Raw genomic sequence first — 144,179 nt, forward strand, 5'->3', positions numbered from 1 at the left:
CGGCGTGTCCTCTTCGTCGGGTACGGCGTGTCCTCTTCGTCGGGTACGGCGTGTCCTCTTCGTCGGGTACGGCGTGTCCTCTTCGTCGGGTACGGCGTGTCCTCTTCGTCGGGTACGGCGTGTCCTCTTCGTCGGGTACGGCGTGTCCTCTTCGTCGGGTACGGCGTCCTCCCCGCTCGTTTCCTGCGCCGAGTTTGAATACTGCACCGACATATACAGAGCGCAGTACACTCGGGTATTGTCGGGCAGGCTCGGCAACTCTCGCGCTGACGTCCTGTATGTCAGCGCGGAAGGAGCCAAGACTGCCCGACTATACCCGAGTGTACTGCGCTCGGTATATGTCGGTGCAGTATTCAAACTCGGCGCGGGGAAAGCAGGTATCGGCGGATACCACGCACCCACGATTTTCAGGGCAAAAAAGTGCGCGGTATACGCCGATAAATACGGTATATCTTAGCTAGAATTTTATATTTATACAATATATAGCTGTTTTCTAGGGACGTGCATGCACAGATATTTCAGTAAAAATGCAGTGAACTTTAAATTGATTTTCGGTGTATAATAAAAGAACCCAAGAGAGATGAGTCAAGCACTATGTGTGGTCAGTGGAAGAGATTAGAGCAGCAAAGTACTTACCCTGATCCTGCTTTGATCACTGCAGCCAAATGCTTCTCACACTACTTAGTAGGACATGGTGTCAGACAGACTGTAGCTGGAGGGAGGGCCTGTAAACCAGGAAGTGGCTGCAATGAATCATGGGATTTGTAGTGAGCACATGGAAGGAAGACTCTCTCTCTGATCATGTGCCTGAATTGTGTTTCCTACTTTCCTGCACAGAGGACATGACATGAGACGCAAGCAAGTGAGTAGGAACTGCAGACACCAATACATCATACAGATACAGTTTAGAGCACAACAAATGGTGGCTACTTATGTTTTTTTTTTGTTTACATGTATTTCAATTCTGCCCTAAATGCAAAAACAAATCAAGATCTGTATGATGTGTTTTAGTGTACATTGCTGTAGTAAACAGGCACTATTATTATCAGTGCAGCACAACACCTGGGAAAATACAAAACCTTTTGCCTTTTAGGTACACTTTAATAATCTACCCTTTGCTAAAAAGAACCAGTAATAAATGCATATATATATATATATATATATATATATATATATATATATATATATATATATATATATATATATATATAATAAAAAAAAAAAAAAGTGTATTTATTTGTTTTTTACTTTTTTTTTTTTTTACATTTTTTTTTTTTTTTTTATATTGGAGCCTGCAAAGATCAGTGGATTGCTCCAGCCTTGGGTCTGTACAAGGGAGGAAGTAATGAATGAACCCAACTATGTGCTTGGAGGTGTCACTGTCCTGGTGCTCCATTGAGATCTACGAGTCTTCGTGTCGTAGTGAGAGATGAGACATGTAATCTTCCATTGACTGATCTGAGTGGATCTGTGAATGAATGACGTGGCTGTGTGTGGGTTGCTAGGACACAAAGCAGCCATTCAGCACTGGCTCTGCTGACTACACATTGATATTCACATTTTGGCTGGCAGCGACCAATAAACTACTTTAGTGCTGTACACTAGTATGCATGTAAACGGCAGAGCTTCACTTAAAAGTGAAAGTTCTGCCCATCCCCCCCTTCTCTACCACGATTGGCAGTTACATTTTTTTTATTTTGGGAGCAGGTACCTTTTTCTGACAGGTACCTGCTCCCACTTCTGCAATTATCACGTAGAGGCAAACACATATACATACTGCTGTGTACATGCGCAAAAAAAAAGATGCTATGTGCATCTGTACACAGCGCTTTTTATGCCCTAGGTAACACCCACATGATGATCATCATATTTGAAAGAACTGTAATGAAAGGTCTGGGCTAAGGACTGTAAAGCTGGGGAGGAAAAAGCTGGATGACCTTGAATGTCCTCCAGCCAAGTAATGAGATGAGCTCTATCTGACTTTGCTGCAGCTTTTAAAAACAATCCCAGCTGCAGCTGTCCCCCTTTAGCTCTACCCCCAGAACTGAACGATCAAACTCCACTGATTGCTCGGTTCTCCCCCTCCTGTCTGAGCCGAGAGCTGTGACCGTCAGTCACCAGTTCTCTGCTCTTCCCCTCCAGCGCTCACTGGAGCACCGGGCTGTGGAGGGGGCTAGATTGAGGAGCTCGCTCAGACTCTCAATTGTCGGTTGTGGTATTTTGGTGGATCTCGACTGTAAAGTTAGGATCTTTTCTGAGCCTGGACCAGCTGGGAGATGTCAGGCAACAGCGGGCTTTAGCTAAAATCAGGTCACAGGAGTGCAGAACGAACTGCACTGTTGTGATCCATAGGAGAAGCATAGCCAAAAAAATCTTTTGTTATACTTTTTTCTTTAATGCACATTGTGAAACGCTCACAGTGTGCAGTCAAATTAGTTAGACCCCTTTCACACTGAAGCGTTTTTACAGCATTTTAGCGTTAAAAATAGTGCTATTAAAACGCTCATAAAACACTTTCCATGCATCTCAATGGACCCTTTCACACGGAGTCCTGCAAGCAGCATCTTTGGAGCAGCTTTTGGGCGCTGAAAAAAAAATGCTCCAAAAACACCCCTCTCCATTGAAATTAATTGAAAGCGCCTTAAAAACACCTTACCCTTTCACACTGAGGCGTTGCACTGGCGGGGCGTTGAGAAAAGTCCTGCAAGCAGCATCTTTGGAGCAGCTTTTGGGCGCTGAAAAAAACGCTACAAAAACGCCCCTCTAGATTGAAATTAATTGTAAGCGCTGTACAAACGCCTTACCCTTTCACACTGAGGCACTGCAAAAACGCCCTAAAACGTTAGGGTGTTAGCGGCGCTTTACCAGCACATTGGGATTGCAGATGAGGCTTTGCTCGAAAAAAGCACGAATAACGCTGTTATTCGAACCCAGTGTGAAAGGGGCCTAAGTAATCTAAGTACAAAAGAGGAGCCTGAACAACCATACAAGACTGAAGGTAATGCTAGAATTCAGATTTAATATACGAAAGCTGGTGTGTTAATACCCACAAAGGTGTCAAGAAGTCCTTACATATTTTGTGTGTTTTTAAAGGAAAAGTATAGCCAAAGCTATTTTGGCTATGCTTCTCCTATGCATCACAGGAGTGCAGTTCATTCTGCACGCCAGTGGCCCATTTTCAGCTGACAGCGGGCTATTGTCATTTAGCCGGTCCAGGCTTGGGAAAAATTCACAGTCGGGATCCGCCAAAAAGCCTGGACCGGCAGCTGGCTCAGCCTCTCAGCAATACGTTGAGAGGCTAAGCCAGCCACTCCTGTCCCCTCCACAGCCCAGTGCTCCAGTGAACGCTGGAGGGGCAGAGCAGAGAGCCAGTGACTGACAGTCACCAGTTCTCTGCAGGCTGAAGACAGAGAACTGAGCAATTAGCGGTCTTAGAGGTGGTGGGGGACAGCTACAGCTGGGATCGGTGCTGCAGCCATTTACGTGAGTATGAATGTTTTTTTTTTACGCCATACTTATTTTTTAATACGTTTTTTTTTTTTTTCTGCATAAGGTAGAACTCCTTGATCTGCATGTTACCTACTGGATTCTTAGGGCCTTATGCACACTCTTCTGAATGTCTTTTCTTCTCACAGGTATAAAAAAACAAGCTGAGTTTAGGCGCATCAAGTGTTTCCATGTTCATTCATTTCATTGGCCAGAATATTAATTTATTCTGCCAAGTGACGTGAATAAACACTAAAGTACTACATGCGCATAGCGTTTAGGCATGTTTAGCATTTTAATTGCCATAGTGCTTCTCTCCTGAATGCGCATGTGATGTGTTTTTTTTTTGCCTGTAAACACCTATGTATACATGGATACATAGGCTAATATGGAGGGGCATTTAGAGGCAAAAAAGATTTAAATGCCCTTAAAGTGGTTGTAAACCCTTACACACCACTTTTACCTACCAGTAAGCCTATAATAAGGCTTACTGGAAGGTACTGGAAATATCTCCTAAACCGTGCAAGCAAGTAAAACCCATCAGGGTTTACTTCCTCTTTAAAAGTGGAATTTTTGACACCCAATGGGGTAGATCCACAAAAGGATTACGCCGGCGTATCTATTCATACGCCGGCGTAATTTTAAATTTCCCGTGTCGTATCTTTGTTAGATCCGACAGGTGTACGCCTTAGTACGCCGTCGGATCTTAAATGCAATTTTTCGGCGTCCGCTAGGCGGTGTTTCCGCGTCGAGTATGCAAATTAGCTATTTCCGACGATCTACGAGCGGCCGTCGCATTTTTTTATGTCGTTTCCGTTCGGCTTTTTCCGGCGTATAGTTAAAGCTGCTATATGGTGGCGTACTCAATGTTAAGTATGGTCGTCGTTCCCGTGTCTAATTTTACATTTTTTGCGTCGTTTGCGTAAGTCGTTCGTGAATAGGAATGTGACGTCATTTACTTTCACGTCGAAACCAATACATCCTTGCGGCGTACTTTGTCGCAATGCACCCTGGGATATTTTAAGGACGGCGCATGTGCCGTTAAAAAGAAACGTTGTTTACGTCGGGTCACAACGTATTTGCATAGAACACTCCCCCATCACTCCCAATAGATACACTACGCCGCCGTAACTTACCGCGCGGATTCTTTGAGAATTCACAAGAAGAAAAAGTAAGTTACATCGGCGTAGTGCATCGTAGATACGCTACGCCTGCCTAAAGATAGGCAGATCTTTGTGGATCTGCCCCAATGTGTCCAAGCCTTGAGCTTTGAGCACTTCTGTGTTCTTTTAATCCAGTACTCTGATGCACAGATAGATCTCCCTTCCTATGTCCATCCTCCATACCTCCTTCTTTTTTTGTCCCAAGCTCAAAAAACAGACGTGAACAAGTAAATCAGGGAGGGGAGTGGGTTGTTTGCCAGATAGCAGCCAAAAAACTGCCATGCAGAGCTCCTGGCAAAAAATCCTTGGGGAAAACACTGTAATGGTTGTGATAATGTAGGGCTAGGTTTGCATCTATTTGTGCCCTTTTTTTTGTCTGCTTTTCTGTCTTTTTTATGTGTGTTGTAGCATGTTTGCATTATTCTATAGGGAATTACAGCTGATGATGAGGCACAGAAAATTACACATGCTTTATTTTTACCAAAGCAGTGTACAGATGTGTACGGCATTAATAGATTCAATGTATTTTTATAACACTTGTTTTTGTGCATTCAGAAAAACATAAAAACACAAAGATGTGAACCAGGCCTGAGACTGAATTCATTTATTTTTTTCATTATCACTGCAAGCAATGTATGATCACTTTTGGATAATCTAGATATTTATTGCATGCATGCTGTTTTTAAATAGATGTGAAACCAAAAAAAATAGGGGGGTTGTTCTATAAAATTGTGTTATCTTTTAATACTAATTACTTGAAAACTCATGACTGTTATTTTTTTTTAATTAATAGCAGATGGTCAATAGTGACTGTTAAGCATTCAGCAATGTGGATTTTAAGAAGGTGTATGAAGACATTTGTTTCAAGGTAAGTGTAATGCTGCTTTTTCTAAATCCAGGGATGGGACGTGTAGAATTACAAAGCCGGGTATGTTTGAGGATGAAAAATGAGAATAGGTCCTGCTGGCCTGCTTGATAAAATCAATATAATACTAATAGGCCTTAGATATAGAAAATTTAATTTTATTCCAGCTTCTATGGAACCCTGCAGTGCAGCTAGCTTTGTTTTGATTACCATGTTTGCACCCAAAGCTGCCATAGGGTATTTTAACCCAACAGGTTCACGTGTTGACAGGCAAGTTATTCTATTCTATGGCAGCCATTCTTAACCAGGGTTCAGTGTAACTCTAGAGTTCTTCCAGAGGTTGCAACAGGTTCTTTGAGCTGTGGCTGCTTGACTTCCCACCTTATGGTGCCTGTATAATTCTGGGTCCAGCATAGGGTGACCACATTTCCAAACTGCCATTCAGGGACAACCCGGTCCCTCCCTCACCTTCTCCAAAAAAAGATGAGGGTGGCGGGGGGGAAATGCAGTCTCGGGGTTGATGGGGAATTTGGCGGTGGGTTTTCTTTATCGTACATCACGGGACACAGAGCGGCATTCATTACTATATGGGTTATATGGAGTACCTTCAGGTGTAGACACTGGCAATCTCAAACAGGAAATGCCCCTCCCTATATAACCCCCTCCCATAGGAGGAGTACCTCAGTTTTTCCGCCAGTGTCTTAGGTGTTAGTCATGGTTTAGCTTGCCTCCACATCCTTGGGATTAGGTGAGCTAACCGGTTCTGTCCAAAAAAGCCTCAGCGCTAAAGTGGTCAGTAACCGGACCCCAAACCCTTGGGGTATAGCCCATAATGCTTTTCTTTTTAGAGAGCTGGACCCTGGGCCCAGAACTTAGAAACCTTTGGGTGCCTAATGTTTCTGTTGCCAGAGTGCTATATGGGCCCAGGACAGTGGATCCTTCATAGGAACCCAGGGCCTGAAGGTCTAGACATCCCCACCGAGATGGGGGAAGATTGGGCCTCTTGCTTGGCAAAGTCCTGCGGCATGGAGCAGGTAAGTGAGGGGAAAACTTGCGGAACTTGGTTCTTAGCAGGTTTTTTCTGGGGGGTCACAGGGGACATGCCTAAAGTTATGCGCTGCATCTGGCAAACTAGTCACATATCATAAAGATAGGATGGCTCTATATGTATTATTCCCCATAAGATGTGACCTCCCTTGTAGTGTTGGAAAAGCATTGAGTGGGGCCTGTGTGATATAAAAGTATATGTGTGTGTCAGAGAGCTGTGCTTACCTGCAAGCCTCCAGGCGATGCTCCATTCAGTCTTCCTCCTCACGGCCTGCAAAGCAGGCAAAACGCTGACCTCCTCATGGTTCCAGGCTGCAGGCTGCAGTTTGCTGGAGCAGAGAGGTCCCTTCCTCCCAACCCCACCCCCCCCCTGTCGGGAGGGGCATTTCCTGTTTGAGATTGCTGGGGGGGAAGGGCGGGTCAGTGGCTTAAGGAAGGGGCGGCCCTTCCTTGTTTGTTCCATATAGCTCATTCAATACTTTGGAACTGAGGAGGAAAGACCAGAACGGCAAGCACGGGGCGCCGAGGACACACAGTGGCCAGAAAGAATATTGCAGTCTTCAGAAAGACTGTTTTCAAGCCTAGGAATAGGCTGTTTCTTTTCCATCTCATAGTTTTTCTTGCAATACTACTCAGGGGGACAGAATGTTTTTTCTTTCCTAGATTTGAAAAAAAAAAAAAAAAAAAAAAAAAAAAGATTTTTTTTGAAAAAAAAAAAAAAAAAAAAAAAGTGTCATCTAGGGGAGAGGAAGCATTTTTTATCCCCCAAACAGGTGTTTGGGCATTTAACTATTTATAAGTCCCAGGTACCAATAAGTAGCAGGTGTACCTCGGTATTGTACCATGGCATCAAAAAACAAGGGTACAAGAGGTGGGGATTCCCCCAGAGAGTCTGAGGTCTCGGACAAAGCTATGCCGCTGCTTTCCCCACAGGGAGCCTTGGGGCCATCGGGATCTGGGGCTGGAGCTGACGCGGGTCAGTCCAACCCTAAGATGGTCACGGAGGAGGTATTACTCACCTCTTTAAAAGAGATGCAGAAAAGCATGGGTAAAATGATAGCCGCAGCTATGCGGGGCAGTAAGCGGAATAGATCTCCGTCGCCCGAGCGCGGACCCTCAGAAGAGGAGGTCCTTTCCTCAGGGGAATTGGACGACCTCTTGGACAAGGACCAAGTAGGTTCAGGGATCGAAGATCCGGATACAGAGGAGTCTGGGGCAGTCTCCCTGAGGGAGAGCTGGTGGATTCAAGGATTGTCGGACTTGGTCCATAGGGCATTCAACTTGCCAGTACCAGATCTCCAGGTATCGACGGTTTCAGCTTTGGGCTCACTGAGGGCGCCTCAAAGCAATGCTGTGTTTCCGATCCATCCTCTATTAGAGGGAGTTTTGTTCCAAGATTGGAACAAGCCAGATAAGATCTTCTTACCACCTAAGAAGTTCTCTGTCCTATATCCTATGGAAGAAAAATTTTCCAAAAGATGGGCTACTCCTGCAGTGGACGCAGCCATCTCATGTGTTAACAAATCGTTAACATGCCCTGTAGAAAACATACAGGTGTTCAAGGATCCAGTTGATAAGCGCTTGGAAGCACTACTTAAGAACTCCTTCACTACTGCAGGGGCAGTAGTACAGCCAGCTGTGGCTGCGATTGGGGTCGCTCAAGCATTATCGGATCAATTTAAGCAGATGCTTAAACTTATTCCTGCCCAGCAGGCAGAAGAATTTTCGGATGTCCCTAAGGCCATATGTTTTACGGTAGACGCAATCAAGGATTCTATCCAGCAAGCGTCACGTTTATCGTTATCCCTTATCCATATGAGAAGACTCTTATGGTTAAAAGGCTGGGAGGCTGAGCCCCCATGCAAGAAGCTCCTGGTAGGGTTCCCCTTCCATGGAGGACGACTCTTCGGAGAAGACCTAGATAAATACATTCAGACCATTTCAAACGGCAAGAGTACTCTCTTGCCAACTAAGAAGAAGGTTCAGGGGCCTGCGTTTAAACGACAGTATTCCCCTGGGCAGGGGCCCTCTAATGCCAAGCAGTATCGACGGCCTCCTGCAAAAGCAAACTTCGGCTTCAACAGCAAATCACAAGGACAGGCTGTTAGAGGCAAAAGGCAGTGGTTTCGCAAACCAGCAAAACCAGCCCCCAAGCCAACCTTATGAAGGGGCGCCCCCACCCACGAAGGTGGGGGGAAGGCTGCGACTCTTTTCAGAGATTTGGGAAGCCAGCATTCCCGACGAGTGGGTACGGTCTTCCGTGGCCACAGGCTACAAATTAGATTTCCTAAGGTTTCCTCCTCCTCATTTCCAGGAGTCGAGGATTCCAAACGATCCGCCTCGGATTCCGGCCAGTCCTGGAACAGGGGCTGGGTTTCTACTCCAACCTATTCATCATCCCAAAATCCAATGGAGATGTCAGGCCAATTTTGGACCTAAAAATGGTAAATGCATATCTAAAGATCCGCTCATTTCGGATGGAATCCGTGCGGTCAGCAGCTGCCACACTCCAGAAGGACGACTTCATGGCGTCCATAGACATAAAGGATGCCTACCTTCATGTTCCAATTTATCAGCCACATCAAAGATATCTACGCTTCATGGTGGCTTCGCGTCACTTCCAATTCGTGGCGCTTCCCTTCGGGTTGGCTACGGCCCCCCGGGTGTTCACGAAGGTCCTAGCTCCGATCCTAGCCAAGCTAAGGATCCAAGGGGTCACGATCCTAGCATACCTGGACGACCTCCTAGTCATAGACCACTCGTCTCCCGGCTTGGAGCGAGCAGTGGCCCTCACGGTCCAATACCTCGAGAGGTTCGGCTGGGTCCTAAATCGAGAAAAGTCAGCTTTCCAGCCCACAAGGCAGTTGGAATATCTCGGCATGAGATTAGACACAGAACAACAAGGAGTGTTCCTACCTCTGAGGAAGGTAAAAGCCATCAAGGAATTAATCCTACTGGTTCTAAGCAAGAAAGAACCGACTATTCGCCTATGTATGAGGTTACTAGGCAAGATGGTGGCCACGTTCGAGGCGGTACCATACGCCCAGAGCCACACTCGCATCCTACAGGCAGCCATCCTGTCAGCATGGAGCAGAAGGCCACAGGCCTTGGATATCCCGTTGCCGCTCTTATCAAGAGTCCAACAAAGTCTGTGTTGGTGGTTAGACCCTCAGAATCTACTGAAGGGGAAGTCTTTCAGCCCAGTGGCTTGGAAGATAGTGACCACAGACGCCAGCCTGACGGGCTGGGGAGCAATTTTGGATGGTTGCACTCGCCAAGGTACTTGGGCAAAGCCAGAGAAGCAGTTGCCCATCAACATCTTGGAGCTCAGAGCTGCTCGACTAGCCCTCAGGGCTTGGACGTCAAAATTGCAGGGGTTCCCGGTGAGAATTCAATCAGACAATGCCACGGTCGTGGCATACATAAATCACCAAGGGGGAACCAGGAGTCAAGCCGCTCAGAGAGAGGTGAGCTTGATTCTCCTATGGGCAGAGGCGCATGTGCCCTGCATATCGGCAATATTCATTCCAGGAGTGGACAACTTTCAGGCGGACTTCTTAAGCCGCCAGACTCTATGGCCGGGGGAATGGTCTCTGCATCCACAAGTCTTTCAAGCACTCTGCCAAAGATGGGGAGTGCCGGACGTGGATATCATGGCATCGAGACTCAACAAGAAACTAGACAGGTTCATATCCCGCTCAAGGGATCCGATGGCCTGCGGAACCGATGCGTTGGTTTGCCCTTGGCATCAGTTCAAACTTCTTTATGCGTTTCCCCCGCTCCAGTTACTACCCCGCCTGCTGCGCAGGATCCGGGTGGAACACATACCAGTCATCCTGGTAGCTCCAGCATGGCCCAGAAGGGCATGGTACTCACTCATCCTAAAGATGGTAGTGGGAGACCCTTGGACTCTTCCTCTACGGCCAGACCTGCTATCGCAAGGTCCGATCCTCCACCCTGCCTTACGGCATCTAAATTTGACGGCCTGGAAGCTGAATCCCTGATTCTCAGGGGTAGAGGTCTGTCTCAGAAAGTAGTCTCTACCCTAATCAGAGCCAGGAAACCGGTCTCTAGGGTGATTTATTACAGGGTCTGGAAGGCCTATGTAGGCTGGTGTGAGTCCAAGCGATGGCTTTCTCGCAAATTTACCATCGATAGAGTATTAAGTTTTCTCCAGCTAGGAGTGGATAAAGGATTGGCATTAAGCACAATCAAAGGACAGATTTCTGCTCTGTCAGTGTGGTTTCAGCGGCCGCTGGCCACCCACTCGCTGGTTAAGACCTTCCTTCAAGGGGTCTTACGTATTAGACCTCCAGTTAAATCCCCGCTTTGTCCGTGGGATTTAAATCTTGTTCTGTCAAGTTTACAGAAACAACCGTTTGAGCCGTTGGCTGAAATTCCTTTGGTTCTACTGACAAGGAAGTTAGTATTTTTGGTTGCCATAGTTTCCGCAAGAAGAGTTTCGGAGCTAGCGGCCTTATCCTGTAAGGAACCATATCTTGTTTTTCATAAGGACAGGGTCGTTCTCCGCCCTCATCCTTCCTTCCTACCGAAGGTCATATCCAGTTTTCATTTGAACCAGGATTTGGTATTACCATCCTTCTTCCCTAAACCTACTTCCAGAAAGGAAGGGTTGCTGCATACCTTGGATATTGTCAGGGCCATGAAGGCCTATCTTAAAGCTACAAAGAAGATCCGGAAAACAGATGTGCTGTTCATTCTACCGGATGGGCCCAAGAAGGGGCAGGCAGCTGCAAAGTCCACCATTTCTAGGTGGATTAAGCAATTAATCACTCAGGCCTACGGCTTGAAAGGGTTGCCTCCTCCAGTATCATTAAAGGCTCATTCTACTAGAGCCATGGGCGCCTCCTGGGCAGCACACCACCAGATCTCTATGGCTCAAGTTTGCAAGGCGGCAACCTGGTCTTCTGTCCACATGTTTACAAAATTCTACAAGTTGGACGTAAGAAGGAATACTGATACTGCCTTCGGGCAGGCAGTGCTGCAGGCTGCAGTTTGAGACCCTCGGATTCCGGGGGCTCCTCTTTTTTGAGTTAAATTTAAAATTTAAAATTATTTTTCTCAACTAAGTTGGATTTATTATGATTTGAGTATATCTCTAAATTAAATCCTTTTGTCTTGGAGATGTTCTCCCTCCCCTCATTGTAAGCATTGCTTTGGGACATCCCATATAGTAATGAATGCCGCTCTGTGTCCCGTGATGTACGATAAAGAAAAAGAGATTTTTAATACAGCTTACCTGTAAAATCTTTTTCTTGGAGTACATCACGGGACACAGAGCTCCCACCCCTCTTTTTTGAGGACCATTTTGGGAGGCATACTGCTTGCTACAAAACTGAGGTACTCCTCCTATGGGAGGGGGTTATATAGGGAGGGGCATTTCCTGTTTGAGATTGCCAGTGTCTACACCTGAAGGTACTCCATATAACCCATATAGTAATGAATGCCGCTCTGTGTCCCGTGATGTACTCCAAGAAAAAGATTTTACAGGTAAGCTGTATTAAAAATCTCTTTATTTGGCAGCTGAATGTACCACTTGCCACCAGATGCAGTGCTGCTTGCCACCCATAGCCTGCCGCCTGATGCATTGCTGCTGTCACTACCTCTGCATGAGCCACGTGCATTGAAGGAAAGGAGTGGAGTTGCTATCTGGAGAGTGAAGATCACACCAGTCCCTGCTGGTTGCCGGAGAAGGAGGAGGTGCCGAGGTGGGTGGGGACAGCAGCGCTGCACTAGGCGCAGGCCTCGCTCCCGGCCTCACTGTCTGAGAGTAAATTGTCACTGGTTGTAAGTAGTTACTAGTTAGTAGGGGGTGACTGTGTCCTCTATTTCATTCCGGGACACTGGTGGTATTTTTTTTTTGTAAAATTATTTTTTATTAAACACTGGTGGTATTTGATCACCTCTGCGTTTTTTTCTTTTTTGCGCTATAAACAAAAATAGAACGACAATTTTGAAAAAAAATATATTTTTTACTTTTTGCTGTAATAAATATCCCCCAAAAATATCTAAAAACATTTTTTTTTCTCAGTTTAGGCCGATACGTATTCTTCTACATATTTTTCATAAAAAAAATCACAATAATCGTTTATTGATTGGTTTGTGCAAAAATTATAGCGTCTACAAAATAGGGGATAGTTTTATGGCATTTTTATTAATATTTATTTTTTACTAGTAATGGCGGCGATCAGCGATTTTTATCGGTACTGCGACCTTATGGTGGACACTTTTGACACATTTTTGGGACCATTGGCATTTTTATAGCAATCAGTGCTATAAAAATGCATTGATTACTAGGGTTGTCCCGATACCGATACTAGTATCGGTATCGGGACCGATTCCGAGTATTTGCGGGAGTACTTGTACTCCCGCAAATACCCCCAATACCGAAATAGAATACTTGCACCCCCGCCGCCATCGCCGTTACGCCGCATCCCGCCGCTGCATCCCCGCTGCCGCCGACTGGGTAATACGGGCGGGGAACATTACCGCTTTCAATTGAATAGCTGTGATGATTCGCGCCGCGTATAGACACTCCCCCTTGCTTGGGTGAACTGTCCAATGCCGAGCAAGGGGGAGTTTCTATACGCAGCGCGGCGCGAATCATTACAGCTATTCAAATGAAAGCTGTGATGTTCCCCGCGCGTATTAACCAGTTGGCGGCAGCGGGGATGCGGCGGGATGCAGGTAAGGGGGACATGGCTGGATATGGGGGGGAGACATGGCTGGATATGGGGGGGAGACATGGCTGGATATGGGGGGGAGACATGGCTGGATATGGGGGGGGAGACATGGCTGGATATGGGGGGGAGACATGGCTGGATATGGGGGGGAGACATGGCTGGATATGGGGGGGAGACATGGCTGGATATGGGGGGGAGACATGGCTGGATATGGGGGGAGACATGGCTGGATATGGGGGGAGACATGGCTGGATATGGGGGGAGACATGGCTGCATATGGGGGATATGGGGGGAGACAAGGCTGCATATGGGGGGACATGGCTGGATATGGGGTGGGACATGGCTGGATATGGGGGGGGACATGGCTGGATATGGGGGGGACATGGCTGGATATGGGGAGACATGGCTGCATATGGGGAGACATGGCTGCATATGGGGGGGAGACATGGCTGCATATGGGGGGGAGACATGGCTGCATATGGGGGGGAGACATGGCTGCATATGGGGGGGAGACATGGCTGCATATGGGGGGGAGACATGGCTGCATATGGGGGGGAGACATGGCTGCATATGGGGGGGAGACATGGCTGCATATGGGGGGGAGAAATGGCTGCATATGGGGGGGAGAAATGGCTGCATATGGGGGGAGACATGGCTGCATATGGGGGGACATGGCTGGATATGGGGGGGGGGACATGGCTGCATATGGCTGCATATGGGGGGACATAGCTGGATATGGGGGAGACATGGCTGGATATTGGGGGGACATGGCTGCATATGGGGGGGGAAATGGCTGCATATGGGGGGGGACATGGCTGCATCTGTGGGGGGACATGGCTGCATTTGTGGGGGGACATGGCTGCATTTGGGGACACATTTAAAAAAAAGTATCGGTATTCGGTATCGGCGAGTACTTGAAAAAAAGTATCGGTACTTGTACTCAGTCCTAAAAAAGTGATATCGGGACAACCCTATTGATTACTGTAAAAATGCCACTGGCAGGGAAGGGGTTAACACTAGGGGGCGAGGAAGGGGTTAATTATGTTCCTAAGGTGTGTTCTGACTGAAGGGGGGGTGGGACTGACTAGGGGAAATGACAGATCGCTGTTTATACATTGTATGAACAGACGATCAGTCATATCTCCCGCTGACAGGACCGGGAGCTGTGTGTTTACACACACAGCTCCCAGTTCTCGCTCTGTAACGAGTGATCGTGCCCGCCGGGCACGCGCGTCGGCACCAGGGGCGAGCAGGGGGTGCACGCACCTCTGGCGGCGTGCACGTGCCCCTAATGGCTGGAATGCGAAATGATGTATAGCTACGTGATCTCGTGCAGCCGAGCCGACCTGACGCCGTATAACTGTTATACGGCGGCTGGTCAGCTAGTGGTTAATGTAAAAAAATAAAAAAATGTATTTTTTTTTTTTTTTACTCGCTTCTATCTGGGCATGTTTTGTAATCTGCCTAGTTCCTGGTCCTAGATGGTTTAACTTCCTGTTCTAAGACCCCATTGCCTCCTGGGAAATGTTGACACTCATTTCCCAGGAGTCTCTAAAATCGCCCAGCATGCACGTCTCTAAGGAAATACAGGAAGAAAAAGGAACTGGGCTTTACATGCCCACACATATGATGGATACGGCCACAACATGAGCTGGAGGATATAAGGCAAGTGTTTGCAATGCTTTCTGGAATGATTGAGGAGCTATTAATATGTTTTAGGGACTATTTAATGTGATTAATTTTAGCTTGGGGGAAAAAAAAAATGATGCCCGGAACCCCGCTTTAAGTCTTACCTTATCCAGCAGCTTTTATCCAGTCAGGCAATAGTTACATGTCTGTTGGAAAAATCCATCAGCTAATCATTTTTTAGGGCACAATTGGTCAGATAAGTTTGAAAACTTTGCTGTAATGCTTTTATGCCCCAGACATAAGCCAGTGGTGTCAATTCCATTATCCAACATCATCCTCTTCCCTTTATAGTGTAAGCACAAGCCCTCATGATGGAGATTGTGATGTCATCAGCCCAGCTCTCCTTATCAGCCAATCAGCCATTCATAGAATACAAAGCTTCCTGTGACTCACTGACTAGCCCACTGACAGAACACAGTTCTGTATACTATCTGTAGCTGAAGCTTTATACAGTCTATACAGCTTGGTCCAAACAAACTACAGTAAAACCTTGGTTTGAGAGCAACTTGGTTTAAGAGCGTTTTGCAAGACAAGCAACATTTTTAAATACATTTTAACTTGATATACAAGCGATATCTTGATATACAAGTAGCGTCATGTCAATATGGTTACATTTAACCACTTAAGGACCCCTTCACGCCGATATACGTTGGCAGAATGGCACGGCTGGGCACAATCACATACCTGTACGTGACTCTTTAAGCCCAGCCGTGGGGTGACCCAGTCCTAAGCTCAGTGACCGTGCCCGCGGGAACTGATCGCCGCCGGTGTTCCGCGATTGGTCACCGGAGCTAAAGAACGGGGAGAGGTGTGCTTAAACACACCTTTCCTGTTCTTCACTGTGGCAGTGTCATTGATCGACTGTTCCCTGATATAGGGAAAGACGATCAATGACGTTGCAGATCCAGCCCCGCCCCCCTACAGTTAGAAAAACATATGAGGTCACACTTAACCCCTACAGTGCCCCCTAGTGGTTAACTCCTAAATTGCAATTGTCATTTTCACAGTAAACCGTGCATTTTTATAGCACTCTTTTCTGTGAAAATGACAATGGTCCCAAAAATGTGTCAAAATTGTCCGATGTGTCTGCCGTAATGTTGCAGTCATGAAAAAAATCGCTGATCGCCGCCATTAGTAGTAAAAAAAAAAATATATTAATAAAAATGCAAAACCGCAGAGGTGATCAAATACCACCAAAAGAAAGTTCTATTTGTGGGAAAAAAAGACGCCAATTTTGTTTGGGAGCCATGTCGCACGACCGCGCAATTGTCAGTTAAAGCATCGCAGTGCCAAATCGCAAATAGGGGCAAGGTCCTTAACCTGTATAATGTCAGGGTCTTAAGTGGTTAATGAAGGTACAACATTTAACAACATATTGCTACACTTAGAGGCGCCTCTCTTCTCTTTTTATACTCGGTAGCTAATGCTGGATTTTGCTTCTAATCCCCTTGTGGAGGCTTCCATTTGTGGGTGCACAACCTTACACATTGCTATAATCTTTTTATATGGACTATAAACTGAAGGATTTATGAATAAATGGTTGTGGAACGAATCATTTGAGTTTCCATTATTTCTTATGGGTAAATTCGCTTTGATATACAAGTGCTTTGGATTACAAGCATGTTTCCGAAAAGAATTATGCTCGCAATCCAAGGTTTACTGTATAAAAATTTCACTAAATGCTAGCGATCAGCTTTAATAGTAATGCAATGGGAAGAGACCTTCCAATGAGGGGAAAGCAAGTGTTAATCTCTATCCACCAAGGTCCTACTCTCCAGAGAGTCTGCTAATCCTTTTGTGTGGAATCGGAGGAAAACAAATTCAGATCATATCTCAGAAACATGCTGTCAAGACTTCCATGGCAGCTTTTGTTGATTCACACTGCTCTTCTGTAAAAGTGTCAGGATTCTGTAACAAGGACAATAATATTCTGCAGCCAAGTGAAGCACTAGCAGACCTGAGATAAGGAACTTTCCTCTTCTGTTCTCTGAGACTTTTCCTGGTTTGCAAAATATTGTTACTATGCTTGTTACAAGAATCTGACAGTATAACTGAACAGTCTTGTGGGCTTTTTACTATAAGTGAAAATGTTCTTTAACCACTTCCCGCCCGGTCAATAGTCTATTGACGTCCTGCAGGATAATGCCTAGCGTGTGCCCGCGGGGGCGCGCAGCACGGTGATCGGGGACGGTGTGTGTCCCTCTGACACAGCGCTTCCCCAATCATGGTAAACAGCCAATTTCATTGGCTGTTTACCACGTGATCGGCTGTGTCAAAATCACAACGTCACAAAAAACTCGGCGGCGCACTCCGTGCGCGCCCCCAGAAGCTTGCAGAGCGGGGATCGGGGAAGGCGTGTGTCCCTTGGAAACAGCGCTTCCCCGATCAGGTTAAACAGTCACAGCCGGTCACAAATGTAAACAAACACAGGCAGTTACTATCTGATCCCTGCTCTCTCCTCACACACCGATTTGTGAGGAGAGAGCAGGGATCAGTAAGTGAGATCAGTGTAGTTTTGTCTTGTACTGTGCACAACACGGCCCCCCCCCCCCCCACCAATAAAGAGGACCTGTCAAACAGCCCAGCCCATCTGTCAATCAATCAGCCCATCTGTCAATCAGCCCATCTGTCAATCATCTGTCACAGGCCCACCTCCATCGGTACCACCACCACCCATACCGCCATCGGTACCACCATCGGTACCACCACCACCTGTACCACAGCCATCGGTTTTTACCACCACCCATACCGCCATCGGTACCACCACCACCCTTACCGCCATCGGTACCACCACCACCCGTACCACCACCACCACCACCCGTACCGCCATCGCTACCACCACCACCTGTACCGCCATCGGTACCACCACCACCCATACCGTCATCTGTACCACCACCACCACCATATGTAGCAGTATAAATTTTGGCACAAATTTATGAAGAAAAATTACTTATTTGCAAAATTTCACAATATAAACTAAACATTTTTTTTTTTGCTTATAGCGCAAAAAAGAAAAAACCCAGTGGCGATTAAATACCACCAAAAGAAAGCTCTATTTGTGAGAATAAAATGATAAAAAAATTTGTTTGGATACAGTGTAGCATGACTGAATAATTGTCATTCTAAGGTGTCCGTTTATGAAGCAGTGAATTCTATTCACTGCTTCGTTCTCCGGCTATCACAGTGAAGATTTTTCTCCTCTCTGTGCCGGTTTATCAAGCGGAGAAGATCGCTTCACCCTCGGAGGAGTGAAGTGATCTTCCAACGCTTCTAACACTGGAGAACGGCCCCTGATACTGGAATCTCGTGAGACTCTACGAGATTACAGTACCAGAAATTCACAGAAACACTGAGATGTCAGTTTATTGAGCGGTTATAAATTATCACCGCTCATTACACTGACAGACCGCGTGGATAATGTAATTAAAATAACGTGTCCCCTTACACACACATACACTATATATACATGTATATACACACACATTATATATATATATATATATATATATATATATACATTTACACATTATATATATATGTATGTATGTGTGTGTGTATATATATATATATATATATATATATATATATATATATATATATATATATATATATATATATATATATATATATATATACACACACACACATACATATTACAGGGGGACATGGTTACAGTGTTGGGGGGGTCAGGACGAGGTAGAAGGAAGTTAAAAATCTTCCTCCTTCCTCCTCAGAACCCCTGGGATTCCCTCTTCACTCCCCGCTTCACCAGCTCTGAGATGGTGAATCGGGGAGTGTAAATTCTGACTCAGATCGCCAGTGAAGAGCTCAGATCACAGCTTCATAAACTGGCCGTTTCTGTGTCAGTCTATGAGACTTCTCTGTGTGTAGAGATAATCGGCGGGAGAACAAATTCAAACACTTCTCCCCCCCATTATCTCTGATAAACTGTTTATGGGCTGTGATCAGCGGTGATCCTTGGGATCACTGCTGTTCACTGCTTCAGAAAACGGACACCAAAGTGTGAGAGCGCTGAAAGTTGAAAATTGGTCTGGGCGGGAAGGTGCATAAGTGCCTGGTATGGAAGTGGTTAAAGCGGAATTTCAGGAATGATAGCACTTTCAAGACTTTCATGCTGGTTTTAAGGGGTTACGTCGAACATAGTTTATTTATTATTTTATTGAGCACTGAAAATACAGCTATTGTATGCACTGACACGATCTGTGCTGCACAGATGATCTCTGCTCTCTGCCCGCTTTCCCCTTTGCTGTCTATTCACGGAACACTTTGTAATGTTGTAAACAGGTTCACATAATACAAAGCCTTCCGTGACAGGGCAAGAGGAGAAGGGGGGGTGGGTAGACCTGAAAGTCCAGTGTTGGAGTGCCGGAAGCATAGGTAAATTGTGAAACCCGAAAATCGCGTTCAAAGTGCAGTTTTTCGGCGAGAAAAAAACACTCAAAAACGCAGCTCGCCAGCGTTTTTTAGCATTTTTTTATCCATTGAAAAAAAAAAAAAAGCTAAAAAACGCTACACTGAAAAACGCTAATAAACGCTATTGCAAAAATGCAGAAAAACGTTGAAAGGCTCCCTGCAAAGCTACTGGCGTTTTTTTTATAGCTTTTTTTTTAGCTTTCAGTGTGCATGGAGCCTAAAAAATACACATGGAAATCAGGAGAAAACGAATCAAGCTCTGCAAGAGCAATATATGCTTCTGGATTAGTATTGTGAAAGCCTGAAAATGCATATTGGCAGGAAGTTTTTAGATTATTATGTGGAAAGGGGGGTGGTTACCTGTTCTCATGTATAGTTAATATGTTCTTAACATATATAACTTTTTTACGTTTTATTTTTTATTTACTGAATAAGCTGTACTTTTATTTCAAGCATAATACTTTTATATACACTACATTTCACCATCCCAGTGTAACAAAATGACTTTCAATTTGTAAAACTACTTCACACTAGAAAAAAAAAAAAAATTCAAACTGCGGCCAGCCTTCACACTTAATATCTAGCCGATCACATGCGATGCCTAAGCAGTGTGAACTGCCTGCGGGAGAGAAGCGATGTGGGAACCGGCACTGTAATTGCGCTGGTTCCCACATCGCATTAGTCTGAACCTAGCCTTAAAGTGATTGTAAAGGTTTTTTTTTTTTTTGTAAAATAACTAACATGTTATATTTGCCTGCTCTGTGCAAGGGTTTTGCACATAGTGGGCCCCGATCCTCCTTTTCTGCGGTGTCCCGTCAGCGCTCCCGTCTCCTCCTCTTCATCGGGTTTCCCCATGGAGAGACACCTTCCATGAGGGCACCCGTGCAGGCTCACTCCTGAGTCCTATTGCTGTGTCCATTGACACAGACAGCAGGGTTCGGCCCCGCCCCCGACTCCCGTGCCAATGGCTCCTGCTGCTATTATTCTTTCCAATGAGTACCCAAGACAGAAGCTGGAGCTGCTGTGCTCGTGCTCATCGCTGGAATGATCAGGTTCAGGAAAGAAAAAGGGGGGCTCTGGGGGGCAGCTTCAGTGCAGAAGGTTTTTCACCTTAATGCATAGAATGCATTATTTTTAAATATTCATGGTCGACCAAAGGATTGAGTGCACATGCTCGGCGTCATTTCCAGAGGTTGTCTTTGGGAAATGGACGTATGAGTGCTGCCAGAATTGCTGCAGAGGTTGAAAGGGTGGGGGGGGGGGTCAGCCTGTCAGTGCTCTGACCATATGCCGCACACTGCATTAAATTGGTCTGCATGGCTGTCGTCTCAAAAGGAAGCCTCTGCTAAAGATGATGCACAAGAAAGCCTTCAAACAGTTTTCTGAAGACAAGCAGACTAAGGACATGGATTACTGGAACCATGTCCTGTGGTCTGATGAGACCAATGATAAACTTATTTGGTTCAGATGGTGTCAAGCATGGGAGGCAGCAACCAGGTGAGGAGTACAAAGACAAGCTAGTCAAGCATGTTGGTGGGAGTGTCATAGTCTGGGGCTGCATGAGTGCTGGGCACTGGGGGGCTACAGTTCATTGAGGGAACCATGAATGCCAACATGTACTGTGACATACTGAAGCAGAGCATGATCACCATCCTTTGGACAATGGGCTGCAGGGCAGTATTCCAACATAACGACCCCAAACGATCCTCCCAAGAGGAAGCTGAGGGTAAAGGTGATGGACTGGCCAAGCAGGTCTCCAGACCTAAACCTTATTGAGCATCTGTGTGGCATCCTCAAATGGAAGGTGGAGGAGCGCAAGGTCTCTAACATCCACCAGCTCTGTGATATCGTCATGGAGGAGTGGAAGAGGACTCCAGTGGCAATCTGTGAAGCTCTGGTGAACTCAATGCCCAAGAGGGTTAAGGCAGTGCTGGAAAATAATGGTGACCCAATTTGGAAATTTTCAATTAGGGGTGTACTCACTTTTGTTGCCAGCGGTTAAGACATTAATGGCGTGGTGTGTTGAGTTATTTTGAGGGGACAGCAAATTTAGACTGTTATACAAGCTGTACACCAGGGGTGCCCAACCAGTGGCCCACAGAGCTCTCTGTTGTGGCCTGCAACCTCCTGCTCTGGAAGGAAATAGAATATGGTTATTAAAGGTAAGTTTATTACTAAAATCACAGTGTATATATGGGCATATGTGTTCTGCAGTGGTTACTGGGCTGCTTTTAATTGATCTGCAGGTGCAGAGCAGTGGACCTTTGGTTACCTGCACTGAGCCATAGACTTCTATTACCTGCGAGTTTGGTTTGCTTTCTGAACGTGCACAACACCTACAGAATATAATAGAAGTCTATGGCAAAGTGCAGCTAAACTGCAGCAAAGCCACAGGGGTAAACAACAGTGCATCAGTGTGAAAGAAGCCTTAGACCCCTTTCAAATGCTCAGTCTGACCCAAATAGGACCCTCCATTCACCTCTAAGGAGAAGCAGATGTAAATGGACTTGTGTCCATTTACAAACGCCTACCTCCAATCCGATCCGCAAAAAAAAAAAAAAAGTTCATTGTGCTCTATAGAGTGGGCTGCCATCCACCGGCTCCGTTTATTGTGGCCCGCAACCGGTTACCAAGCTGCTTAAGTGGTCCCTCTCTTCAAAAGGTTGGGAACCCCTGCTGTACATTAACTTCTTTACATTGTAGAAAAGTGTCATTTCTTCAGTGTTGGCACATTAAAAGATATAATAAAATATTTACAAAAATGTGAGGAGTGTATTCACTTTTGTGAGATTCTGTAACTGAGTAGAGGATAGCCTGGAGGGACTATATACAACATTTTAGTAATGAGAATGGTATCATTAGCAGTAATCAGCATGGATTCATGAAGAACTGTTCTTGCCAAACCAATCTATTAACCTTCTATGTGGAGGTGAGTTGCCATCTAGATAAAGGAAGGCCAGTAGACGTGGTGTATCTGAGTTTTGCAAAAGCATTTGACACAGTACCCCATAAACGTTTACTGTACAAAATAAGGTCCGTTGGCATGGACCATAGGGTGAGTACATGGATTAAAAACTGGCTATAAGGGCGAGTTCAGAGGGTAGTGATAAATGGGGAATCCTCAGAATGGTCAGGTATGGGTAGTGGGGTCCCCCAGGGTTCTGTGCTGGGACCAATCCTGTTTAATTTGTTCATAAACGACCTGGAGGATGGGGTAAGCAGTGCAATCTTTGTATTTGTGGACGATACTGAGCTAAGCAGGGCAATAACTTCTCCGCAGGATGTGGAAACCTTGCAAAAAGATCTGAACAAATTAATGGGGTGGGCAAATACATGGCAAATGAGGTTCAATGTAGAAAAATTTAAAATAATGCATTTTGGTGGCAAACATACAAATGCAATTTATACACCGGGGGGGAGAACCTCTGGGGGAATCAAGGATGGAAAGGACCTGGGGGTTCCTAGTAGATGATGGGCTCAGCAATGGCATGCAATGCCAAGCTGCTGGTAAAAAGCAAACAGAATATTGTCATACATTAAAAAGGTGATCAAACCCTAGAGATCCAATGATAATTCTTCCGCTCTACAAGACTCTGGTCCGACCGCACCTAAAGTATGCTCTCCAGTTCTGGGCACCAGTCCTCAGGAAGGATGTACTGGAGATGGAGAGAGTGCAAAGAAGGGCAACAAAGATAATAAAGGGTCTGGAGCAGTGGTGGTGCTTCGATAGTGGGTGCAGGACTGCTGCCCCCCTCTCTCCTGCACTGCCACTGAAACAATACATAGATTCATGCATTGCATGAATCTATGTATTGTCGCCGCTGCCCACTATTCAGATGGCCGGCCCCCTGGTGAGCGCCGACCATCTGAATAACAGCAGTTGGTTTGTTTTTGGAAGTGTCTATCAAGCATCATCGGGGCGGGAGAAGACATCGAGGGACCGTGGAAGGAGGATGGCTGACCCCCAGAAAGGTAAGTGCCGGGCGGGGCAATCTGGCAGCATTTTACAGGGCACAGTGGCGACAATTGATGGCATGGCACAGTGGTGACAATTGATGGGCACAGTGGCTGCGTTTGGCATGGCACAGTGGCTGCGTTTGATGGCTTGGCACAGTAGCTGCGTTTGATGGCATGGCACAGTGGCGACAATTGATGGCACAGTGGCTGCATTTGATGGCATTGCACAGTGGTGACAATTGATGAGCACAGTGGTGACAATTGATGGGCACAGTAGCGACAATTGATGCGCACAGTGGCTGCGTTTGATGGCATGGCAAAGTGGTGACAATTGATGGGCACCGTGGCGACAATTTATGGCACAGTGGCTGCGTTTGATGGCATAGTGGTGACAATTGATGGGCACATTGGCGATTAAATGATGGCACAGTGGCTGCGTTTGATGGTATGGCACATTGGCTGCATTTGATGGCATGGCACAGTGGCGACAATTGATGGGCACAGTGGCGGTAATTGATGGGCACAGTAGCTGCGTTTGGGCACAGTGAGGCTGCAATTATTATTTTTTTATTTTTTCGATTGTTTGCACCCCCCCCCAAAAATTTTGAGCACCAGCTGCCACTGGTCTGGAGGATATTAGTTATGAGGAAAGGTTGCAAGCATTAAACTTATTTTCTCTGTAGAAGAGACGCTTGAGAGGGGATATGATTTAAATTTACAAATATCACACTGATGACCCCACAATAGGGATAAATCTTTTTCGCAGAAGGGAGTTTAACAAGACATGTGGCCACTCATTAAAATGAGAAGAAAAGAGGTTTAACCATAAACTACATAGAGGGTTCATTACTGTAAGAGCGGCAAGGATATGGAATTCCCTTCCACGGGCGGTGGTCTCAGCGGGGGATATCGATGGTTTCAAGAAACTTTTAGATAGGCACCTGAATGACAACAACATACAGGGATATACAATGTAATACTGACATATAGTCACACACATAGGTTGGAATTGATGGACTTGTGTCTTTTTTCAATTTCACCTACTATGTAACTAAGAGTAGAGACTAGCCTGAGGATAGCCTGGAAGGTAATGTAAGCATGCAGCATAACTCCATCTGCTGGCTGGAAATGATAATGCAGAATATAAATATGTGTTATTTCAAATTTCCTGACTAGAACGATAATGTTATAGTCTTGGCCATAATAAAAAAAAATATATATATTGAAATGTTTATAAACAAAGAACGCATGCACCCTCATTAGGGTTATTTCAGACTTTTTCTCCAAAGTTACAATACAGATTGTTTAAATGTAATGTCAGATTGTTTGAATGTAATGTATGCCTAGAAGCAAGGGGAAATATAGGTTTCTGGCACTAATCCCTTTAATGTTTTATGGTAGGATGAAGGGCTGGGATTAAGGAAATGATGATTCAGTAGAAGGTTAAGAAAATATCTCTTTCCAGGCTTAAGGACATAGATAAGCATTTGAATGTGTAAATTCTCCCAGTGGTAGATTAAACCTTTTTTGAGCTTAAGCTGCCTGGGGAATTGGAGTGATTTAACCCATTTTTTCCAGAGAGACTTTGGAAAACTTTTTATTGCCATGAATTTCTGGTGTCTCGAGCAGCATTACAGTTAATGTAATCTTCAGACACTAATAGGAGCTGCTGAAGTATGTCAGGCCTGATTGACTTTCTTGAAAAAGTATAAGGTCATATTACAGGAGAAAAGGTATAAGGTCATATTACAGGAGACATAGTAAAAAAATAACTATGTGTGACTGCATTATATATTATATTCTGCAGTTGTTTTTTTGCATGTGAAAATTAGCAGCTTTACATCAATTTAAGCACTTTCTGTACATTTGATATTTATTTCCAGCAGCTCAGAACATTGCGTGTTATGTAAATTGCAACTAGAGCTTGGATGATTGTATTGTGTCCTCCAGCAGCCTTATATCCGCAAACTCTACCTACTGAATGAAACAATAACCCCCAGTGTTGGTATTAGTAGGCATAGCAATAAATCACCACCATTGGTGTCAGTGGGTGCAGCAATAAACCCTCATCGTTGGAGTCAATAGATGCAGCAATAAACCCCAGTTATTTGTGTGTAGGTGCAGCAATAAACCCCAGTTATTTGTGTGTAGGTGCAGCAATAAACCCCAGTTATTTGTGTGTAGGTGCAGCAATAAACCCCAGTTATTTGTGTGTAGATGCAGCAATAAACCCCAGTTATTTGTGTGTAGATGCAGCAATAAACCCCAGTTATTTGTGTGTAGGTGCAGCAATAAACCCCAGTTATTTGTGTGTAGATGCAGCAATAAACCCCAGTTATTTGTGTGTAGATGCAGCAATAAACCCCAGTTATTTGTGTGTAGGTGCAGCAATAAAGCCCAGTTATTTGTGTGTAGGTGCAGCAATAAAAGCAGAGTTATTTGTGTGTAGGTGAAGCAATAAACCCCAGTTATTGGAGTCAGTAGGTGCGGCAATAAACCCTCATTGTTGATGTCAGTGGGTGTATAAAAACCCTCATCATCCGTGTCAGTGGGGTTTAGCAATAAACCCTCATCATTGTTGTCAGTAGTTGGACCAATAAACCTTTATCATTGTCAGTAGTTGGACCAATATACCCTCCTCGTTGATGTCCGTAGATACAGCAATAAACTCTCTTCATTTTTAGTGATTAGGTGCAGCAATACACCCTCATTATCTGTGTCAGTAGCTTGAGCAATAAACCCTCATCATTGGTGTTTGTAGCTAGAGCAATAAACCCTCATCATTGGTGTTAGGTGCAGCAATAAACCCTCATCATTGGTGTTGGGTGCAGCAATAAACCCTCATCATTGGTGTTGGGTGCAGCAATAAACCCTCATCATTGGTGTTAGGTGCAGCAATAAACCCTCATTATTGGTGTTGGGTGCAGCAATAAACCCACATCATTGGTGTTGGGTGCAGCAATAAACCAGCATCATTGGTGTTAGGTGCAGCAATAAAGCCACATCATTGGTGTTGGGTGCAGCAATAAACCCGATTCATTGGTGTTGGGTGCAGCAATAAACCCACATCATTGGTGTTAGGTGCAGCAATAAACCCACATCATTGGTGTTGGGTGCAGCAATAAACCCACATCATTGGTGTTAGGTGCAGCAATAAAGCCACATCATTGGTGTTGGGTGCAGCAATAAACCCGATTCATTGGTGTTGGGTGCAGCAATAAACCCACATCATTGGTGTTAGGTGCAGCAATAAACCCACATCATTGGTGTTGGGTGCAGCAATAAACCCACATCATTGGTGTTAGGTGCAGCAATAAAACCTCATAATTTGTGTCAGTAGCTGGAGCAATAAACCCTCATCATTGGTGTTAGGTGCATCAATAAACCCGCATCATTGGTGTTAGGTGCAGCAATAAACCTGCATCATTGGTGTTAGGTGCATCAATAAACCCTCATCATTGGTGTTAGGTGCAGCAATAAACCTGCATCATTGGTGTTAGGTGCAGCAATAAACCTGCATCATCGGTGTTAGGTGCAGCAATAAACCCTCATCATTGGTGTTAGGTGCAGCAATAAACCCTCATCATTGGTGTTAGGTGCAGCAATAAACCCGCATCATTGGTTTTAGGTGCAGCAATAAACCCGCATCATTGGTTTTAGGTGCAGCAATAAACCTGCATCATTGGTGTTAGGTGCAGCAATAAACCTGCATCATTGGTGTTAGGTGCATCAATAAACCCTCATCATTGGTGTTAGGTGCAGCAATAAACCCTCATCATTGGTGTTAGGTGCAGCAATAAACCCTCATCATTGGTGTTAGGTGCAGCAATAAACCCGATTCATTGGTGTTAGGTGCAGCAATAAACCTGCATCATTGGTGTTAGGTGCAGCAATAAACCCTCCTCATCGGTGTTAGTAGTTGTAGCAATAAACCCTCCTCATCAGTGTCAATGGGGGAAGCAATAAACTCTCCCCATCAAAGTCAGTGGGGGCAGTAATAAACCTTTATCATTTGTGTCGGTGGGTGTAGCAATAAACCCGCATCATCAGTGTCAGTGGGTGCAGCAATGATCCAACATCACTGTTGTTTGTAGGTGCAGTAATAAAACCTCATCTTCAGTGTCAATGGGTGCAGTAATAATCCCTTATCATTGGTGTCAGCAGGTGCAGCAATGATCCAACATCACTGTTTGTTAGTGGGTGCAGCAATAAATCCTCATCATTGGTGTCAGTGGGTGCAGCAGTAAACCGTCATCATTGGTGTCAAAAGGTCCAGCACTTAGGGCTCATGCACACGGCACCTCAAAGAAGCTCAAAAATGCTACTCCTACAGGCTTTTAATTGCTCATTTATTTCTGCCTGGAAACTCCCCTCCATGTTAGCCAATGTGCCCATACACACTATGGCTTTTTCAGGAGTTTACAGACATATGATATTACTTGTGTTTTGGAGAGGAACTTTCGAGAAAGAAAAATGCCCAAAAACGTGTGAAAAAGCTCAAAGAAGCTCAAAAACACACATAAAAAAAAAAAAGAAAATGAAAAGTGAGACGAGGGGAGGGTTTGTGAAAAAAAAAAAAAAATTTTTAGCGGTTGTAAACCCGCGAAAAATTGTTCACCTGAAAAGTAAAAGCCATAATGAGCTAGTATACACCGCATATTAGCTCATTATGAAATACTTACCTCAAAACGAGGTGTAGGGAACTCGCCTGGTCCACGCCGAGCGAGATATCATCTTGACTCGGCGTGTCTTCCAGGTATCGCCGCTCCAGCGCTGTGATTGGCTGGAGCGGCGATGACGTCACTCCCACGCATGCGCACGGGAGATTTAAATTCGGCAAGGTCCGGCGGCTGCCGGTCCTTTAGCCAAGGATCCCCGCTGCGCATGCGCCGCTTTATACCTACAGGTAAGCCTTATTATAGGCTTACCTGTAGGCAAAAGTAAAACAAGTGGGTTTACAACCACTTTAAGCACAAAGAAGCTTAATAAAAACGTGCAAAAGAGCAAATGCCTGTAAAAGCAGCTTTTTTTTTTTTTTTTGAGCTGCAGTGTGCATTAGCCCTTACACTGGGACTAGTTTACTAAAAGCAAGTGAAGTTGCTTCAGAGCTTACTAAATGAAAGGAAGCTTTGTTGATTTGTTGAGTCATCAGCTGTCAGTGGGGTTCCCTGCTGACAGGTGAATGTAAAAAAAAAAGTATGAATTCAAAAGGGAGCCCCCCCACACCAATATATTTTTTAAAAAAATGGCATGGAGTGCCCCCAAAAATTCATACCACACCCTTATCCGAGCATGCAGCCCGGCAGGTCAGGAAAGGGAGGGGACGAGTGAGTGCCCCCTCCCCCCTCCTGAACCATACCAGACCACATGCATCGTACCCATTCACCCAAAAAAGCTGTGAAATGTTAAAAAAAACAAGAGCTGGTTTATTAGTCCTTTATTAAAAAAGAAGCCCCAAGATGATGTAACCCGGAGAGCCCCCCTTCTTGTGATGACCCCCCCCAAGCATCCATCCCCCCATGTTAAGGGCATGCGGCCTGGCATGGTTCGGGGGGGGGGGTGCTCGCCCATCCCCTCCCTTTCCTGACCTGCTCGGCTGTATGCTCGGAAAAGGGTCTGGTATTTTTCTTTATCGTACATCACGGGACACAGAGCAGCATAGCCATTACATATGGGTTATATAGTGTACCTTCAGGTGATGGACACTGGCACTCTCCGACAGGAAGTTCCCTCCCTATATAACCCCCACCCATAGTGGGAGTACCTCAGTTTTTTCGCCAGTGTCTTAGGTGTTGGTGCACGTTGAGGCTGTGCTTGTAGTAGTCCTTGGGACCAGGGCCAGCTGACCGGATCCGTCCAAGGTGCTTCATAGCCAAAGTGGACGGTACCCGGGCCCCAATCCGTGAATGGGGTTTTGCCTATAATGCCTCTCCTTGGAGGGCTGGACCCTGGGTTCCAGGTCTGGTTTCTATACCTAGAGAATACCTGTTGCCAGTGGTGCTGTATAGGTCCAGGTGTGTGGTGTTCTTTTAAGACCCCGGTCCCTGAAGGTCTATGACCATACCCACGGTGAAGGGGGAAGATTGGGCCTCTTGCAGAGCAATACCCTGCGGCGTGGAAAGGTAAGCAGGGGGCCTACGGGACTTGGTTTGTCAGTAGGCTTCCTACAGGGGATTCTTGGGCAGCCTATTTATGCCTCTGTGCATGGGCAAAGGAGAACCACAAAGTTTTCAAACGGGATGGCTCAAAGCACCCAGGTATAGTTTCCCCTGGCTGGGCTAGTAGGCTGCTGCTGCTTCTGTCACAAGGAGGGCCTTTTTGGGCAGGGTGTTCCACAGAGAGGGAACCATACCATTAGGGAGACAGTTGAAAGCTTCCTTTTTACCTGTGTCTGCTGCTCCAGCGTTTCAGGAGTCATGGGATTCCATTCCTGATGCTCCTCTCCACATGGCTTCCTGTTTCCCCTGGCGGCGTCTGGCGCGTGCGCGTGCTTTACTTATAGCGCGCGCGCGGCGACGCCGCGGGGAGGGGGCGGGTGACGCCGGACGGCTCCTCCTCCCTGCACACAGGGAGGATAAATCCTGGAGGGCTGTTCAGTCTGTGAAGGCTGTGGAGGGACACGGAGCAGCGATGCTGGCTACAGCATAGGAAGGTTTGACAGAGCTTTCTGGCACAGTGACACCCGGTGGCAGTTGTTGGAAGTACACCTTACTAAAAGAGCCTCTGGCTTAAAAGTTTGCATTCAAAGCCTGTGTACTAAGCAGCGCCTTGAACACTTAGGGGTGCTCACCTAGCCCAGCATTAGGGGGTCAATACCAGACTGGTAGTTGAAGCCCTTGGGGCTCAGTATTGATTTTCCTTTTTTATAGGTTATGGGAGGTTTGGAGTCCCTCTAACATTACCCTATCCTATTGTTTCACATTTATTTGATTATATGTGTATTTCCTCCAGCTATTACAGTCAGTTGTATACTAGCGGAGTGCCTCAGAATTTGTATATTATGGGTAGCGCTAAAAACGCTAAGACCGTTAAAAAACCAAAGGGTTCTCCATCAGGCTCTGAGGATATCCAAAATCCAGCGGCCCCTACTGCTCCGGAATGCCCGGAGGTTGTTGTCCTAGGTCATCAGGGTTGCTAGGTGCTACGGCTGGCCCTACTCAACTAGCTCCTTCCTATGTGACGGAAGAGATGTTAGCCTCCACCTTGGGTGGATTGGAAAGGAGGATGGCCGCTCTAATTACGGCATCTTTGTCAGGGAAGAAGCGGGTTAGATCCCCGTCTCCCAGGTCTGAGTCTCTGGAGGAGGATATCCTCTCCGCTGACGAATTGGAAGATCCAGGAGACCAGACTCAGGATCACCTTGACCATTTAGGTTCTGAGGATTCTACAATAGAGGAACCTTTTTCAGCTTCTCACGCAGAAAGACTGTGGGTTCAGTACCTAACGGATATGGTGCGGTTGGCTTTTAAGATACCTGTGCCTCAGCCTCTGGCCTCCGCGGTATCCTCATTGGGCTCCCTGAAAGCGCCCCAAGCCAATTTGGTATTCCCGGTACATCCTTTGTTAAAGGACCTGATATTTCAGGACTGGGCTAAGCCGGACAGGATTTTTCTGCCTCCCAAAAGGTTCGCAGTCATGTACCCCTTAGAGGAAGAGTTTTCGAAGAAATGGGCTGTCCCTACTGTGGACGCGGCCATCTCATGTGTCAATAAGTCTTTAACGTGTCCAGTAGACAATATCCACATGTTTAAAGACCCTGTGGATAAAAGGCTTGAGACCTTATTGAAGGCATCCTTTGCCACAGCAGGGGCAGTGGTCCAGCCGGCTGTAGCCGCCATTGGCGTCTGCCAGGCTTTAAAGGACCAAGCAAAGCAGGCCCTAAAGGACCTCCCAGCCCAACAAGCTCAGGAGCTGGCTGACCTACCTAGGGCCTTATGTTTCGCGGTAGACGCAATCAAGGATTCGATCCAACAAGCTTCTCGCTTATCCCTATTTTTGGTTCATATGAGGAGATTGCTTTGGTTGAAAAACTGGTCTGCAGAAACCCCCTGCAAGAAACTCCTTACTGGATTCTCCTTTCAGGGAGAAAGATTGTTTGGAGAAGATCTTGACAAATATATACAAAAGATCTCTAGTGGTAAGAGCACCCTCTTGCCGGTTAAGAAAAGGTTCCGGGGTCCCTCTTTTAAGCGTCCAACCTCTCCAGTCCCAGGGCCCTCATTCTCTAGGCAGTATCGACGGCCTCCTGGACGCGCAGCTGCAAACAGGCCACAGGGGCAAGCTGCAGGGAACAAGAGACCATGGAACCGTAAGCCGGTTAAGGCTGCCCCTAAGGCAGCCTTGTGAAGGGACGCCCCCACTCTCTCAGGTGGGGGGAAGACTCCGGTTCTTCTCGGAGTTGTGGGGGGCCAAAGTTACCGACCAATGGGTTCTGTCCTCAGTGACTCAGGGGTACAAGCTGGAGTTTCGGGAGTTCCCCCCTCCTCATTTTCAAGCGTCAAGACTTCCAGGCGACCCTCAAAAGCAGGCATCTCTTCTGTCCGCCCTAGAGCGACTCCTATCTCAAGGAGTGATTATGGAAGTACCAGCAGGGGAGCAAGGACAAGGGTTTTACTCAAACCTCTTCGTTGTCCCGAAGCCAAACGGCGACGTCAGGCCTATACTGCACCTAAAGTCATTAAACCGCTTTTTAAGAGTCCGGTCCTTTCGAATGGAGTCCATTCGCTCGGTGGTGGCCGCCCTTCAAGGAAGGGAGTTCTTGGCCTCCATCGATATAAAGGACGCGTACCTGCACGTTCCGATTTTCCCAGGCCATTACAGGTTTCTGCGTTTTGCCCTAAACTATCGGCATTATCAGTTCGTGGCCCTTCCGTTCGGACTAGCCACGGCCCCTCTGGTTTTTACGAAAATCCTGGCCCCTGTGTTAGCCATCCTAAGGGAACAGGGCATTCTGGTCATGGCCTACTTAGACGATCTTCTGGTAGTCAACCACTCAGCGGCCGGCTTAAATCGGGCAGTGTTGCTAGTAGTAAACTGCCTAGAGTCCCTGGGTTGGGTTCTAAACCGGGACAAATCGGCCTTACAGCCCACAAGAAGGTTGGAGTATCTAGGTCTAATTTTAGATACAAGACGACAACGGATCTTCCTGCCCCAGTCCAGAGTAGACTCTATAAGGGAGTTAATCCAGATAGTCCTAAGCAGCACAGGGCCATCTATACGCCTCTGCATGCGCCTGTTGGGAAAGCTAGTGGCCACCTTCGAGGCAGTGCCCTATGCCCAGATCCATTCTCGGAGGCTACAGAGAGCAATTCTCACGGCCTGGGACAAAAGACTCCAGGCCTTAGATCTTCCCATTTCTCTTCCCTATGCGGTAAGGCAGAGTCTGTGTTGGTGGCCAGTCACAAAAAATCTTCTGAAAGGAAGATCGTTCAGTCCCCCCTCATGGAGGATAGTAACCACGGATGCCAGCCTATCGGGCTGGGGTGCAGTCCTAGACGATTTAACCCTACAGGGGAAATGGTCAAGGGCAGAATCAGTCCTACCCATAAATGTCTTAGATTTCCGAGCAGCTCGGTTGGCTCTTTTGGGCTGGACGGAGATTCTGCAGGGCTCCCCAGTAAGGGTACAATCCGACAATGCCACTGCCGTGGCTTATATAAACCACCAGGGCGGCACCAGGAGTCAGGCAGCCCAGAGGGAGGTAGATCGGATCTTTTCATGGGCAGAAGCCCATGTCCCCTGCATCTCAGCTATCTTTATCCCCGGGGTGGACAATTGGCAAGCGGACTTCCTCAGCCGCCAACAGATGTCCCCAGGGGAGTGGTCCCTCCACCCCGAAGTGTTCCAGGACATCTGCCGGAAGTGGGGTACTCCGGAGGTGGACGTTATGGCGTCCAGATTCGATGCCAAAGTAGCAAAGTTTGTCTCTCGAACGAGGGATCCATTGGCCTGCGGGACGGATGCCTTGGTGTGCCCTTGGCATCAGTTTGCGCTAATCTATGCCTTCCCTCCAATACGGATGCTACCCCGTCTTCTTCACAGAATTCAAAGGGAACGCAAGCCAGCGATTCTAGTGGCCCCGAAGACCTTGGTACTCCTTGATAAAAAGGATGACGGTAGAGGAGCCTTGGGTCCTCCCTCTACGTCCGGACCTCCTTTCACAAGGGCCATTCTACCATCCTGCCTTACAGGCCTTAAATTTAACGGCCTGGCGGCTGAGTCCCTGATTCTCAGAAACAGAGGCCTTTCAGGGCAGGTCATTTCCACCCTTATAAGCGCAAGAAAACCAGTTTCCAGGTTAATATACTATAGGGTGTGGAAGGCCTATATTACCTGGTGTGAGACCAGGAAATGGGATCCCCGCAAATATACCATTGGGAGAATCCTGGAGTTTTTACAGTTGGGAGTGGAAAAAGGTTTGGCGGTCAGCACAATCAAGGGGCAGGTGTCTACCTTGTCGGTCTTCTTCCAGAGACCTTTGGCTGCCCATTCTTTAATGAAATCCTTTTTACAAGGTGTTATTTGGGTGAATCCCCCGATTAAAGCTCCCCTGTATCCTTGGGATCTAAATTTGGTTCTATCGGCCTTGCAAAGGCAGCCCTTTGAGCCCTTGTCCGCGATCCCTTTGGTCCTTTTGACTAGGAAACTAGTGTTTCTGGTGGCCATGGCATCCGCCAGAAGAGTGTCGGAGTTGGCAGCCTTGTCATGTAAGGCACCTTATTTATTACTGCATAAGGACAGGGTCGTTTTGCGGCCGCTTCCGTCCTTCCTGCCTAAGGTGGTGTCTAATTTTCACCTTAATCAAGATGTGATTCTTCCATCATTTTTTCCAAAGCCTTCTTCTAAGGAAGAGAGGTTACTACATTCCTTGGATGTAGTTAGAGCTGTAAAGATTTACTTGGAAGCTACAGCCCAGATTCGTAAGACTGACGTCTTATTCATTCTGCCAGAAGGGCCCAAGAAGGGCCAGGCAGCGTCTAAAGCCACTATTTCTAAGTGGATTAGGCAGACAATTATACAGGCCTATGGCCTGAAGGGGAAGAGTCCACCCTTATCGGTTAAGGCTCATTCCACTAGAGCTGTGAGTGCCTCTTGGGCAGCGTTTCACCAGCTCCCTATGGCTCAGGTCTGCAGGGCAGCGACCTGGTCGTCTGTCCACACATTTGCAAAGTTTTATCAAATGGACGTTAGGAGGAACGCTGATTCAGCTTTTGGGCAGGCGGTCCTCCAGGCCGCAATTTAACCTCCTCCTGTCCGGTGGCACCTCCTGTTTGTTTTTTTCTGGTTGTCTCCCTCCCCTCATGGAGCATTGCTTGGGGACATCCCATATGTAATGGCTATGCTGCTCTGTGTCCCGTGATGTACGATAAAGAAAAAGGGTTTTTTAATAAAAGCTTACCTGTAAAATCCTTTTCTTGTAGTACATCACGGGACACAGAGCTCCCACCCCTCTTATGGGGAATTTTGGGATGCATATTGCTTTCTACAAAACTGAGGTACTCCCACTATGGGTGGGGGTTATATAGGGAGGGAACTTCCTGTCGGAGAGTGCCAGTGTCCATCACCTGAAGGTACACTATATAACCCATATGTAATGGCTATGCTGCTCTGTGTCCCGTGATGTACTACAAGAAAAGGATTTTACAGGTAAGCTGTTATTAAAAATTCCTTTTTTTTTCTGTTTTAAAATTTGGCATGGGGGGGTCCCCTCAGATTTCATACTAGACCTGAAGGGCCTGGCATGGATCTGGGGGGCGGCCCCCTCTGCGTTTTTTTCTTTTGCAATTTTTGTTACATTTTTCTTTTACGTTCAGCTGTCCCCACTGACAGCAGATGACTCATCAGTTGTTAAGGACGAGATGACCCGCTTCCCATCCCCCTCCTTAGCAACCAACTATATACAGTGTTTTAAACAGAAAAATAAAAACCGCATCACAAACACAACGTTTCTGGTGCAATTCCATTGAAGTCGATTACACGCAAAACGCGGAAAAAGAGACCCGACCCTTTCCAAAAACGCAGCGGACGCAAAACGCATAGATGTGAACGTGTACCATGGGAAACAATGGTAAATAGACTGTAGTGCGTTTCTGCAAAACACACTAAAAAAACGCATTGGTGTGAACCTAGGGTAAGTAAATCAACCCAATTGAGTCTGGGCACTGTCAATTTGTAGTTTCATGTATAAAAACATATACGTTTGCATTTAAAAGCAGCATAGGGGTTTAATAGTTTTACTTACCCGCTCTTGCAAAGCTGCTTCTCTGGCTGGATCTTTCGGCCTCACAAAGGTAGCACAAGTGCGGTGATAGAACTCCTCTCCAGTGAATACCCACTTTAGTAACAATTATCTCTGAGATCTGAGTAGCAGCCACAGATGGTTTGTCAGTCAATTAGAACTGCCTGGAGTTATTATCTTTCTCTTAACTTGGTGATGTTAGCCGTTTTACCAATCAACAATTATATCAACTATTCATTTTTAAATCCATCCATCTTATGACCTCTGATTGACATGTATGTAGCAAATCGATGCTAATGGTTTTTGTTGTTAATTATTGAAACATATATTTTAGTAAAACATTAATATTAATACCATAGGCCTTTTCATGTTGTAGGCATTAATCATTTATATGAAACAATAAACATAGTCATAATGTTAACAAAGGTCTCTATGCATACAGTAAAACCTGTATTAAAACATTTTGCTTGTCTTGCAAAACGCTCTCAAACCAAGTTACTCTCAAACCAAGGTTTTACTGTATATTTGGCTATTTTGTTACTACAGTAAGTTTCATATACGTACCCATTGGGGCTGATTTACTAATACTGGAGAGTACAAAATCTGGTGCAGCTGTGCATCGTAGCCAATCGGCTTTTAACATTAGCTTGTTCAGTTAAACTTTCGGCAAGCTGATTGGTTTCTATGCAAAGCTGCATCAGATTTTGGACTCTCTGGTTTTAGTAAATCAATCCCATTATCTATAAAATGACAATTTTGTGAAAATCTGTTGGTTACACAGTTATAATTTTAAATGTAAAACATTCTGCATGTGCAATTAAAGTGCATGTACTAAAGCTTACAAACTGTATTTATTCTAGTGATGGTACACTAGATATTTTATCCAGTGGTCCCCAACCTTTTTGGCACCAGGGACCAGGGTTGTGGAAGAAATTTTTTCCAAGGCCCGGTGTACGTAGGTAATTTGTCGGGTACGGTGTACGTGGGTAATTTGTCGAGTACGGTGTACGTGGGTAATTTGTCGAGTACGGTGTACGTGGGTAATTTGTCGGGTAAATGGCTGGTGTTAGCGTTTCAATCATCACGCCACCATGGTTTATATGGTGTCAGGAAAATTGAAGCACGTTATTTCTATTATTACATTGTAATATAAAATGAAACTCAGTCTCACCATAATGCAGAATCTGCCACCATATGGATTGTCACTTGCTACGTTTCCTACAACCAGATGTGGATTGTCACTTGCCACGTCACCTGCCACCAGATGTGGCTTGTCACCTTCCACCAGATTATCTCATATCTCTGCTTCCCCCCCCCTCACCTCCAGCAGTATAGCAGCCCCATTGTGAGGGCAGAAGAGCGGTGATGCAGGCAGGCGGTGGGAAATCTCATCTCTCTGCTCGCCCACCTCATCTCAACAGTACAGCAGCCCGCTGTGTGGGCGGAAGAGCGGTGATGCGGGTGGTGAGAGATGATCTCATCTCCAGCAGTATAGCGGCCCCGCTGTGAGGGCAGAAGAGCGGTGATGCGGGTGGTGAGAGATGATCTCATCTCCAGCAGTATAGCGGCCCCGCTGTGAGGGCAGAAGAGCGGTGATGAGATCATCTCTCACCACCCGCATCACCGCTCTTCTGCCCTCACAGCGGGGCCGCTATACTGCTGGAGATGAGATCATCTCTCACCACCCGCATCACCGCTCTTCTGCCCTCACAGCGGGGCCGCTATACTGCTGGAGATGAGATCATCTCTATCCACCCGCATCACCGCTTTTCCGCCCACACAGCGGGCTGCTGTACTGTTGAGATGAGATCATCTCTCACCACCCGCATCTCAACAGTACAGCAGCCCGCTGTGTGGGCGGAAGAGCGGTGATGCGGGTGGATAGAGATGATCTCATCTCCAGCAGTATAGCGGCCCCGCTGTGAGGGCAGAAGAGCGGTGATGCGGGTGGTGAGAGATGATCTCATCTCCAGCAGTATAGCGGCCCCGCTGTGAGGGCAGAAGAGCGGTGATGCGGGTGGTGAGAGATGATCTCATCTCCAGCAGTATAGCGGCCCCGCTGTGAGGGCAGAAGAGCGGTGATGCGGGTGGTGAGAGATGATCTCATCTCCAGCAGTATAGCGGCCCTGCTGTGAGGGCAGAAGAGCGGTAATGCGGGTGGTGAGAGATGATCTCATCTCCAGCAGTATCAAAATGTATCTAATGGGAGCGGTTTTATAATTATCAATCAGCTGCTGCACCTGCAGAGCTCTAATGAGGAAAGCTGCTGGGCCTGCATCCTTTTCACGATCAGATCACACGATAATCTGATCGTTAGTACAGAGCTTCTGAGAGCTGATCAGGACAGTTCATCCGATATTATTTGACACAATTTTTTTTTCGTGCGATGCCAGATCGTACAATTTTAGTTTAATCAGTACAGCTGTTGTTCGAAAATGCAATACAAATACACTACAACACATTACATCACTTCAGAATTTTTATTCCGTTGTACGAGATATTTCGCGACTTTAGTAAACTCTTCAGGTTCGATCTGAGTGTAGCATGCGTACCAGGCATTAGACGTGTTCCTATTGGGAGTATCTCACCAAAAATGACATTTCTGTTGCAGGGGATACCTGAAATCTGACTTGTATCTTAGTGCAGACTTTTGGGGAAATTGGTGAGCCAATGAGACAAGCAAGAAATTATGTTTCTGGGAGGAGTTCTGTACACATTATGTACAGAACACCTCTAGCTAGCCATATTGGATTACATTTTACAGGAAATTACCGAGCTGCAGATTGCAAAGGAAAGGTCATTTTTAATAACATTCAATCGCAATATGACTTGTGTTGCAATTGTATACACTATATTATTTTTTATTCATTTGCTATTTTTTTGTGTGGAGTTACCCTTTAAATCTGCACATGAACACTGAGATTAAGGCTCCTTTCACACTTGATTTTGCGTCCCCGATTTTGCCGCGATTTTGCGGCCACGATTTTGCCACGATTTGGGATCGGTACAACTTCGACTTTGCCACAACTTTGGCATTAACCAATGAAAACATACATGGTGTGAGGCAATTCCTTTTCCTGCCACCGCAGTTGTCATTGCTGCTGCAGCAGTAGCAGTGCATGAGGAAGAAGAGGAGGAGAAGCGGAGGCAGAGAAGACGTCGATATTGGGTACAACCCATCATTGCCAATCGTGAAGATAGGGGTCATTTTTGGGTCCTCTATAATGAAGAATGAGAAGAATGCTCCTTACATTGGTGGTCAGTGGGAAGAATGCTCCTTACATTGGTGGTCAGTTGGAAGGATGTCCCTTACATTGGTGGTCAGTGAGAAGAACGCTCCTTACATTGGTGGTCAGTTGGAAGAATGCTTCTTACATTGGTGGTCAGTGGGAAGAATGCTCCTTACATTGATGGTCAGTGAGAAGAATTCTCCTTACATTGGTGGTCGGTTGGAAGAATGTCCCTTACATTGGTGGTCGGTTGGAAGAATGTCCCTTACATTGGTGGTCAGTTGGAAGAATGTCCCTTACATTGGTGGTCCGTGAGAAGAATGTCCCTTTCATTGGTAGTCAGTGAGAAGAATGCTTCTTACATTGGTGGTCAGTGGGAAGAATGTTCCCTTCATTGGTGATCAGTGGGAAGAATGTTCCCTTCATTGGTGATCAGTGGGAAGAATGTTCCCTTCATTGGTGATCAGTGGGAAGAATGTTCCCTTCATTGGTGATCAGTGGGAAGAATGCCCCCTTCATTGGTGGTCAGTGGGAAGAATGCCCCCTTCATTGGTGGTCAGTGGGAAGAATGTCCCCTTCATTGGTGGTCAGTGGGAAGAATGTCCCTTTCATTGGTGGTCAGTAGTGTTGCTCACGAATATTCGCATTGCGAATATTCGACTCGAATATAGCATATTCGAGAAATCGCGCTATATTTCGAAATTCGCGGTGAATATTCGCAATTCCGAATATTCGATTTTTTACAATTTTTTTTTTGAATCAGATCACATCCTAGATATCTCCATCGACGTCTAAAAGCATTGCTGGTATAATTAGAGACCCTGGGCCGAGTAGCTGAAGCGTTCATTGAATTTTCCAGAAAGATCGCAATGCGATTATTCGGCAAACGCAATATCGCGCGATTATTTTCCTCGCCCCGATCTTCCGCATCAGAGCGATTTTTACAGTTTCATTTTTAAAACAGATCACATCCTAGTGATCTCCATAGACGTCTGAAAGCATTGCTGGTATGATTAGAGCCATTGGGCCGAGTAGCTGAAGCGATCATTTTATATTGCCGAATATTCGCAATGCGAATATTCGGCAATAGGAATATTGCGCGATTATTTGCTCCGCCCTTTTGCATCAGAGCCAATCAGAGTTCTCCTTCCACACTCGTCACAGGTTAGCAACCAATAGGAACCTGCCTGCATGGACATTATATAAGCTCACTCCCAGCACCATTTCATTGCAGATTCAGAAGCTTGCTATAGAGTGTGGAGGCTGTTTCTGTGTTCCTGGTTTCCTGGTTTCCTGTGTCTTTGTTCTTGATTGATTTAGATCATCACCAGCATTGCTATTTAGTGATTCCAGTGGATCTTTTCCAGTATATCAACTGCTTTTTTCAAAGCAATAGACCCAAGAGCTTTTTTCAAAGCTACGTTTTGTGCTGTTTTGTGCTGTTTTTTTCATTTGTGTTACTGTTTGATCCTGCAATCCTCCCTGTTCAGTTATATTTGCAAGAGATTTCAGAACACATATTGATCTGAGCTTTATAAAAGAGCTTTTCTAAAAGCTAAGTTTTGTTCATCTTGTGTTACTGTCAGATCTTGCAGGTTCACTGTTCAGTGATATTTGATAGGCATCTCAGTTCAAATTTTGTTTAGTTTTCCCTAAAGAGCTTTTATAAAAGCTAAGTTTTGTGTTCAGTTTAGTTAAATTTTGTGTAGTAAGTGTACACACTGTTAGTGTACATTTATTTCATCTAGCTTAGCTTAGTGTGTGTTTAGTGTCTGTGTTTAAAAAAAAAAAAAAAAAAAAAGTTAGTGTTTGTTTAGTGCTTTTTTTTTTTTTCTTTAATTTTGTAGTCCTTGTCTGGTGTACTACTTTTCTTATAGTTTAGTAGCTGTCTGTGTACGTCTTTGTCTGCGTGCCTGTCTTGTAAAAAAAACACAAAAACACATTTTGTTCACATTTTCCCCCCCAATAAAGTTTAACCCCCCCACACACATATCAGCAATTATGAGCGGCATCCGTGGCCGTGGCAGTAGGGGTAGGGGAGTTACTCCCAGTGCTGGATCGCTGCCAGCACGGGGTACCTCTCGTGCCCCTACTAGTGGTAGAGGATCGGGTGCAAGGGGAGTACGCCTGATCCGGGAGTTCTTCCCATCGGGCAGCCGCCCGATATTGCCATCTCAGGCTCAAGTAGTGGTGGACTACATGGGGCACAGCAGTGCCACTGAGTCGTCGGTCCCGACTCACAGTAGTACCACCATTACACCGTTGCCTGTACTACCCCCCCCCAGCCCCCAAGAGTCCAGCATCTTACTGTTCGACAGCGACAGTGATAGGGATCTCTTGGGGGAGGCCATGCATCAGGCAGACCTCCAGCTCTGTCCTGATGGTCAGGACCTTTTTGAAGGGATGGATGAGGAGGATGGGATACCTGCTGGCAGTATCCCAGAGACATCCCTTCAAACTGGTGCTGCTGTTTTGGTGCAGGAAACAGCAGCACCTAGTCAGACCCAGGCGTGGGTGAGGGGACAGCGGAGCCAGGCTAGAGGCTCCATGTCACGTGGTTCCCTCAGACCAACACATCTCAGCCCTTGGTCTGACATCTCTGGGGGCGAAGAGGGTGACCCATCATGGTTGCCATCTGACGCGTCGGCTCACTACGTCAGTGACGACGGGGAAGGTAGGCACCCTGGTGAAACGGTGCGCCAGGTCACCACCAGGGAGACCATCGTCAGGGTCTCCACTGGTGATGGCAGCAGGAGGTGTCAGGAGGAGGAGCAGCAGCAGCAGCAGCAGCAGCAGGCAGCTCCACCTGTGCGCACCGAATCCCAGCAGGTGCAAGTAAGCGTCACCCCATCTGACAGGAGGGCGGTGCTGAAGTCACCTGTCTGGAATTTCTTTACCCTGGTGGCAGACAACCCTACCGTGGCCATCTGCCGGATTTGTAAAGTGAGGGTGAAGAGAGGGAAGTGTTTGGCTCGGGTGGGTACCACAGCCCTGAACCAGCACCTCAGGATAAACCACTGGGCGTTGTATGAGGAGATGAAGCGTGGTGGTGGTAGCAGCGCCACCACCACAAGTGAGCAGGGTACAGCAGCCCCTGCCACATCTTCATCTGTTTCCAGCAGGTCATGCCCCCCCGCTCCCTCTAGTAGAGGTACTGGTACCGGCAGCCAGACCTCTACTTCCACAGCACCCTCCACGTCTGTGTCCCGCACTGCCGTCCGGCGCCAGGCGTCGATTTCAGACGCCTTTGACCGCACCACTCCCTTCCCCCCTGGAGACCGACGTGTGCGTTCCCTCAATGGGCTCCTGGCAAGGGTTATTGCCCAACATCTGCTGCCCTTCAACATAGTTGACAGCAACCCCTTCAGGCAGATGTTGGAGCAGGCCCAACCCCAATGGCGTGTCCCCAGCCGCCATTTCTTTGCCAGGACTGGTGTCCCTGCCCTACACCAGCACATTGTTCAGAATGTAACCCTGTCGCTGGATCACGCTGTCAGCGACAGGGTTCATCTGACAATGGATGGCTGGACCAGCAGGCATGGGCAGGGACGCTACATCAGCTTCACGGCCCATTGGGTTTCCCTCCGAGGCGTCGGTGAGGGATCGTCGGCAACCGATCTTGTGGTGCCGCCCCGGGGTGTCCAGGGGAGAACTGCTGGTCTCCCTCAAGCCACTGTCTCCGCAGCTGCTGAGCCTCCCAGCAAGCGCCCCCGTAGCTACTCAAGTGTGGGGCACGTGCGCTGTCAGGCCGTGCTCCAGCTTGTTAGTTTAGGGGACCGGAGACACACTGCAGAAGAAGTGCTGAAAGCACTTCAAGCTCAGGTCCAGAAGTGGCTGACACCCCGAAGGCTCCAGCCAGGTATGGTTGTCTGCGATAACGGCAGCAACCTACTCGCCGCCCTCCATGCTGGCAGTCTGACGCACGTGCCCTGTCTGGCACATGTCCTCAACCTGGTGGTGCAGAAGTTCCTGCGCACTTATCCAGGGTTGAGTGACATTGTGGCAAAGGCGCGTAGGATTGCCAGCCACTTCAGGCGCTCCCCAACCGCTACCGCGTCCCTGTCCAAATTGCAGCGGAAGTACAATCTGCCCCTTCACAGGCTGATTGTGGACAGTGTGACGCGGTGGAACTCCACCCTCCACATGCTGAAGAGGTTGTGGGAGCAGCAAAGGGCGGTGAGGGAGTACCTGATGGAACTAGGCACTCAGAGGGCTTCACCACAACTCCCTTTCATCGCCTGTGCGCAGTGGGGGCAGATAAACCAGGTCTGCCAAGTGTTGTCCTCCTTCGAGCAGGCGACCAAGATGGTCAGCAGTGAGCAAATTGGCCTCAATAGCGTGCTGCCAATACTGTTCATGCTGGAGAGGACACTAGATCGCCTGCTCGAGGCTGGGGAGAGTGCCTTGGTGGAGCAGGAGGAGTCAGCAATGCTCCACCGAGACCAGGGCCAGGACCAGGAGGAGGAGGAGGAGGAGGAGGATGATGATGAAGAGGAGGAGGAGGTGGTTGCTGGTGTCGTCCCGGAGTCAGGGCCTGGTCAGGAGGGAGAGCCGGTGTTGGGGGCACCGATAGTCCGGGGGTTGGGCATGTCTGAGTTTGACCAGCAGCGCCTCAGGGAAGAAGAGTCGCACCTCATTCACCTGGCCAGCATTGAGGAGTCACAGCGGGCTGTGCTCTTCCCCATGGCTGCCCACATGCTCAGATGCCTCAGGAGGGACCCCCGGGTTAAGACCATCAAGACGAGGGATGATTTCTGGATGGCCACCCTTTTGGATCCCAGGTGCAAGGGGAAACTGGAGCAGTTCATCCCAGCCAGCCGGAGGCAGCACCGGATGGAGGAACTGCAGGCAGCCATTGTCAGACGGTTGGAGCAGGCAACTCCCCGGCCTCCAGTTGTCCCCCCTCATCTCACCCAGCAGGTGGCTGCACCCAGCTGCAGCCGAGCAGGGGACCTAATGGAAGAGATGAGGATGTTCTTCCAAACCGAGCGACCCAGTACCACCACCAGCAGCAGCAGCAGCAGTCACCACCAGCGGCTGGCCCACATGGTGGCAGACTACATGGCGTCCGTCGGTGCTTCTGACAGTATGAGCACCGACGACCCCATGGAGTACTGGGTTGCCAGATTGGACACCTGCCGCGAGCTCGCTCAGTATGCGCTGGAGTTATTGTCTTGCCCCCCCTCCAGCGTACTATCTGAGCGGACATTCAGCGCGGCAGGTGGGGTGGTCACGGACAAGAGGACCCGTCTGTCCACAGACTCCGTGGACAGACTCACATTCATAAAGATGAATGAGTCCTGGATCGGCGGTGACTTTCTGGCACCCGTCGTCGGTTCAGGGCGCTGAAGGGTCCCTTGCCATGCATTCCCTGATGAAGCCCCGGACCTGATGTATTTACAGTGCTGAATATAACTATTTCAACATCAGAGAAAATCAATGTTAATATTTGGTACAGTAGGCTTTCTTTGCAATTACAGCGGTCAAAAATTTCTTTTATTTTTACACCAGCTTTGCACACACTGGAGGAGGGATTTTGGCCCACTCCTCCACACAGATCTTCTCTACATCAGTCATGTTTCTGGGCTATCGCTGAGAAACACGGAGTTTGAGCTCCCTCCAAAGATTCTCTATTGGGTTTAGGTCTGGAGACTGGCTAGGCCACGCCAGAACCTTGATATGCTCCTTACAGAGCCAATCCTTGGTTATCCTGGCTGTGTGCTTTGGGTCATTCTCATGTTGGAAGACCCAGCCTCGACCCATCTTCAAAGCTCTAACTCAGGGAAGGAGGTTGTTGCCCAAAATCTTGCAATACATGGCCCCGGTCATCCTCTCCTTAATACAGTGCAGTCACCCTGTCCCATGTGCAGAAAAACACCACCAAAGCATGATGCTACCACCCCCATGCTTCACATTAGGGATGGCGTTCTTGGCATGGTACTCATCATTATTCTTCCTCCGAACACGGTTAGTGAAATTATGATCAAAAAATTATATTATAGTCTCATCTGACCACATGATTTTCTCCCATGACTCCTTTGGATCAGTCAAGACAATTATGTCAGCAGTTATTTCACACCCTATATACTCTTATTAAGACTGCTGTACATCATGGCAACTCCTGCCCATGTGATATGACTCTGTATCAACTACTACTGTTAATACTACTACTGATGCTTCTGCTGCTGCTGCCGCCCAGTCAATACACCTATGTCAGCAGTTATTTCACACTCTATATACTCTTATTAAGACTGCTGTACATCATGGCAACTCCTGCCCATGTGATATGACTCTGTATCAACTACTACTGTTAATACTACTACTGCTGCTTCTGCTGCTGCTGCCGCCCAGTCAATACACCTATGTCAGCAGTTATTTCACACTCTATATACTCTTATTAAGACTGCTGTACATCATGGCAACTCCTGCCCATGTGATATGACTCTGTATCAACTACTACTGTTAATACTACTACTGCTGCTTCTGCTGCTGCTGCTGCCGCCCAGTCAATACACCTATGTCAGCAGTTATTTCACACTCTATATACTCTTATTAAGACTGCTGTACATCATGGCAACTCCTGCCCATGTAATATGACTCTGTATCAACTACTACTGTTAATACTACTACTGATGCTTCTGCTGCTGCTGCCGCCCAGTCAATACACCTATGTCAGCAGTTATTTCACACTCTATATACTCTTATTAAGACTGCTGTACATCATGGCAACTCCTGCCCATGTGATATGACTCTGTATCAACTACTACTGTTAATACTACTACTGCTGCTTCTGCTGCTGCTGCCGCCCAGTCAATACACCTATGTCAGCAGTTATTTCACACTCTATATACTCTTATTAAGACTGCTGTACATCATGGCAACTCCTGCCCATGTGATATGACTCTGTATCAACTACTACTGTTAATACTACTACTGCTGCTTCTGCTGCTGCTGCTGCCGCCCAGTCAATACACCTATGTCAGCAGTTATTTCACACTCTATATACTCTTATTAAGACTGCTGTACATCATGGCAACTCCTGCCCATGTGATATGACTCTGTATCAACTACTACTGTTAATACTACTACTGCTGCTTCTGCTGCTGCTGCCGCCCAGTCAATACACCTATGTCAGCAGTTATTTCACACTCTATATACTCTTATTAAGACTGCTGTACATCATGGCAACTCCTGCCCATGTGATATGACTCTGTATCAACTACTACTGTTAATACTACTACTGCTGCTTCTGCTGCTGCTGCTGCCGCCCAGTCAATACACCTATGTCAGCAGTTATTTCACACTCTATATACTCTTATTAAGACTGCTGTACATCATGGCAACTCCTGCCCATGTGATATGACTCTGTATCAACTACTACTGTTAATACTACTACTGCTGCTTCTGCTGCTGCTGCTGCCGCCCAGTCAATACACCTATGTCAGCAGTTATTTCACACTCTATATACTCTTATTAAGACTGCTGTACATCATGGCAACTCCTGCCCATGTGATATGACTCTGTATCAACTACTACTGTTAATACTACTACTGCTGCTTCTGCTGCTGCTGCCGCCCAGTCAATACACCTATGTCAGCAGTTATTTCACACTCTATATACTCTTATTAAGACTGCTGTACATCATGGCAACTCCTGCCCATGTGATATGACTCTGTATCAACTACTACTGTTAATACTACTACTGATGCTTCTGCTGCTGCTGCCGCCCAGTCAATACACCTATGTCAGCAGTTATTTCACACTCTATATACTCTTATTAAGACTGCTGTACATCATGGCAACTCCTGCCCATGTGATATGACTCTGTATCAACTACTACTGTTAATACTACTACTGCTGCTTCTGCTGCTGCTGCTGCCGCCCAGTCAATACACCTATGTCAGCAGTTATTTCACACTCTATATACTCTTATTAAGACTGCTGTACATCATGGCAACTCCTGCCCATGTGATATGACTCTGTATCAACTACTACTGTTAATACTACTACTGCTGCTTCTGCTGCTGCTGCCGCCCAGTCAATACACCTATGTCAGCAGTTATTTCACACTCTATATACTCTTATTAAGACTGCTGTACATCATGGCAACTCCTGCCCATGTGATATGACTCTGTATCAACTACTACTGTTAATACTACTACTGCTGCTTCTGCTGTTGCTGCTGCCGCCCAGTCAATACACCTATGTCAGCAGTTGTTTCACACTCTATATACTCTTATTCCTACTGCTGTTCATCATGGCAACTCCTGCCCAAGTGATATGACTCTGTATCAACTACTACTGCTAATACTACTACTGCTGCTGCTGCTGCTGCTGCTGCTCAGTCAAGACAACTATGTCAAAAGTAATTTCCCACTCTATATACTCCTATTACCACTGCTGTTCATCATGGCACCTCCTGCCCAAGTGATATGACTCTGTATCTACTACTACTACTACTACTGCTGCTGCTGCTGCTCTGTCAAGACACCTATGTAAAAAGTTAATTCCCACTCTATATATACTCCTATTACCACTGCTGTTCACTGATACCACTGATAGTTAATTTATCCCTTAACTACCCCCATTTGTGAGGGTCGGGGTTTTCCTTTAAAGTCCCATGCAAATCAATGGAAAATGTATGTTCCCACATAACTTCTGTACGCCTGGAGATATTTCAATAATACCCGCTATACATATTACTTATATGCCAAATAAAAATATATAACAGTTAAATTAACCCTTACCAACACCCTTATATAAAAGATGGGTATATTTATATTACTATGATTTTCCTCCCCAAAAGGTTAAGATAGGAAGACCGGGCAACGCCGGGTATTCAGCTAGTAATAGTATAAAATGTTTTCGGTTATTATTAAGCTAGATGTGTTGATGTTGATGTTGATGTGTTAGATGTGAAGTTAGATGTGAAGTTAGATGTGTTTAAAAAACTAACAATTTCAATAAGAAATGAAACCTTTGCAAAATATAACATTTTTTATTAAAAAAAAAAAAAAAAAATTAGGACATTAACTTCTGAAGCTCTGTCACCTCATCCATGTTTTTCGCCAGTTGTTGCACCAGTTGTTGATTTTGGCGCATCAAAAACAGTATCTGCTGCTCATTTGCCATTACTCTCTTCGTGAGGTTTTTCATGGCAGCTTGCTTCACCTCTAGCTTTTTTAGAACTGTTAGGATATAAGAAAAAAACATTTGGATTTCAAAGACCGTTACGAAAGATTATTTTCAGCCATAAAAATAATAAAGTCTGACTTAAGAGACTCTATGAAAGAGGATCTGGCAGAGGCAATTCTCTTCCTTAGAACTCTACATTGCATTTATTTGCATTTGCTAAGCCTAGAACTACATTTCAAGATTAATATAAACCATTTCTAGGTTTTTCATATTTTTTTTTTTGGGTTCATTATAGATAAGCTTTGTTTTGGTTCTAAAACAGCCAAATAATGTGGTCTGTATTTTTGAACTGTTAAAGATCATGTTCCTGATGTTTAAGCCTGCTGCTACTATCCAGTCACTTGATTGTTTTCATTGTGTTTGTCTTTTGCTTAAACTGTGCAATACAGTAGACTGTTGGCTTCCCAGCCAGTAGTCCTGTGGTAGTTTGCGTTTCTTTCCCTCAAGGAATCTATAAAATACATTCGCATATTAATACAGAGGAGTCGGAGTCGGGGAGTCGGGGAGTCGGAGTCTGAAGTACATAAAACTGAGGAGTCGGAGTCGAAAAATTTATCTACCGACTCCACAGCCCTGCTTTAAATGCTGTCCATTTTTAGAGCTACATTTTATTGTTGAAATTTTATTAATATATGTGCACATATTTACCCTCCTGATTGACGGTATAATTAACCGTCTCATCCTGCTCCTCTTCCTCGTCACCCACTACTCCACCAGAAGTTTCGGGGGGGGGGTGCAGCTCCTCCTCTTGCTCCTCCACAGGAACTGGGGGTGGTGATGTGGATGGCCCTGGCTGCTCCTCCTCATCCCTCTCCTCCTCTTCCACATCCTCCTCCTGCTCCTCCTCTGCGGCCTGTCGCCTTGTGCGCTTGGGGCGCACAGTTGGTAGCGGAGCTCCTATAATAACACAATGTTCATATATTATAAAAATGTTTTCTAATGACGTATGCAAATTCTGTGTACTCTACTGTATTGTATATGAATACAAATTAATTTATATAGACAGTTAACCAATGGGACAATGTTATATTAAAGGGTCTTGTGGGCACTACAGGGGACTGAGCGTGAGCTGGGCTGCCACCATGGTAAAATGAGCTGTTTTTGTCTCCTTTGTTTTGTTCAGACGATCTCATGTTAAAAAAAAGTACTTGATGGAGTACACAGGATTACTATAACAACCCCACGCCTAACACAGGAATTTAGTGGGAATCTATATATATAAAACTCAACGTGTGTGTGCATGTATGTATGTATGTTCCACCATCACGTCCAAACGGCTAAAGATATTTACATGAAACTTGGCACACAGGTTACTTATATGTCAGCCACAAATATAGGATTGGTGGTTTAACCCATACCCACCCCCATTTGCCTTGGTCAGGGTTTTTCTTTAAAGTCCCATTCAACTCTATGGGAAATACATGTTATTTCATAACAGCTGTAGATATTTCGATAACACTTGGTCACATGTTATCTATACGTCCACTTAAAGTATAGGATCGTTAATTTATCCCTTAACTAACCCCATTGGTGAGGGTCGGGCTTTTTGTTTAAAGTCCCATGCAAAGCAATGGGAAAAGTATGTTCCCACATAACTTCTGTGTTCCTGTCTGCTGTCCCATGTTTTTTTCCAACAGTACTATGAATACCTTGGCTGGTGGTGATATATGTTACAACAACATGGCGTCTTGGTTAACAACATCTGACCTTACATTAATTACATATGACCTTCCATAACTGTCCCCAAGGGACCCGGGCTGGCTCAACGCGATTGCCACTGCGCTGACAAGCCATTCACCTCTGCAGCTAGGGGTTCGGATCCCGCTCTCGGCTACATGTGAATTGAGTTTGGTGGTCTCAGCTCGGCCCCCGGTGGGTGTGCTATGCGAGGTAAGCCTGCGCTTAGTATGCCCACCTCCCTCCCACAAAAACCACCACACTTACACACGCACTCGCAATTGGGTTAACATGCACGCACTCTGACCATGCGGTCTCTAAAAAGAGAGGCGAAGGACTAACGGGGCTGGTTGAGCGGGCAAATCCTCTCACTCCCTTATAGGGAGTCCCTCTGCCCCGTGGGGCTTCGAAGCGGAGCAGGTAGGACGGTCTGTGTGGGAGGACCCCCTCACACCCGCCATTGCCACCCGGGGCATGGAGAAAGGTGGCAGATTACCTCTGGGGGAGGCCTGCCTACTCCCAACTCCTGCAGTCCGGCTCCTCTCTCGAGTACACGCACAAAATACACTTTAGGGAAAAAAAAACATAACTGTGACCAATAACTTACCAGGATGATATTTATTCCGGATACGCCTGACCCGGTTCATCTGGCGCCTCTTCAGGTCGGACCACTTTTTGAGGATCGCCATGCGAGTGTGTTCTTCGCCTAGTTCCTCAATCAGGGAGCTTATAACTCCCTGTTTTTCTTGCTGCCTCCGCAGCTCATCGTATCCTGTTTCCAGGAACTTCTGCAAGATGAAGAACAAAGTATATTGTAATACTTTTGTTGACAGCCTTATGGATATATGACATAAATGTATGCTATTCAACAATTGGAAGCATTCTCGCCTTATTAATCAATGACAGGGGTAACATGACAGATTTTATATACTGCCATTTCCGTCGCCACCTTTTTTACATAAATATAGCAGCCATTATCATTTGCATAATTATGAATATATACTAACTTTTAAACTAGACTAAAATGCAGTTGAAGATAATGAAATAACAGTGGTCAAAATACTTACACAAATCAGCAACTTTTCCTCAGATACAGTGAAATTACTTCCAACCATCTTGCTCTGCGATTGCGTTGCGATCATAAAGTTGGAAACTGGCAAGGGTCCAGGAAATGGTCGCGTGTTGTTCGCGTGTTGATTGCGCTGCTTGGACCGAGATGGGTCCATATGGCTTCGGCTGTATGGACCACAGTAACTCTTTTCCCTGTCAGGAGCCTAACGCCCCGGGGGGTCAGAGACGGGACCTTTTCGGAGGACCACTGACGTATGCAACCGTCGCAGTTTTTTGTGATGTCACTCTTTAGGTGTGTGCAAATTTTTCCTTGCACCGGGTGGAGTTTTTGGGTTGTGTTTTGCACGCCACAGGCTTTTCAACAGAAAATAACCAGCTGGAGGCAGAATGGTTGCAAAACACTACGGGTTTGTTACCTAACTCTGGGTTTCAAGACCAGTCCACCTCCAGCTGTTGCAAAACTACTACTCCCATCAGCCACGGTCTGTCAGTGCATGCTAAGAATTTTACTTTTGCTGCATCTAGGGTGCCACAGTTTAGAGACCCGTGCATAAAGGCCTGAAAAATGTGGGCCTGCAGAACTTACAATACTAGAAGTGCCAGCATTCCCAGGCATGCTGGAAGTTGTAGTTCTGCAACATCTAAAGGGCAATATGTATTCGAACGTCCTTGGGCCTTGAGGACACTGAAGTCAGGACGTTCGCATACGTCCTATGTCCAAAAAAATTTTAAATTCATTATGCTAAATAACAAGGAAAAGTGCCTAAATACACATTTGCCAACCAGGGTGTCTGCAGCTGTCCAGGCATGCTGGGACTTGTAGTTTTGTAAAAGCAGGAGACACATTTTTGGTTAAATACTAATATCTGATCATATATACTAACTTTTAAACTAGACTTAAATGCAGTTGAAGATGATGAAATAACAGTGGTCAAAATACTTACACAAATCAGCAACTTTTCCTCAGACTTTGAGAAATTGCTTCCCACCATGTTGCTGTAATATTGGGAAACTGGCAAGGCTCCAGGAAATGGTCGCGTGTTGTTCGCGCAATTGCGCATGCGCGATCGAAAAATCGCAATCGCAATATGTATTTTGGTTAAAATATCATACATATTCGATTTCAGAGTGCTGCTACAGCAGTTTTCGAAATATCTGCAATAAATTTCGCATTCGCATGTTGCGATATTTCGATAAAATATCAGGAATATTCTGAGCCAATCAGAGCGCTCCTCCAGCATATCTCGAAATTGCGCAATAAATATCGCATTCGCATGTTGCGATATTTCGATAAAATATCAGGAATATTCTGAGCCAATCAGAGCGCTCCTCCAGCATATCTCGAAATTGCGCAATAAATATCGCAATCGCATGTTGCGATATTTCGATAAAATATCACGAATATTCTGAGCCAATCAGAGCGCTCCTCCAGCATATCTCGAAATTGCGCAATAAATATCGCATTCGCATGTTGCGATATTTCGATAAAATATCACGAATATTCTGAGCCAATCAGAGCGCTCCTCCAGCATATCTCGAAATTGCGCAATAAATATCGCATTCGCATGTTGCGATATTTCGATAAAATATCACGAATATTCTAAGCCAATCAGAGCGCTCCTACCGCAGTTATTAAAAAATCGCAATTATTTTCGCATTCGCAATAGCGAAAAATCGCATTCAATTAATTTCGATAAAATATCACGAATATTCGAATTTAGCGAATATATCTCGAATATTCGAATATATATTCGAGATATATCGCGAAATCGAATATGGCATATTCTGCTCAACACTAGTGGTCAGTGGGAAGAATGCTCCTTACATTGGTGATCAGTGGGAAGAATGCTTCTAAAGCCCCGTACACACTATCAGTTTTCCTGCTGGTTTTCTCTTCAGGTTTACCAAAACCATGTAGTACAAGGACCTGCCTGATTGCATTCAAATTGAAACGCTTAAGGTTTGACCTCATATTAGATGGTTTTGGTAAACCTGAAGAGAAAACCATCAGGAAAACTGATAGTGTGTATGGGGCTTTACATTGGTGATCAGTGGGAAGAATGTTCCCTTCATTGGTGGTCAGTGGAAAGAATGTTCCCTTCATTGGTGGTCAGTGGGAAGAATGTCCCCTTCATTGGTGGTCAGTGGGATATTTGTCTTTGTGGTTTATCTTGTCTTTGTAGTTTGGGTCACACAAATCATAAATAGCTTGGCACTCACAGATCGAATGATTTGCTCATTATCGAGGACGTCTCTTATTTTTACCTGTTTGGAGCACATTGTTCCTGAGGGAATAATCAGGAAGTGAATGTGTGGTGGAAAAATGTGCTTGAGAGGGGCTACTATGCTGAAAGGATTGGGTGGGACAAGGCACAAAAGCTGCTTGTGCTTACAAAGTTGTACTAAAATCGTACTGAAATCGTGTCTATATTATTCAGGTACGATTTGCATGCTACTTGAGGGTTTAACATTGAGGTCTATGGACATCAACTCGCATGGAAGTTGCACCAAAGTAGTGCAGGGACTACTTTGAAGTCTTAAAGTCGTGCCAATATGAATGGTGTTCATTGAATATCATGGAGACTGACTTGTCATACGATTTTGCGGTACAAAATCGTGAGACAAGTCGTATAAGTGTGAAAGGGGACTCGCACCTGATTATAGTAAAATCTCTTGGGTATGTTTCTTGACTGCAGCAGCATCTGCCTATATACCCTCATCTTGAATATTAGTCCAGATTAGAGCCATCTAAGGGGGGCCTTTAGATCTGTAACTGTGGTTTGTATGCCTGCCATTGTCCAGAAACCAGTGCTAAAATAAGTAAGTAGTATGACCAGTGTAGTAGTATGTGTAAGTAGTATGACCAGTCTTGTATGCAGCAAGAGGAACTCTGATTCTAGGGTATGTGCATAGGCGTGCGCAGCCTATTGCATTAGGGTGTGCACCCAAAAAGCCCAAGCACACTACCGATCGACTCACGATGTTCATTCAGAAAGGGAAGGGGCCAACAAATCACATATTTAGTGGCCCCTTCCCCACTCCTAAAATATCCCAGCAGCAACAGCCAATAGGAGAGGAGGGAAGCTGGCAGCACAGCGGGGGGGGGGGGGGGGAGATGGGAGCCAGCCAGGGCACTAGGGATCTGTGCTGCATAGGGTGATTAGGGTGTGCCTGGGCACACCTGGCACACCCTGTGCGCACGCCTATGGGTATGTGCAATATGGGTCTTAAAGTGGTTGTAAACCTAGTTACTTGTAGGTACTTGAAATTTCTCCTAAACCTGTACATGCACCGCATCAGGGTTTACTTCCTCTTTCATTGTAAACAAGTGCAAAGAAAAACAAGTGTGTAAAATATAATGGACAAGGAAATGAACAAGAACTCAAACTAATGTAACAAGCAGGTGATTGTAATAATATATACAAAATATCAGTGAAATAACAGTGTTAGGCAGGGTTAAGCAGGATTAGACTAGGATCAGATTAGGCAATGTAATGGATAAGAAGTCGCAAAAAAAGACAAACATGCCAAGGCACAGATCACAGGAATGTGTGGAATTAAATAGTCAGCCAGGCCTAGGTAGCAGTTGATGATAAAAGTGCAATGACTGTTGGGAGACACCCATTGGTGGCTTTCAGAATTACAGCCATAGAGCCACAGGAGGACAGAGCCACCAGGGAAAGGGTAAAACAGGGAAAGAACAAGTTACTAGCAGCCAGATTAAAGCCTGTCAATCCTTTGCACTTCCTCTATCCATTGGTAATATTTAGTCTGTCCAAAAAAATTAACTGGCTGCATATCTGTTCTGTACTTGATAATATTTTTTCTGCTATGGTCTATTTTTTTTACTTGGCTACATGCATCTTTGTTTATCTTATACTATTATATACTGCTCTAGTATTAAAAAAACAGGTGATGCTAGTACCCCTATGCAGAAGCCATTGATTATTTTTAATTTCATGTAAATATTCACTGAAATCAAAAAAGCTAATTTTCTAGCAGTAGTTTTCTTTTAGAACTTGGAGAATAGTATAAAAACTCATGCACTGCTTTATATGAATGTATGTCATGTTATGAATTAAAATGATGTTAAAGCCTTGTGGTCTTTTTTTTTTCCGTTAAAACTAACAAACATGTTATACTTAACTGCCCTATGTAGTGGTTTTGCACAGAGCAGCCAAGATCCTCTTCTTTGGTTCTCCTGGCCCCTCCCCCCTGTTAAGTGTCCCCACAGCAAGCAGCTTGCTATAGGGGCACCCGAGCCACAGCTCCCTGTGTCCATTCGGACGAGGAGCCACGCACGGCCTGGCCTCACCCCCTTAAACTCATTGGCTCACTGACTTTACCAGCAGTGGGAGCCCATGGTGCCATGCTGCTGTCTGAGCCAATGAGGAGGGAGAGTTTCAGACAACCAAGACTCTCGTGCAGCATAGCTGGATCTTGATGGGTAAGTATTTGGGGGGCTAAAGGGGGAGCTGCACACAGAAGGCTTTTTATCTTAATTCATAGAATGCATTAAGATAAAAAAAACTTCTGACTTTACAACCACTTTAAATATATATTTTATAAAAGTGAACAAATGTGTATGTGATATATATATATATCACAAATACATTATATTAATTAGGACTGCTGCTACCACAGTTAGTTAGTTAGTGTACCAACACACTCCAAAAACTCCACCTGATGCAAAAAAAAGTGCACACCAAAAAGTGAGACACAAAAAATGCACAGGGTTCACATCTGGTTCTCTTCTGAAGAGAAGGGATATTTGCCCTGATCCCCCTGGGCGTTAGTCTACAGACGGGGACTAGGGTACTTCACATGGTCCATCTGGCTGAAATCAGATGGACCCCGTTCTCTGGGAGACCTGCCGAAACGGACCACCCCAAGTACTAGGTGGGGCTCCTCCAAAGGGAGACCCCATGAGAGGAGACAAACCAAGCCAGAAGGCCATGTCCACCCCCTCCCAAGACATCCAGGGCAGGCTGAGGACCTACACCTTACTAATCAAACGTGAAAAGTGTACAAAAAAACCCCCCAAAAAAATGTATAAAGTGAAAGACACAAGCAACATAAAAGTGGGGAAAGGGGAAGTGCTATGGTGCCATAGTGAAATACAATAGCCGGCCTTAGAGTGTATCAACACACTACTCAAAATACCATATTCCGCTACATGTCATCCCAATATACACTTATTGGGATGACATGTAGCGGAATACATTTTGGCCTAAATATATATGTGTAAATTATTTTTATTTATTTTAGAAAAAAGTTACAAGTATAATACAACACAATAAAAAAAACTCATAAAATAAACAAAAATAAGAAAAAATTTAGATCTCATACACAACACATTATACGTATATTTATAGACATATATAAAAGGTGTATATCCTAGAACCTTATCATAACAGCCATATGTATCATAACTAAATATTCCCCAGGGGAGGAAAGAGACATCATGAGAGGTGGACGTCTCCCACAACTAAATGTAAATAATCCAACAGATCTTTCTCCCCAGTAAATCTAGAGGTTACTAGGTCTCTCTACCTAACCCCTACCTTCCGTGTCCTTAGTCACCCACCCCCCTTCCTCTCCCCCCTCCATCACCACCAACCACCTCTTACTTTCAGTGTTTGTGACCTGATCAAAAAAAATAAAACCATTAGTGATTATTAAGGGGGAAAAAAAACTATAAAAAGTTACACTTGGCTTCCTCCTTAGTTCTACCCTTCCCTTCCCATACTGTACTCCCATACCCTTCCTGTTTATCCCTCCCTTCCTCAATGAAAAGGAAAAAAAATAATAAATTATATTTTATACTTTTTGTTATAAAATATATCCAATAAAATCTAATTTCTTCATAAATAAAAAAATGATGTAATTTCATTTGTGTACAGTTTTGCACAATTGCCCAATTGCCAGATAAAGTGGCACAGTGCTGAATAGCAAAAAATGGCCTTCTCATGTAAGGCGTAAAACCTTCCGGAGCTCAGGTGGTTAAAGCTTTTAACTCGACTGCATTTAGGCCCCTTTCACACTTGTGCGACCTGAAAGTTGTGTGATTTTGACACAATTTTTTTGCAGCGACTTTGAAACGACTTGAAACAATGCCTGTGTAATGTTGAGGTCTGGGGACCTCAAGTCGCCTCAAAGTCGGACCAAAGTAGTGCAGGGACTACTTTGAAGTTGCACAGATATGAATGGTACTCATTGAAAATCATGGCGTATGACTAGCCTCATGCCCAATCCAACCTTTGCTTAGAATCCTTCCAGGGTTTGTTTCCTTAGCCATTTAGCTTTACTACTCTTGAAAAGCCTGCTTGCATTTGCAGTTGATCTCTACTATTTTATACCCACTTCCCTTTCAGCTTTCTGCCTCGGGTCATAGGGGGCATACAGTCCCTGCCACAATAAGGTAGCAGTTCCCGGGATTTACCATATTCTGATTAGTGAGCTATAATCACTTTTATTTTGTGAAGAGAAGCATTTGCAGCACCTGTTATTTATATTGAACTATTGTCCTAATTCATTACTTGTATCTTACAGACCTTTGAAAAGGTGGAGACATCACGATTCAAGAGATACTATATTTTCCCTTTCCTCTGGCTATGGAAAATGTGGTGTGGCAGTGATTCGGACCAGTGGCCCTTCCAGTCAGCAGGCACTACAGCAGTTAACCAAATTGCAGACATTGCCTCCTCCAAGGCAAGTCACCCTAACATCGATTATTTGTCCAACATCTGGAGAGCTGTTAGACAGGGGACTGGTGGTGTGGTTTTCAGGTGAGCAAATGCCTGCACATTCATTTTCCAGGTGTCACTACTGCAGCTAATACAAATATAATATCTTTAAAGTGTTACTAAACCCAAAACAGTAAAATCAATCTGTATATTCAGTAAAGCATGCTTGTCAAAAATAGGTAAAAAATTTGCAACCAAAAAGAAAAAACAAGCAAAGTGTCCTGTTATAAAAAGGAGAAAGTGTACAAATAAGTGTAACAATTAAGTGCTCCCACAAAAATAAAAAATGAAAAATGCGAGTGAAATTTTGCAAAGAAAGTGTCCACTGCAAGTGATATTGATTAGATGTAATCACAAGGTAAATTCATCCAACAATGTTATCCATATGATTTTCAGCCGTTGATATATATTCAGACAGAGAGGCCGCTTACCAGATTCGGTGGACCTCTATTACGGAGGTCTTATGGGCTCATCCAAACCAGGGGTCACTCAGAGGGATCCTCCTTAGCTACGCTCTGATGTACTAGCGTGTCTGTCTTCCTTCAAGGTTCCCGGGGCTGTGCTGGATCCTATTCCAAGCAATCTCAGCTTCCAATGTCGGCTTCCAATAGGGTGGCGTGGTGTGCGGATATGTTAGAGGAAGTGCAAAAAAAGCTTCATGGTGCAGTATAATTTGGGTATTCCAAAAAAACCTTTATTGAAAAAGCAGGTTTAAAAGCTTGTTTAGGCAGAACAATTAAAAAGCAGGATAAAACTTCCAGCAGCGGCTTTAGCCAGTCAGCTGGGGCGTGGTGACGTCAGATAATAGTTGCTCTGCCCGACGCTGCGTTTCTCCCTGTTGATACCTATTGAGGAGAAACGCAGCGTCGGGCGGAGCAACTTGCTTTTTCAATAAAGGGTTTTTTGGAATACCCAAATTATACTGCACCATGAAGCTTTTTTTGCTCTTCCTCTAACATATCCGTACACCAGGCCACCCTATTGGAAGCTGAGATTGCTTGGAATAGGATCCAGCACAGCCCCGGGAACCTTGAAGGAAGACAGACACGCTAGTACATCAGAGCATAGCTAAGGAGGATCTCTCTGAGTGACCCCTGGTTTTGATGAGCCCATAAGACCTCCGTAATAGAGGTTCACCGAATCTGGTAAGCGGCCTCTCTGTCTGAATATATATCAACGGCTGAAAATCATATGGATAACATTGTTGGATGAATTTACCTTGTGATTACATCTAATCAATATCACTTGCAGTGGACACTTTCTTTGCATAATTTCACTCGCATTTTTCATTTTTGTGGGAGCACCTAATTGTTACATCTAATTGTTACACTTATTTGTACACTGTCTCCTTTTTATAACGGGACACTTTGCTTGTTTTTTCTTTTTGGTTGCGCATTTTTTACCTATTTTTGACATGTTTGTTTAGCTGTGTATTCCATCTTTTTTGTATTTTTGCAGCACCAGATAGTTTCATTGTTTTAAACAACCCTTTTCCTCTCGTTAGGTTGGAAACGTATAATTAGCACTTTTAGAGTGTAGTATGGCACATATCTTTTTTTTGTTAATCTATTAGACCTCACTTGAAATATTTTGTAGCACAGGCTGCACTGATCACTGTTTTTGGGGGGAAGCGCAGATTGTTCACGCTTTACATCAGTAAAGCATGCTTGTTATACTCACTGTGAAACCTAAGGGGTTAATCGTCTGCATTGATCCTGTCTCCTCTGATCCTCCCCTTTTTCCACTGACTCCAGAACAGGTACAGATAAGACAGAGCCTTTGGAGTCAGGCTGCACATGCTCAGTTTGGTGTGTAATGCTAGAGAGTTTTTTTTTTCTTGGGAGAGTGCATGTGATCAGCACAGAGCCAATCTGCACTGTCTAGACAGAAAGTCAGGAGCCCTGAAGCCTCATAGGACAGCTCAGTGCAGTATGAAAACTCCTCCTACAAGCTTTGCCAATCACCAGACTGCTATATACTGCTGATGAGAAAATGTGTTTAGCCGTTTATATTTACTAAAATGATTGCATTTCCATGTTCTGTGTACAGTGGGAGACCAGATATAGTTAATGCCGAGTCCTGGGTTTAGTAACACTTTAATGCACTTTTATGGAGGGAGGTTCTAAGTTAGTGGTCTCCAAACTGCTGCCCTTAGCTTGCCTTTATCTGGCTTTTGGTGCTCTATGTCTTCCACTGATTTTAGATGCTATTCTGCCAACTGACATCAACAATAGGGCACCTTTTATCCCACTGACACTGACAATGGGGCATTATTCCTCCTAATGATACCAACAATGGGGCACTATTCCTACTCTTAATACCAAATGTGGCGGGTTTACTCCCACTGATGTCAAGAAAAATATCCAATCCCGCTGGCCCCTCTAAAGTCTGTAGGTCAATAAATTGGCCCTTGATTTAGAAAGTTTGGAGACCCCTACTCTAAGGGAATTATGTTTTGAAAAATAAGGAATGGTACTTGGGTTTACAAATTTTTCTTTCCTTCTGCAACCCCTGTGCTACATAAATCTTGCACCTATTAATCATTAGTTATCTGTCTTTTTTATCATCCAGTCTGTGGGTTATATAAGGCTTTTTCTCATCAGTCTATTTAATTCCTTTATTAAAACTGCTGTTATTTTATTGTATTTCTTTTTTGTTAGGTCCACGTAGCTTCACAGGAGAAGACTGCTGTGAATACCATGTACATGGTGGACCAGCTGTGGTCAGTGGCATACTACAAGCTTTGGGTAGGATATCCATGAAAAACACCTTCAGTGGTGGAGATAATGTATTTGCTACTTATTTTCCAGTCATTTTATATATTCCTAGAAAATCGTGAAGGAAATTTATAATCTCACACCCCTCTCCAACAGCTCTCATCAACCCCTTTGTTTATTGCAATCATCTCCTTTAATATATGCCCTTCCACATGTGCACCCCCTTTCACCACTGCAATCTCTTCCACATGTGCACCCCCTTTCACCACTATGCTCTCTTCCATCTGTGCACCCATTATTGTACCACCTTTCACCACTGCAACCACTTCCACCTCTATGACTGCAAACACCTTCCCAATACATTTTGTATGCAAAACATTCCTCTGTGAAAATTTTAATTAACCGGTGGAATTATAAATTCCCCCTGACAATTTAAAGTATTTTTTTCCCTTTGAAAGGGAATTTATGAATAGTTTGTAATACACATTGTGAACACTCCCTTCTTCTACTTCAATAGACATGCTACCAAACCGATTGATTAGATTCTACCTTCAGAGATTTTGCTGACTAGCAGTTGGATTCCCTACCTATTTCTCAGTTTGGGTTATCTGGTGTAACTGTTCCTCACCTCTCGGCAATGATTCAAGATTTGTGAATCCTTGGCACAGTGGATCAGTCTCCTATAAGTGACCCCTCCATATCAAAGACTACCTCTTCTGGCCTGGATCATGTGGAACAAATGCCTGGAGCCCTACGTTTTAGCTGTGACTGTCTCTTTTAAGCATATAAGCTTGTATCTTGAATGGGTGTTATGTCTGCTCGGATATGTAGAGCAAATTGCCTTCAAGCCTGGCACGCCAAGGAGACCCTTAAGTAGCAGTTGGTTTACTTGACCATTAAGGATAGGTGTCTCCTTTTCTTTTCTTTTTTTATTGATCAGAAAACATTTTTATTGTGCAAAATGAAATGAGGTACAAACATTCAAAGTACAGACTCCATATGTATCAAAAAGATAATCAGGAATTCGTTTTACTCTACAAAAAAATATTTGTTTCCCTTTTACCTATAGTCCGTACCTTTCAACAACATATACTTTTTGTCTAGCAAAGAGAACAAAGAATACTAAACAAACGTAAAAGAATTTATATATATATATATATATATATATATATATATATATATATATATATATATATATATATATATATATATATATATAATGACATTTTGAGAACTTTTTGTCTGTCATAAGTCGACACTTCACCAACTTCCAACTCCTCAAAAACCTCTTCATATATAAAAGCAATCTGGTAAGAACACATTTTAACCACTTGCTTAGCTGGGCACATAAACATAAACCCCCTTCGTTCCCAGGCGAAATTTCAGCTTCCGGCACTGCGTCGCTTTAACTGACATTTGCGCGGTCGTGCGACGTGGCTCCCAAACAAAATTGACGTCCTTTTTTCCCCACAAATCGAGCTTTATTTTGGTGGTATTTGATCACCTCTGCGGTTTTTATTTTTTGCGCTATAAACAAAAAAAGAGCGACAATTTAAAAAAAATATATATTTTTTTTACTTGTTGCTATAATAAATATCCCATTTTTTTTTTTTTTTTTAAATATTTTTTTCTCAGTTAAGGCCGATACGTATTTTTCGACGTATTTTTGTAAAAAAAAAATCGCAATAAGTGACTGGTTTGCGCAAAAGTTATAGCGCCTACAAAATGGGGAACAGAATTATGATTTTCTTTTATTATTTTTTTTTTTACTAGTAATGACGGCGATCTGCGATTTTTATTGGGACTGCGATATTGCGGCGGACGTATCGGACACTTTCGACACAAATTTGGGACCATTCACATTTATACAGCGATCAGTGCTATAAAAATGCCCTAATTACTGTATAAATGTGACTGGCAGGGAAGGGGTTAACACTAGGGGGTGAGGAAGGGGTTAAATGTGTAGCCTGGGTGTGTTCTAACTGTGTGGGGGGAGGGGGGTGACTGGGGGAGGTGACCGATGCTGTGTCTCTATGTACAAGAGACACAGATCAGTCTCCTCTCCTCTAACAGCACGTGGAGCTCTGTGTTTACACACAGAGCTCCACGTCCCTGCTGTGTCACCGACGATCGCGTGTACCCGGCGGACATCGCGGCCGCCAGGTACACGCATCGGCTCCCCAGCGATGTGGCGGCACAGTGGTTACCCGCCGCGCACCCCCCAGTGGCGCACGCGGGTAATGCATTTCAAATGACGTCCAAAGACGTCCAGTTGGCAGACTTTTGTCAATAGCGCGGGTCTCAAGTGGTTAATGCAGCTCCCCCCAGTAGTATCCAGCCACACTCCTGACAGATTTTTGGGAATTTCTTAGGTGTGTTCCTATGCTAAGTGTTTTTTTCCCAAATTAATATCTTATTAACCTGTTAAATCCACTAGTGACATGTAGGGGTTTGAGGCGATAACCAAAATCTTGCTATAATTTTCCTGGCTAAATAAAGCAGCCTGACAAGTGCAACATATGTGTGAGGAGGATATAAGTCTTCTACTAAACCAGCTAGAATACAAGTAAGTGGATTTAAATCAAGTTGCCCTTAGTATATACGATTAATAGTCCTAATAACCTCTTGTCAATACCGTACCGATTTTGGACATTTCCATAGCATATGTATTAAGTTTCCCTGGTGCATTTGACATTTTGGACAAATAGGGAAATCCCTTCTACCCCACTAATGCAGCTACACTGGCGTGCGATATACGCGGTGAAAAATAAACAGGTGTGATAATTTTTTAACAGCCAATACAGACACCATTGGGCCAGCCACTGATATTTGTTCCCATTTATCACCATCTATGTCAACATCCTCTTCCCATTTTCCTGGACAGGGCAGCAAATCTGGGGCCTGACTATAGGTCAATAAACAAGCATATATGAGAAAAAAATCATTTTTTATCAGAAGTAGTAAAAATAGTATTAAGAAATTCTGATTCCTTCAGTTGCAAGGTCGAACTTCTGCCCTGCATTTTTATAGCATGGCGTAATTGCAAGTACAGATAGTGGCGATTGTGCAGTAAGGGGCACTCAATGCATAGCTGATCAAAGGATTTCAAATCCCGCCCATGTGTGGAATTTTGTGCGTCAGAATTGTCCACACACTATCGGAATTTCCGAGAACTAATTTTGTTGTCGGAAAATTTGAGAACCAGCTCTCAAATTTTTGTTGTCGGAAATTCCGACAGAAAATGTCCGATGGAGCCTACACACGGTCGGAAGCTCCCATCGAACATTTGTTGTCGGAAATTCTGAGCGTGTGTACGTGGCATAATAGTTTTTTGAAACTATCGATGCTCTCCACTGACACCACCGTCTGTGGAAGGGAATTCCACATCCTTGCCGCTCTTACAGTAAAGAACCCTCTACGCGGTTTAAAGTTAAGTGGCCACGTGTCTTATTAAACTCCCTTCCGCTGAAACGTTTTATTCCTATTGTGGAGTCACCAGTATGGTATATGTAGATTGATATCATATCCCCTCTCAAGCGTCTCTTCTCCAGAGAGAATAAATTCAGTGCTTGCAAACTTTCTTCAAAACTAATATCCTCCAGTCCCTTTATTAGCTTTGTTGCCTTTCTCTGTACTCGCTCCATTTCCAGTACATCCTTCCTGGTGCCCAGAACTAGACAGAATACTCCAGGTGAGGCCAGACCAGAGTCTTATAGAGTGGGAGAATTATCACTTTATCTCTTGAGTTAATCCCCTTTTTAATGCATGCCAATATTTTGTTTGCTTTGTTAGCAGCAGCTTGGCAGGTCCTTTTCCATCCTTAATTTCCCCAGAGGTTCTCCCCCCAGTGAGTAGATTGCATTCATATTTTTGCCACTCAAATGTATTATTTAAAAATGTTCCACATTGAACCTCATTTGCTATGTAATGGCCTACCCCATTCATTTATTCAGATCTTCTTGCAAGTTTTCTACATCCTACAGAGATTGAACTGTTTACCCCATCCTCTGGGTCCTTTATGACCAAATTAAATAGGAATAGGACAGAACTCTGGGGGACTGCACTTTCCACCCCTGACCATTCCAAGTACTCCCCATTTATCCCTACACTCTGAACTCGCCCTTGTAGCCAGTTTTTACTCCTATAGTCCATGCCAACAGACCTAACTTTGTACTGCAAACGTTTAGGGGGAACTGTGTCAAATGCTTTTGCAAAATCCAGATACACCACGTCTAAGGGCCTACCTTTATCTAGATGGCCGCTCGCCTCCTCATAGAAGGTTAATAGATTGGTTTGACAAGAATGATTCTTCATGAATCCATGCTGATTACTGCTAATGATACTGTTTTCATTATTAAAATCTTGTATATAGTCCCTTATCATCCCCTCCAAGACCTTGCATACTATTGATGCTTGGCGAACTGGTCTGTAATTCCCAGGGATGTATTTTGGTCTCTTTTTTAAATATCGGTGCTACGTTGGCTTTTCTCCAATCAGCTGGTACCATTCTAGTCAGTAGACTGTCAGTAAAAATTAGGAACAATGGTCTGGCAATTACTTGTCTGAGTTTCCTAAGGACCCTCGGGTGCAAGCCATCTAGTCCCGGTGACTTATTAATGTTGAGTTTTCCAAGTCTATTTCTTTTTTTTTTTTTTATCAGAAGACATTTTTTATTGTGCCAACAAAATGAAATACAAAATACAGGCCATCATATAGAAAGTCACAAAAAATAACAGGAGAAAACTTATACATGTGATTCATTAGTGGCACCAAAATTATAAACAAGACACATAATGACAATGACAAAGATTAGACCGTGCTGGGCAGGCAAAAACAGCCCTGCCCCCCAACACAACCACAAATGAGGCCAACGGGCCACAACTGAAACCTTGCAACCCACAGTCTGCCCACATATTCAAAACCAGTTCCCACCAGCTATCAAAATGTAACGCCTAAAATATAGCGCTTACGTACGATATGTTACTAACAAAGCCCGCTATTACCTCTAGATAGATAATGCTTCTCAAACCTGCAACAACTGAGTCAGAACCAGTCTCGGAGGTGCTAATCCCGGGGTCTCCAACCAGGGTTGCCAAATGGAATTAAATTTCCGGGCTGCATTTCTATGCTGATATGTATAGTACTCTCTTATAATAAAATTAACTTGTTCAATCCATTGTTTCTTGGTGGGAGCATGCGGGGACAACCAGAATCTAGCTATCAGTTTTCTTGCCAGGTACAGAAGTCTGGTCACTGCAATATTAACTGGATGAGGGTAAACTTCTTCATCCACTGCACCCAGTATGCATATTAGGGGATCCAAGGGGACCCTATCTTGAAAAACAGAGTAAATAACCTCAGTAACATTACCCCAGTATGCAGCTTAGGACAGCGCCACATTCGATGGATAAGCGAACCCTCCTCTCTGCAGTGTTTGGGACATAGAGAAGAATCTCTTCTCCCCCAACGGAATAGTTGAATAGGTGGTACGGTAAGCCCTATGTAACAAAAACAAGTGAGACAACCTATGAGATTGCAAAACTGATGTAAGAGGTCCAGCTTGTAAACATGTGTCCCATATTTCACCATTAATAGCTCCCAGGTCCTCCGTCCACCCCCTCCTACATGGTAAAGTTGCTGAGTCCTGTACAGTCGATAAAAGGGTAGAATAGACATGGGAAATTAGGCCTTTTTTGTCCTTCCTAAAAAATACATCTTTTATCAAGCGATGACTAGACAATTGGAGAGCAGAAATCTGACCCTGGGCCTGCAAGGCATGCCAAAGCTGCAAGTATCTATAGAATTGATGCCTAGGGAGATTGAATTCACTCTGTAAGTCCTGAAATCATTTAAGTACATTTTGGTGATATATCTGGGCAATATTATGAATACCAGCCAGTCTCCAGAGCAGGAAACCATCCAACTTAGAGACTTCCGCTAGATTGGGATTACCCCACAGAAGAGTCTCTACAGGAAAACCTGTAACGCTCAAATTAGATCTTACCATGGACCATAGTTTCCTAAGGAGAACCACGGTAGGCGCCGCCTGTGGCAGATTCAGAAACCCCACCTCCAAACACGCCAAAACCGAGGCATCCCGAGACCCCATGCGTAACAAAGTATCAATGGAGTCAGGTTCCCGTATACACCCCATTCCACATAAATGCTGTAATTGAGAAGCCAGGAAATAGAATTTTGGGCTAGGAACTGCCGCTCCTCCCTGATCCTTACTATATTGTAATGTAGAAAGCTGGATGCGGGCAATTCTTTTCTTCCAAATTAATGATCGAAACAAGGTATCTATCCGAGTGAACCATCTATGGGGTATCCACTGAGGAGAGTTGTGCATAATATATAAAAGTTGGGGGCCCCACACCATTTTGATTAGATTAATCCTACCTATAACAGATAGCGGAAGTTTAGACCAAGTGTTACAGGTCGTTTGCAATCTCTTGAAAAGAGGCAGGAGATTCTCCTCCGAATACTTCTGCGGGCTGGCCGATACCTGAACTCCCAAATACTTAAAAGATGAGACCACCTACAGGGACCCTGCAGCAACCGGCAGCGAGACAATTGGGCCATCCACAGGCAGAAGGACAGATTTGCTCCAATTTATCGAAAAGCCTGACAGCGAGCCAAAATGCTTAATCAACTCCATAGCCGCCGAAAGAGACGTGTCCACATCCCCCAAGTACAGTAATGTGTCGTCCACGTAAAGGGAGACCTTTTCCACACAGAGACCTCTATTAAAGCCAACGACCGAAGGGGACGATCTAATCATGGCCGCTAACGGTTCAAGAGCTAATGCGAACAGTAGGGGTGATAAAGGACACCCCTGCCTTGTGCCTCTAAACAAAGGAAAAGGGTCCGTTAGATCTCCATTCACACGGAGTCTACCTGTAGGGGCAGCTTACAACAAACGCACCCACCTGACAAAAGTGTCCCCCAGACCAAAGCGACCCAGGACTTCCCATAAATAGGGCCATGCGACGCTGTCAAAAGCTTTGGCAGCGTCCAATGAAAGAATCGCCCTCTGGCCCTCATTATCCGCAGGTATCTGAAGATTAAGAAAAAGGCGCCTGATGTTGAGGGCCGTCGACCGGGAAGGGATGAACCCTGACTGATCTCCGTGAACAAGTTTATGTATAACCTTAGCCTAGTAGCCAATACCCTTGCCAGTATTTTAACGTCAGTCGTCAGTAAAGAGATGGGTCTATAAGAATCCGGGGAAAGGGCATCTTTTCCAGGTTTCAATAGCAGCACTATTATAGCTTCATTCATGGACCTAGGCAGTGTACCCTTCTCAAACGCATCCACAAACACCTCCCTCAAAATAGGAATTAGTACGTCTGGGTATCGCCTATACACCTCCGCCGGCAAGCCATCCGAGCCCGGAGACTTACCAGGAGAGGAAAGCGCCAGCGCCTCCAACATCTCATCAGCCGTGAGCGGAGCATTCAATTGCTCCACGTCCGATGCCGACAGATGTGGGAGTTGACATTGGTCCAAAAAGGAGGCAATCTCTCCCGCTGTAGGTGACACTTTAGAGGAATAAACATCAGCATAAAAATCCCTGAATGTGGATAAAATATCTGCATGAGACGATACCATAGCCCCCGAAGGAGCAGTGATTGCCTCAATGTGGGCAGAGCCCCTCTGTGATCTCACCATCATATCTAGCATATGGCCGGTACCCTCCCCTTCCTCAAAGTATTTTTGTTGGAGAAAAAAACGTTTATTTTCCGCCTTAGTTAGGATTACCTGCTTAGCAATGTTTTGAGCTTCATTCCATGCTCTCAGTCTGTTCAGAGGGGGAGTCCACAAAAGCCGACTCAGCCCTCTCAACCTCCCGCAGTACAAACTGCTCCCAGGACCTCGTCCCCGTTTTGATTGAGTTGATGGATCTAATAAACTGACCCCTTAGATAAGCCTTAAGTGCATCCTAAAAAATACTAAACCCTGTAGAATGCTTGTTGACCTTAATAAAATTAACCAAGTCGGTATGAATAGGGTCAGGATCGGGAAACAGTAACAACCAGAACGGATTGAGTCTCCAACAGGTCCGCTTAGAAATTCTGGATGTCAGTATTTCAACACTTAAAGGAGAATGGTCTGAGATAGTTCTAGCCTCATATCGTGCTGAAGATACTAGACGAAGCATCTCACCATTGCCCAGGCCAAGGTCAATCCTAGAAAGGCCCCTATGCGAAGCCGAGTGACATGAATAACATTTCTCCTGTGGGTGGCTAAGCCTCCAAACATCCCTAAGCCCCAGCTCCTTCAAAAGACGAGCAAAAGGCGTCGGGCTCCCTCTCTGGGTGGCCGCCGACGCCCCAGGAGAAAATTTGTCAAGATTCGTACACAAGAAATTATTGAAATCCCCCATAATAAGGGCAGGGATACCCGGGTGACGGGATAAGAAAGTGGCCAGGGTCTTAAGGACTTCCACTGAAAAAGGGGGCGGTATATACACATTCGCTATAATACAATGCAAGTTATCCAAAATACAAAATAAAAAAATAAAACGGCCTCCCGGGTCAATGAAAGAGGAGGTAAGGACAAACGGAACATTAGTATTAATGAGTATGCTAACTCCCCTGGCATAGGATGAGAAGGTAGAGTGAAACTGGGTGCCATAAGCCTTAGAAGAGAACAGTGACACTTGACCAGGCAACATATGGGTCTCCTGCAAGTAAACCACGGTAGAACCCAGACGCTTAAGCATATGTCCCACCGCCAGGCGTTTCACTCTATCTCCCAGGCCTCTCACATTCCAACTAGTTACCATGCACCGTGTAGCCATAGTGCAAGAAAGTAAACATTTTGTTCAAACATAAAATATACAAATCGAAAAATAAAAGACCATGGCAACCTCTCCAACAAATAGTGGCTAAGAAAGCACAGCATAAAGGAGAAGAACTCCCTAGTGTTCACGTCCAGATAATGTGGGCATACCCTGTAAAAGCAAAAGTTAGGCAGACTGCAAGTATACGATCCAACGGGACCATATTCAAAATGAAAAAACAAAAAAAGAAAAAAAAAGAAAGAAAAAAAAGTTTTAAGGAACCATGCTGTCCACGAGGGACTCATCTCCAGGGGGCTAAATTCACTAGCCGACATCAAAGAACCGACAGGCAACAGGCCTCTTTCGGACTTTAACAAAATGTCTTCGATCAGTGTAGACATATCCTGTGAAAACAGCCTTCCGCCTTGGAAGGAGTTTGAAATGATCAGCCCCTCCGATCCCGCGATCAAGTAACATAGTTAAACGGAAAAAAACTTTGGCCAACATCAGTCACTCATTCCTCCGCCTTCTCCCCAGATCTTCACGCAAGGAGCGCTCCTCTCTATCCAGCCACTGCAAGGCTTGGGTGGGCTTATCAAAAAAATGGACTTCATCCCTGGCCACCACCCGCAGACAGCCAGGGTAGAGCATAGCATACTGTAACTCCAGAAAGCGTAACCGTTTCTTGACATCATTGACTTGCGCACGCTGTTTATGCACCTCCGCAGAGAAATCCGGGAACAGAGAGATTTTGGAGTTATCCATCACTAGAACGTCTCCTATAGAAGGCGCCTTAGACAAAATAGCATCTCTGTCCTTATAGTTGAGCATTTTGAATAGAAAAGCTCTAGGGGGGTTACCCGGGGGCAAAGGCCTCAGAGGAACACAGTGTGCATGCTCCACCGCAAACATAAGCGAAAAGGATTCTTTCCCAAACTTTTCCGTCAGCCACTGCTCTATGAAAGCAACCAGGTTTTTCCCCTCCATTCTCTCCGGAATACCAATAGCTCTAACATTATTCCGGCGCATCTTATTTTCGAGTTCATCGATATTTGCAGCATGTTTAGCAACCATTAATTGCTGGGCATGAGACTCCCGCTGTATAGGGGCCAGATCATCTTCCAAGGTGCTAACGCGCCCCTCAACGTCAGATGTGCGATCCCGCAGTTTCTGCATGTCTTGCCGCAAAAATGACATTTCTGCCTTTACCCCTTTAATTTCAGCAGCCAAATGAGTCACAGAGGCATTGCAAGTTGTAATTGCTCTAAATATGTCTCTGAGTGTGGGTTCAGGCCCGTCTGAGCCCGAGGCCGCAGTCACCCCCAGCACATGGGACCCAGGGGTAGTACTCACTGTGTCCCAAGGCAGCACTGGCGCAGGGGGATCCTCCAGGGGCACAGTGTCGTCTGCATCCGATTGAGAGCCACTATGAGTCTCCTCACCTTCCCTGGGGACCTCTGGCAGATCGCGGGCACCGATTGGAGAGAACAGCTTCTGTGCTGCTGCCCTATACCGCTCCTTAGCCGACTGAGAAGCCGCGCTGCCATCTTTGCTCACTTGGTCTGGTCAGCTAAACCCCCCCGGGACATCTTCCACAACACGATTGGGACCAGCGGAGGGTGGATGTAGCAGCCAGGAACGGTAAGGTACACTTCGGGACCGGAGAGGAGCCACCAGGGACCCAGTATCAGGATAAAAGAGCGGATGTTCGGCGGAGCTCACAGGGAACACGACCGCCTACATCCCCAGCTAAGCCACGCCCCCCAAGTCTATTTCTAATTATGTCTTCTGTTAGCCATGAGGGTGCTTTCTGTGATGTGTCACGAGTATAAACACTGCGGTTTTGGTTATTGAAGCCCCCCGATTCCCTTGTGAAGACTGAGAAGAATAAATTCAATACCTTCGCCATCTCCCCATCCTTTGTAACCAGATTTTCTTCCTCATTCGTTATAGGGCCAATATGGTCTGTCCTCCCTTTTTTACTGTTTATATGCTTAAAGAATTTCTAGGGATTTTTTTTGCTCTCCTCCGTTATGTGTCTTTTGTGTTCTATCTTAGCCGCCCTAATTGCACCCTTACATTTCTTGTTGCATTCTTTGTAAAGTCTGAATGCTGATGATGATCTCTCAGGCTTGTAATTTTTGAAGGCCTTCTCTTTTGCTTTTAAGCTATCCAGGACTTTTGCTTGCTCTTTTAATTTTATTTCCCAATGGGATGCACTGGCTAATGCCCTTATTTAATATGCTCTTAAAGTAAACTCATCTCTCCTCCATGTTCTCTGTTCCTAAGATTTTATCCCAATTTATATTTTCTAGCAAGGTTCATAGTTTAGGGAAGTTGGCTCTTTTGAAATTCAGTGTCTTTGTATTCCCCATATGTTTCCTGTTTGTGTGATTTATACTGAAGCTAATTGACCTGTGGTCGCTGTTTCCTAAATTGCCCCTTATTTTCACATCTGTGATCAGGTCTGTATTGTTGGCAATAGTAGATCTAGTAACGCTTTGTTCCTAGTTGGTGCGTCTACCATCTGACCCATAAAATTATCCTGCAAGACATTTAGAAACTGGCGAGCATTAGACAAATGCGTGGTTTCCTTATGCACAGTCTGTCTGGAAAATTAAAATCCCCATTATAATGACACTTCCCATCCTTGCTGCTAATCCAAATTGTGATAGGAGGACCGTCTCCTCCTCCTCTCTCAGGTTAGGGGGCCTATAGCATACTCCCAGTATTATTTTCCCCTTAGTTTCATCCCTTTTGGAGCTCTACCCATAAGGATTCCACCTCCTCCCTAGCTCCCTTAGTGATATCATCTCTCACATTCACTTGTACATTATTCTTGATATACAGGCATACCCCTCCCCCTTTTTTACTTTCTCTATCTCTGTGATAAAGGGAATACCCTTGAATGGTTGCCAGCCATGACAACTGTTGAACCAAGTCTCTGAAATTCCCACAAAATCGAAATACTGCTCGTACAACAGTATTACTTAGTTCTCCCATCTTGTCCTCCAGGCTCCTGGCATTAGTGAAAATGCCACATAGTTTAGACCAGTCGCATACTGTCCTCTTATTGGGAGTTCCGAGATTGCAAATAGGACTTGCTACTATACTTACCTCGGGTTTATGTACTTTAGTAAACCTACCACTAATGCTCCCAATACTACCCTCTGGATTATGTTCCGTGCTGACTATCTCTACCTTTGGACCCTCCTAAAGGCCTTACCTCTGGAAATGAGGCATGACGGTTAGAGGCAGGGTTATACAGAGGCTGGCTAAATGTTTTTATTTTATTTTTTTTGCTGATGACCTGACCTAATTGCCTACAAATGTCTATCTTTGTGTCCTGTGTATAAAGATCAGATTTTTTTTTCTCCTAGGACATTTAAAAACTCTCCGCCCTGCAAAGCCAGGAGAATTTACAAAGAGAGCTTTTCAAAATGGGAAGCTAGATCTAACTGAAGTAGAAGGTCTGGGGGATCTTATCCATGCAGAAACTGAAGTTCAAAGGCGACAAGCATTACGCCAGATGTCTGGAGACCTTGGACAACTATATCACAGATGGAGCAATCGATTGATTCGGGTTAGAAATAGCATGCTGTACATGTGCCTTTTTTATGATTTTACTTTTTGCTATAGTAAATATCCCCAAAAAATATATAAAAAAGAATTTCTTCCACAGTTTAGGCCGATATGTATTCTACATATTTTTGGTAAAAAAAATTGCAATAAGTGTATATCGTTTGGTTTGCGCAAAAGTTATAGAGTCTGCAAAATAGGGAAATGATTTATGCCATTTTGTATTATTATTTTTTTTTTTTCTACTAGTAAAGGCAGAGATCTGTAATTTTTATCATGACTGCGAAATTGCGAAGGACAGATCGGACACCTTTGACACACGATCTGAGCTAAAAATAGCCACTGATTACTGTATAAATGTCACTGGCAGGAAGGGGTTAAACAGTTGGCGGTCAAGGGGTTAAATGTGTTCCCTCAGCATGTTCTAACTGTAGTGGGGATGGGCTACCTAGGAAAAGACAGAGATCACTGCTTCCGATCACAGGGAGCAGTAGATACCTTACATGTTGCTAGGCAGAACAGGTAAATGCCTTGTTTACTTAGGCATCTTCCTGTTCTGTCTCTCCTCACCGCAATCGCGGGCCTCCGGCAAACATCGTGTTTGTGGGACCTGCAGGCACGCTCCAGGCAGGGATTTTAAAGGGACGTACGGATACGCCATTTTGCCTGCCCGTGCCATTCTGGCAACGTAAATAGGCGCGCGGCGGTTGGCATGTAGCTAAAGTGAATTTATTATGTATGTTTAGTAATATTATTGGAACATTTGCCTAAAAGCAATTTTGACAAAGCTTTCACTTTTTGCTTTCTTAAGCCAGCTATAAATATATATATATATATATATATATATATATATATATATATATATATATATATATATATATATTTTTTTTTTAAGCCAGGGAGCTGATTTTTTTCGATCCCTCCATTCACACACTGGTGGATAGAGGAATCATCCCTGCTGAAACGTTGTATTCTGACATCCGGAACTGTGAATGCCATCAAGTCAACTCGTTTCGTTCAAAAGCCCTTAAAAATTGTCTGGACCTGCTATTTATATAGAATGTGAGACATAATAAACAGGCTTCATTAGAATAATTTTTCCCAACTGAAAAAACACATTTAGCCCTTGTTTACATTGAACGCGGCCTTGAAATTGTGTGACTTCATCTGAACTCATGATTTCAGTTCGACTTTGGGGGCGACTTGAAAGACATCTGTGCGGGCTCATGCATAGATATCTATTGAAGTCGTCAACAAAAGTAGTGCAGGAACGCCTTTTGGAAATTTGGTGCAGCGCGGCAAAGTCAGCGTCGCACCGATTGGGAGGATGCCATTGCTTGCAAAAGGCTGCGATTTGTCAAGTGGTTTGACCTGTCAAATCGCATTGATGTGAACGAGGGCTTATAGTTAGAACTTTGTTTCTTTGAAGAAAGAAATTTCATCCTGTTTCTTCAAATTTTTAGCTAAAAGCAAACCTCGATGTAACCCCAGTACCATTAGAAAAATCAAATACTTGGAAAATGATATAATTTTTTTTTTTTAACAAAATTCTACTAGTATATGGCCTAACTAAGTCCTACTGTGGGCTGACAACACACAATACTTCTGCGGACTGAGTTTTGTCAGCCCTGCCTAGTTTTCTCTTGAAAAATTACTCAGACCGTTTGTCTTGCCATCCCAAAGTTTGCTGTTTTTTTGCTGAATTTTTTATTTATTTTTTTCCTTTCTCAATCAGGCATTGGCTCATGTTGAAGCCTTTATAGATTTTAGTGAAGATGACCATATTGAAGAAGGTGTTCTGTCCGCAGGTATCCACAAGAATTCGGTTTGTTATTGTAGCATATTGTGCATGGATGTTAACATGTATGTTAATATTACCGTATTTAGCAGCAGGGAGTACAATAGCATATGACCCAAATAGTACATGACACATTTTACATGTAACCTCACATTTATTTCAAAGGATTTTCTAACAGACACACAGATAAAATACAGGAATATAAAGTATATTTATTAAGATTTCTTAATTTAAACATCCGTGCAGTCCAACACATTATCCTTTATGATTAAAACATTGTAATTGCTTAAATGCTAATCCTAGGCCTTGCAAAGTCTTAACTGTAAACTATGGGCTCTCTGTGAATTTGCTTTACTGACATTTAGTATTAATGTCATTCATTTATAAAGTGCCACCATTATATGTAGTGCTATTCCTTAAGCAATAAAGCAATGCGGATTACAAGCTGCAAACAGAAATTACAAACACCAAAAAAGGGGTAGGGTCTGTTTTAGAAAACTTTTGATCTAACTAATTTGAATTGGCAGTTGATGAAGAAGTAGAAAAGCTTCAGAAAGAGCTGGAGGAGCATCTCAAGGACAACCGCCGAGGAGAGAGACTGAGAGATGGGGTGCAGGTGGTTCTAGCAGGAGCTACTAATGCAGGGAAAAGTAGCCTGCTTAATTTAATAAGTAAGTACCTGCTTCTTCTTCTTTCTTTTTTTCCTTTTTTGTGGTTATAATATTTGGAATGAAAACAAACCTGTGCTCTTTAAATGTCAGGTATTTTTCACAGGTAAAGCTTCAGCACTTATTTTATGGTGCTGATGCTTGCCTGTTCCTTCCTGCCTCCTGCACATTCTTATTGGAATCCTAGTGATAAGCCAATAGGAATGAAGGTGAGACTTGTGTCTGGTTTAGCAAAGGGGTACATTTTCGGTTATCAGATACATTTTCCCTTGGCTTAATAAATGTGGTGAAAATTCACTTTGCAAATAATACCCAATTATATGCAAGAAAGAAAATGAAGGAACTCAGCAGAGCTACACCTCGTTCACTAAACGAAGGAAAAATTTGCTTGCAAAGTAAACAGCTTATTTGTCTTTAGTAAATCAGCTGTATCTGTAGACTTTGTGCATGCAACTTTAGATTCCTACACTTTCTATCTGTAGAAATTGTTTAGTTTATTTTTGTCTAATGACAAAGTTTTTAAAATCTAAACATTTTGGTCTTTAGTAAAAAGATGTTTTAATTTGCTGAAATTGGATTATCCCTAATGTATTGTAGCAGATTCCACAAGGTGGTCCGACATCTGTACCACCTGGATGTAATGTTATCATGCCCAAAATTGTAGGTCTCAGACCAATCCTCCTCCAAAAACTGCTTTTCTAGAATCCAATCCCAGGCTAGCTCAAAGGGTGGCCTCTCTTTGTAAGTCATCTCTGTCAGGATAGCATATAAATCCAAAATTGCTCAAAGGTCTGCTGCTGGAGAAGTACATGAATGTTCAAAATTCTTTTACCACAATGAAACCCTTGCCCAGCCATCATTTTTCTGTAGTCCGGGTAGGGGTTTCATTGTTCTGACATTTGACGTCCTTCAGAACAAGCCGCTTGTGCATGCCCCCTGGGGCGCGCAGCACAGCGATCGATGGTATGGCATGTTCCTTGGACACACCGCATCTCCCATCACATTAAAGAGCCTATGATGTAGGCTCTTTACCATGTACCACCTCATCAGTGCCTATCAATGCAGTCTATCAGTGCCCGTTAGTGTAGCCTCATCAGCGCACATCAGTGAAAGAGTAAAATTACTTATTTACAGAATTTTACAACTGAAACAAAGAAAAACTTGTTTTCTTTCAAAATGTGCGGTTTGATTTGTTTAGCAAACAATAAAAAAGCCAGTGGGGATTTATATACCATACATACCATTGCATGAAAGTTGGAAATTGGCCTTAGGAAGGAGGGGGTAAAAATGCCCTTTATTGAAGTGGTTATGCAGCAATTTAGCAATGTCTATTTGGATAGAGACCTAATGTAGTTGGGTAGTTGTTTTCCTGGTAGCAGTCTGTTATGGTGGTTGGAAACTGAGATGTAAAATGAGGCCACAGTGCATTTCAGTCTGGCTGAAGGGCGTGGAATACTGCAAATAAATAATTCCATCTGTATTCAGGAAGGTGGCCAGAGACATACTGGGTGGAAACTGAGAGTTAAAACATATGAGAGTAAATGGACTGGGTCTTGAGGACAGCTCTAAGGCCTCATACACACGATAGATTAACCAGAGGACAACGGTCCAAACCGATCGTGTGTGGGCCCCATAGGTTATTTAACCATAGATTAAAAAAAAGCCAACTTGCTTTAAATTTAACCTATGGATTCCTAACCGATGGGAAAAAAACGATCGTTGGTAGGCACAACCATCGGTTAAAAATCCACGCATGCTCAGAATCAAGTCGACGCATGCTTGGAAGCATTGAACTTCGGTTTTTTCAGCACGTCGTTGTGTTTTACGTCACCGCGTTCTGACACGATCGTTTTTTAAACTGATGGTGTGTAGGCACGACGGACCATCAGTCAGCTTCATCGGTTAACCTATGACAACGGTCCTTCAGACCATTCTCATTGGATGGACTGATCGTGTGTACGAGGCTTTAGAATGGCAGAATGAAACCCCTTAGTTGTAACGGGGGATAAGTAGTATAGGTGGGAGAGAATTGTCCTACTGAGTCTAAGGCAAGGATAAATTCAAAAAGTCAGATTTCTAGATATTTTTCTTGAAGTTGCTAAGTGCCCCAAGCATTCTTATGCTGCTAGAATTCGTTAATAGATAGGAAAGAATATCATACATTTTACATTCTTCAGTTAGTTTCTGGTTTCCAGGCCTAGGCAAATTATGTCATGCATCCCAGGAGTTTTCAGGAGGGGATGAGGGGTTTTCTCAGCTAAGCACACCCTCCAGCATGCCTGAGCTAAGGGAAGATAGATTCCAGCAAATACCATAAATGCTATGTGAATTATTTGCCTTTACTTAAGGTGGCCACAGCCAGAAATGGGAGGGGGTGTTTTCCAAAGTGACTTCTCGGCAAGATAAAGCATGGAGACATGAATGGATTGGGGCTGGGGGTTGCTTTGAATATTTAAATTAATTAAATAGAGTTTTTAGTTTGTTTTGTCAGATGTAGTTCTGCTTTAAGAAGAACACCGATAAAGAGAAAAAATACTGCAGGGGAACGTATACTGTTTGCAGGACAGGGGAAGGTGGATCAGAGTTTGAATTAAAGGGAGAAAATCCCTGCACTAGATAACAGATGAAGTCTCAACAGATATCAACAATAAGATCTGAAAGTGGTAGAATCATATAAAGGGCCATATTTGCTCTTGCCCAGCCTGTAGCAATTGGTTAAAAGACTGATGTGCTTTTGTCAAAGCAGCAGAGGTACAGCTTGTTTTCAAACTTGCCTTTTGCAGATGCAGCACAGAGCTCCAAGGTTAATGAGCTTAATTAGACTGGTCTCCATTTGTATGCACACTTTTCTGTTCATTTGAGATCTGTTGACCTAGCTGTATCAGTAATTATCACAGCCAGTCCAGGCATGTATAATGCAATGATTCCTTGCTGCTTTCAGTGATGCAGTTTATGAAACACACTGGCATCTACATGCAGTACGACATTTTGTAGAAATAGATCTGGCTCTAAAAAAATAATAAAAAAATCCTCATATCTTAGGAGAGGTTGTATAATAGCTAAGCAATATTTGCCATTATTATTATATTATATTATACATGATTTATATAGCGCCAACAGTTTGTGCAACGCTTTACAAAATGAAGGCAGACAGTACAGTTACAATACAATTTGGTACAAGAGGAATCAGAGGGCCCTGCCCATTAGAGCTTACAGTTCCATGTTTAACAGTAACACATCTAAGCATGATCTCCTGGTCAATCCCTAACAACTGACCAGTGTTTTGCTAATTTCTTAGCCATTCTGTGAAGAAAATGGTATAGCTATTTTTTAAACTTACACAGTAAATTTACACTATAGCCAGAATATAGTGTAGAAGGAAAGGTAAAACGCCTTCCTTTACTCGTGCTCTCATGCCAGGAGATGGAACACCTAGTACTTTAGAGTATTAGTGAACAAATGGCTCTTCCCTTTCCTATGTTAAAGCACTAGTGATTGGCCCAGCCTGGTCACATGGTAGTAGTTCCCTGCCCAACATGTCCCAGCATGGCAGGATAATCAGCACTGGTTGCCCTGGATTGTATAGGGCAGTCCAAGGACAGCTGGCATCTTTAGAGACACTACAAGTCCCAGCATAGCAGGATCTATCACCACAGGTTGCTCTGGATAGGCACTACAAGTACCAGCAATGCAGAACCTCCACAGGTTGATTTGGGTTGCTTTGGGTTGTACAGGGACAGCTTGCAGTTCTGGAGACACTAGGTAACAAGGGAAGTATTAGTCTTGGAATGCATAGCCCACTGTTTGTATTGTCTGTGACATTATCTGACGGTTTCACTGCTCTGTATTGTCGCAAATCATTTGGAACGCATCGCGCATGTGCAGTGCGAAATTTCTCGGCGGAATGTCACTTCCGTAGCAAGATGAAATGGTTAGCTGTATGTGATGAAACACTGTCACATTCGGTCGTGAATGAAAAAAATGGCGAGTACTAGAAAAATAGTATTGGTACTTGTACTCGGCCTTAAAAAAGTGGTATCGAGACAACCCTAAAACATAGTCAACACTTTAAAAGCCTTTACAGGCTTTAGAGTTATACAGGAGGTCTTGTGCTAGAATCATTGCTCTCGCTCTGACCTTTGCAACAATAATTCATGTGTGGTGCGATAAATTTTTTTGCTATTACAAGGAATGAACGACATTCCTTGTGATAGCATGGGCAGTGATATTTCAACATCAGAGCCACACTTTACAGCATGATTGAAATTATGGTACAGCACACAAGATGGCACTGTTAACTCAGAAACACCATTCATAGCTTATGCATACAACACATGTAGAACAAAAGTATCATCCCAAACGAGATCAGGATGGTTTTGAAACAAAATAATTACACATAAATAACTGAGTCTCATAAAAAAAGGTAGATTCTGGAAGGATCACAACTCATTACGTAAATAAGGGGGGCAATGTACATATAAGGAAGCAAAACTAGCAGAATAAGTGTCCAGGTGTGAGAGAAAGGAAAGGAGACACTCCATCATGACTATGGTGTGGAGGTAGTTGGCGCCACCTTCAGCCCACAGTACAAACTCCTAGGAATACCAAAACATGGACCAGGAGGTTCACGTTATGGAGAACTGATGCTCTTTATCGTTTTCCTGGGCTATCAGACGTTCCAAGTCTCATATGCGGTCTACTTCAATATCCCACTCCCCTAGGGAGGGCAAATCTGATTTTCAGTGTCGGGGGATCACTGTCCATGCCACAGCAAGGAAGTGACGGAATACATCTTTTTGATTTGATTTTAGAGGGCCAGGAATCATGGAGAGGAGGCCTATCTCCGGTGATGGTTGGATAGTCGCCATCACCCTGCAGTATAAGTCACAAATCGATTGCCATAATTTTTTGACAGGAGGGCAGTCCCACCATATGTGAAGCAAGGTACAACTTGAACCCAAATGTCTCCAGCAAGCATCGGACAGGGAGGGATCGAAGTGGCTTATATTTGCAGGGCATCTGTACAATCTTGTAACTAGTTTAAACCCTTTCTCTTGAGTTGAGGTTGCTAAAGAGCTTGTGCATCAAAATTAAGCATTTTTGCCAGTCTATACATGAAGTAGAATGTCGTAGCTCTGATTTCCAAGTCTGTGTGTACAATGGAAGGTCTGGAGAAGAGATGTTGTGTAGGCGAGAATAAAGCTGGGAGACTACATGAGTCGTATGGTCAGTCTGTAGAGGTAGATTGTCAAATCCCGATGGTTCGGATAGGGTATCAGACAGAGAAGGAAGACTGTGAATGTACGATAGGACTTGTCTTTGAAGCCAGTGGGTCGGAGATTGGGGTAGCGAGTTGGGAGGGGAGTTTGTCATCAGGGAGGTATCAGCATTGAGGACTTGTGCATTTGTCTTTATGCCAAAGTCCAAATTCCAACTTGCCCTCTGCAGGCCGGAATGCAGGGGATCCAAAGAAGGGAGTCATGGGTCCCAAATGTTTGGAAACTGGTCTAGTCATGTTCATCCGATCCCAGATTTGGATTGTTTGATGGGTAAGGTCCGCCAAAAGGGACATATCCTTACGACACTCTGCAGAGGTCCATGGTAAAGCACAGAGCTTAATCAAGTTTAAGTGGTTCTCTAATTGGACCCAGAGTTTAGAGGTAGCATGATGAAACCAGTCTACAATACGCATGAGTACCGCTGCCTTGTGGCACAAATAAACATCTGGGGCTCCAGCCACCCCTGTTTTCTGGAAAGAAAAGGATTCATGTTATCCTGGGACGAGCCGCTGCCCATATGAAACTTCAGAACAGCTGACGAAGCTTCTTAAAATATGAGGTCTTTATGTAGATAGGGAGGGTTTGGAATAGATATAAAAATCGGGGGAGAACATTTTTCAGAGCGTTCACCCTACCCAACCATGAAAGCCACTTATTCACATATGAGGATAAATCCGCCTAGGATTAAAGGAGAAGGGGAATGAAATTTGCACAGAAAATCTGGGATGCTTCTATTGGGATGGTAATTCCTAGATATCGAATGGACTTGGAGCCTGTCTTGAAAGGGAAGGAGGTCGACATTTTAGTAAGGTCGCCCCTGACAATGAGATATTGAGAATTTCTGACTTGCTGTGGTTTACTTGAAAGGGGTTGTAAAGGTTCATCTTTTATTTTTTAAATTAGTTCCTTTAAGCTAGTGCATTGTTGGTTCACTTACCTTATCTTTCGATTTCCCTTCTAAATGTTTTTTTTCTTTGTTTGAATTTCTCACTTCCTGTTTCTCCTCAGTAAGCTTTCCACCATCATCCGAGCGGTGGAAAGTCATTTAGAACAGCTTACTGAACACCTTACTGAGGAGGAACAGGAAGTGAGAAATTCAGACAAAGAAAACAAAGAAAAAAAACAGTTAGAAGGGAAATGGAAGGAAAAGGTAAGTGAACCAACAATGCACTAGCTTAAAGGAACCAATTTAGAAAATAAAAAAACAAACCTTTACAACCCCTTTAAAGTTGCTCATTTCCCCGAATTCCTTAAACTCCTGTAAAATTACGGGCAAGGATAAGCTTGTCACAAACATTAGCAGGTCATCTGCAAATAGGGCAAGTTTAGAATGAATAGGGCCTATCACAATACCTGTAATAGCGTTGGTGCGTAGGGCGACAGCTAAATGTTCCATGAGGAGGGGAGAGAGGGGACATCCTTGCCTCGTCGTCTGGATATGGAATGTGGGGGATTATGAACCATTTGATTAAATTCTGGCTGACAGTGAGGAATAGAGGGACAGAGATCATTTTAAGACTCGGTCCTATCTGTTGCAAAGACAGTCTAAAAAATTGCCATTAAACCCGGTCGACTTCTTTTTCAGCATCAACCGTCAGAAGACAGAGGGAGATATCATTTGTGCGGGCTAAAAAAAGGGTTTTCTGGGTATTATCCCAGGGTTCAAGTCCACTCACAAATCCCACCAGGTCCAAATGAATCAAATCGGGCAATAAGGGCTGCAATCTATTAGCCAACACCTTAGCAAACACTTTCAGATCGACTCCTATCAGGGAGATAGGTCAATAATTTGCACTCATGCCACATACACATGATAGGAATTTCCAACAAGAAATGTTCGATGTGAGCTTTTGGTCGGAAATTCCGACCGTGTGTAGGCCCCATTGGATATTTTCTGTCGGAATTTTCAACAGCAAAAATTTGAGAGCTGGTTCTCAAATTTTTCGACAGCAAAAGCTCTTGTCGGAAATTCCGATCGTCTGTATGCAATTCCGACACAAAAATCCTACGCATGCTTGTAATCATTGATCTTAATTTTTCTCGGCTCATCGTAGTGTTGTACGTCACCGCCTTCTTGACGTTTGGAATTTCCGACAACATTTGTGTGACCGTGTGTATGAAACATAAGTTTGAGCCAAAATTCAGTCGAAAAAAAAATCCACGGTTTTGTTGTCGGATTGTGTGTACGCGGCAAAACAGTGAGGTCTCTGTCAGGTTTTGGAATGGGGGAAATATGAGCCTCAAGTGTTTGTGGTTGGAATACTGAACCTTCTGACAGGGAGTTAAACACTTTAGTTAAAAAGGGTGTAAGGAGGGCAGCAAAAGATTTGTAAGGGGTGAAGCCATCCGGACCTGGGCTCTTACCAAACGGGGTGACTGCTATGGCTGCGAGGACCTCGTCTACAGTAATGGTCTCTTCCAGATAACTAATATCATCCTCATTCAATATGGGTAATGCTGTCCTCACAATATAAGATGCCTTACTCTCCAACTTCTGAGATGGAGCTAGAAATGTCAGTAGCAGGGATATTGTATAAAGACTGATAGAAATCCGTGAACGTCTGAGCTATCTGGGAAACAGAGTTACCCGACTCGTGCCTGACGTGGGAAATGAACGTCAATGTAGTTTTTGGGTCCAGGGAGCGAGCCAATGATCTACTGCATTTGTCTCAATTTATACTGATGTAGAGCAAGTTTATCAGCATACAAACGTGTGGACACCCCATAGAAGTCACTAAGTTGTGATTGGGCTAAAGAGACCTCAGTGAGAGTTTCCACGGTAGGAGAGCACTTGTGCTCAGTTTCCAAAGTCCTGAGCTTTTAAATTGCAGCCACTATGGCAGCTGAGCATTCCTTCTTCAAATGGACCCCAATTTGAATAAAGGTGCCTCACAAGACATCCTTTAGAGCCTCCCATTGAATGGGCTGGGGGGTAATATCCGCTGTGTGGTCAGTGAAAAAGTGAGATATAGTTTCTGAGACCTGTGTAACACAGTCTTCATGAGTAGTGAGTCGTTTAAACGCCAAGTCCACTCCAGTCCAAACAACTATGATCCATTAGAAAGTAGTCTATGTGACTGTAAGACTGATGGGTATGGGAAAAATGAGTAAAGCAAAGACAACGAAGATCGTGAAGTCGAAGAGTCCAAGAGTGGGTCTAATGGGGCATTGAAGTCACCACCTAAGATTTGTGAAGTGGAAGAAAAATTATCAATGGTTTTCAAATTTGTTTACAAATAAATATGTGAAAAGTGTGGCGTGCATTTGCATTCACCCCCCCCCCCCTCCCTCCCTTTAAAGGGTCACTAAAATAAAAAATTTTTTTGCTGAAATGACTGTTTACAGGGTATAGAGACATAATAGTTAACTGATTCCTTTTAAAAATGATTAAAAATAGATAAAAACCAATCATATAATGTACCTGCAGTTTAGTTTCATTTGAAACGTTTGACCTCTGTAAGAGGCAAAGAGCCAATAGAGGGCAGTGATGCTTTGTAAAACGAAACTGGATTGGTGCTGACACACAGTAATCACACCTCCTTGATTAGTCACCACAGTGAGAAATCTCCCAGTACTGTGGTGATCAGGAAACAGACAACCAGGAAGTGTACGGAACTGAGAGGAATTACAGCAACATCAAAGCAAAAACTAACAATGAGGACATGAAACCAGGACTGCAGTAAGGTAAAGGAAGCTATTTAGCTAAAAAAAATAAAAATTCCTTTAGTGACCCTTTAATACTTGTGTAGAACCACCTTTCGCTACGATTACAGCTGCAAGTCTTTTTGGGTATGTCTCTACCAGCTTTGCACAGCTAGAGAATATATATTTTGCGCAGTCGTCTTTGCAAAATAGGATTGGGATTGGATGGAGAGCATCTGTGAACAGCAATTTTCAAGTCTTGCCACATATTCTCAATTGGATTTAGGTCTGGACTTTGACTGGACCATTCTAACACATGAATATGCTTTGATCTAAACCATTCCATTGTAGCTCTGGCTGTATGTTTAGGGTCAGTGTCCTGCTAGAAGGTGAACCACCACACCAGTCTCAAATCCTTTGCAGACTCTAACAAGTTTTCTTCTAAGGTTGCCCTGCATTTGGCTCCATCCATCTTCCCATCAACTCTGACTTGCTTCCCTGTCCCTGCTGAAGAAAAGCATCCCCACAACATGATGCTGCCACCACCATGTTTCACAGGGTGATGTGCAGTGTTAGTTTTCTGCCAGTCATAGCGTTTTGCTTTTAGGCCAAAAAGTTTAATTTGTTGTCTTCCATATGTTTGCTGTGTTCCCAACATGGCTTCTCGCAAACTGCAAACGCTAATTTTTATGGCTTTGTTTCAACAATGGCTTTCTTCTTGCCACTCATCCATAAAGGCCAGATTTGTGGAGTGCATGACTAAGAGTTGTCCTGTGGACAGATTCTCCCACCTGAGCTGTGGATCTCTGAAGCTACTCCAGAGCTACCATGCTTCTCTGATTAATACTCTCCTTTGCCGGCCTGTCATTTTAGGTGGACGACCATGTCTTGGTAGGTTTGCAGTTGTGCCATACACTTTCCATTTTCGGATGATGGATTGAACAGTGCTCTGTGAGATTTTCAAAACTTTGGATATTTTTTTATAACCTAACCCTGCTTTAAACATCTTCACAACTTTTTATTCCTGACCCATCTGGTGTGTTACTCGACCTTCATGATGCTGTTTGTTCACTAAGACTCTCTAACAAACCTCTGAGGGCTTCACAGAACAGCTGTATTTATATTGAGATTCTGAGAATTTTAGTTAGGGGTATCAGAGTAAAGGGGGCTGCATGCCACACTTTTCAAATATTTATTTGTAAAATTATTAAAATTTATAATTTTTCTTCCTTTTCACAATTCTGTGCCACTTTGTGTTGGTCTATCACATAAACTACCAATAAAATACATTTATGTGTTTGGTTGTAACATGACAAAAAATGTGAAATGTTACAAGAGGTATGAATACTTTTTTAAGGCACTGTAGATTCTACCAGCAGTGGGTCAAAGCTTGCTGTCACTAACGTCACAGAGTTGGTCCAGTCTACGCAGGGATCCCAACAATAATTTCAGGATCCACCCAGATTCCTGACTGGCAGCTGGCTCAACCTCTCGCCACACATTTTATACTTACATTCTGTATCTTTATTAATCAAGATCATTAATGGAAAAAATACAATATGTAAAATTTTACTAGTGAAACCTCCTCCCTTGGCAATAACTACAACTGCATTCTCACTGTATCTACTGATCAAACCTATAGCACACCATAACATTTCACAGAGATTAAAGCAGAAGTTTAGGTATGGCAATCTTTACATAATTATATTGGGCCAGCTTAGACGATGTAAGTATATTCATGCCATACCTGTGGGATCCCTGTGGAAGCTGGAAATTACTGTAATAGGCACTGCTGCAAGTGTGATTGCATTACCTCTGGGTCCTGTGCTGAGCAGCTGCCCTGCTGTTTAATGAACACAGGAGGTTGCCATCTTGGCACAGGTGCCATTCAGCGAATACCTTGCATTTTCTCAATGAATGCACAGTGTTATCTGATTAGATGAGGTGGAAATTGTGACGTCACCACCCTCTCTCCACCTTGTCCAATCAAAAGTACACTTTATATTTGTAGCGCTACCCCCTCAGGAGCTGCTGGTTAGATTGGGACGGCATGTTATGTTACCTCTTTAATGTGTCTAGGGATGATGCTGATGATGATGATGCAATAATGGAATGTCCAAACAGCAGGGTGTCGTTTTCTGTGCTTTTATTTCTCGCCCAACATGGCGTACCTGGACAGGCCTCTCACACCAACCTGGCAGCCAGGGTATCACTCGGAATCTCTGAGAAGGAACAAGTCTCTGCCACCGACTTGGCTCTAATGGAATTAGAATTTGGAGTGGAACCTCTGCCACAGGCCCTCTACTCAGGAACTTAGATAATAGAGCGAATCCTCTCAGCGAATATAATGTTGCCTGAATCTCCCTCAGGTAGACTTCTTGATTTTGGGGTCACCGACTGACAAGTTGCAGCATACAACTTCTCAGTGTCCGGATCCCCAGATCCCCAATGGATCGTCCAAGCCCTATTGGATCACCTGCCTCCGGGCACACCTCAGACCGACTCCCCACCGAACAGCACAACTTGCTTGGGACCTCCTTCATAGAATGTAGGGACCCAGTAAGTCACTGGGGCCCCTTTTCAGCTTCAGTTGCTCCGAGCCATGAGGGCCCAGAACTGGGAACTACACGTAGCACGTGCGCCCCGGCCTGGTAGGCCATTTTTCCGGGGCCCATGATGAGCGCACACCCTAAAGGTGGGTGCCGCACCCGGAACCAGGAACGGGCGAAAACGAACCCCACAAAATGGCGTCTGCCTAAGAAATACCCTCCCCCAGCATGCCCTGCGAGGGAAACACTCCTCTGATTGGCTGCTGGAGAAAGGCACCTCTGCCTGACCCCCTCTGGCGCCACCTGCTATCCAAAGATGGAAATGTATCTTTGGAACACAGAATGAACCCACAGGACAGCCCAGCCTGGCAGAAACCCAATTTAACCAAATCAACAAGTGTTCTCTCAATGGCACCTTTGCCAAATGAGCAACTTCCTGCGTTCATTATGCAGCAGGACAGCAGCTCGGTATAGAACCTAAAAGCCAATAGAGATCACTGTAGTAGAGGTACAGGGATTTTCTAGCTTCCTCAGGGATCCCACAGGTATCAGATGCCTGATGCCGAAAAGCTCATGAAGCACTAACTAATCTAGTGGAATGCACTTTGACAGTGAAAGGTAGAACCCTGTCAAGTCTATAAGCTAAAAAAGGATAAAGAAGAGGACGACAGAAAACCAGAGTCAGACATGCCTAAATGGCTGAACACCAAATCCACTTGGAGATAGTGGGCTAGATTCAGAAAGATCAGTGGATCTTTCTGCTGGCGTAACGTATCTCAGATACGTTACGCCGCCGTAACTTTGGGCGCAAGTTCCGTATGCAGAAAGAACTTGCGCCCTTAGTTACGGTGGCGTAACCTATGTGTGGCGGTGTAAGCCCGCCTCATTCAAATGGGGATGTTGGGGGCGTGTTTTATTTAAATATCACTTGACCCCGTGTATTTGACGCTTTTTTGTGAACGGCGCATGCGTCCGTGAAAAAATCCCAGTGCGCATGCTCGAAATTGGTATCGACGTGAACGTAACTTACGCAAATCCCTATTCGCGAACGACTTACGCAAACGACGTAAAATTTTCAAAACTCGGTGCGGGAACGACAGCCATACTTGACATAGGATACGCCGCATATACCCCTCATATAGCAGGGGTAACTTTACGCCGGAAAAAGCCTAACGCAAACGATGTAAAAAAAATGCGCCGGGCGGACGTTGGTTTCTGAATCGTCGTAATGACCTAATTTGCATATTCTACGCGGAAGTCTAGGGAAGCGCCCCTAGCGGTCAGCGTAAATATACAGCCTAAGATACGACGGTGTAAGACACTTACACCAGTCGGATCTTGGGGAAATCTATGTGTAACTGATTCTATGAATCGGGCGCATAGATACGACGGCCCGCACTCAAATATACGATGGCGTATCAGGAGATACGCCGTCGTATCTCCTATTTGAATCCAGCCCAGTGAAATGAGAAACAGGTTGTTCCCTACTGGGACCCTCAAGAATGACAAAAAGAGTGAATGTAACTGTTCACTACGGCTTTTTTTTGACAAACATTAACAGCATGTACCATATTAAGAGAGTACAGGGAAATCTCCTTGTGATGTCAAAGACAGGAAGAAAAAAAAGGGACCTTATGGCTTTAGACAACCTTATCTCTGTGTAGCACAAAAAAGGTTCTTTACAGGTTAAGGCTGACAACTTTCTTTACAGGTTAAAACTGCCAACTCGCCTCAAAGAGGTGAAAGAAATGGGGAAAGAAACCTTCTGATTAAAAGCAGACAGGAGAAAATCACTGGGAGGTTCAGAGGGTGGTTTCCGGTTAACCGATAGAACTAGCCTAAGATCCTGTTGAGTCGTTGGGGAACATACGGGAGGCACAATGTGTCCGACACCCAGTAAAAAGTCTTTCAGTAAGGAGTGAGAGGCAAGCAGCCTTTGAAAAAGAAATGCCAAGGTCCTTGATGGCACACAAGGCCAAATGTTGAAACCGACCAGACTGGGGAAAAGACAGAATTAATCCCACGCAGCAGTTCCTGGGATGCCAATTCCTTGCTTTTAAACGTGAGAAATACACTTTCCAGCACAATCATAAACTATGCGAGCAGTTGATTTCCTTACTTTAATAGGAATAACTGAATCAAGTATGCCCCTATCCATTGATACCTGGTTCATTAAAACCATGGACCTGGAAGCCGGGGGGTAAATCGTTACTTGAAACAAAAGGTCAGGGCAAGATGGATAGTTTGCCAGGTATCTGATGAGGTCTGAGTACTAAACGTGCAGGGGTCTATTCGAGCGATGATAATCACTGGTATTCCTTCCATCTTGTTCCTGCTAAGCATGCAAGGAAGGAGTTTCAGAGAAGAAAAGCATAGGTCAAGTTGAACTGATCCCACAAAGTCACCAGAGCATCCATTGTGAAGGCTAGAATTTTATAAACGAATGCAACCTTATAATTGTAAGGGGGCTTTGCTGAGACGATCCAGGATGAATGCAGTGCTTTCTGTCAGTGTGCTTCTCTGAGGGTAGCTTGACCCCCAAATAATCCAATAATGTTGAAAGAACATAATATAAAAAAACATATAGGGAAGTGGGGGGAGCACTTCTAATGCTGCGTACAAACCATCGGAATTTCCGACAACAAATGTTCGATGGGAGCTTGTTGTCGGAAATTCCGACCATGTGTAGGCTCAATCGGAAAAATTTGAGAGCTGGTTCCTAAACTGTGGCCCAAACCCCATGACTTCCAAGACTTTGAACATGTACAGCAAATCAGTGGCGTCAAACGCTTTTTCAAAATCTATGGACACTACTATTCTAGTCTTGTCATTTAGTGGCTGGATTTGTAGGTGGGTAAACGGTCTCTGGAGATTCGTGTCGGTTGACTTACCCGGCATAAAACCCGTTTGATCAATATTAACTATGGAAGGGATAACATTAGCTAGTCTAAGTGCCAATACCTTGGTTAAGATCTTTAAATCCATGTTTAACAGAGCTATGGGTCGGTAGGCGGCACCTTCCGCCAGGTCCTTTCTTGGTTTTAATAAAAGAACCATATAGGCCTCCACCATGGAGTCCGGTAAGGTGTCACGTTCATGGCAATACTCAGAAAAGCTCAATGCTTTCTTACAATTATTTAGGCATCGCATCGTAGGAATACGAAAACCTTCTGATTTTGAACAGATCTGCTTAAAAAGAGAGCCACTTAGACACTCACTTTCAGTTATCTATGCTCTGTTGATAGATTTAGAAGCCCCTCAGGATCTGGGTTTTCTGCAGGCATGGGAAAGGGACCTGGGTATTACCTTCACGGAGATACAGAAAAAAAAGATACTGTTATTTGCACACAAAGCATCTATGGCAACGAAATATCAGGAAGGAGGGTACAAAATTTTGACTAGGTGGTATAGAACTCCGGCAGTATTGAATAAAATATATCCGCAAGTGACCAATCAATGCTGGCGTTGTCAGAATGCGGAGGGTACCATTCTCCATATTTTTTGGGAATGTCCCAGATTGAAAGAATTTTGGACAATGGTGTCAGAAACGGTCTTAGAAATTACAGATACAGATTTGGGAGATAATCCATCAGTTTATCTACTTCATGATATCCCGTTATCTAACGAAAAATATAAAAACTCTCTTATAAGGCACTTGATTACTGCAGCAAAAGCATGTATCCCGGCCCTTTGGAAAAGTATGACAGCTCCAACCAAAATACAATGGATGGGGAGAATAGCAGACATTCAGCAAATGGAAAGTTTAACTATGATAATGAGAGAACAAGAAGAGAAATATCGGGAGGTATGGGCGCCATATATTAAATATAGGGAACAAAGCCTGTAGATGGATATGCGGGGGATGGGGGGGAAAGCGGTGAGCCCGATGTCCAAAAGAATGTTAATGCTGTTTTTTTTTTTTTTTTTTGGGTTTATGTATTATATTTATGTTTTTGTGTTTGTGATAGTATGTTTGATTAATTTAGGTAGACCGGATGCGGAGGTTACTGGGATAATACCCCAGTTAAAGCGGGAGTTCACCCATTTAAAAAAAAAAAAAAAATCTCCCCTTAGCTTCCTGCTCGTTCGGTCTAGGGGAATCGGCTATTTATATTAAAATAGGTGCAGTACTTACCCGTTTTCGAGCTGTATCTTCTTCCGTCGCTTCCGGGTATGGGTCTTCGGGAGCGGGCGTTCCTTCTTGAGTGACAGCCTTCCGAGAGGCTTCCGACGGTCGCATCCATCGCGTCACTCGTAGCCGAAAGAAGCCGAACGTCGGTGCGGCTCTATACTGCGCCTGCGCACCGACGTTCGGCTTCTTTCGGAAAATCGTGACGCGATGGATGCGACCGTCGGAAGCCTCTCGGAAACCTGTCAATCAAGAAGGACCGCCCATTCCCGAAGCCCATACCCGGAAGCGACGGAGAGGATGCGTCTCGTAAACGGGTAAGTACTGCACCTATTTTAAAATAAATTGCCGATTCCCCTAGTAATAACGAGCAGGAAGCGAAGGGGGAAAAGTGCCCTCTAAGGGTGAACCCCCGCTTTAAGAAAAAGATATTGCACTGGGGCGGTATAATATGATAGTATCAGAAGTATGAGACAAACAAAGAGTAGGACGAACATAAAATATGCCATGTTAAGAATAGTGTAAATGAGCCAAGGGGAGAAGGAATCGATGGGCAATGTTGAAGGATGAGCTATTATATAGGTATTGGTGAATTTTGAATGTACACAAATGTATTGATGTATAATATGAGTGCAATGAGGAAAATAAAGAATTTATAAAAAAAAAAAAAAAAAAAAGAAAAGCAAATTAATCCTAGGGGCCATGAGCTCAACATTAGCCTTATAAAAATCTGCGGGGAGGCCATCCGGGCCAGGGGCCTTATTTGGAGGGAAGGCAAAGATCGCCTGTTGGATTTATTTAACCGTAATTTTAGCATCTATTATATTGAAGTCATTATCCGATAGCTTCGGAAGTGGCAGGTCTCTTAGTTAAGAGTCCAATGTATGATGCTAATAGGATGAGATGGGGGAGTAGAGAGAAGAAAAAAAATGAACAAACTCCTGCATGATAAGTAAAGGGTCGCTGACCAAGTAGCCCCCCCCCCCCCCCGGTCCCTGATAACCGGAATGTTGGTGGTCGGGTGAAAGTCAGCGACCAACATTGCCAAAAGCTTCGCTTTCTTATTAGAAGAAAAATAAATCGCGCTAACCCCCTAACCATGTGGTATGGATATTAATTAAAGAAATTCAATCACCAAAATTATAAATACCAAAACCAGGCTAGTAATAAACTAATATGTGACAATATAATAACATATAGTAATAATAAAAAACTAATATGTCCGATGTTATAGATGCATCAGTTACCGTGTTTGCAAACAGTCTCATGCCATCTAATAGAATTTTAATTATATTGGTGACCAATAAATAAAAAATATAATTAAAAAAAGAAAAACCTAAAAACTAAATGATATAGACCATAAGTGCTTGAATAATTAAACAATCGATGATGAACACCAGTGCTCAGTGCAGAAATCCAAAGACTGATAAATTAGCGTGTCCAAAAAATGTGATGAATCCTCCAATCCAGTAGAAATTGCTCCTTACCAACTTGCCATGATCCCTTATGACAGAGGATCACTAAAAGCATGTAATCGAAATTCTCACTCCAACCAGGCAGCTCAAACAAATCCAATCCCCTCTTTGCCCCCGACACAAAGGTCAGAGTGTGAGAAAGAGGGTTGTGGTCAGTCCGCCCCCCAGCCAAGTATTTGACATCCGTTGCAAATGGCAGTAGAAGATAATTTCCAAAGGCTATATCTATTTTGGCCGAGGACCTGTGTGCCATCGATACATGGGAGAAGCATCTATCAGTTGGATGCTTCCAGCGCCATAATTCCTTAAGACCCACCACAGACACCCAGCCATTTAAATCAGAAGATCCCCTCCCTGTTCAGATTGGAGGCCCCTAACATTCCAAGACACAATCTTAATGTCATCAGCCATCCCTATTATGTCTGTCGATCATAACCCAGCAGAGAAGTTGTATCAGAGGCTTGTCCCTAGCACAATGCTGTATCCTGGCCTAGGCCAACAAGGCCCAGGCCTACGGCAGCACTTTGCAGGGGGACAGCACAAAAAGAGTCCCCAACGGCTTGCGCTACACTATTAGTGTAGCGCCAGTCTTATGGGGCGGAGTGGGCTAAGGTGCAAATTAGTCTAGCGCCCCCATAAAGGAGCCACACTACTTTCGGTATGCGGACGGCTGACATTCCGCAACTGTGGGGGGTTGGGTGATGGTGCTGCTTCTAATTTTGACTGTCTTATCATCCTGGACCACTGTGCTATATGTTTTTTGCTGCACCACTGGCATGAATATATCTTCCTTAGTCCTCTCCATAAAATTATCAGAAGTTTGTGCTTAAAGTAGAACTATAGGCAACACTTCATTTTGGATAGAGTAAAGGAGGGTTATAGCCCCTGTCAGTTTATTTTTTACCGGTCCTGTCCCATTGCAGAGATTTCCCTTCACTTCCTGCCCCATAGCCAAACAGGAAGTGAGAGGAAATCTATGCAAATTAAGGAAATCCATTGCCCCCCTTCCCGTGCCCTCAGAACTAGTGTCCCCACTTCAAAACTTCAGGGCGTGTCTTAAACAGAAAGGGATGTGGCCTTGACAGGAAGAGGTGGATCATATTTAAATTAGGGAATGTACGAGTTTAGTCAGGCCTAGGGCAGCACAATACCTAAATACACTACTGCCCTAGCAAGAACATTATACATCCTAACCTCTAGGAAAACAGTGTGCACACTGAGTACATTTGATTGAGCTGTGACTCGAAGAAATCCCTCCCCTGCTATTATACCAGAAACAAAATAACCCAGCCCGGTATGTAGCGTACAATATTAGAAGCTATTAATGCAGCAATATAATTTTCCATACTTTGTACCGTGTTTCCCCGAAAGTAAGACCTACCCCAATTTTCCAGGAGGGCTGCACTACAAGCCCTGCACCGAACATAAGCTCTGGTTTAGGGTGGATGTGGGCTGCTGGAGTCCTCTCTTTTGCTGCTGGAGTCCTCCTCTTCTCCAAGCTGTCAGCGGAGATTTCAGCCCACCCTTCTGTAAGGCTCAGAGCGAGTAGGAGAGCTCAGGCGGGTCACCAAAGCACTAAGCCGCGCTCAGCTCATCCAGGCTGCTCTCTTCTTCTGCCAGCTGTCATCGGGGGATCTTGGGGCCCCCTCCCTCTGCAGTGTTTGTGCCAGGGAAGACTGGTCAGGTGGGTCACAGAAGCGCCGAGCGGCACTGTGGGAAGGTATCTGACATGGTTGGTGGGGATTCTGGCAGTTTGCAAGCACTTTTACGCTGTACACATCGGGGGTAAAATTGCAAGCCCTACCCCGAAAATAATGTTTTTGTTTGCAAAAATTATTATAAGACCCGGGCTTATTTTCAGGGAAACGCAGTAGAAATTACATTTTTTGTGAAATTAAACATTCAAAATCAGCTTCAATTTTCAGTCTATATTAAGCTTCCTTCCCTTAGAAAGTTTTCCATTGTGTAAATATGTATGCTTAAGTTTAGGATGTGACCCTTTTACAACTATTGAGTATGACTAATGGGTTCAAGCACTCAGCTTTATTTTGCAGGTGAGGAAGACAAAAGCGTTAGGACAATGGGTCAGTTAAAAGTAACTGGGCAGTACGAAGGAGAAGTGATTAATAGGGAAAAAATCCTGTTTGTGTTCGGTCTATGAAATGCATATTTATTTGTTGACTTGTGTTGTGCAGTACTTTTGCAATTCTCTATTATAAAACACACATACAGTGCCTTGCGAAAGTATTCGGCTCCCTTGAACTTTGCGACCTTTTGCCACATTTCAGGCTTCAAACATAAAGATAAAAAACTGTAATTTTTTTGGAAGAATCAACAACAAGTGGGACACAATCATGAAGTGGAATGAAATTTATTGGTTATTTCAAACATTTTTAACAAATAAAAAACTGAAAAATTGGGTGTGCAAAATTATTCAGCCCCCTTAAGTTAATACTTTGTAGCGCCACCTTTTGCTGCGATTACAGCTGTAAGTCGCTTGGGGTATGTCTCTATCAGTTTTGCACATCGAGAGACTGAAATTTTTTACCATTCCTCCTTGCAAAACAGCTCAAGCTCAGTGAGGTTGGATGGAGAGCGTTTGTGAACAGCAGTTTTCTGTTCTTTCCACAGATTCTCGATTGGATTCAGGTCTGGACTTTTACTTGGCCATTCTAACACCCGGATATGTTTATTTGTGAACCATTCTATTGTGGATTTTGCTTTATGTTTTGGATCATTGTCTTGTTGGAAGACAAATCTCCGTCCCAGTCTCAGGTCTTTTGCAGACTCCATCAGGTTTTCTTCCAGAATGGTCCTGTATTTGGCTCCATCCATCTTCCCATCAATTTTAACCATCTTCCCTGTCCCTGCTGAAGAAAAGCAGGCCCAAACCATGATGCTGCCACCACCATGTTTGACAGTGGGGATGGTGTGTTCAGGGTGATGAGCGGTGTTGCTTTTACGTCAAACATAACGTTTTGCATTGTTGTCAAAAAGTTCGATTTTGGTTTCATCTGACCAGCGCACCTTCTTCAACGTGTTTGGTGTGTCTCCCAGGTGGCTTGTGGCAAACTTTAAATGACATGGATATCTTTAATAAATGGCTTTATTCTTGCCACTCTTCCATAAAGACCAGATTTGTGCAGTATACGACTGATTGTTGTCCTATGGATAGAGTCTCCCACTTCAGCTGTAGATCTCTGCAGTTCATCCAGAGTGATCTTGGCTGCATCTCTGATCAGTCTTCTCCTTGTATGAGCTTAAAGTTTAGAGGGACGGCCAGGTCTTCGTAGATTTGCAGTGGTCTGATACTCCTTCCATTTTCAATATTATCGCTTGCACAGTGCTCCTTGGGATGTTTAAAGCTTGGGAAATCTTTTTGTATCCAAATCCGGCTTTAAACTTCTCCACAACAGTATCTCGGACCTGCCTGGTGTGTTCCTTGTTCTTCATGATGCTCTCTGCGCTTTAAACGGACCTCTGAGACTATCACAGTGCAGGTGCATTTATAAGGAGACTTGATTACACACAGGTGGATTCTATTTATCATCATTAGTCATTTAGGTCAACATTGGATCATTCAGAGATCCTCACTGAACTTCTGGAGAGTTTGCTGCACTGAAAGTAAAGGGGCTGAATAATTTTGCACGCCAAATTTTTCAGTTTTTTTATTTGTTAAAAAAGTTTGAAATATCCAATAAATTTCGTTCCACTTCATGATTGTGTCCCACTTGTTGTTGATTCTTCAAAAAAAATTACAGTTTTATATCTTTATGTTTGAAGCCTAAAATGTGGCAAAAGGTCGCAAAGTTCAAGGGGGCCGAATACTTTCGCAAGGCACTGTATTAGTAGGTACATATACGATATATTCATTAATACACTGATAAGCATACTTAGCTAAGTATGATACTGATTAGTGTGAATATTTTATCAAGCATCCTCATCAGGGCACTTTGTAATCTCCTACTAATATACAGTGCCTTGAAAAAGTATTCATAGCTCTTGAAAGTTTCCATATATTGTTTTACGTTACAACAACATCAAACATACATGTATTTTATTGGGATTTTATGTGATAGACCAACACAAAGTGGGACATAATTGTGAAGTGGAAGGAAAATAATAAATGTTTTTTAATTTTTTTCACAAATAAATATGTGAAAAGTGTGGTGTGCATTTCTATTCACCCAATACTTTGTAGAACCTCCTTTCTCTGCAATTACAGCTGCAAGTCTTTTTTGCGATGTCTCTACCAGCTTTGCACATCTAGAGAGTGAAATTCTTGCCCATTCTTCTTTGCAAAATAGCTCAAGCTCTGTCAGATTGGATGGAGAGTGACTTGCCACAGATTCTCAATTGGATTTAGGTCTGGACTTTGACTGGGCCATCCTAACACATGAATATTCTTTTATTTAAAGTATTTCATTGTCGATCTGGCTGTATGTTTAGGGTTGTTGTCCTGCTGGAAGGTGAACCTCCACCCCAGTCTTGAGTCTTTACAGACCGAGACTGTAACAGGTTTTCTTCTAAGATTGCCTTGTATTTAGCTCCATCTATCTTCCTATAAACTCTGACCACTTCCCTGCTGAAGAAAAGCATCCCAAAACGTGATGTAGTCAAATCATTAAAACGTATAAAAAAAAAAATATATATATATAAGCAGAAAACCACATGTAAGATATATACACAATAAAATCATATAGGTTGCGCTAATCAATGAAAAGTTGAAATGAAGAAAAATAGTCCAAGTGATATGATGTGTTGAATCCTGATAACACTCTACACTGTCCACCACTATAGTGATTATAAACATGACAGTGCCTCCACCAATCAGAAGAAAAGCTTGCTTACCAGCTCCAATTGATCCCTCGTGACAAGGGATCAAATGCACTTGTGGCTTTAACCCAGCCTAGGCCTTTCTCCTGATGGTCTTCCTATGCAGGCTCACCATATGCCACCAAATCAGATAAGATTTCTCCAAAAAAAACGAAGTGCTCCACATAGTGTAAAGTTCTTTTACCGTTTTTTATTATAAAAGATTGCACTTATAGCTGCCGCTAGTATCGAGAGCCTTTTGTTTAAAGTGTGCAGCCAGTGCACAAACAAAGCTGTCTTTCTAGAGCACACGTGAGATTGGTGACGTCAGCGTGTTGCTCTGACCTATGCATTTCGTCATAGTTGACGTCGTCCAAGGGCATGGGCGGCGCACTGGGTTACCACACTTTATGCAACGTACCGAGAACCAAGCCTCGGTCTGAACGAATGCAAATCAAACAAAATTCAGATAGCCAACATCGATCTGATCCTCGGTCAGCCACATTAAGACACATGCCAAGCCTCAATTTGAAAACTTGTGCCCAATAACACCTACATAAGGTCATCAGACATCTAACATATGTTTGGGTACAGAGTCGCACGGCCGTGCAATTGTCAGTTAAAGTGACGCAGTGCGGTATCGAAAAAAAAATTGGCCTGGTCATTAACCCCCCTGGCGGTGTTCCCGAGTCTGACTCGGGGTTAGATTTCTGTGCTGCGATCGGTAACCCCGAGTCAGACTCGGGCTTGCCTCGCAAGATCCACAGGCATGGTTTACTTACCTTGTCCCTGGATCCAGCGATGCCACCGCGCTGTGTGAGCGAGCGGGACCTCGCTCGATTCACACAGCGTCCTCCTGTGCCGCCGATCTCAGTTCCCTGCGACGTTACGACGCACGGGAGCGGAGAACGGCGCCAAATTCAAAAAAGTAAACAAACACTATACATACAGTATACTGTAATCTTATAGATTACAGTACTGTATGTAAGAATTACACCCCCCCCCTTGTCCCTAGTGGTCTGCCCAGTGCCCTACATGTACTTTTATATAATAAAAACCTTTCTTTCTCCCTGCAAACTGTAGATTGTCTATAGCAACCAAAAGTGTCTTTTATGTCAAAAATGGTTTTAGAGCAGCTAGAAAACAGCGATAATAAATTATAATCACTTGCAGAATTGTGCGATAGCGATTTGTGGGGAAATTCGTCATAGAAAAATAAAAGTAATGACAGCGACAATTCTGCAACTGAGCAAATTTCAGTGATTTTGAGTTGATTACATTATTGAATAATTTTTATTAGAATTATATTATTATTTGTTATAATTATTTATAGTTATTTATTAGATTATAATTTATAATTTTGTTTTTTAAAAAAATTCATACCCGGGATGCCTACTAGACTCCTGTTTGGACAGATTTAGGTGAGTTATTCCTAAGAATTACAGGCCTACAATATAAAACACCAAATTTCCTCGCAAATAATGGTACCGCTTTCAGCACCTTTTTTCTGAAAGAATCATACCGCTAGGGAGGTTAAGGGGGCAAATCTTTTCGGGGCTGAAGTGGTTAATTGTCCTGGAAAAATTGTATAGTTGAACTTGCTATTGTGTTTGGCTGGTTTCTGCAATGTTTTCTTTCAAGAAATTAAATGTAGAAGCAGTAAAAAAAAATGTTTTGTTTTTATTTATATCAGGCCAAAAGCCAACAGCCATTGTTTCTTCCATTCCTGGCACCACCCGAGATGTATTGGAGACCACACTGAACATTGGAGGTTATCCCATTATTATGAGTGATACTGCAGGATTGCGAGATTCTGAAGACCCAATAGAGCAAGAAGGAGTCAGACGTGCCAAGGCAAGGTGAATACATTCATTTCTAGGTTGTGACCCATGCAGAACTGAAAGTGAGTTGCAGAACATAATTACCATGTGATCACGAAAGAAGACACTAGAAGACTCCCTGTTGCAATTTTTTTAGATGATTAGCTCCACATTCTGTTAGCAGCTAAACTGAAAACAGAACTCTGGAAATCTTGCTACTTGCGTCAATTCATGTAGCTAATTGGAGACATTAATAACCAATATAACTGTAGCATATGGCTACATCATCCTTTCTATACTATAGCACACAACTAAGTGATGCCTACATAAAGACTGGTTGGGAGGACCAGTTGTCCTCCCTGTCTTTGTTTTTGGTACCTACTTCTAATTAATACTTCAATGTATTGCACTTCAGCACCATAGTACCAATGGTACAACCAATCCATATGAACTGAATTGTGCATTCTGTTTGTTTTGCAATGCTGTGTACAACCTCAAAGTGTCTAATGGAAAACCGCAATGTTTTTCGATACTGCATCTCTGATGGCCTCAGATGTACCTCTAATTGATGACTTATGCCTTGTACACACAATCGGAATTTCCGTTCAAGCTGTTTTGCATACACGCTGTCGCACCAAATTCCGACCGTCAAGAACGCGGTGACGTACAACACTACAACGACCCAAGAAAAATGAAGTTCAATGCTTCCTAACATGCGTTGACTTGATTCTAAGCATGCATGTTTTTTTCTCCGTGGGAGTTCCATACAGATAAACGGAATTTCTGAAAAAAAGAGAACATGCTCTCTTTCTAAGTCAGTCGGAATTTCCGAAGGAAAAATTCAGATGGTGCATACACACACACACTTTTTTCATCTGAAATTCCGATCATGTGTACGCGGCATTAGAGTATATAATCTTGACAAAAATTGTAGACATCGCATTTTGCTGCTGAAATATTGTGAACTTTGAGGTCCGTACGCATACCTTGTTTTCTTTTTCAATTAAAAATGTAATGCATTAAAATTAGGGATGTCCCGATACTAGTATCTGTATCGATACCGAGCATTTCCCCGAGTACTTGTACTCAGGGAAATGCTCCGATGCTTCACCCGATACCTGGGCAGTCAGGGTGCTGTCCCCCTCTGTCCTCCGTGCTGTCCCCCTCTGTCCTCCGTGCTGTCCCCCTCTGTCCTCCGTGCTGTCCCCCTCTGTCCTCCGTGCTGTCCCCCTCCGTGCTCCGTGCTATCCCCCTCCGTGCTCCGTGCTGTCCCCCTCCGTGCTCCGTGCTGTCCCCCTCCGTGCTCCGTGCTGTCCCCCTCCGTGCTCTGTGCTGTCCCCTCCGTGCTCCGTGCTGTCCCCTCCGTGCTCCGTGCTGTCCTTCTCTGTGCTCCGTGCTGTCCCCCTCCGTGCTCCGTGCTGTCCCCCTCCGTGCCCCGTGCTGTCCCCTCCGTGCTCCATGCTGTCCCCTCTGTGCTGTCCCCTCCATCCTCCATGCTGTCCTTCTCTGTACTCCGTGCTGTCCCCCTCCGTGCTCCGTGCTGTCCCCCTTCTTGCTCCGTGCTCTCCCCCCTCCGTGCTGCTCTCCCCCCTCCGTGCTGCTCTCCCCCCTCAATCTGTCAGGATGGAGAGCGGAGGTAGGAGCCGGCTCCTACCTTTTGAGAATGAACAGAGTCAATGATCACTGACTCTGTCCATCCACATAACTGAGCATCGTAACTGTGTTTACGATGCTTCAGTTTATGAATGGAGAGGAGCTTCTCTCCATTCATTTTAGCTGAGGCTGCAGAGAAAGGGACTGGGGAATCTGTGTCCTTAGTCCCTTTCTCTGTCTTAAAGGGGAGATGTCAGGGGTCTGTTAAGACCCCTGATATCTCACCAAAGACCCCCCAACAGGGCTGATAAAAAAGAAAAAAGAAATTGCAATAAATAAAAAAAATGCATTTTAAAAAAAATAATAAAAATCTAAATAAAAAAAACAACACACTGACAATCCACCCCCCCCCCCCAAAAAAAAAGAAGAAAGCACTGTAAAAAATAAATAGACAATTGTAAAAAATAAAATTAAAATACTGCCACTGTCACATGACATTAAAAAAAATGTATCGTTAATCGGTATCGGCGAGTACTTAAAAAAAAGAATTGGTACTTGTACTCGGTCTCAAAAAAGTGGTATCGGGACAGCCCTAATTATAATAAATGATTAGCTCTGCATACGCTTTAAAGAATTTGGGAAGTGCCAATACAAATGCAATGAAAGTCATGCTACATCATTCAAAACAACCTGATTTTATATTCTTTTTTCCCACAATGCAAGTTTTCTCGCTGTTGGCACCATGTTAAGTCTTCCTATGTCACATGGCAGGGATTTCAGGGCTGACCGACACATGTGCAAGTGTATAGAGCCCAGCGCATTAATGGCAACAACATCGTCACCGCAATGCATGTCCATTCTTCAGCATCCCAAATGCCAGTAATGTGGAGAGAACAATGCATGCACATATCAGTGATACATAAGGTTTATTTCAGAAATTAAGTAAAAAGAGCACATAGGATTGTCTGGTAATTGACTCACGCCAGTGGCATAATTTCCTTCAGCTATAAATCCGGTTTAGTGCATAAAAAGGAAATGAAAATTAGATCTTGTATAAGCACAGTCATTTCTTGAAACCGGGTGGATTGATGAGAATTAAAGGGGCGGAAAGGAAAAAATAAATGAGATAAAGGAGTGATCCCAGTCCTATCAAAGCTCATTTATATTTGTGAAGAATAATGCCTAGAACAATTGAGATCGTAATAATATTAAATACTATTGTGTTCCCAAATCAACCTGTATCCGAATTGAGGATCAGAAATTAATAAGCAATGCTTCCAGTTGGTCTATCAGAGGGGATTTAAGCATTCTGAAGACCATATCAATTCTATGCAGAAAGCCATATCTTCCTTTGTGTTTCTAAACAGCCTTTCCTGAAAGAAATAAAATCTCGGGAATTGACTTTATATTGGTCTGCTTCTAAATAGCGCTCTGTGCAAATGTCAAATGTGGAAGGTGTAGAATGCTTCCAAAAAGATGGAATACAAATATATACCCTTTACCTCTCCCTTATTGATTAACAAAATCCTGTGCTCTTTTTTTCTTTTAGTAAAGGAGACAGTACATTTCCTGAAATTTTTTGGGGAATATCACTACAGCAAACAGCGCCGAACTGTGCTTCACCCTGTTTTGTTTGCCAAAAAGTCAACTACTGCTGAAAAAAAAGTTCCTGCTATGTGCTCGACAGAGGAAAAGATTCTGGACAGATTGAGACAGCTGCATCCTTTGTGTGCATTAGCAGATTGGGATTTCTGACAATTTAGCATAGGAGGACCTCAAGTCTCCCTTGTAGGAATGTAGCACCATACTAATCTCTAGCAAGGCAACATTATTATTATAATTTAGTACCCTGCATTGGCCATACAGATTCGTTTGGCACACAGAGCACTGTTGGTGGTCAGTGACTTTAAGATATAGAGCAGTAACTTTGTCATGTATGCTGTTGACTATTATCTTAACCACTTCACCTCCTGAAGGTTTACCCCCCCCCCCTTCCTGACCAGGCCATTTTTGCGATACAGCACTGCGTTAATTTAACTGACAATTAGGCGGTCGGGCGACACTGTACCCAAATAAATTTGATATCCTTTTTGTACCCACAAATAGACCTTTTCTTTTGGTGGTATTTTATTACCTCTGCAGTTTTATTTTTTTGCACTATAAACAAAAAAAAGGCAGACGATTTAGAAAAAATTAAATACATTTTTTTACTTTTTGCTCTAAAACCTATCCAATGAAATAAAAAATATATATAATTTCTTCACATTATGTAGGCCAATATGTATTCTGCTAGCGGTTTAATGTATAAAAAAAATCCCCAAAACTTCATATTGACTGGTTTGCGCAAAAGTTTACAAACCATGGGACATTTTTATTTATTTATCTTTTATATATATTCTGTTTTACTAGTAATGGCAGCGATCAGTGACTTAGTGAGACTGCGATAATACAGCAGACAAATCGGACACCTAACTGACACTTTTGACACTTTTTTGGGGACCAGTGACATTATTATATTGATCAGTGATAAAAATATGCAATGTCACTGTACTAATGACACTAGCAGGGAAGGGGTTAACATCAAGGGTGCTCAAAGGGTTAACTGTGGGCCTAGCTAATGTTTCAGTGCAGTGGGGGAGGTGCTTTTACTAGTGGAAGGCATGGATTGGTGTCCCTACCTTATAGAAACACAGGATCCATGCCTTATGAACTGACAGAATGATAATCTGCCTTGTTTACATAGGCAGACTGGCATTCTATCAGTGTAACCAACGATCAGCGAGTGTCAGCGGAGATCAGGTTTGCGCACTCAACCCCAAAACACGGAATTGCAGAATCGTGTATGTATGTGTGTGTGTGTGTGTGTGTGTGTATGTGTGTATATATATATATATATATATATATATATACATACACACACGTGATTCTGCGCATTGCAGCAGTCCTGTAGCAGTAAATCTGCTATAGGGCGGTCAGGAAGTGGTTAAGCACTAAAATATCAGTCGGTCTACTAAGCCACTGTTGTCTTTGATTAAAAAAAAAACGATCTATTTAATTGCTGAGGTTTTATAATATACACGTTGTGTTGTGCTTAGTGTTGTGATTAAAAATCTTAGTATTTTAAAGAGGGAGACCAACATGCCAAGGCAAAGTAAATAGATTTGTCTCCAGGTTATTTCTCATAAAACTAAGTGCCAGTTCACACAGGGGCAACACGACTTACAGCGTGACTTTGCAAGTCGTTTTGGAGGCAATTTCAACGCGTCTTTGAGCAACTTAAAGTTGCCTCCAGGACAGGCAACTTTGGCTGTGGCCAATCACAGAATAATCAGCTCTGTGGGAGGGAGGTTGTTGCCTGGGTAAACATGGGGAGTACCTGGGCAAATTATTGTCTTTTTTCCTGTAAAGTCGCTTCAATATAGATGGAGATCCGACTTAGGAGGAGACTTCCATTGAAATCTATGGGTACAAGTCGCCTAGAAGTCGCCATTGAAGTAGTACAGGAAGCTTTTCTGAAGTCGGAGTGACTTCAGTAGTGTACATTAGGACGGCTCTCATTCACTTCTTCACTTCTATGGCATTTCTTATGTCCAGCGACTTGGGGCCTTACAAGTCGGATCCCAAGTCGCTGTAGTGTGAACTGCCACTAAAAGTGAATCGCAGCATATATTTACAAGAAGACACTGTGATTGTCAAACAATGATTTGCTTTGCATAAACATTAAAGTGTCATTGTAACTGTGGTACTACAGCGCTACTACTTACTAATTCAAAGGAAAAAATAAACAACAAATAACTAAATAATACAGCTGCGAACACAAAGGTGTACAAAACCAAACGTGATAAATGAAGAAAATGGGTGCTGCGCTAGTATTAACTTATTCCTATTCGTACAATAGTGCATATGAGATCCCCAATAAATTCAAAAATTAGGGGCATCAAGGGTGCAAATAAACATTAAAACATAATGAATATATATGAGAGGATGAAATAGTGAAGTGCTAGGTGCCAAACAAACAGTCCCGTTTGAAATCAGCATAAAACCTCCATGGAAAAACACACAGCAACCTGAACAATCACTGAAGGGAAAAAAAAGGGAGAGACAAGCAATCCTGTAAAAAAATCCTGTAATAGACAGTTCAGTGTATGGAAACTTCACCCCCCTAGATCTCCTTTTCCTTCAGGGCAATGCCGCTCATAATGGGAGAAAAAGAAAACAAATATGGTGCAAATAACGTTTGAGAAAGATGAAATTAATATTGCAATACAGCGATTGCACTCACGATACACTTAGATCAAACAGGCTCAGCTGTAGAGTCAAACGTCGCTCAGTGCTTTGCGATCTCCTCAATGGGACGGATCTCCCGTCGATCGCATCACTTAGGCTCCTCCCCCACGTGAATAAGTCACGTGTCCAGTGACGATACCCGTGGGGGAGGAGCCTAAGTGACGCGATCAACGGGAGATCCGTCCCATTGAGGAGATCGCAAAGCACTGAGCGGCGTTTGACTCTACAGCTGAGCCTGTTTGATCTAAGTGTATCGTGAGTGCAATCGCTGTATTGCAATATTCATTTCATCTTTCTCAAACGTTATTTGCACCATATTTGTTTTCTTTTTCTCCCATTATGAGCGGCATTGACCTGAAGGAAAAGGAGATCTAGGGGGGTGAAGTTTCCATACACTGAACTGTCTATTACAGGATTTTTTTACAGGATTGCTTGTCTCTCCCTTTTTTTTCCCTTCAGTGATTGTTCAGGTTGCTGTGTGTTTTTCCATGGAGGTTTTATGCTGATTTCAAACGGGACTGTTTGTTTGGCACCTAGCACTTCACTATTTCATCCTCTCATATATATATTTATTATGTTTTAATGTTTATTTGCACCCTTGATTCCCCTAATTTTTTAATTTATTGGGGATCTCATATGCACTATTGTACGAATAGGAATAAGTTAATACTAGCGCAGCACCCATTTTCTTCATTAAAGTGTCATTAAACTTGCATCATAAACAACTATCAATAACCGAGAATGTTCAGAATTATCCTAAATTGTTAAGTACACGCTGTATTTGCCCATCGATACAAACTCAAACACTGCCAAAATAGGCCCTTAGAGAATGGAAAGTGAATTCTGTGACATGTAGTAATTAAATAATAGGCTATAGTGCAATGACATATGACTTGGCAGATTGATATAAAATACTATGTTCCTTTTGTTTCTTTCTAAGGGTCACTGAAGCAGACATTCTTGTAGCTGTAGTTGATGTGAGCAATAGTTCCCTCTCTCAAGACTTCATTTTGGCCCATCTGCATAGCATGTGCTTCAGCGTACAGGAGGATGGTCCAAGGAATGTCATTGTAGTACTGAACAAGATGGATTTGCTGAGCCAAGACAATTTGTCTACTGTGCAGGAGCTATGCCAACAACATGGCCTGCCACCAATATGTCTGTTGTCCTGCCATACAGATGAAGGGATTGGTGACTTCTTAAGCATCCTCAGACAGACTTTAGAAACCATGTAAGCAAATTATGAAGCCTAATTATACAGTTTTTGGTGCACTTATGTGTAGAAAGAGACTAGGACAGACAATGTTTATGTGCTTTTTCTTTCTTTATTTTTTACCAGATCGCACATATAAATTCAGATATTTAAAGTGGAGCTCTGGGTAAAAGGGGAAGTTCTTCTTTAAGCACTCCTCCCCCACCCCCTTCTATGCCAAATTTGGCGTTTCATCTTTTTTTTGGGGAGGGGGGCAGGCAGGTATCTCGTTTTGACAGGTACCCGCTCCCACTTCCATTCAGATTGCCTAGACTTGAGCAAAGAGTAGGGTAAGTATTTGTACTTATTCCAGTCCCCCTGGACAAATTAATAATTTAATCTATTTTTGGGGGTAGGGTGGCACAGCATGGTTACATTTACAACAGCTTTTTGTTGAGATATAAGCCTGTTACAGGGTGACATTGCTCTGTCTCTATCTTCCATGGAGAGTACAAGTGGCATACCAACTGATCTGGTCTGGTGTTGTCACCATTAGGAATCTTCGCTAAGGAATACCATACAGCCATCACTAGTGTACATGCATGTAGACAGTAAGTGCTTTTAAAGTGGCTGCAGGAAATCAACATTAAGGTGAAAATACTTCTGTCACTGACCAGCCCCCCGGCCCCCCTGTTTTACTCACCTGAGTCCTGTAATTTCCACGCCGGAGACATGCTCTTCCCATCTGCCCCTTATCTCGGCTCTTGATTGGATAAGTTGATAACAGCGAAGCCATTGGCTCCCGCTGCTGTCAATCAAATCCAATCACGCGAGTCCGGCATTATGCGTCTATGGACACAAATGCTGGACTCAGGAGTGCACCTGCAAGGTATCCACCCGAGAGAGCGCTTCTCCTAGGGCAGTGGTTCTCAACCTGGGGGTCGGGACCCCCTCGGGGGTCAAATGATGATTTGCCAGGGGTCACCAGATCCTGGGCTGTTCCTGAAGCCCACACTGCTCTCCCAGCCTTCTTGCGGCTGCTCAGCAGGGCTGTCTCTGGAGCCAGTGGCCACCCAACTTGGCTGTTCCTGGAGCACACACCCGCTCACTCAGCCTCTTCGCAGCCACCCATTCAGTTCACAGCATGGTTGGGGGGCAGAGACTAGAGGTCCGCTGATTGGTGAGGATTGTGAGGTGGGAGGGGCTGGAGGAGACCCCATCTCCTGATTTCAGCATAGGTGTCACTGCTACGAGACACCACAAAGTCAGAGACACACTGGGTAACACTACCTGTGATTATAGTTGCCATTAAAAGTCCCCACTACAGTTCTCAGATCAGCAGATGACCTTGATCAAGAGCACCTAAGTTGGCTGATCAGAACTCCCCCCAGCATTGCCACTCATCCCATTCCTCCTCCACCAAGGAGTTAGAGAAGGATTTAAAATAGAGAATACATGGAAGGGAGAGGAAAAGAGTGGGAGGAGGAAAGAAAAAGGGAGAGAAAAAATAAGAGAAAAAACAAGAAAGACGGCTAGAGAGAGGGATGGGGGAAAAACAAGAAATTAGGATAGCGAGAGATAAAAGAGAACGAAAGGAGAACAAAGAGAAAGAATGGTACATCCTAAAATGTACCATAAGGGGTTTTAATACTGTATGATTGGAGGGGACTCAGGGAGTGCTAAATTTCTGTGGGTTAAGGGCGCAAATTACTTGTCTTGCCTTGGGTGATGAAAAGCCACGCTACAAAAATAATTTTACTGTTAGGGGTCCCCACAACTTGGGAAATTTTATCAAGGGGTCACAGCTCTAAAAAGGTTGAGAACCACTGTCCTAGGGGGTTATACGATGCAGGGAGGAGCTATCAGCGCCGCTGAGGGACCCCAGAAGTCGAGGATCGGGGCCACTCTGTGCAAAACGAACTGCACAGTGGAGGCAAGTATGACATGTTTGTTGTTCAAAAAATAAAATAAAAACTAAGCCTTACAATCACTTTAAGGGACTGCTCTGTGCAATAAAGTTGCACAGAGCAGACAAGTATAACATCTTTTTTTATTCTAGCAAAAACAAACCGAGCCTTTAATACCATTTTAAGTAAGAATAATGGCCATAGCTTTTGCTACACATTACTTCTATATAAATGCAACAATGTAATACCCTACCTCTCTGTATTTATTGTTTTCTGTTTCCTTTCAGCTATGGTGACCCTCTTCAGGGAGCTCCAACAATAACTCAGACTCGTCACAGGTTTCATCTCACTGAATGCCTAGATGCACTGAGACGCTATGATGTCCATCGGCAACAAGATTTGGTTTTGGTTGCTGAGGAACTGCGTATTGCCCACAGACAGCTCGGCACTATCACAGGAAGGGTAGGGGCAGAAGAAATTCTGGATATTATATTTTCGGATTTCTGCATTGGAAAGTAACTACCCACTTTATTTGTGTCACATTGACATATGCTATATCCTTTCAAATTTAACTTTTTTGGGACCACCAGAATACATCATCTACTAATGTGTTCTGAAGCAAGCTGCTTTTGCTTACCTTTACCTTAATGGATTCGTTTGTATGTATATTGTATGGCTTCATGTATATTTTTAGTCATCTATTGAACAATTTGACAATTGCTACTTGGAATACAAAAAGCATAACTAGTTACAACATTTCATGCAGTTACTTTAATGTGATTAAAATGTTTTTTTATAATTGCATCTTTTCTTTATTTTTTTTTAACAAATTACAATACATACAAAAAAGAAAAAAGGGAACATGAACAAATACAAATAAAAACAGCATACATATTTAAAAATACATAAATTCCCTCCCCTCAAGGGCATCCTCTGATTATGTCTCTTACTTCCCCTTTCCTCTCTTCCCCTCTCCCCCCGATCAACCCCCCTACAAAAGGGTTTTTTTTTTTTCAAGGGCACTGATTTATTCCAGCTTAATTTGGTAACCTGGTCATAAGGAACAGCACATAAAGAGCACGGGGATATTAGGGGGGGGGGGGGGGGCATTGAGGGAGGGTAGTGTGGGTAGGGCGGCTAGGAAGGGGAGACTATTAGACTTTTCCTTTTTACTAACTGATTAACAAATATAGACCTACCAAGAGGGAGTATACGGATGTCTGGTTTGGAACCATCAATGAGGTAGACATTCACTGACCTTAATTATTTTTATTTATTACTATTATATGGACGAGAGAAAGAATTGGTATGAAAGAATTGATCAAGGGGATCTTAGTTTAAAGTTTAAAGACTAAACATAAGGCGTAAAAGACGAACTTAGGGGAAGGGGGCACTTGGGGTGGGGGGGCATTATAAGGGGATACAACTTTTTGTCCCCTTGTTCTTTATTTACTTTTTTTTTTGGCAGACATCACAAAGCAAAGTTTGTGATGGTGATTACTATAGGAGATACCAGAGGTGGCAGCTTTATTTTTTCTTGATCGGGGGGGCTTCCCCCTTTCTCCCTCCCCTTTTTTTTTTTTCCCTTCTCCCCTGCCTCCTCCCTTATCTGGGAGGAAGGTTATAATTTCTGGGGGGATTAAATTTCCCAATATTATTAGGAGTGGATGGAAGGAGCTGGATAGGGGGACGAGGAGGATTCCTCACCGGGGTGTGCGCAAGTAATCTTCCCCTGTTAGGCCAACACTCATAGGGTGTAGGGGGTTGAGAGTGTTCAAAGCTTTGGCTTGGTGGTGTCCCTGAGGGGGGGGGGGAGGTATATGATCTTCCTCCTTCCACTCGGCGATATCAGTTTAGAATAGGGGGTTTGGTCTTATTTTATTTCTTTTGTTGTGTTTTTTTTGGGAGGGGGGTGGGGTTTTTGTGTGTTGTCTCCCCCGCGGATCCTACAGTTGTGCTCCGATCTGACCCCGTTGGTTCTGGAATATTGAGGGACCCCTTGCGGTACTCTACTGGTCTCAGAGATGGACCCACTGGTATCAATTAATGCTAAGGGTCTAAACATACCCGAAAAAAGGAGGATCTTAGTGCAGGACCTGAAGAGAAGGGGATGTAACATTGCTTTGGTACAAGAGACCCATTTTAGGACGGGGGGGCCTTCCTTTCTGGCAGGCAGACCCTTCCCGTTGGCATATCATGCGACGAATCCAGAGGCTAGAAAGGGGGGAGTGTCCATCTTAATTTCAAATAATACCCCATGGTCACTGACAGAGTCTTTGGTTGACCCTGGGGGTCAATACTTGGCCCTGAAATGGACCATAGGTGGTACGATGACAACCCTTGCCACTTTTTATTCCCCTAATACATACCAAGATCGCTTCCTGAGAAGATTTCTAGATAAACTGGCAGATTTCCAGGAAGGACAGTTGATAATGGGAGGAGATCTAAATATGCCACTGGATCCAAAGTTGGACACTTCTTCTGGTGGATCATCAGTGGCGGGGGGAACCCGGAAGAGAATTCAGCAGATGTTGCAACGGGCGAGGTTAATAGATATATGGAGACTGATGCACCCAGGGGAACAAGACTACTCCTTTTATTCCATTCCGCATAAAAGCTATTCGCGTATAGACTATTTTTTTATTCCACATAATCAATTACATTCTGTAAAGGAGGTCGTAATCGGAGAGATCACGTGGACAGATCATGCCCCAATCCTTCTAAAATATGCTCTAGGGGACTCGCGGCCCCCGGGCATGGGCCCTGGAGATTGAATGAAAGTCTATTGCAGGAGGAGGCTGTACTAGAAGAGGTACGGAAGGAATTAAAATGGTACTTTGAGGCTAATGTGACCCCAAATTGTAATCTGGGAGTGGTGTGGGAGGCCCACAAGGCGGTGATAAGGGGGGTCCTGATGAAGCACGGGGCGAGGATAAAGAGAGAGAGGGAGACAAAGGTAACAACCCTTATCACAGAAATTGCAAATCTGGAGACAAAACATAAACAGAACCCTGACCCTGTGCTGGAACGGGATTTACGGGCGGCACGTAGACAAATTACAGAATTACTCTCAAAGAGGGCCAAATGGGCAATACAAAATGGTAGAAGACAGAATTACGAATGTGGCAATAAAAGTGGGAAACAACTGGCCAGTGCGCTAAAGGAACAACAGACCAAAACATATATCCCGATGATTCAGGGTATAGAGGGGGAGAAAATTGTGTTGCCTAGAGAGATAGCAGGGAGATTTGGGGATTTTTACGGTTCCCTATATAATCTACAAACAAGCTCTCAAGACCAGGCGGAAATAGGTAATTACATAGCAACCTCAGGCACCCCTAGCTTAACGTATACAGGAAAAAGAAATCTCGCGCCAAATGAATTACACTAAATTATATACTTGATAAATCAGGTGACTAACTGAGTGAAGCTGCTCCCAAATAAAATCAGGTGACTGACTTGCATATATTGTATAGTGAGGTGAGGGGCGCTATATCAAAATAGTGGATGCGTGTCACAATGTGCGTTTGAGTAGTACACAGTATAACTGTGTACCCAAATCTATGTGAAAAACCAAACAGATTATAGTCTAAACTCTATAAGTACAATAGTGCCAAATGCTGTGGGAAAATAAATAAAATATATAAAAAAAAAAAATTTTTTTTTTAAAAGAATGTCCAGCAAATAAATAGTTTATAGGCTGTAGGTGGTGGGGATAGTAAGACAAGATAAGAGATGGCCACGTCCTGGTCCACTAGCGTGCGTTCCACCGCTAGTTGTCCATCAACCAGTGAGACCGGAAGTGCGTGGCTATGCGTGTGCGCTCGGATACCGCCTCGACGTCACGTTTCAGTTAAACCGTCTTCAGGAAGCGTATCCAGCACACGCAACAGACATCTATTATATAGGTCTGTCTATCAGCCTGTGGGAGGGGCAATCGGATCATGTGACAGCCTCTGTCCCAGTTACCAAAGCTCACATATTAAACACATTATGGCTGTGCAAACTGTCTCCAATCATAAATCAATACATACATGTATCTGCTCGCTGCTTAAAATACTTGAAATGTATCTTTGAATTCTTATTTGGACATGTTGAATTTGTTTAAAACTCTGGCATTTTTAATATGCTATGCAATGGGTCCATAGTGTTCTGTGCGCCATCTAGAGGGGTTATGTGGTATTGTGCAAAATAGCACCAGTATTCTAAATCCATCTAGATGCAGTGCGTTTTTAGTTCTCCCAGTTATATTATTATTTAATATGTGTGCCATTTGCGTAGCCTGTAAATTAGTTAAAATAGGTTATAAAATAATAAAAAATAATAAAAATTATACAATCCAACTCGAGTAGTACAAGGAGTGTGTATGTAACTTTAGTTGTAAAACAATCAAAATTCTACACTCCAAGGCTCGGGTGGTGCAAGGAATGTGTGTTTTCCCTCTACCCTTTGGTTTTGTGTGAGCCCAATTCAAGATGGGTTGGCCGATGGGTGATGTGCAAACTGCCCAGCCCATTGGAGTGGGGATCTCCCAAAGTCCTCTGGGTGTGTGTATGGAATGATGCACTAAACTGTTTGTTTGCTCACCCCATAGGTCTGCCGTTCACGCATCAGTTAAAAAACAATTAAGGTCGAGCTCTATATTGAGCCCTAGTGGTCGCATAGTCCTTAGACGATGTATCCATTGAGTCTCGTTCTGAGATACTGCCTTAGTAAGGTCAGTACCACGCCAATGTTTGGTAATCCTATCAATTCCATAGAATTTTAACAGACTCGGGTCCCTGTTGTGGTACAAGTCAAAATGTGCAATCCATCCTAACGGAAAAAGAAGCACACTATCTAGTGCCCAAAGTACCTCGCACACCTGTCCTTTACATTGTGCCTAAGATACACAAAAACAAGACCCATCCACCAGGAAGACCCATCATCAGTGGGATAGGATCACTCTATTCCAGAGTGGGAGAATATTTGGATTTCTTTCTCCAACCCCTAGTTGTACAGGGGAAAGCCTATCTCAAGGATAGCAAAGAACTCATAAAATCGTTAGCATCCATCACAGTTTCAGAGGAAACGTGGTTGGTAACTGTAGACGTAGAGTCGCTTTACACCAACATCCGGCAAGCAGACGCAATTCTGGCAGTAAAGGAGGCCTTGGAAGAAAAATCTTCATTACCCCAGGCCCAAATTGGATATTTGGTGAAGGGTCTTAAAATAGCTATGGGAAACAACTACTTCTGGGCCCAGGGAGACTTCTACAAGCAGATCAAAGGAGTCGCAATGGGCGCCAGGTATGCCCCCAGTGTAGCTAATCTGGTACTTAACAGATGGGAGGAAGAGACCATTTTTAAGGACAATGTTACATCGCTTATATATTACCGAAGGTATATAGACGATATTTTACTATTCTGGGAAGGTCCCCAAGCATCATTGGAACAATTTTTATCCAAAATGAATACCAACAACTACGGTCTCAGTTTCACAGCAGAGTCCAGTAAGACTTCCAGCCATTTTTTGGACCTTACGCTAACGAAAAAGGGCAGCCGGGTCCTCACAAAAACGTATTTTAAACCAACGGACCGCAACGGATTTGTGCCTATTTCAAGTTGCCATCACCCAAAATGGCTGGGTGCAATACCAAAAGGGCAATACATGAGGATCCGTCGAAACTGCGATGATGTTGCGGATTTTGAACTACAAGCCGCAATATTAACTGAGAAGTTTATAGAAAAAGGTTATACCCAAAATGCATTGTGGAAAACGCAGCAAGAAGTCTTGGCAATGGATAGGGAGTCCCTCTTGGAAACTAGAGTGAGACCCCCCAGAAAAGAAGATGTACCTTTTATATCAGGTTACCACAGGCAATATAGAAGTGTGGAGAAAACTGTCAAAGAGTTTTGGCCTATACTTTTAAAAGACATGGATTTGGTCAAAATCCTGCCGAAACATCCCACCTTTATCTATAAGAAAGCACCAGGCCTGAGAAATATGGTAGCCACCAATGTCCCAGATCCTCCAGAAAAGCCACACACTTTCCTGGACGGATCCAGCTTCCACTACTGCACCCGCTGCAGATCCTGTAAGAAAACAAAAAGGCAAGGCAAAAAGATCAGTAAGTTCACGTCCAGTGTAACTGGACAAGAATTCACTATCAAACCATTGATAACATGCCATTCCAAATTTGTAACGTACGTCCTAGAATGTCTGTGCACTCTGCAATACGTGGGCCGGACTACCCGCGAACTTAAAGTCAGAATAAACGAACACGTGGCCAATATAATTAAAGGGTACCCAGAACACAGCGTGTCTAAGCATTTTGACTTGTACCACAACAGGGACCCGAGTCTGTTAAAATTCTATGGAATTGATAGGATTACCAAACATTGGCGTGGTACTGACCTTACTAAGGCAGTATCTCAGAACGAGACTCAATGGATACATCGTCTAAGGACTATGCGACCACTAGGGCTCAATATAGAGCTCGACCTTAATTGTTTTTTAACTGATGCGTGAACGGCAGACCTATGGGGTGAGCAAACAAACAGTTTAGTGCATCATTCCATACATACACCCAGAGGACTTTGGGAGATCCCCACTCCAATGGGCTGGGCAGTTTGCACATCACCCATCGGCCAACCCATCTTGAATTGGGCTCACACAAAACCAAAGGGTAGAGGGAAAACACACATTCCTTGCACCACCCGAGCCTTGGAGTGTAGAATTTTGATTGTTTTACAACTAAAGTTACATACACACTCCTTGTACTACTCGAGTTGGATTGTATAATTTTTATTATTTTTTATTATTTTATAACCTATTTTAACTAATTTACAGGCTACGCAAATGGCACACATATTAAATAATAATATAACTGGGAGAACTAAAAACGCACTGCATCTAGATGGATTTAGAATACTGGTGCTATTTTGCACAATACCACATAACCCCTCTAGATGGCGCACAGAACACTATGGACCCATTGCATAGCATATTAAAAATGCCAGAGTTTTAAACAAATTCAACATGTCCAAATAAGAATTCAAAGATACATTTCAGGTATTTTAAGCAGCGAGCAGATACATGTATGTATTGATTTATGATTGGAGACAGTTTGCACAGCCATAATGTGTTTAATATGTGAGCTTTGGTAACTGGGACAGAGGCTGTCACATGAACCGATTGCCCCTCCCACAGGCTGATAGACAGACCTATATAATAGATGTCTGTTGCGTGTGCTGGATACGCTTCCTGAAGACGGTTTAACTGAAACGTGGCGTCGAGGCGGTATCCGAGCGCACACGCATAGCCACGCACTTCCGGTCTCACTGGTTGATGGACAACTAGCGGTGGAACGCACGCTAGTGGACCAGGACGCGGCCATCTCTTATCTTGTCTTACTATCCCCACCACCTACAGCCTCAGTGCCGGGAACGGGCACCAGCAACAGTAAGAGGCCATTTGGCATTGTAATTTTAACTTTTGTATATTAAATGGTTTTACACTATGGTGGTATCTCTTCTCCTTTCTTGGTACACCATTTGCTGCAATCGCTGACATTGGAATCCAATGAGACCCTGCTGATCCTCATTTAAAACAAGCCTGATCGACCATATTTTAAGTAATCTGGTCAACACTGTGTGGTAAGGAGCCATCCATTATTATTCTGGTGACCTATAGGTGAAGGCGGATCACTTCTTTCTCGCACTTTGGCTATTTTGAAGATTCACAAGCACTTTAGCATTTGCACTTTTCCCTGCGATTTGGGATTGGATTATTTGCATTTTGCACCTGGACTTGATACAACACTGGATCCATTTTGCACTTAACTATTTATTTGCTGGACATTCTTTTTTTTTTTTTATATTTTATTTATTTTCCCACAGCATTTGGCACTATTGTTTAATAGAGTTTAGACTATAATCTGTTTGGTTTTTCACATAGATTTGGGTACACAGTTATACTGTGTACTACTCAAACGCACATTGTGACACGCATCCACTATTTTGATATAGCGCCCCTCACCTCACTATACAACCCCTAGCTTAACGTCAGAAATGAGCCAGGAGATGGAAAAACCTATCACGATAGAAGAATTACAGCAGGTAGTGAAAAAGGGGAAGGGAGGGAAAGCACCTGGGCCGGATGGCTATACCATTCATTATTACAGATCTTTTATGCCCGAACTGGGCTCATTTATGGTAAAACTGTTTAACGGTCTAGGAGATTCTGGTATTTTACATAACGAGTCATTAAAGGCGGTGATAGCCGTGATTCCAAAGGAAGGAAAGGATCCCTCCCAATGTGGGAGTTCTAGACCAATCTCTTTACTGAATGAAGATCTGAACCTCTTTGCCAAGATTTTGGCAGGGCGGATACAGCAGAATATATCGGGACTTGTCCATAAAGATCAGGTGGGATTTGTCCCGACGCGGGAAGCCCGTGACAATACGGTTAAGACTATGAACCTGATTCATCTGGTGGGTACCACCCGAACCCCATGTGTCTTTTTAGGAACAGATGCAGAGAAAGCATTTGATTGGATTAACTGGCAATTTATGTTTGCGGTGTTAAGACACATGGGGTTCGGGAGAAAGATGCTGCAATGGATTGCAAGTAATTACACACAACCAACGGCTCAGGTTAGAGTGAATGGAATATTATCACCACCCTTCAAACTATCAAATGGGACAAGGCAGGGCTGCCCCCTATCACCGCTTTTGTTTGCCTTGACTGTCGAACCACTGTTGAGTCGGATCCGGCTGAACCCTGGTATTAAGGGGGTGTCTCTGAAGGGTACAGAATATAAAATTTCAGCTTATGCTGATGACATGATGTTTAGTGTGACCAGCCCGATGGAATCCCTTCCCAATCTGGAACAAGAACTAAGTGTGTACGGAGAGTTGTCAAATTTCAAGATTAACTATGATAAATCGGAGGCGATGGGAGTGGCGATTCCGGGGAGAGAATTAAGGATATTGAAATCAAAATTTAGATTTAAATGGTCTGACACTGCCCTTACATACCTGGGAACTTCCATCCCGGCGGACCTAACACAAGTTTTTAAACTTAATTTTCTGCCTTTACTGTCCAAAACGCGGGCCCTCCTGGATGGATGGCAGAGAGGGTTCCATTCGTGGCTTGGGAGATCTAGCATCATTAAAATGAGTATATTACCTAAATTTCTGTACCTTTTTCAGACCCTCCCGATTGAAATACCTAGATCTTTCTTTAGGCGGGCACAGTCTCTTATTAATGGGTTCATATGGGCAAACAAACGCCCAAGAATTAAGGCCCGCATAATTTCATTGGCTAAACGGGACGGAGGAATAGCGGCCCCAGACATCTATAGATATTATCAAGCGGCATTATTGTGCCGACTTATTGATTGGAGTCGGCATGCTGGAGAAAAGTTATGGCCAGGCCTGGAGCAGGACCAATGCGGCGGTATTTTACAGCGAGCGGCATGGTGTTATCGGGGGCTCCCATCAGATATCAAGAGCCATCCCTTGATAGGCCCCACCCTGCGGGTGGCACATAAGTTATTTGTGAGGGGGGTATTGTCCACGGAGGACTCACCGCTCTTTCCAATTCTGGGAAACCCGCAGTTTGAACCAGGGTTGATGAATGGACCCTTTAGTAAATTGATAGAACAAGGGTGGTTCCAAGCATCGCACTTTTTGAGGGAGGGTATATGGATTACCAGGCGGGAGATGGAAAAGGAAGACTTGCCTTACCATTTGGATTTTTGGAGATCTTTACAGTTGTATCATTTCTTGGATTCTTTAAAACCACCAGCTAGATATGGCCGAAGATTGACAATGTTCGAGAGACACTGTAGTGGGGGAGGGATCCTAAGGCACTCCCTATCAAGAATTAGTGAACTATTAAACACCCCAATAGAGGATTTTCAGGTGCCCTTCTTCAATAAGTGGGAACGGGAATTGGGAAGACCCTTTACAGAAGATCAAAAGACTAAGATAATAAGGAATATTTTTGAAACATCCATGTGTATAAAGACACAAGAGATGAATTATAAAATACTATCTCAGTGGTATCGGACCCCGGAGATATTGAGTAAATGTTTCCCAGAAACAACAGACCGATGCTGGAGATGCGGAAAGAAAGGAGGAACCCTAATGCACATCTTTTGGGCATGTCCTAAGATTCTAAGCTACTGGAGAAAGGTCCGGGAAATAACTCAAAGATTTAGTGAGGAACAATTACCAGATGAGTGGTCTTTCTTTATACTGCAGGATGTGGAGATGCCAGTGAGGCGGTACAGGAAATCAGTAGTATGCCATCTGTTAAATGCGGCCCGGGCTTGTATCCCAGGGTTGTGGAAGCAGACACGGGCCCCATCTGTAAGGATGTGGCTTATTAGAGTGGAAGACCTGAACAGAATGGAGGATTTAGTATGGACTTCAAGGCAGAAGCGGAAGGTATACTTAGAAACATGGGCGGAATGGAACATATTCAGATATTCGGAGGAGGGAAAGGCCCTGATGGATGTGGACTGAAGAGGGTGGGGTCCGGGGGGGAGACAAACAGAAGGGGGGGTTTCCCCTTTTCTTTTTTTTCCTTTTCTTTTTTTGTTTTGTTTGTGGATAGGCTATGTTATGGATCGGGGGTATAAGGGAGGTAAAATAAAGCGAAACAGAGAGAGACAGTTTAATTGCCCCAACTCGGGCGGGACATGAGGATCCCGCCGGGAAAGGGACAAAAATAGCATTACGGCAATTTCGGTAAAGATGGTGTTATTAGAGTAGAGAGATGACCTTGGATGACGGGTAGAGGGGAAGGAAATTAGGATAAGATAAGAATATCTAAAATGTATTACGATGTATTCTCTTTTCCTCGTTTATATATGGAGAATAATATGATGGGGAAATGTTTTTGAGTTGTTGTGAATTTTATGTTGATATCCCTGTTACAGGTGAATTGAGAGGGTTAAACCAGAGGAATGCCTTGTAGGTTTCTGTGAATTTCTGTTTTTCACTGTTTAAAATCAAATAAAGGATGATTAAAAGAGGGAGGGAGAGAAAAAAGAAGAAAAAAACCAAAAAAAAACCCCCACAAAAACTCCCTATATCATGACTCTTTAAATCCCATCACCTTATGACCCCCCTACCCCTCGAGAAGGAGGGACTTAATAACACCCCAAAAAAATAGGGGGAGAAAAAATATCAAAAAAATTAAATCTCCCTTTAAAGAGGGGATACCAAAACAAAAAAAAAAAACCACCCCCTTATTTCGTGACTCTTTAAATCCCTTCACCTTATGACCCCCATACCACACATAAAGGAAGGAATTAATAACACCCTATATTAAAAAAGAGAAACGTAATAGTTCTTTATTTCGTGACTGTGACATCTCTTTGAAAACCCCACTTCCCATTCCTATAACCCCCCAGAATCCTAAAAAAAAATAAAAAAAAAGGAAGGGGGGGCAGAACTGCTTCTCCCCTATTTATTTCCCCTTCCCCCCAACCCTCTGTGCTCTTCATCGAATGTTGACCCAATTAATTGATTCCCCCTCTCTACTGTGCAAATAATCCAAATTAGTGCTATGAGGAAAAAAAAGGGAAAAAAAGAGGAGGGAAGGGGGACAAAAGTCCCCTTTCTTTTTCATATGCCAAATCCTCTCTCTCTGGTGCCCCCATAGGGGAGGGAGATAAAAAATAAAAAAAAATGTTGTCTCCCCTTCCCTCTCAACCCGCCCCCGGGCCTCCCTGCCCCAGGCTAATCCTTCCCTATTTCAGGAGAGTAATATATCCAACCTGCCCATACATCCTTAAATTTGTCCTGTTGGTCCTTAACCGTATGTACCCATCTCTCTGCTTCCATTATCCTCTCCACCTCCCTTTTCCATTCCATTATATTAGGGACTCTGGGTTTTTTCCAATATCTAGGTATCAATGCCTTCGCTGCATTTAACAGGTGTGGTGTAACACTTCTTTTATAAAACGTTATAGATGATGGCATCCCATGAAACAGGAAATGTAATGGAGATTGCTCAATAGGTCTTAATGTCAATTTTTTAATCCAAGGGGATATCTCCTCCCAAAATCTCCTAATCTTGGGGCATTGCCACCATATATGAAGAAATGAATCTCTTTGGTTACACCCCCTCCAACAATTGGCATCCATCGATGGATAAATCTGAGCCAAACGGGTCGGTGTATGGTACCATCTAGTTAGAAACTTATAAGACATTTCTTGTATGTACAAACTTATTGAGGACTGGTGTGTTGTTTCCATCAACCTCTTCGATTGTTCTGCTGTAAATTTGAGGCCCAACTCCCTCTCCCATTCACGCATATAATATGGAGTTGTCTTATTTTGAGTACTCTGAACGAGTCTATGCATCCGGGATAACATATGGCCCGGTTCCAAGAGGTTAACGCACCATTCCTCAAAAGTAGTCATAGAGTTTACTGATCTAATTTGGTGTTCCCATTTGTTAAACAGGTCTGTCAGCTGCCGGTATTTCCAATCCATCATTGATACCTCCCCCAAATTTTGAACCAGCTGCCCCAAGGGGAGCAATTCCCCAAATGGGGCCACCCCTACACAGTTCCCCCCCCCCAACCCTCTAAGCTTCCCTTCTCTTCCCCAGGGGGGAACCATGGGAACCCCTCCAGAGGAGTTATAGGCGATATTGGAGGAGCAAACTTTCCTAGCTTATTCATTCTATCCCAAATGGATAAAGTTGTTATAGTTAATGGTGAGGCATATTCCGACAACCCCCTTTATGCGGTCGCGACCCATGGTGCTCCCGCCAGGTCCCTTCCTGCCAGTGTTTTCTCCACGGATACCCATACTTTGCCCCTCGAATCGTGTCGCCAATTCATAATACGGACCAAGGCCATGGCTCTATAATAAAGTACCATGTCTGGGAGACCTACCCCCCCTTCCTTTTTTGATCTTTTCAAGATATCATATGCCAATCTGGGATGTTTATCCCCCCAGACAAAAGTCCTAAAAGCTTTCTTTATTTGTTTGAAAAATATTTGTGGGAGAGTTATAGGAATAGCATACAAGACATAAATAAGCCTTGGGATTACACTCATTTTAAGGGCACTCACTCTCCCAAACCATGTCAATGTATGGCTTCTCCATTTCTGTAAATCCCTTAGTATTGATGAGAGCAGGGGTATATAATTCAACTCATATAAACGTTTAACATCTGGGGCTATGTGTGTTCCCTGATAAAATATAGAGTCTGAATGCCACACAAAGGGAAAGGATCTTTGCAACTTTTTCCTCATCCCCAAGGGCACCTGATTCGGCATCAACACCGATTTCTCTATATTTATTTTAAAATTAGAGATACAACCAAACCTGTCTATCTCTCTCTCATCAATTCCGTCAGAGACTCTTGAGGCGAGGAAAGGTATAACAATAGATCATCCGCATACGCGGATATCTTATGTTCCATTAATCCTATAACTATCCCTTTAATCTCCCTATTCCCTCTAATCATACACACAAAAGGTTCCAGTACCATAGCAAATAATAATGGGGACAGTGGACACCCCTGCCTAGTCCCATTCCTTATTTCAAAATAGTCTGATAGTCTTCCCTTAACCTTGACCCTTGCTCTGGGTTCTGCATACAGTGCCATCACCCATCCCATCATTCTCTCCCTCAGGCCCATCTCCCTCAGAACTCCGACCATAAATCCCCACCCTACCCTGTCAAAAGCTTTCTCCACATCCATTGAGATCACCACGGCCGGAGTTTGATTTGGGCCTTTATGTATCCAATGCAACACATGAAGGGCCCGTATTGTATTATCTCTGGCCTCTCGGCCTTTCATAAATCCTGTTTGATCAGGATGGATCAATTTAACAATGTGGTCTTGTAGCCTCAAAGCTAGAATTTTAGATAGGAACTTAACGTCGGAGTTCAAGAGGGAGATGGGCCTGTAACTGGCACAACACTGAGGGTCCTTCCTTGCTTTCGGGAGGACAGTCACGTATACCATTAAGGCCTCTGGTGGTAGTGGATTGGAAACCGAAACCAAATTGAGATACCTACAAAGGGGGGATCAGGAGTATAGAAGAAAACTTTTTGTAATACATATTAGTAAAACCATCCGGTCCTGGGCTTTTACCCTGCGCTGCTTCTAATATCACTCTCTCTAACTCCTCTATGGAGATGGGTTTTTCCATCTCCTCCAGGGCTGCTATTGGTATCGTTTGCATCCCCGACGCCTTCAAATATTCCCGAATCCTACCCTCCTGTCCCTTCCTGCCTACCTCCCCCAGAACCGGTTCTATGTTGTATAAGGATGCGTAAAACTGATGGAATTCAGCTGCTATCGCTTGGGAGTCAACTATCTGTTCACTCCCTGCCTTTATTATATGTACATGGCGCGCCTCCTGCTGTTTCTTTAGTTGTCTGGCCAATAGAACAGGCCCTGAACAGGACCGCGGGCGTGCGAGAGAGAGAGGAGACATAAAAAAGGGAAAGAGAAAAAAAAACGCCTCAAAAAAAAGGAGAGAAAACCCACTTCTAAATTCAATAACCCCACATGTAACATATAAACCACCATATATACATATGGGTTTCCCCCTAAGAGGGTGTTGTGTCCGTTCAAAGCCCTACATCCCTGTCCGGACTCTCCACCCCTTCCACTCCCTAACGGGAACCAAGTCCCTTCCCTCGGGACCCACCTAAAGGGGGAAAAATTGTCCCACCAACATTGTCCCACCCCTCCTACTCCCCAAGCTTTCCTTCCTATTAAGCCCATACGCTATATCCTTCAACCATATTGACCCTCTACATTTTACTTTATACATTTAATTTTAATATTAACATCAAAGATATCCAACTGATATCCCCCCCCCCTAAAAGAAAAGGGGGGGGAAGGGGGGGAAGAAACAAAGGGAAGGGATAATGGGAGGAACGCGGAGAAGGGGGAGAAAAAAAAAGAAAAACCCTCCATACCACTAATCACCTCCACCCGCCCCCCTCCCCATCCAGAATGGTACCTATGTTAGGCCCAAGAAAGGACAAACTAACCCCTCCCCCCTTCCCCTGCCCCACCAGAATATATCTCTAATGTATCCCCTCTACTTTCCCTATTTATCCCCAACTGGCACTTGTTGCCACCTTCCTGGTCTTTCCATGACTGGCCCTTGGTTCTTTTTTTTTTTTTTTTTTCAAACAATTTTTTTATTGAGTTTAAAAGACATACAGAGAAAAAAAAGGGGGATAAGAAGCCGTAACATCAAAGTCGGATGTGGGATAATGGCAGGCGTGCCATAGCATGGTTCAATTGTGGTACGTACATCATTAGAAAGGCATTTACAGCGGTTACATCAAGGACGGGTAGTAGGAGGGGTAGGTAAATGAATGTAGATACCAGGTATAAAGCAATGATCCAACCTTGGTCTCACCAGGTGTGCGCATAAAGAAGAAACCATATATGAACAGATAAACAGAAATATCACACCGTCAAAACTTTACAATGAGTCAGGTAAAACTGGATGGATCTTACACATTGGTGGAAAACAAAGATTGCTGTAGGATCTAAAGATGTATATAACGTTCTACAATAGATACTTATAGGGGGGGGGAGGGGGGGGGAAGGGGCACTCAGGGGGGGGAGCAGTGACCTCTCGAGTGGTCAGCACATGAAAAACTGTTCCTTCTAGGTACGGGTAGTGGGGAAGAGTTGAGGTAAGAGAAGGTATAATGTTCAAAATTGGAGCGTTGTTCTGAAGATAGTGCATAGAGCATAAAGGGTCTCCAAGTTGACAAAAAATGAGACTTAGAGGTTTCGTTGTTGAAATCGGTGGTTGCACGTTCCTTGTAGAGAAGGAGGAGGAGCTCGTGCTGTACTTGGGTTGTCGTGGGAGGGTGAGTGGAAGTCCAGTGTTTTAGGATAGCTCTTCGTGCGACAAGGAGACATAGCAAGGACCAGTTTTTGTTGTCACTTGTGGGTGCCGGGTGGGCCGGCAAAAGTGGGCATGCCTGTCGGGACCTTTGCAGCAGTAGGGGGTCCCAATAACCAAAAATAAGGAGCAGGGGGTCTTTGGGTAGGTTTAACAAGGTGACATTGAAAATGTAGGCCAGGACCTGGTCCCAAAAGGAGGATATGAACGAGCATGACCAGAAGCGGTGAGTTAGGGAGGGTCTCTGATGACGGCACAGGGGGCATTTAGCTGTATCAGGGTCCGTTGTGGAGTAGAGAAAAGGTATGTGGGCTCGGTGGAGGATTTTTAATTGGGTTTCTCTCCATATTTCATTAGGAGTTAGACGTTGGACCTTGTTGAGGCCTTGAAGTAGCTTGTCGACTAGGTCATCATCCGGGAAGTCTCTACCCCAATTAGCTGCGGATGAGGAATGTAGAGAAGGAGTGGTTTTAAGGAGAAGAGGTTTGTAGATGGCCGAGATTCTGTATGAGTCGTTCGCGTGGAGCTGGTCGGAGAAGTTGGGAGAGAAGCGTTTTGCAGCATCAATGCTGGTAGCCTTAAAGTAGTTGGTGCATTGCCAGAAATGGAACACATGAGAAGGAGGTAGCGAGAAAGTGGCGGCCACCGCTTCAAAGGGTAAGGGTTGACCAGTTGATGCGTCACAAAGAGATGAGAATTTAGTGAGACCTTTGTCCTGCCAAATTTTGAAGGGTTTGTAGTCCATGCCTGGGGGGAAACTCGGGTTTCCTTGGATCGGTACATGGCGAGACATGTACGGTGGTAGTCGAAGACTTTTCCTGGTTTCTCTCCAAGCAATAGCAGTGTCCCTTAGCAGTAGGTTGTGTTGATACATTGCCGGGACCGATTTCCATTTGCAGTGAAGAAGAGCTGTGAGGGAGAAGGGGTGTGCCATGGCAGATTCCAGGGGGTAATTTGAATAGCGTGAAGATTGCGTGAGCCAATCTAGACCGATTCTCATTAAGCAAGCTAAATTGTAGGTTCTAACATTAGGGAGACTAACACCCCCTTCGCGTCTGGGAAGAAAGAGTTTCTTTAAAGCAATGCGGGGCCTCTTACCTTGCCATATAAATTTGGAAATGGCTGATTCGAGTTGTTTGATGTCTTTATGGCGGAGGAGCAGGGGTATAGTTTGCATCGGGTATAATAGCCGAGCGAAGCTAACCATCTTAACAAGGTGGCATCTTCCCAGGAGCGAGAGGGGCAGATACAACCAGTTTACCAGTTCTTGGGAGATTTTTGCTAACAGAGGGGGATAATTCAGACAATATAGGGAGGAGGGCGTCTTTCCTATCGAGATACCCAGGTAGGTGATATGGGACTTGGCAACAGAGAAAATTGAGTGAAGGGACCAGGAGGGTGGGGGCTTAGTTCCTAACGGGAGTATTTCGCTTTTGCCGTAGTTTATGCGCAAGCCCGAGCAGGTTCGGAAAACGTCGAATACTCGTTTGATGGTGGACATGTCGGAGGAGGGGTCGGCCGAAAAAATAAGGACGTCGTCCGCGAAGAGGGAGGAACGTAGGTCATATTCGCCAATCTGGATACCGTGTAGGGGTGCTATCTGAGTGAGGTGTCTGGATAAGGGTTCTAATGCCATGTTAAATAAGAGTGGTGATAGAGGGCAGCCTTGCCGGGTGCCTTTGTATAGACGAAATTCGTCTGAGAGTAGACCCGCGGCCACCAGTTTCGCCGTAGGGGAGGAGTACATGGAGTTAATGAGGTGGCAAAATGGACCTGAGAAGCCCATCTTTGACATGGTCAGGGCAAGCCAATCGAAGCTGACATTGTCAAAGGCTTTTTCCGCATCTAAGGTTATGATGGCAAAGTCACCATCTGGATGTTGTTTAGCGTGTTCCAGGGCCAGCATAACTTTTCGTATGTTTAGGGTGGCTGTTCTACCCTTCACAAAGCCTGATTGTGCCGGGTGGATCAGGGAGGGGATGATGTCAGAGAGTCGGTTTGCTATGATTTTTGATAGGATTTTGACATCCAGGTTGAGTAGGGAGATGGGTCTATAAGATCCTGGCTCTAAGGGGTCCTTGCCCTTCTTGGACAGCAGTTTGATGATGGCCTGATTGCCTGACGGCAAATAGTGGCCGCCGGACCACATGCCCATATATACCTTGTGAAGGGTAGGCTCTACCAGAGTCTGTAACGTCCTGTAGAACTCACCCGTGAAGCCGTCGGGACCAGGGGCCTTGGAGGGGGTTAGTTTGCGGATGGTGTCGGATACCTCGGCGAGGGTTATGGGAGCGTTAAGGGCCTCCAGCTGGGAGGGGGTGACAGTGGGGATGTTTAAGTTTTCAAAAAAAGCATGAGCTGCCTGTTTGTCAATAGGGTCTGGGGCATAAAGGGATTAGTACTGAAGCATAGCCTTATTTATCGTTAGTGGTGTGGTGTTTACGGTACCTTTGGAGTCTCTCAGGGACGTGATGTGGGTGGGACGAAAAGAGCCCTTGCATAGTCTAGAGAGTAGTTTACCCGATTTATTTCCGAACCTGTGTAGGGTAGCGTCCAAGTTTGCTTTTTTAGTCAGTTCAAGGGTGTCTGCCCAAGTATCAAAAGAGCTTTTCGCTGCTAGCCACTCCTCTCTGTCGCTAGGGGATCCGGTGGAGTATAAAGCCCTCTGGGCCTGGTGTAGTCTAGAACTGGCCAGTTTGTATTTTGATAGGGTGTTGCGTCTGAAAGAAGAGGCATAGGAAATAATCTGGCCCCTGAGAAACGCCTTACCGGCGTCCCAGAAGAGGTTGGGATTGTCAGAGTGGGGGGCATTAGCTGAAGAATATTCTAGCCAGGCCTTCTCCATGGATTGCTGGAAGTCGGTTAGATTGTGAAGGTACGAGGGGAAACGCCAAATTCGGGGGTGAGGGGGCAGGTCGAGGTTGTCCACATTAAGTAGGATCGGGGCGTGATCTGAAATGGCTATGTCTAGAATATCTGCGTTTGAAAGCAACGGGATTAGGTCGTCGGATCCAAAAAAATAGTCAATCCTAGTAAAAACGGTGTAGGGGTTGGAGTAAAAAGTGAATTCCCTGCCTGCGGGGTGTTGTAGGCGCCACAGGTCTCGGAGATGGAGGGAGTCCATAGTAGACGCAAAAAGCGACGGGGAGAGGGAAGCGGATCGTGGCCCGGAGTGTTTTGGGGAGGACCTGTCATCTATCTGGTGCATGACGTCATTGAAGTCGCCTCCTACCAGATGGGGGAGCTGAGTGTTTTGCAGTAGCCAAGTGGTCAATTCACTGTAGAACATCTTGCTAGGGCTGTTAGGTGCATATACATTGGAGATCACTAGTTCTTTAGATCCTATTTTTACATGTGCAGATAAAAGTCGTCCATGGGTGTCAGTCTTTACTGCAAGGACCGTGCACGGGAGATTCTTATGAATCAGCAGTAGGACTCCTGCTTTGCGGGCAACGGCTTCTGAGCCCAGGACTGTACCTACCCATAATTTCTGCATGCGGTGGAAATCGGGAGTGGACAAGTGGGTTTCCTGCAAGAGTGCTATGTCAGTTTTAATTCTTTTAAGATGGCGCAGGACCTTCATCCTCTTATTGGGGGACCTAAGGCCCTTTACATTCCAAGAGACTATTTTCATGTTATTGAGTCAGCGTGGGAGAGGGTCTGAGAGGATGTTACATACACGTAGCCGCGGAGAGGATCGCTTCGTGGGAGGGTTACCCGACCAAGAAGGGAATTGATGGGTGCGTCACGTGTGTTTGGTGTCAGAGGGCATAAGTGAGCATGAGTGCCTGGGGCAAGGGGGGCAATGAGAGAGGGGAGGGGGGCAGGGGATAACAGAAACAATAACATCAAACATAGCAATAAATGTGGGAACTTCGCTTTTTTCCGCATGGGATCACTGCGAGAGCCGGCTCCCATGTCACGACACAGCCAGCATGATTTTTGAGAGCCCGTAAATGGGTAAACTGTTTCATGCGGCTGGGAAGAGCCGGTACCGGGGAGGGTGATAATAAGGCGCGCAGTGATGCCAGGAGGCGGCTGCAAAGAAAGAAATCAACATGGTGCCAGTTGCATATATACAAAATCTAAACAGTACGAATGCAAGACAGTCTATCTGGATAGGAATGAACACAATAATGAGATAGGCAGTCAAGGCCCAATAAACAAACTTCAAACAGGGCAAGCAGTATGTAGAAGGGTGTACCTCGACTGGGAGACCGCGGGGAGCAGTTCCAACGTGGACGGAGAGGGGGGGGATCGAGGTGTCCCCAGTAGAGCGAGTCACCGAGGAGCATGTGTCCAACCAAAGAGGAGAAAAAAAAAGAAAGGAGGGCGGCTGGGATGATTCCTCCGGTCCGGGCGAGAGACAAAAATAGGACAGTTACTCACGGACGCTGGTTCAGGTCAGGTTTAGAGTGATCCGGGAGGGGTCTGAGATCATGGCCCTGAAGCGTTTGGGCGATTCCTTGCGAGGGCTTCTCTGGTCCAGTGGACGGTTGAGTGGGGAGGCTTTCGATGGGGTCTGGGACTGTCGACCATGTTGTTGGGAGCGTAGGAAGGCCTCGGCCTCCGAGGGGTCATGGAAGGACAGTTGCTCGCCGTTAGGGGCTTTGAGGCGGAGTATGGCTGGGAAGGCCAAAGTGAATTTCACTTGCTGTTTAAAGAGTTCAGTGCACACCTGCTGGAATGCTTTCCTCTTTTTAGAGACCTCCATGGAGTAATCTGCAAATATCAGGACCTTTATTCCATCAATTTGAATCTATCTGGCCTGTCTGAATTTGTGCAGTATAAGGGACTTGTCAGCGTAATTCAGGTATTTAGCAATAATGGGCCGAGGTGTTTTGCGGTCTGAATTAAACGCTCCCATGCGATGTGCCCTTTCCACAGCGCAGGGGCCCGGTAGGCCCAAGGCCTCGGGTATTCGCTGTGCGCAGAAATCTGCGAGTGCGGCCGATTGGAGTGATTCAGGGACCCCTACAAAGCGAAGGTTACTTCTCCTAGACCTATTTTCTAAATCGTCCAACTTTTGTAAAATATATTGGTTCGTTTTGTCCTGAGCATGTGCGGTAGCCTGTGTCTGGTACAGGTCATCCTCAGCGCTTGACAAGCGGTGTTCCAGATCATTGAGTCTAGTGCCATGCTCCTTGAGCTGCTTATGGATTTGTGCCATCCCTGCATTCACCGCTTTTTCTACAGACGCGGCAATCATGGGGGTCAAAAGAGCAGCCACTGCCTGGGCTATACGCTCTGTAGTGTTGTCCCCTTCTAGAGGTGTCCCCAAGGTGTGTGGAGCAGGGGGGGGGGACGGAGTGCCGCTTACCTCCATCTCCGTGTGTGGCGCCGCCATGTGTGGGGCCGAGTAGGCCGAAGCCGGGGCCTCGATTTGTGGTGGAGCCGTCGGCGCCGTCATGGCCGTATGGGTGCGCGCACCCGATTTTTCAACGAATCGGTCCATGATGGCCGTGGGGTGTCTCCGGAGGTGGAGGGGGGTCAGCTGGGCGTCTCAGGCAGGATTTATAAGCCGGATTAGGTCGCGCTGCGGGAGCCGAGGAGAGGAGCAGTTACTCCATGCGGCGCCGGAACCGGAAGTCCCCTTGGTTCTTTAATCTCCAATCTGGAACGTCCACCTGAGGTAGTTCCAATACATCTAAAAAATGTTGCAGGTCGTCTTTATTTTGGAGTGTTGCTGTCTTCCCATTTCTTGTTGCTGTAATTTTAAAAGGGTACCCCCAGCGATATCTCACATCAACCGCTCTTAGCGCTTCCAGCAGGGCTTTAATAGTTCTTCGCTGCATAAGTGTCCTGCGTGATAGGTCTGGAAATAATGCAATTTGACCTCCCTCAAATTCAATACCTGCCCCCTCTCGTGCTGCTTCCTTTACCGGGTATCTGTGCATTTTGCAAATTACATCCCGGTATCCTGCTGCTTTGCTTAAAATTTAAAGGGGGTTGCCCTCGTCCGGGTGTTATATTGCCTCTCCCTAGTCCACTCCCTCCACGTCCCTGGACTAGGGGGTCCCGTCCTGCCACTTTTAATCCACTTTTTGGATCTGGGGAGCCCTGCTTCGTCCCCTCCTGCCCAAATGTCCTTTTTATTATGCCACCTTGGTCCATATTTTGTACCGTTAATTAGGCTCTAAACCCGTTTGCCTGACCCTTCACGCCTCCTGATAGTTGTCTAGCTGTGCGACGACGTGTGGACATTCCGCTGATACCCCCTGTTTCAACCTGCATTCAAATGCATGTACCGTTTCAACTTAGGTACATAAATGTACTTTTAAAGGACCGATCTGTTTCGCTTTTTATGGGTGGGTCAACCAGTCTCTTTGTTTCAGAAATGCACCCAACAATGACGCATACGGGTATACAGTTGCACCGACCTGCCAATCTCCAGGTACAAAAAAAAAAAGGGGGGGGGGGAAAGGAAGCAATTCGATATGTACATATATCACCTCATATGCCCATATACTGTCAGTTTATTTAACAGAGTTAGTTCTGTTATTCCAATTATTGACTTTGGCTATGACTTGGGGTCCTATAATCACAGACCCGGCTTCAATATATGCACTTAAAAATACAAGTCCCATGCACAAATGATTCTTGAGTAATGTATAAGGAAAGTATTCAGCATAGGCTTGCAATGTCTATACCTGAGGTACAGGCTAAAGGGGAATGCAGGTTTAGAACGGTTACCGTTCTGCAGTTTAAACAGGAAGGGATGCTCAGGGATGTATACTCAATCCACCAGTTCAGTTATAGTCTCAGTTTCAAAGTATGCACTTGATTGTACAGATCCCACACACCAATGGCTTTTGAAAAAAAATATGGGAAAGGTATATCAATACTCGAATCAGCATGCAAATGTCCCTGGTTGGAGTGCAGGTAAATATACACAGCTACAAGCAAGTGCACCAACAAGCCTATAGATCAAGACACTGGATGTAGCTCTATAATTTAAGCTGATAGCTCAGGGATCTGTATTCAATAAAGGATTTTTAGGCAGCTTTTTAGTCCTTATCCACCAGCATTCCTCACCAGCTCCCCCTCACCTCCTTTGATTTTGGGTCTAGAACTGGATTTATTTTGAATCTTTTGCTGTGAACCACCTTGCTTATAATAGTTTTTTTATGTTGAATGCAGATTGTAATACTTGTACACCACAATGAGTAGCTCTAGAACACGTCTTAAAGGATACAGCTTCACAGTTTATCCATATGTCCATTTAAATTTGCTGCAAAATTGTTCTGTGTAGTCAGAGGCAGCATTTATCATAGACCACTTCTCTGCCATTGGCTGAGAGTGCTGATCGGGAGTTGGTCAGCATGCACATCCGACATGCACATTCGACATACACACGGGCCGAATATCAAAGGTTTTTTTTTCTATACCACTTGATGTCTCCCAACATTTGGCTCCTGTGTCCCAAGGATGGTGAAACAAATACAATAGTAAACAAAAGTGATGTCATGTTATTATTATACAGTATTAACTTTAATTGTGTAGGGGTTAATTATATTTACGTCATTTTGATAAAAAAAATAACTAAAATGAAGGGGGGAAATTTGTTCTGTTGGCTCCATATTATGTTCATCATTTTATCTTCATAATCATGCACTCATGCTTCTGTTAACTTGTAAACAAGCTGTTTGTCTTTTAAAATAATTTCCACAGTTTAAAGAGTACATGGATCATTGGCAAAAGGGTAAACAGAAGCCTATTACTCTAAAGTTCAAAGATACTTGTTTTCCAGATGGTCTTCCCGTGTAACAAGTTTGCTCCAGTGGTTCCAGGAATCTCATAGTTTAATAATTACTTTATGTAATGTCACTATTAAATCTGTTCCAAGAACTCTTTATGCCTTACTGTGATAATGATACTGTGACACACAAGGACGTTGTAACTGTCACTCTGTGCTTTCGTTGGAATCTTCCTTTTTATAGAAAACAATAGCAAAGTAAATATTTTTTCTATGCACAAGAGAGGTTGTCCAAATCCTGCATGCTCTAGGGAGATGGGAGGAAGTACTACTTTACACAATGGGTGGCTGGATTTATAAAATAGATTTCCTGCAAAAGTGATATGCCGAAAGTACATTTAAAATAAACTGTCCAGGTTTATGTTAAGAAAATCAAAAATATGGTTCGAATCGCAACAAGCAAATATTAGAATATGTTTTTTTAAAGCTATTGTGTTTCATGTATAATGTGCTTTTCAGCGCACTGACTACATATTTGCACATAATCTGTCTTCATGCTGTGTTACTTCCCTTTAGAACTTACTAAATACCTCTATTGTTGATGGGCAGCGTAATCTGAGAAAGGTCAGATCTAAGACATATATACAAAAGAATGTATGTCCTATTTTTAAAATGCTTTGAAAGCCATAGCACATTCCTGGAATGAAAGTTTAAACTATTCTGGAAGCAGTGGTTTTTATGTTATGATTTTTTTCACAGTCTAGTAGACAGTAACATCTGGTATGTTGTCTTTTTTTATGTTTGTGGCGTTAAATTGAGGTGGACTGTACACAAGTACTATGTAACGCTGTAGTATAACGGCCAAACACTTGATCTACATTAATAAAAGCACATTTTAAAAGAATCTCATTCTTTTTTTTCTTTTAACCTTAAGTTAGTAAATACATTGTTGGTATTTTATTTAAGGTACCTGTGTTTAAAATATACTGTACAATTTACATTTGTAAAATGTTTGCCATGTTTGCTGCACCAACACCACAAAGCAGCCATCTTTCAAAATGCCAAACTGCACCTAGAAGGGCCTAAAAATATATGTAACTAAATAATTTGGAGTGATGAGACCAAAATATGGTCACAACCGTAAGTGCTATATTAGGACTGAAGTAATCGTGGCCTGCAAAGAGAAACACAATACCTCTACTGTAAAATATAAAGGTGGATCTCTCAATGTTTGGGTGTATGAGTTACAGAGACACTAAGAATTTAGTCAAAATTGATGGCAAGATGCATTTAGCATATTCTCCAAAAATACTGGAAGATATTTGCATTCATCAACCTGGAAGCTATGCATAGGGTCCCTTTGGCACTTCATGACCATGATCTGATACATAAGACTAAAAACTAAGGATGGTCATATATTATACCATTTTCTTATTCAATTTCCTTTGTTTACCTTCAACTATGTAGTGCAAGATCTTGCCTGATTGCATACAGATTGAAAGGGGTTAGGTTTGACCTCATATTATATTTCTTGGTAAATCTAAAGAAAAATTGTTCTAGAAAATTGTATAATGCAACCCTTGGTCACCAGGACATGTGATTTGCTCCAGCTTAGTCCAGCCCCTGGCCATGGTGACCTAAGACATAAGGATAAAAAAAATGTAAGAACAATTTCTGATATTTAAAGTAATCCCTGGTTGTGTTCTCTGTCTTTACAAGGTGCAATAAATACAGTAAAACCTTGGATTGCGTGCATAATTTGTTTTCAGAAACATGCTTTTAATCCAAAGCACTCTTATATCAAAGCGGATTTCCCCATAAAAAAATTATGGAAACTCAAATGATTCATATCACTCACAATCATTTATAAGTCCTTCAGTTTATAGTCCATATAAAAAGATTATAGCAATGTGATTGGTTGTGCAACCATAAAATGTCTATCCACAAATGGAAGCCTCCACGGGGGTAAACAAAATCCAGCAGGAGCTCCAGAGTATAAAAGAGAAGACTCTAAGGCCCCGTACACACGACCAAACATGTATGCTGAAACTGGTCCGCGGGCCAGTTTCAGCATACATGTTTGGTCGTGTGTAGGCGAGAGCGGGCCGAATTCCAGCAAACATTTGCCCGCCGGGCCTTTTCCCAGCGGGCAAATATTCCTGGACGTGTTTTAAAACCGTCCGCTGGAATCCTGCCCGCTCGGACATGTACGGTCGTCAGTACAGACCTACCGTACATGTCCAGGCGCCCGCCGTCCCTCGCATGCGTCGAATGAGTTCGACGCATGCGTGGAAGCCTTTAAATGGCAGGCCCGCCCACGTCTCCGCGTCATCGCCGCGGCGACGACGCGGACACGACGCGGACACGCCCCGCGTATTGTTTACACGCGGACTTCTGTACGATGGTGTGTACAACCATCGTACAGAAGCCCTCTGGCAGACATGTACGGTGAAAACGGTCCGACGGACCGCTTTCACCGTACATGTTTGTTCGTGAGTACCCGGCCTTAGTGTAGCAATATGGTTACATTATTGAAGGTACAGCATTTAGCAACTCGCATGGTTGACAATTAAAAGAGGCACATGCAGGCATCCAGGGTAAAGCTGTCCACATAGACTGTCCTCCACACTCTCCGCTCTCACCGCTGTCAGTCTGCAATCGTGACTACTCTGCAGTAGGAGCGATCTAAAAGCGAGGCTTAAATCACTCCTTAAATGCAGCGTCTAAGTAAAGGTTCATAAATGCCCAAAGTGCTATGCAGTTTTATATTCTCAATGATAGAATAAATGGCAGAATGCTGGAATGGCTATGAATGTACTCCCAGGCTTTTATTTTTTTTCGAACTGGCATTGTGGAACTTTGGCCAGACTGGAACACCAGAGCACCTCAAGAACTGCACTGATTACTAGTAGCATATGTTACCTGACCACATTGTTTGTATTGCAATTGACTAGAAAGGCAGTAAAACCACTTTATATAAGTGAATATTTTTAGCATTTAATATAATGACATTCTGGGATATAGGAACTGTAAAATGCAATCATGTTTACACAGTAGTACACCTGGTCCAATAAAAAAAAGCCTCATATCCTTTAATCATTAGACCTAATAACCCCCATGAGATGGCTACCCAAAAGGAAATCCCATTTACAGTATGTTAAATAACTGTAAACTGGTTCTGTTGCTTAAAGACATATTTTTGCCGTTTGCTAAATGGAAACTTCTTCTGGATGTAACGGTAGATCAGGACAGATCATATTACTCTCTTCTATTGCTTAAGGTCCAGTGTTTTGCTCTCCTTAAACCAGCCTGTATGTATTTGTGCACTGGCCTTTCATATGAGCTAATTCCTAATGGCAAACCTGCTCTAAATTCCAGCTTTGTAAACCTTAACCACTTAAGGACCAGAAGGATTTATCCCCTTAATGACCAGGCCATTTTTTGCAATACGGCACTGCGTCACTTTAAATGACAATCATGCAACATTGTACCCAAACAAAATTTATGTAAATTTTTTTCCCGCAAATGGAGCTTTTTTTTGGTGGTATTTGATCACCTGTGCAGTTATTATTTCCCCCACCCTCTTTCAGGACAGCCACATTGAGAAACCTTGGCTCATCCCCTCCTGCGTCAGACAATAAAAATCAACTTCCCCCTGCTGGTCCTCAGTTATTGGTGTTTCCTCTGGCCAGACAATCAGGGAGGCTGAGGGTATTGTCTCCTGCAGGGTAGGCCGGGCTTCCAGGGATGGCGGTGGGTCACATACCTGACCACAAAGATCATTTTTGCTACCCCATCTTCTCCGGTGCAGGCGGAAAATCCGGGAGCCCGCTATCGCATCCACAGGGAGGCAGCGGCACTCTCCTCACACGCTAGTGCGGCTGCAGTGGAACTTAGGTTGACCGAGTGGCGTCACTTCCGGTGGTGGGCGGACGCTTCCGGTTTCCCGGGTTGCGGACGCTGATAGGGAGGGCACAGGCTGGAGTGAGGATCCACAGGCGACCACTATATCTGAAGCGGAACCAGCCTAGACAGCGCACATCGATGCCAGCTACAGCCATCTGAAGTTGAGGAAAACCTGGGGAGGAGTCCCCCTTACCTCGGGTTCCCCCCTCCACCTCTAGGGTTCCTAGAGGTGGAGGGGGGTCCCTCTGGGTGGTCAGAGGTGAGGGAGGCTCAGGACCTTAGGTTTAAAAGGCCTGGAGTATATCCATGGGTGTTTTCGTTATGTGCAAGCTGGAGGTTCGCCGTCACTGCTTTAGGGGATTCTTGGACAAAAGTATTGTGCAGGAACTAGGGATGAGCTTCAAGTTCGAGTCGAACAAATGTTCGACTCGAACATTGCCTGTTCGGCGAACAGCGAACAATTTGGGATGTTCGCGGCAAATTCGAAAAGCAGTGGAACATCCTGTTAAAGTCTATGGGAGAAATATAAAGTGCCAATTTTAAAGGCTAATATGCAAGTTATTGTCCTAAAAAGTGTTTGGGGACCTGGGTCCTGCCCCAGGGGACATGTATCAATGCAAAAAAAGTTTTAAAAACATCATTTTTTTCGGGAGCAGTGATTTTAATAATGCTTAAAGTGAAACAATAAAAGTGAAAAATTCCTTTAAATAACGTACCTAGGGGGGGGGGTCTAGTATGCCTGTGAAGCAAAGCATGTTTCCCGTGCTTAGAACTGTCTCTGCACAAAGTGTAATTTCTGAAGGAAAACAAGTCATTTAAAATCGCTCGCGGCTATAATGAATTGTCGGCTTCCGGCAATTCAGAGAAAATTCATTCATAAAAAAAATAAAAAGCGTGGGGGTCCCCCCAAATTCAATTACCAGGCCCTTCAGGTCTGGTATGGATATTAAAGGAGTTGTAAAGGAAAATGTTTTTCACCTTAATGCAATCTATGCATTGAGGTGAAAAAACATCTGATACTGCCGCCCCCCTTATACTTACCTGACGCCTCGAAAGTCCCACGCGCGGTCCCGCGATTCTTTTCGCCGCTCAGCCTGGCCGCTGATTGGCTAGAGCGGATGGATTGAGAGCAGCGCAGCCATTGGCTGGCGCTGCTGTCAATCACATCCAGTGACGCGGCGTGCTGAGGGGCGGGGCCGAGTGATACAGTGAGCGGCTATGGCCGCTCGCTGTATCACGGGACCGCGCCCGCAATTAGTGACCACCATGCGAGCTCTCGCATGACTGTGGTGACTAATTGGGGGGAGGACCAGAGACAGTCTGTGCAAAACTAACTTCACAGTGGAGGTAAGTATCACATGTTTGTTATTTAAAAAAAATAAAATTTCCTTTATTAACGCTTTAAGGGGAACCCCAGGTTCAAATTTAAAAAATGACGTGGGGTTTCCCCCAAAATTTCCATTCCGAAAAAACACGAATGACCCCCTAAGTGTGGGACTTTAAAAGTGACCGTAAACCAAATAGTATAAAAATTAGAAACGTTTATTATAAAGTACAAGTTATATAAAGCACAGTACAATGGAATACATTATATCCAGAGGGATGTTAGTAATAAACAAGAAATTGCTCAACGTTACACCCGACAGCTGTTTCGGTATATATAGAAACCTTCTTCACGGGTTTTGTAGACATTTAGGGCCAGATTCACAAAAGGGATACGACGGCGTATCTGCTGATACGCCGTCGTATCCCTGTTTCTATCTATGCGACTGATTCATAGAATCAGTTATGCATAGATATCCCTAAGATCCGACAGGTGTAATAGTTTTACACTGTCGGATCTTAGGATGCAGTACCGCGGCCGCCGCTGGGGGGAGTTTGCGTCGTAAACCAGCGTCGGGTATGCAAATTAGCAGTTACGGCGATCCACGAAACTTTTTACCGTCGTTACGTCGCCGCAAGTGTTAGTTTGCCGTCGCAAAGATAGGGCACCTTTTACAAAGTGTAAAATTAGTACACCATGTAAAAGTATACCCGTCTTTCCCGCGTCGCTTTTGAATTTTTATTTTATTATTTTTTTCCCGCCGCAAGTCATTTTTTCCGGTCGCGATTCATAAAACGTTGGCGAGTCGTAATTTCGCGCAAAGCACGTCGGGAAATTTGCGTCGGGAGCATGCGCAGTACGTCCGGCGCGGGAGCACGCCTAATTGAAATGGTACCCGCCCCATTTGAATTGGCCCGCCTTGCGCCGGACGGATTTAGGATACAACGCCGCAAATTTCCAGGTAAATGCTTTGTGGATCGGGCACTTAGCCAGAAAATTTGCGGCGGTGTAACCGAAATCGGTTAAGTTACATTGCGCCCGAGCTACGTGAATCTGGCCCATAGAGTCAAAATCAGAAAAGTGTCTGAGAGAAAAATATACATTGCATTAGTTACCATGAACGCATCAAGTCAAGCATTGAGGGAAAAAAAAAAAAAAAAAAGGGTCTTTTTCTTATTTAAAATTTTAGATTGTTTAAAAAGTTAGAAAAATGAATATATTGCTTACATAGTCAAGCGAATTGATAGATAAGTTAGTATTCCAAGTGTCTGGAAAATATGCGCGGCTCAAGTTGGAGGCAGAGCACATAAATATGCCCCCCCCCCCCCCCCCGATGTGATTCCCGGATCGGCAACAGGCCTTCTAGAGGGGTCCCATCCAGCAACGAGCAAGGTCAGGTTAAAAAAGCAACAGATCCTCCCATTAGTCTAGAATGTTGATGCTGAAAAGACCAATACCTCCTAATCCAGGAAAGTTTCCATGCAGGGTTAGAGTCGCAATGACCCAAAGCTATACAGCCCTTCCTAAGAAACACACCGTTTAGTGCATTGTAAAAGATTCAGGTCTGGTGTGGATTTTAAGGGGAACTCCACCACAAATAAAAAAAAATGGCGTGGAGTTCCCCCAAAAATCCACACCAGACCCCTTATCCGAGCACGTAACCTGGCCAGCCGCAGGAAAAGAGGGGGATGAGAGAGTGCCCCCCCTCCCAAACCGTACCAGGCCACATGCCCTCAACATTGGGAGGATGCTTTGGGGGTCTGTGACCATGTTGATGGGGACAAGGGTCTCATCCCCACAACCCTTCCCCGGTGATTGTGGGGGTCGGTGGGGGGGCTTATCGGAATCTGGAAGACCCCTTTAACAAAGGGGAACCCCAGATTCCAGCCCCCCCATGTGAATTGGTAATGGGGTACATTGTACCTCTAACATTTGACTAAGAAAGTGTAAAGAATTGTAAAAATAAAACACACACACCGTGGAAAAAGTCCTTTATAAAAAAAAAAAGAAGATCTCTTCATCCAGGTCCGGGATCCAGAGCGCACGCATCGCCGGCCGCCTGTCTCCACCGGAGACAGCCCGGCGAATGACACGGCTTGAGCCAGTGACAGCTCTTATATAGGTGTCACGTGACCCCGTCCCCTTTTGTCGCACCCTCTGACTACGTCACTGGGGAAGCCCAGGCTCTCCCTTGCGTCAGAGGGGGGCGGGGTCACGTGACGGGTGGCCCCGCCTCATCTATATAAGAGCTGTCGCTGGCTCAAGCCGCGTCATTCGCCGGGCTGTCTCTGTTTTTTTTAAATTGACGGCAGGGTTCCCCTTAATATCCATACCAAACCTGAAGGGCCTGGTGATTGAATTTGGGGGGACCCCCACGCATTTTTTTAATTTATTTTTTATGAGCCGACAATTAATTATAGCCGCGAGTGATTTTAAATGACTTTTTTTCCTTCATGACACTTTGTGCAGAGACAGTTCTAAGCATGGGAAACATGCGCTGATTCACAGGCATACTATACACCTCCCCCCCCCAGGTACGAAATTGAAAGGAATATTTCACTTTTATTGTTTCACTTTAAGCATTATTAAAATCACTGCTTCCTAAAAAACGGACGTTTTTAAAACTTTTTTTGCATTGATACATGTCCCCTGGGGCAGGACCCAGGTCCCCAAACACTTTTTGGGACAATAACTTGCATATTGGCCTTTAAAATTAGCACTTTAGATTTCAAACGTTCGAGGCCCATAGACTTTAACAGGGTTCTAAAGTTCACATAAACTTTTGGTCTGTTCGCAGTTTCTGGTGCGAACCGAACGGGGTGGTGTTTGGCTCATCCCTAGCAGAAACTGTATAGATGCACTGGTCAGAGAAAGGGCATCAGAGCAGGAGGTAGGCATAGCAGCTTCAGTGAAAGAGCTTTCCTCCACATTTCAGTCGTTTAAGACTTTTGAGGGGTTTCAGGTTCCCGCTGCAGCCCCATCACCAGCACCCCAAGTCACAACCCCTCAACAAGCATAACAGGGTTTAGCACCTATACTGCCGGCCACCCTTGCCAGAGAGGAAGGAACTGCTGAGGTCTCCAGGGAGGAGACTGGGAAGAAACCGGACTGTGCGGCCTCAGGTTTCTAAGCGGAATCAGAGGGAGAAGACGGGGAGTCCAGTAGGCCTTCATGATATAAACTTTCATTAGAAGAGGTAGAGGACCTGTTGGGGGCTATTTACACCACTCTAGGAATTCAGACGGACAAGAAGCCCTTGACACTTCATGATCAGTTGTACCGGGGCATGGGAGAACAGAAAAATAAAGTTTTCCCATTCCATGATGTTTTGGTGGAAACAGTCAAGAAAGAGTGTCAGGATCCCGAACGGAAACCTTTTTTCTCTAGGGCTTTGAAAAGAAGGTTTCTGTTTTCAGAAGATCCAACGTCCGTCTGGAATAAAAATCCCAAACTGGACTGAACGTTTTCCCAGGTCTCCAAGCATACAGATCTAGGGCTAGATTCAGATAGATTTGGGCGGGCGTAGCGTATCTCAGATACACTACGCCGCCGTAAGTTAGAGCAGCAGGTCTGTATTCACAAAGAAGTTGCGCTGTAACTTACGGCGGCGCAGTGCAACGGCCGGCGTAAGCCCGCCTAATTCAAAATAGGCTGGTTGGGGGCGTGTTCTATGCAAAATACTAGTGACCCCACGTATTTGACGTTTCTAACGAAAGGTGCATGTGCCGTCCGTGGACGTATCCCAGTGCGCATGCTCCAAATGACGTTGGCAAATCGTCAATGCTTTCGACGTGAACGTAAATTATGGCCAGCCCCATTCACGGACGAGGTACTCAAACAACGTAAAATTTGAAAAATTTGACGCGGTTCCGACGTCCATACTTAACATTGGCTGCGCCATCTTTTTGGTGGTTTATCTTTACGCCTGAAAACCCCTTACGTAAACGGCGTATCTTTACTGCGACGGCCGGTTGTACGTTCGTGAATAGGCGTATCTAGCTGATTTACATATTCTAGGCGTAAATCAGCGTACACGCCCCTAGCGGCCAGCGTAAATATGCAGTTAAGATACGACGGCGTAGGAGACTTACGCTGGTCCTATCTTAGCAACATTTAAGCGTATCTCAGTTTGAGCATACGCTTAAAGTTGCGACGGCGCGGATTCGGACTTACGACAGCGTATCTACTGATACGCCCGTCGTAAGTCTTTATGAATCTGGCCCCTAGCTTTTAAAGACATGGGAGCACTAGCAGATACAATGGACAAAAGGATGGACTCCCTTTTAAAGAAAACATGCTAATCATCCATAGGAAATCTGAAGCCACAAATGGTTGTCACGGTAGTGGTCCGTAACTTGAAGCATTGGCTTTCCCAGATACAGGCTCATTTTGAAGCAGGAACCGCCAAAGAGACTATTTTGTCATCCTTTCCTACAATACTGCAAGGAGTGGTGTACATAGCGGATGCGTCAGCAGAGTCCGTCCGTATGGACGCCAGATCCACGGGCCTAACCAACTAGGCTAGAAGAGCCTTGTGGCCTAAAACTTGGCAGGGCGATGGTGCCTCTAAAGCCAAGTTGTGCGGTATCCCATTGGCAGGAGATTTACTATTTGGACCCGTGCTGGAAGCGGTGCTAGACCGCACAGCGGATACAAATAAATCTTTCCCTGTCAAGCGCAAGACCCCAGTCCAAACATAAAAGGGGTTTCACGCTCCAGTATATATCTCATATTTTTTAGGCGTTAATTTTTCATGCAAACCAAATTAATATACACTTATTGGGATTTTTTTTTACCAGACATGTAGCAGAATACATTTTGGCCTAACTGTATGAAGAAATGTTTTAAAAAAATGTATTGCATATGTTTTATGGCAGATAGAAAATAATTTTTTTTTTTTATTCTTTTCAATTTATTTATTTTTCGTCTATAGTGCATAAAAATAAAAAAACCCAGGGGTGATCAAATACCACCAAAAGAAAGCTCTATTTGTGGGAAATATTTTGTTTGTGTACACTGTACAGCATTGCATGCAATTGCTAGGCTAAAGTAGCGCATTTCCGAATAGCAAAAAATTGCCTGGTCATGAAGGGGGTAAAACCTTCCAGAGCTTAAGTGGATAATTATGAGGGGGTTCTGACTTCAGTACTTGTTCTGAGTCAGGGAAATCACAGAAGCAGTTGGATCACATGATTGCTCTATAAAAATTCTAGACTGGCTATCGGCACTGACAGTGCACTAGTTTCCTTTAAACAAGATGCAAATCAATGCATCAGACTTATATCCTGTTGAAAACTGAACTAATACAGCACAGTCGTATCTCTGTGGTTATTGTTTCTATCATTGCTGTGGTCACAGACATTACAAAGGGTAGGAATGCAGACACACTGGCCGTTGCACTGTAATTTCTGAGCCTTTTTCCCCTAGAATCATACATAAACATATACCCAGTAGACTCATTCCATTCTCTCCTCTACTTCTTATATTCATAACCTAGTAGATGCCTGGAAAACCTTTATATTTATGAACAAATGTCTTTACTGTTCTAGAGTGTCAATTGTACTGGAAGATCCAACTGTCTTCTAAGCTTTCTGCATATTATATTTTCAATGAGTTTGCCACATGTTAACTTCAAAGTGTCAGCATGAAAAGTGGTCTGGCTTCTTGGAATTTCCCACCCTTCTACGTTGCCTTAAAATGCCTGCCCAACCAATCTACATAAAAAACTGGTACTGTCTGTGTAATGGGCATACTTTTAATATAATATGGTGGCAAAAAGCTATGAACTACCTGATGAGCGAAATGTAGGGTATGACATAATGTTAAGTAACGTTTCATGGCCCAACCACACTTTAATATCTATCACTTGGACAATTCATGAAATGTTCTATATTATGCTGTGCTATCCCAAAGCATTGTTTGCAACTATCAGAACTGAGGCTAAATAAAAGGTAATTGAGAACAAGTTTTCTATAAAAAATGTTTATGTATAAAAATAGCTTTCAGGTTCTGGAAGAACTGGTTTTACTGGATAGATTTTACCTCGTCGCAGGGCTATGGGAACAGCATTTACAAGGGATAAGAGGTTCATCAATGGGAACCCAAGAGTCAAGGCTTATATCCTTGTGCTTGTAAGAGTAAGTTTCCCTGAAAACTGTGGAGATGACCTCACAACAACCATCCCTCTCCTCTTCCCTTACCCCTGCCTCTTTTTTTACTTCCTACCCCATGCCCTCTGTCCGTTAACTACTTTCCAGGACTTAGGCTGGAGCCTGATCTCTTTCCCCAATAGACAGGGAAAACCCCACTTCTTTTTTGGGGTTCTTTGCTTTCTTTTTAAAAAGTTATAAGATTAGGAGGAAGAAAAGGGTACCATTTTAGCTAGTAATGTATACAATGCCTAAAGTTAAGCCATGAATTTATATACAACAGATGACAATGACCTTTAACATCGTAATATGTTACAATACAGGGAGTGCAGAATTATTAGGCAAGTTGTATTTTTGAGGATTAATTTTATTATTGAACAACAACCATGTTCTCAATGAACCCAAAAAACTCATTAATATCAAAGCTGAATATTTTTGGAAGTAGTTTTTAGTTTGTTTTTTAGTTTTAGCTATTTTAGGGGGATATCTGTGTGTGCAGGTGACTATTACTGTGCATAATTATTAGGCAACTTAACAAAAAAAAAAATATATACCCATTTCAATTATTTATTTTTACCAGTGAAACCAATATAACATCTCAACATTCACAAATATACATTTCTGACATTCAAAAACAAAACAAAAACAAATCAGTGACCAATATAGCCACCTTTCTTTGCAAGGACACTCAAAAGCCTGCCATCCATGGATTCTGTCAGTGTTTTGATCTGTTCACCATCAACATTGCGTGCAGCAGCAACCACAGCCTCCCAGACACTGTTCAGAGAGGTGTACTGTTTTCCCTCCTTGTAAATCTCACATTTGATGATGGACCACAGGTTCTCAATGGGGTTCAGATCAGGTGAACAAGGAGGCCATGTCATTAGTTTTTCTTCTTTTATACCCTTTCTTGCCAGCCACGCTGTGGAGTACTTGGACGCGTGTGATGGAGCATTGTACTGCATGAAAATCATGTTTTTCTTGAAGGATGCAGACTTCTTCCTGTACCACTGCTTGAAGAAGGTGTCTTCCAGAAACTGGCAGTAGGACTGGGAGTTGAGCTTGACTCCATCCTCAACCCGAAAAGGCCCCACAAGCTCATCTTTGATGATACCAGCCCAAACCAGTACTCCACCTCCACCTTGCTGGCGTCTGAGTCGGACTGGAGCTCTCTGCCCTTTACCAATCCAGCCACGGGCCCATCCATCTGGCCCATCAAGACTCACTCTCATTTCATCAGTCCATAAAACCTTAGAAAAATCAGTCTTGAGATATTTCTTGGCCCAGTCTTGACGTTTCAGCTTGTGTGTCTTGTTCAGTGGTTGTCGTCTTTCCGCCTTTCTTACCTTGGCCATGTCTCTGAGTATTGCACACCTTGTGCTTTTGGGCACTCCAGTGATGTTGCAGCTCTGAAATATGGCCAAACTGGTGGCAAGTGGCATCTTGGCAGCTGCACGCTTGACTTTTCT

The 144,179-nt window shown here is 44.2% G+C and overlaps 1 protein-coding gene across 3 annotated transcripts; it reads left to right on the top strand.

Moving 5' to 3' along the window:
- The first annotated feature begins 825 nt into the window (after positions 1-825).
- GTPBP3 (GTP binding protein 3, mitochondrial) lies at positions 826-108,541 on the top strand. 3 transcript variants are annotated; one of them, XM_040320510.1, is made up of 10 exons: positions 826-862; positions 5,443-5,517; positions 57,309-57,544; positions 60,163-60,249; positions 72,385-72,587; positions 74,319-74,391; positions 74,909-75,052; positions 98,632-98,797; positions 105,579-105,869; positions 108,025-108,541. In XM_040320510.1, exons 2-10 carry the CDS (start codon positions 5,477-5,479, stop codon positions 108,254-108,256), a joined length of 1,473 nt encoding a protein of 490 aa, XP_040176444.1. In that variant the 5' UTR covers positions 826-862; positions 5,443-5,476; the 3' UTR covers positions 108,257-108,541. The 3 variants fall into 3 exon arrangements, with proteins under 3 accessions (XP_040176444.1, XP_040176434.1, XP_040176451.1); XM_040320500.1 differs by having other exon boundaries at positions 832-858; XM_040320517.1 differs by lacking the exon at positions 105,579-105,869 and having other exon boundaries at positions 832-858.
- Positions 108,542-144,179: the final 35,638 nt, after the last annotated feature.

Source organism: Rana temporaria, chromosome 1 (genome assembly GCF_905171775.1).
Source record: "Rana temporaria chromosome 1, aRanTem1.1, whole genome shotgun sequence".
Classification (NCBI taxonomy): domain Eukaryota; kingdom Metazoa; phylum Chordata; class Amphibia; order Anura; family Ranidae; genus Rana; species Rana temporaria.

Coding starts and splice junctions, on each gene's coding strand:
- GTPBP3 (XM_040320500.1), top strand. Junction 60,250..72,384: donor TGGCATACTACAAGCTTTGG/GTAGGATATCCA, acceptor TTTTTCTCCTAG/GACATTTAAAAACTCTCCGC. Junction 75,053..98,631: donor TAGCCTGCTTAATTTAATAA/GTAAGTACCTGC, acceptor TATTTATATCAG/GCCAAAAGCCAACAGCCATT.